Source organism: Odontesthes bonariensis, chromosome 4 (genome assembly GCF_027942865.1).
Source record: "Odontesthes bonariensis isolate fOdoBon6 chromosome 4, fOdoBon6.hap1, whole genome shotgun sequence".
Lineage (NCBI taxonomy): Eukaryota > Metazoa > Chordata > Actinopteri > Atheriniformes > Atherinopsidae > Odontesthes > Odontesthes bonariensis.
In genome coordinates, this window is record NC_134509.1 from 17013571 (window position 1) to 17156647 (window position 143077).

General features: G+C 40.9%; 9 protein-coding genes across 18 annotated transcripts; 4 read left to right on the top strand and 5 right to left on the bottom strand.

The window, feature by feature from the left end:
• Positions 1-14049: 14049 nt before the first annotated feature.
• cyp4v2a (cytochrome P450, family 4, subfamily V, member 2a) lies at positions 14050-19925 on the bottom strand. Its single transcript, XM_075462368.1, has 11 exons — positions 19733-19925; positions 19530-19642; positions 18840-18925; positions 18294-18484; positions 17116-17185; positions 16879-17005; positions 16614-16787; positions 16401-16503; positions 15650-15784; positions 14340-14519; positions 14050-14225 (listed from the first exon to the last, which is right to left on the bottom strand). The coding sequence occupies exons 1-11, from the start codon at positions 19923-19925 to the stop codon at positions 14050-14052; spliced, it is 1548 nt and encodes a 515-aa protein (XP_075318483.1).
• A 2106-nt stretch (positions 19926-22031) lies between these two features.
• On the bottom strand, positions 22032-29375 carry tlr3 (toll-like receptor 3). Its single transcript, XM_075463236.1, has 6 exons — positions 29288-29375; positions 28871-28988; positions 27636-28103; positions 26606-26800; positions 24598-26462; positions 22032-23070 (listed from the first exon to the last, which is right to left on the bottom strand). Exons 2-6 carry the CDS (start codon positions 28898-28900, stop codon positions 22839-22841), a joined length of 2790 nt encoding a protein of 929 aa, XP_075319351.1. The 5' UTR covers positions 28901-28988; positions 29288-29375; the 3' UTR covers positions 22032-22838.
• Positions 29376-33290: 3915 nt separating this feature from the next.
• Positions 33291-94028, top strand: sorbs2a (sorbin and SH3 domain containing 2a). 9 transcript variants are annotated; one of them, XM_075463239.1, is made up of 25 exons: positions 46032-46471; positions 51770-51943; positions 61938-61993; positions 65132-65158; positions 65287-65411; positions 65743-66396; positions 69196-69322; positions 69827-70002; positions 71580-71646; positions 72459-72509; positions 72649-72862; positions 73469-73583; positions 75586-75657; positions 77305-77361; positions 78091-78140; positions 79007-79182; positions 83245-83324; positions 83586-83683; positions 84076-84190; positions 84314-84442; positions 85495-85689; positions 85900-85990; positions 88974-89011; positions 89143-89249; positions 92286-94028. In XM_075463239.1, the coding sequence occupies exons 3-24, from the start codon at positions 61984-61986 to the stop codon at positions 89212-89214; spliced, it is 2739 nt and encodes a 912-aa protein (XP_075319354.1). In that variant the 5' UTR covers positions 46032-46471; positions 51770-51943; positions 61938-61983; the 3' UTR covers positions 89215-89249; positions 92286-94028. The 9 variants fall into 9 exon arrangements, with proteins under 9 accessions (XP_075319353.1, XP_075319354.1, XP_075319352.1 ...); XM_075463238.1 differs by lacking the exons at positions 46032-46471; positions 85900-85990 and adding an exon at positions 33291-33609; XM_075463237.1 differs by lacking the exon at positions 85900-85990 and having other exon boundaries at positions 46036-46471.
• LOC142378577 (sorbin and SH3 domain-containing protein 2-like) lies at positions 79229-83324 on the top strand. Its single transcript, XM_075463247.1, has one exon. The coding sequence runs from the start codon at positions 79555-79557 to the stop codon at positions 81457-81459; it is 1905 nt and encodes a 634-aa protein (XP_075319362.1). The 5' UTR covers positions 79229-79554; the 3' UTR covers positions 81460-83324.
• On the top strand, positions 86573-88966 carry LOC142378578 (uncharacterized). Of its 2 annotated transcripts, none has more exons than XM_075463248.1 (3): positions 86573-86889; positions 87587-88054; positions 88641-88966. In XM_075463248.1, the coding sequence occupies exons 1-3, from the start codon at positions 86704-86706 to the stop codon at positions 88764-88766; spliced, it is 780 nt and encodes a 259-aa protein (XP_075319363.1). In that variant the 5' UTR covers positions 86573-86703; the 3' UTR covers positions 88767-88966. The 2 variants fall into 2 exon arrangements, with proteins under 2 accessions (XP_075319363.1, XP_075319364.1); XM_075463249.1 differs by having other exon boundaries at positions 87587-88048.
• A 2866-nt stretch (positions 94029-96894) lies between the features above and the next one.
• LOC142378579 (PDZ and LIM domain protein 3-like) lies at positions 96895-111127 on the top strand. The gene is made up of 7 exons (XM_075463251.1): positions 96895-97074; positions 105808-105959; positions 106540-106624; positions 106720-106907; positions 108063-108190; positions 108848-108959; positions 110670-111127. Exons 1-7 carry the CDS (start codon positions 96982-96984, stop codon positions 110857-110859), a joined length of 948 nt encoding a protein of 315 aa, XP_075319366.1. The 5' UTR covers positions 96895-96981; the 3' UTR covers positions 110860-111127.
• Positions 111128-117796: 6669 nt separating this feature from the next.
• npy2r (neuropeptide Y receptor Y2) lies at positions 117797-120009 on the bottom strand. Its single transcript, XM_075464455.1, has 2 exons — positions 119863-120009; positions 117797-119243 (listed from the first exon to the last, which is right to left on the bottom strand). The coding sequence occupies exon 2, from the start codon at positions 119217-119219 to the stop codon at positions 118134-118136; it is 1086 nt and encodes a 361-aa protein (XP_075320570.1). The 5' UTR covers positions 119220-119243; positions 119863-120009; the 3' UTR covers positions 117797-118133.
• An 11948-nt stretch (positions 120010-131957) lies between these two features.
• On the bottom strand, positions 131958-133376 carry LOC142379315 (lecithin retinol acyltransferase). Its single transcript, XM_075464456.1, has 2 exons — positions 132891-133376; positions 131958-132113 (listed from the first exon to the last, which is right to left on the bottom strand). Exons 1-2 carry the CDS (start codon positions 133374-133376, stop codon positions 131958-131960), a joined length of 642 nt encoding a protein of 213 aa, XP_075320571.1.
• A 1484-nt stretch (positions 133377-134860) lies between these two features.
• On the bottom strand, positions 134861-137117 carry lrata (lecithin retinol acyltransferase a). Its single transcript, XM_075464457.1, has 2 exons — positions 136584-137117; positions 134861-135013 (listed from the first exon to the last, which is right to left on the bottom strand). The coding sequence occupies exons 1-2, from the start codon at positions 137115-137117 to the stop codon at positions 134861-134863; spliced, it is 687 nt and encodes a 228-aa protein (XP_075320572.1).
• Positions 137118-143077: the final 5960 nt, after the last annotated feature.

Consider the following 143077-nt stretch of genomic DNA (forward strand, 5'->3'; position numbering starts at 1 on the left):
AATGGTAATCACTCACTGCTCTCATTCGGGGCAATCTTTTCTGCATGCAGTTCATGTAATTTGTTCCCTCTTTCTTTGTGCCGAGAGGAAAACCCGAGGGGCTCATGGAGAAGTTAGTCATCCTCGTGGAGAAGCCAGATCCTGATAAGGGGAAGACTTTGAAAAGTGTATAAATCCCTTCTCTTTCACTGGTTGTATCTTGTTCACTTTTCCATAACAGCCCTGGGAAGTAGCTCAGAGGTCACAGTCTGTAATTGGCCTAGCTGGAGTTCAGCTCAAGCTGCACAGTTTGACTGACAGTTGCTCAGCTGAGGTTATGTTGCCATATATGCAATTTTTTTTACAAAAGAACTGATCACTTTTGGCTTGTCCACTAACAGCGGAACAGCTTTACATTGTGAAATGTGACTGACTGTAATGTTTCAACATCAGTGGTTTGCCGGTCAAGTGTTACAGTTTTGCCATTCACTGTTGGTATTTCAAAGTGTTTAACTCAGCCTTTCTCTCAGAGCCCAAATACAAGGTGAGAGGTGGTGCTGCTTTGGCAAAAAATTGCAAAAAAAGAAGCCCGATATACATTTTTCATTAAACTAAAAGGTCCATCAGTCAGCCATTCGTCTGTGTTTCTACCAGAGAAATGACCAAAGACCTGCCAAACTTCTTCATCAAAAGTCTTCTCGTGTGTGAAAGAGCAACGTCTCTCCTCTCTGCTCTTTGTGTCAAAGGTTTGTGTGGGAGAGCTACAACCCACCCACTGAGAGCAGTGGACCTTTGCAAAAAAAAAACCTATGTGGTTACCTACCATTTTGTTGTGCTAACGTGTTGATGTATATATTTGCGCTTTAGCGTGTAACTACTGTAAGAATCAAAGAATCTGTCATTTTTTTCATCACTTGCTTCGGTGCTGCAATCGCAAACTTGCTTTTCAATTACTCGTTGGCTCACTAGATTGCTATTATAGATAGAAATTACTGTATGAGAAGGTTCACTGCATTTCCAACTGAAGTAACCATATTTGAACAGTCATTCCTTTATTCAGTGTCAGAGCGCTCAGAGCAGTGAAGATTTATTGATTTGTGTGTTGTAAACAAACGTTTATTTTCAGCCTTTCTGGAGCTGAATATTTGCACTGGCAGAAGTATTCTTTCGTGCAGTAGAAATAGTAATTCAGTACAGTAAAAATGTCAGAGAAAAAGTCCTGCATTCAATTTTTTACCGAGTTGTAAGTGGGAGAGGTATATTGGTCACCATGGAGTTACATTTTCTTATTTTTCTGTTCAGTGTGGAACTTTCAACTTTCAAGCAATGTTATATGATTTAACTAATAATAACATACCACGTGCTATTTGTTTCGATCTCTAAGCAAAACTTGTAATGTTCTGAGCTGAAATGATCAGTTTTAATTTAACTAAGCCAATTTTTTTTCTGCTTCTTTGTTGCTATTCAAGTTAAATGTTCATTACAATACTGCACACATGAGAAAATAAAGCAATGTTAATTATGTGCTTCTATTTTTTTCTTTAATTGAAGAAATTGAAGAACTGATAAAGGAGCTGTATACTCTTGATGAAAAAACTCGTAAGAATATTAGTACTTTTCCGTCGGTAACACTGAAGCAAACAACGCTGATGCAACACATACAACCATCTGCAACAACATTAAAATCACTGACAGGTAAAGTCAGTAACGCTGCTCATCTTGTTACAACACAATGGGCCTCATGCAAGAACCGTTCGTACGCACAGATTTGTTCTTAAATCGTCCGTACGAGTGATTTAAGAGAATTTGCGCATTCACCAATCTTTTCGTTTTTACATTTTCTTTCAGGTACGAACAGAATTCATGAGTGATCCAGACCTGTCGTTAGCCTGGGAATTCCCATGCTGCTTTGCGCGCGATTTCATTCACACTGCAAAGGCAGCCTGGAAACCACCGCCCTTATTTTTGCCTGAGTTAGGGAACCAATCACACAACGGGGGGGGGGATAGCAAGACGATGACGACGTCTATGCGCGACACCGAAGCTTGTAGAGTATTAATCCAACATGGCAGCCGACACAACGTTGCCGTTCGATGCAGCCTTAGAAAGTGTTTTAAGTAGCTTAGAACGCAAGTTTACTTTTAAAAAAGAGCAACGTTTGGCGTTGAAAGATTTCATTGCCAAGAAGGATGTATTTCCTTGTCGAATTTCTGTCGCTCTACATACGTCATCTGGTATAAGTGATACAATTGGCTATGAATCGCACGCAAAGCAGCATGGGAAGAACCAGACACCATTTGATAGACATTCGTAGCGCCCAATAAACGGCTCTAGGCATTCGTAAACCACGCCTCAAATACGAGAAAATGCACACCTAGTTCCCAGACCACCATCTCATCGAGATGTGGACGCGTCAGCCAGGCTAACCTGTCGTAGGAGTTTCGTAAAATAGTCCGCTGTCATTCCAATCAAGTTTGCTTGACTAATGGATTGTATATTTAATTACTTTGAAGCAAACATAAATAAATATATACATTATACCCCATAATGATGCTGAAATTATTCTGTTTGACTTAAATTACGCACTAATTGAAGGTTAATTTGAGTCTGTATATAACAAGGTCAATGGGAAGTGTAACCAGCGGCTGATTTTCTACTTTTGGATGCCTTAGCGCGTGAGGCTCTTGGAAGAGACCGTGTGGAGACAGACAAATGGCTGACATCGCAATTAAGATTCCCAAGGACTGTGCTGCTGCAAATATGCAACTTGCTAGAGCCACGACTCCAGAGAGATCAAACCCAATTCCACCACACGTCCAGGTCCTCACCACCCTTGGATTTTTGGCCACTTGAACCTTTCAGAGCGAGATTGGAGACAGACCGGGGGTTTCCCAGTCCTCTGTGAGTCGTGCGCTCCCCTTGGTCATCAAAGCTCTCATCAGTTTATCACCCATGGTGCATCAAATTCCCATACACCGCTGTCCAACAAGTACAAATTAAGAGGGACTTTCATGCCGTGGCTGGACTGCCAATCATAATCGGAGCAATGCACACATATACGCATCAAAGCACCCGTGCCCCTGTCGTGGAGCGCACTGAGCTGAAGGCCAGGTGGGTGTGTCTCAATACAGCGGGGGGGGGGGGGGGGGGGGGGGGGGGCAAACTGCTCTATAACCCAGAGAAGGCATGCCAGATTTGCACAATATTGCCATGAACGAGGGTCTCCACCTGAACCAGCACAGGCAGACCAGAAGGTGTGGTGCCAGAAGACCCCCCTCATGGACCGCCCCATCAAAGAGCCATCATGATGAGGCAACAACTGATTGCACGGCTTTAGTTGCAGTCATCGAGCGCCTGGCCATGGCGAGATGTTTTTTTTTCTTTAAGCCATTTTCATATCAAACCATTTCTTTTTTATTTCGGTGACATTACGAACTACAGGTGACAATAAACAGCACTCGTGATTGCTTCCCATTTCTTCGCTTTAGCAGGTCCCGTAATTCCACTGCTGACATGCTAAAAATGACAGATTTTCCTTTTTGGATCTCTGAAAGCAGAACTTCAGTCCCAGAGCCCGTGAAGTTGTTATTTTTGCGCCTTGATGCCATTCTCATGACTCAACACTCAACACTTCCTGGCACAGGAGCGAGGAAGCACAGCTCCTAATATGGTATAATTTTGGGCGTGGAGTATGCAAATTTACTATCCTCGTGCACGTGCAATTATATACGCACAGGTGGGATTCATCATTTACGCAGGTCGTTTGCACACTTTTTCCGAAGTTAAGAGCGTTTGTTGAATCTGACGTAGCGTGTTCGTACGAGACCTTCGTACGAAAAAAGTAAGAGAAATTTAGAATAAAAATACGAAAATGTTCTTGCATGAGGCCCAATGTTCTGTAGATCTTTGCATACACATTGAAGCCACTTCGACACTTCCTAAACAATTTGATGCAATCTGTGGTAAGCAAGCTCAATTTCACAGACTCCAATTAGCTAAATAACTCATTTTGGATAACTAATTTTTATTTTTTTTTTAAAACAGAGTGGTATCGGTATCGGCCGATACTGCACAGCCAGGTATCGGTATCGGGGCCAAAAAATGGTATCGGTGCAACACTAGTTTTTAAACAACCCAAAGTGTTGCGCTGTCGAACGTACTTCGGTCAATTCTGGGACAAAGACGGTGGTTCAATTAAATGTCCAAATTGAGCAATAACCATAACTCGACTCAACTATGCATGAAACTTTGTCGAGTGTCTGTCGTCAAGACAGAAGGCCTACGCAACAATTTCTATCTCAGCATCAAAGGATGGTAAGACTAAACATCTACTGTGGTAGACGATCAATATGTCAAGCTTTGTTTGCTCCTGACCTCATCACAGATTCAGACTTTGCTTAATAAAATCAACAAAAATGCTATTAAAGGCAGGCTATGTCTCTGAAGATGAGTTACTCTCTGAACAATTTCTCAGGAGGCAAAGAAGTCCAAATACTTGATTTTGGCTAACACATACCAGTATTTCACAGAGGAAGATAAAAAAAAAATGTCATGTTTATGCTGATTAATCCCAGTTTGAGATTAGCGGCAGAATCAGAAAGGGAATACGTAAGGAGAAAAATAGGAGTGAGAATAATACCACAGTGTATCAAATCCACAGAGAAGCATAATGAAGGGAATGTAGTTTGGCTTCTCTAGAGTTGGAAACCCTAACAAAGCCGGAGTAACATCCCACTCTGCATCCTCTGGTTCACATCATTGTGGAATAGGATTCATGGGCAGCAGGACAACGAAACTGAACGCACCTTAAAAGAAGACTGCAGAGCTGATTGCCCTGGACTTTCGTTCTCAGTCGCATGACCTCAACCCCACTGAGTCCATTTTGGGGCACTTGCAGAGGCACACCTTGTCGACAGGCAAGGCAGGCAACTGCTTGGAGCCTCTAGCCACTAGGGGGCCCCCGAGAGCTGAGGTGCATTCAATCAAAGATTGTCTAGTTACTTTATAAACTGTCTCAAACAGTGGCAAACGTTCGTGGTGAACATGTTTTCTTTGAACGGTTCAATTTAAATGATTTAGTCAAAGATTGTCTAGTTAACATGCCATTCTATAATTCCATAATTGCATTGTTGACTTCGTCAAACTCACGTCAAGTTCCACTGTAGGCTATGTTCGCGGAGAACTAGCCCCTCAGAGTGTTTGCGATTGTTGGCAACGCTCGCCGAAAATTCAAGGCTAGTGGAAAATAAAAACCATACTTATACTTATTTTATTATTAGTCTTTTTTAGTTTATTTATATTTATTCTTTACATGTATATTTTAAAAATAACAATGTTTTTCACGTTTGGAACATGTTTGGAATAAAAAGAGGTTTTGTTTCATACATTTTTCGTTGGTGTCAGATGTTTTGGTGACGAACACTGGTCGGTAGGGCCCCCTAGGATTTTTTTGCTTGGGGCCCCCACAGACTCTAGAATCGCCACTGTTGGCAGAAGGGCAGACTTTATTACCTCCAAACAAAAATCACTCCCAGGGAGGCAACATAAAAGACTATGAAACTTACTCGAATAAGAGAACTATCTATGAAAATTACAAACCAAAAATCACTCGTAATGAGGCTATAGAACTGTGACTTGACAAAAGCGAAATATGCAGGATTAATATCAAGACTATGACTATGGTTGCAAAGATGACACACTGGCACAAGACAAAGGGAGACGCAGACTATATGAACACAGGGGGAAAGGGAACGGGTGGAAACAATTAGGAATCAGGGAGACAATCAGACCGGAGACACATGAGGAAGGGCATGTGACCTGAAACGAGAGGACAGTTACTTATCAAAATAAAACAGGAGATGACGAGACAAAAACACCAAAATACAACAAAACCTCACCACGGTGTGACAGAAGGATGGTCATGGGCAGAGTTGGGAGTAACGGCGTTTAAGTGTAACGGCGTTATTTTTCCAGTAACGGAGTAATCTAATTAATTACTTTTCCCATCGTTACAACGCCGTTATCGTTACTGAGAATATAAAGTGGCGCGTTACTACAATTTGGTTGTAGGCTTTCGGCTACACATCAGCTGCCTGCTGCCTGCTGCCTGGAGAGAGCAGGGGTGGGGATGATGACACCGTTGCAAATGCGATGATGATTGGCTGTGTGGGCGCACCCTGCTCACGCTGTCTCACTGCACGGGCTGATGACTAAACACACACAAGACAGCGACAATGGCGACGAGCCAGGGAAGGAAGCGTTCTCGTCACGCCCATGGACTCTTGTTTTTAGTTTCATGTTTTAGGTCACATTTTTGGTTCTTAGTCCATGTTTAGTTTTTAGTCTTGCCATGTTTTAGTTTCCCTTCACTTACCAGTTCATTAGTTTCACTCACTTCACCTGTGTTTTTTCCCTCAGCTGCACTCACTCTCCAATCGCTCTCACTCCCTATTTAGTTTCCAGTCTCCCTCTTTGCCTTTGTTTGCTTACCTTGCCTTCGTTTCGTGCCCTTCCTGGCTACTCACCCATGCTACCAATTTTTGTCCAAGATAAGTATTTATATATTATGCCATGCTAAGTGTTTTTGTTTGTTTTTTCCTCAATTACGTTTTTTGATTCCGGCTCAGCCGCGCTAACTGGCAGTACCGGCACTATTTCTCACTCGTGGAGATTAAAGGCAAGAATATGTATGTAACATGCACGCTATGCCCAGGGGAAAAAAAACTTTATCCACGTCTGCCTCAAGTAACTCAAATCTAATGAAGCACCTCACATCAACCCATGCGAATATGAAGCACTTGTTGCTTCTGCAGCTGCTAACCCAACCCCAGGCCCAAATGCAGCAAGCGTGAGCCCCAGCGAAGGAGACGGAGCCACTCGAAAACAAAACAACACTCGATTTTTCGGTTGAGAAACAGGTGACCACCATCACCATTTTATATTCAATATTTATGTTTTTATTTCTATGCATCATATGGCAGGCTGCAATCTATTGAGTTCAAATAAATACCGAATGTTCTAAATGACTGTATATAGTGTTTTTATTCTTCAATCAGTTAATATAAACATATTTGATGTTAAAGATGTTATAGAACATAAAAAATAACGCCACAGTTACTTTGCTGAGTAACTAATTACTTTTACAATGTGATAACTGAGTTACTAACTCAATAACTTTTTGGGAGCAGTAACTAGTAACTGTAACTAATTACTTTTTAAAAGGAACTTGACGAGGAACTGATATTATCAATGTTATAAGATAAGATAAAACTTTACTGATCCCATAGTGGGGAAAGTTCACCGTTACAGCAGCTCAAAAAGACAGGAGTACAAGGGCAGTTAAGATTTCAAATGAATTTTTACAATATAATTGTACAAAACAAAAGATGCAATACAAAAATGATGCAAAAGATGACATTTCACCATGAAATTTGAACAGATAATTGCATGTATGTATGGTTACAGTCCATCATTATACAGTCTGATTGACGATGGAATGAAGGACCTGCGGAAACGCTCCTTCTTACACTTGGGGTGTAACAGTCTGTTGCTGAGGGCACTGCTTAAGGCACTCACAGTCTGATGCAGAGGGTGGGAGGTGTTGTTCATGATGGCAGACAGTTTGGCCAGAGCCCTTCTCTCCCTCACCACCTCGATAGAGTCCATAACATGAAAAGTTTCTAGAAGACAGAGAATGCCAACACTGGGAATTATGTGCTTCTTCTTTTGGTTATACATCTCAGTGGCCATTGCCATCGTCAGGTAAGTAAAGAATTGTCCACCAGTTAAACTTAACACAAGTAAAAGCCTAGATTGCAGTTGCTAGAACATTCAGTTGGGCCTGTTCCCTCTTTGGATATCTCATGCATTTCACCAAATTGTTTTCACAACAATCCAACGCCTTTGTTTACCGGTGGCAGCGTGTAATTGGAATTGAATGCGATGCATGTCCAGAAACACTTTTGATTAATGAGAAATGACTATGAGGGATTTTTTTCTTTTTTTCTTTTGGAGTCAAAGTACAAACGGGGCCAACAACTGATATATTGAGCTGAGCTTCAGTTGGATTTTAAGTCTTACCTCACTCTAGTAAAATTGGAGCCATGGCCTACATTTCAAACAATTTAGCTGTGAGATTAAGTATTGGTGTACTTCAAAGGAAGTGAAGAATGCATGGCTGTGGTGCCTTAAGCAATGCGCACCAGTCCCCCTCAAAGTTGGTGGCTAACCACATGTTACTATGGGAACAGTAAGACAGCAGACACTGGGATTTATTTCAACTAGAGTGTGACAGTGATATCCCTCATTTCATAAGACCTCTGCTTTCACTGTCATTCACATCTCATTTGCTTTCCCTCCATCTTTCCCTGGTCACCTTCTGTTCACCTCTTCCTTTTTCTCGCTCCATTCCCATCTTCCAGCCTCCATCCCTCCGCGACACCACAGTTGGGATTTTGAGTTGGGTTGGTAATAGGGGCATTCATTCGATGTGAAAACAGACAGAAGGGAGGTTGATGGAGAGCAGAGAGGGCCTATAAATGAGTGGGTGGTTTAACTATGAGTGCTGCTGCAATGTTTGTGTGAGTTTGTGCATGCAAACATGTGTGGGAGAGTCACTAAAAGCAGCCAATAGAGATAGCAGCATGTCATGAAGCTCCAGCATGGTGCTCGGCCAGATCTAGGGCTACTGTCACATCCTATCCTCCTCAACATCGGTCTCTGTGCTCTGTTGGCCGGCGAGGTCTACAAGACATCACATAGATGTAGATATAAATACTACACCATCCTCACTACACCTTTCTCTTGCGCCCTGAAGCAACTGCAGCTTCAGTCCACGGTACTTTATTGATCTGAAAGGCTCATTAAGCAAGATTTACCTGTTGCTGTTAGAAAAATCAGCCACCTTTAGATTAAATCCATTGTCTGTAGCTCACGTGGATAGCTTGTTTGGACATATCAGTGCTTCGGTTGATTCGAATAACAGATTTATCCTGATTAAAATGTTTTTAGAAAATTCCGTTTTCAGGATATCAACTTCAATAAGGGTGTAAATGTGGTGTCAAATTAAAGAAATAAGTGCTGACTGCATATTTTATATCTTGTGTTAAAAACAGTGTGCACACTTTTGGCGACTTTTCCCATAAGTGGTTAAGTTGTCGCACCATTTTTGGACAGTTGTCTGATTTGATTGTCAACAAATACAAACAACTGCTCAATTTTAATACTATTTTAAACATACATCTATATCTACAGTGAGCACACATAAATGCTCTGCCAGAGCTGCATGGATCATGGGCCCATTTGTTAGATCATCGTGAGGCATATAGAAAAATGTGTAAACCCAAACCTAACTATGTATATTCATTCAAAGTGTAATCACGTGCTTTTAACAGGTGAGATGCCAGTAGGAAAGTAAGTGCACATAATTGGGAGTTGTTTGCATTTGCGGCTAAATAAGGACCTACCACAGGTAGAAAGTGGGCACCCTGATGTAGGAACACACATGAAGACAAATAAAACTGACTTGATGATAACTCTAAACCTAAACTGTCTCCATATATAGGGAATCAACATAGATTCACATTCTGTCATGAGATCCGATTGGCTCCACAGAGGCGAGACACAAACACACCTCTTACAGGGTGATGACAGATTGTTTTCTGTTTTTAGCCATGTTCTTTTTAGATTCAACTTTCAACTTCACCGACCGCTTCCTCTCTTTTTCAGTTTGTGTCGTGTTCTTCTCCAGTCTTAGAAATTGATCCGTGTGCCTATATATAGCTGCCACGTGTGACAACTTGCCCCGAACTGCCATGCATGCTAATTTTAGCGAAATCTTAATGTTAGGTCACCGGAGGACTGTGAACAGAGTTTAAAGAACAGAGTGATTAAAAAAAAAAAAAAGTTTGCACTGGGTACAGTACAGAATTATTCATTTGAAATATTCATACCTCATAAACATTCATTTTTATTTTTGAAGAAATGAAGTCAAATTTATGCTCATCTCTGAAAAACATTGGAACTTATCGCACAATTTGATTTTTGAGATGGTATCTCTCGTATTCTCCAATAAATTCCTTTTAAAAACTGGTCATTGTTGCGTGCTTTTGATGGGGTCTACTTTCAACAATATTTCATACATAGTTGCTGCCCTGTTCCTTTCATGGATACTTTTCTTTTCTTTTTCTTTTCTTCTTTTTCGGTTCTATTCAGTAGTTGTTGTTTTTTTTTTGTTTTTTTACAGTAAGTACAGAGTAAAAATTGCAAGCCCTGTCCTTCAATCTTCTTTTTTACAATTGAATTTGAATATTGGTTCTGGGTGAATTCATCACTCACAAAGAACACGCTGAATGAAAAAGGAGAGGCGTAATATAAATCCTGCAGTCCAGTTCAGGAGACACGTGTGACACGCATGTGATCGAAGCCTTCTACGGTGCCTGTTTGTCCACGTTATTGCTGTTGTTACTGACTGCATAGAAGGAGTCGTAGGTTGTTAAGAACGATAGTTTATTTGGAAATGAGGGGATTCTGCTTTGATTTATTCTTTCTGTGAGAACATTGGTTCAGATCTGCCACTCTGAAAGGATGTGAGATTGAAAATGCCCAACATACAAAGGACAGCTGCTTCAGCTTGTGTTTTGGTGTTTTTTCCCACGCTTTTGCATTTTTGTTTCACAGTTTGTCTCACAGATTACTCTTACTGTGGGATCAAATTTAAAGATTCTTCACTGACATGTCTGAGCTAGAAAGTTTGAACGACTGGACACTTGGTCATTTGCCCATGTTTGTGTGTCATTCAAGAGCTGACACATACAAAATGTGAAATTCAGCAGCACGCTGAGGATATCTATCACTCAACATCTACAGTGTATGACGCTTGTTGAGTAAACACCAGATACTTTCTGCAGTTTCTGTTGTTTCCTCCCGCTTCGCTGTCTTTGACTCATATACACACAAACAGCACAGCTTATCTTTGGTTTCCAGGTATTTTGAAAATAGCGCACTGCTGCCTCTCTCTGGACATCAGTCTGAACTGCAATACATTGTAACAAAAAAGATATTAGTGGTTGTCATTTTATAAACTGACCTCCCTTAACTCTTAAGTGTAAAGACCTTGCAATGTCCTTTAGCAGCAACATACATTCCGATGCCCCATAACACACTGGGCTAGATTTACATTTTCAAACAAAATGGGGAAATCAATCATCATGTTTCTCCCCAAAGTGTGATCACGCGGTCCTACAGGGCGGACGGGTGTCTTGCTTACATTGAACACTGACTCAAGCCTTCATGTTGCTTTTACTTATTGTTATTGCATCGTGTTTTGGATGTGTCTAGATTTTCAGTTACATATGGATACACTGTAGTGTCATATACTCATTTGAGTGTCAGTATTTTTGAGGTTTTTTTTTTCCCACGTTAAATTTAGTCACTTATCATGGTTTAAAATCTTCAGTTTCAGCGTCTTCACCACAAAGAGAAACTCCGGGCCCGTAAAATGGTTTTAGGGAGATGCAAAGAGAAACGTTGAACATTAAGTGTAAGTTCTCCTCAGTATCTTACAGAGCTACCCTCTGATCAGTTCCCTGTCCTTGTTGTGAATCTTGGTTTTGTTAGTTTCGCCTCCTGTTTTATTGAAAGTCTCCCACTCCCATCTGCCCGTGTGAGTGCCTGCTCAGCCCTGTTTGGTGTGTTATCCTGGTCTCTTCATGTGTGCATCTCATATTCTCATCTCCTGTCAGCTCGCCTGCGTTAGTTCTCATGCTTGTTGTGCCTGTATTCTTGCCAGTTTTTGTATCTTGTTTAGTTTATTTTTCAGCTTGCATGTGACATTAGTATTTTGAAAATCCTGGCAATGGGTCAGGGAATGATAAATGGAGTGTATTTTTTACACTCAGTCTTCTTGACCACTGAAAGCACTATAAAAGCCCCTTTCCTTCTATTCACACTGCACTTTCTAGTTTGTCCAGGTTTTTTCTTTTCAGCCTATGCAGTGCTTTGCCTTTTTCACACACACACACACACACACACACACACACACACACACACACTCGCCTACCAATGAAAGCACCAGCCAAAGACACTTTGACATGTGGGAGGTGAAGCATCGAACCACCAACCTCCTAAACCACAGCTGCAGGACTTTTAAGGAGTTTCAAGTGATCTTTCCTACTCAAACTTTTACATCCATGTAATGTTGAAGCATAGAGAAGTAAACACATATCCCAAAGTTTTGTGTTACTAATGTTGAGTAGCGGTAACATACTGTTTTTAAAGCAGAATCACAGACTTTAATCCATAGGTTTTATTTTTCTTTCGTCTTTACAGCCAATGCTTTGACATGCTGCTGTCTAACTTTTGGCAACTTGCCCAGGCTACCTGACTATCTCATTCAAATTGATGAATGATTGACGATGATTATGCAACTCCACTGCTAAAGTAAATCCAGTCAGATATGGGGGAGATAAGCGACCTTCGGCAGACTAATGGAGTGAATCATTTATACACCCAGCTAGTTTTATAAAGAAAACAAACTTCTTCGATTTTATCTATTCAATTATTTCTCTTTTTTTGCACAAATAAAATGAGAAGAAATTATCAGCAAAAGGGGGAAACAGATCTTGCAAACCTGCGTTGACTTTAAGTTAAAAAACATCAACCAATCTCCATTTGATTTTTTTATTATAGTATTTAAACACATTTAATTTATGGCTGAGTTTATTAAAGAACTATTGTCAGCACATAACAAAAAAAATGTCCCGGACGTCACGCATTAAAGCTAGGAGCCATTTGTTGTAGGTCCTTAGTTGAATGAACTCTTCTTGCTTCATCAGGCGCCTCAGTTCTTTCAAGTCATTGATTCGGTATGTGTTCAATAATTCAAATAATAGCATGGGAAAAATCATGCAGTTCACCATCATTCAAGTCATTTTGGTGTTAGGCAACGACCCTTGCAGGCACGGCATCTAAATCATTCCAAACATAATGAATGGGGTCATTTGTAAGTGTGTCATGCTATGATTACCATTTCCTCTTGGTGGATGCTTCTGACCTCCTTGTGATTGAGTAAGGAAAGAGTTTTTTTCTTGATAATCATAAATCTGAACGTACTCTCACTGATGATATGACTTAGGATTCATTGAAAGGTTTTTCACACCACCAAAGTAGTATTTAATAACTGGATATCAAACACGGACGATCCGAACAATTCAACAAGATTTCACATGAGTGTCAATGGACCACGCAAGCGTGTAGTCAAGTCTGAGTAAATAACCCCGGTGATGTAAACAAGAATATCTTTGCTTTGATCTGACCAAAGCCACATTGAGAGGCTTCTGTATTTTACATAAATAAACACAAAACAGTGTCTTTTATAACAGTGTCTTTTTCTGTTATTCATTTCATTAAATTAAACACAAAGTATCAATGCTTATTCAGTTGACTGAACAACATAACTATTGACAAGTGTTTGGTCTTGAATGAAAAGTATAACAGTAATTGCTTTATTAAGTTTACATGTTTTTTTTCCATGTGCGTTTAACTTTCCACTTCCGAATAGAGTGAGCTATTTAAATCCTCTGAAGGGATTGCAAGACAGGTGGAGGATTATGACTAGTAATGCAGAGCTTCACAAGATGAATACAGCATTATGGGATATCTTCACTTTACAGATCAACATATCTTAAACTACGCTGGTAGTTTCGCTAACATAGATCAACAAGGTTTAATGGATAGTAAGTCATGCCACATTATCCCTACTGTATGTAAGAATAATCCCTCGCCTGCGCTTTAAAGCTAATGCTTTAAAAAACATCATAAAACTGCTAGATTTCACACACAAATCTAGCAAGTTTAAAATGCAATGCGTGTGCAAAAACTTGTGCATAAACCTCAGCCCCGCTCACAGTGAAATGGGTACAGAAATGAATAGATAAAGGAGTATATTGAGCAGTAATAGTTTAGAATGACAAAACTCTTTGAAAGCATCCTGTTTTACATTTTTTGTTGGTAGGTAAGACTCGTACAGGAGGATCAATTGAAAGAAAAGCCCTCAGTACACTGGAGCAGGTTCTAGTTTGAAATCTGAGACGTCCTTTTTTCCAGTTTGATTTTAATGCCCTTCTCTGGCCGCAGGATAAGTTCTCCTACTGGACGAAGGTCCTCACGCTCCTGACAAGCTTCGACACTGAAGTTACGCAGAACGGACGCCAAAACCACCTTTTCCTCCATTAGAGCAAAACGCTGACCTGACCATTGGAATAAAAGAGAAACATGACAGCATACGGCAGGATACATCTTATTCAGCTTCAGAAGTGAAAGAATTCAATTTATGTTTGAAAGTAAAGCTTTCCTGTACGTACCTATACAGTTGCGGAGTCCGGCAGAGAAGGGCACGTACGCATATGGAGGCCTTCCAGCTGAATTCTCAGGCAGAAAACGTTCAGGCCTGAACGCCTCAGGCTCAGGGAAGTATCGTTCGTCACGATGAAGAGTGTAAGTGATAATCATCGCAGTTGCATCTTTGGGAACGTGGAAACCATCTACAAATAAGAATAAATATGAATATTTAAAGAATAATCTTTATGAAATTCAAACTATGAGACAAGACTGAACGGCCTTTATGATTATTGATGTCCTTTCATGCAGGTTAAAGATCTATAGTGCTTATCATCATGAATATCTTGCTTTATGAGCCCATATATGAAAAAGTACAAAGGGTGGAGGACTGGTGGACTGAAGGAGAGGTGGAACTTCCAACGTGGGAATGTTTGATTTTGTTTTACCTTATTGTTACATTTTTTATTTCATCAAGGTCTGGTTAAGTTTAGGCAACTAACTGATAAGAATGAGGAATTGCCAGGCTTTAGGAAAGTGATGTGGCCAGCAAAGAGGTCAGGCAGAGAACATTCGGCTCATATCATCTATTTCATTAGCAATGCATGTTGAAATTACACTAATGGAGTACACTGCATGTTAAAGCTTGATTGAGAGATGACAGAGCGAGTGGGTAGGCTGGTCACCAAACAGATGAATCGGACTGGCTGAAAGTGAAACATGACAACATTGATAGGATCCTTAAAAAAAAAAAGGGACTTAGGGACATAATTGCACATTGCGTTATTTTCCACTAACACTTTAAAAAGCGTCAAGATCAACTGCTCTTAATTCATTAGACTTACAGAGGCACGGATCCAACCAAGAACTCATTAATCAAACTAATGTTTCTTGCTAATTTTGGACTGAACTTTCCACCCGGTCTTATTCCCAGAGCATGATCTCTTTTATTTCTTTGTCAATTTCCTGACAGGCCAGATGTGGGTTATTGTCTTTGCATAATTTAGTTATTTTTCAGATGCTCTCATAGAGGCTTCGCTCATCCCGATACAAGCTCCGCTGAAAGCATCTTTTATAAATCTTTGCTCTCCGTGGCTGGTGGTGCACATCCCTGTTTTGTTATCCTTAGTACTTATATTTCTACTCAGTGCTTGATGTTGCGTGATGCTGTCGGAATGGGAAAAAAAAAAAAAAACAACTCTTGTTATCGATGTTATGTGGTTGGCCTCCCTTTCAATATCGTTAAAGAAATGCCCCCACTTGATTTGGTGGTAATGATTAGAAACAAATCGTTAGAAACGCCTAATTAAAGTGTCAAAACTCATCTGTGACTCACTGATATGGCAGTCGACACAGAGTCTTCGAGCAAAGAAAGGCACAGAGGGAAAGAGTCGCAGAGCCTCCTTGATTACACACTCCAGATATTTGAGCTTCTTCAGGTCCTCTGTGTTGATGGGTCGGTCAGATGTACCTTATCATATTAAACAAAGTGCAGTGTTAGACTCTTCTTTCAGCACAGATTACACATAAATGGGTGTAAAACTGCTCTTGGAGGCCAGAAAACAAAAGTTGTCTTTTATTTACTTCACATAATCTAATTGCTTTAGATTACTCAGTAGATACATATAGAGTATAAAAATAGTTCTCAATGTGTGTTTAACTATGCAAGTTGTTATATACATCGTGACTATAAAAAAAAAGAGATTGGTTATATAACTAGGTGTGATTAGGTCATGTCAATAAACGTAAACAGAAAATAGAACCTTTGAGGATATGACTGATTTTTTTCTGTGCTTTAGGGCAAATTTAGATCCTGTTCCTGATCCTGAGCCAGCGTTAAATCAACATTTGCTGTTGCTAAAAAGCCATCTAGTTTACATCATGGAAAAAAGCATGCAGGCCATGGTAAATTAATCCACAGCAGTGACAATGATTATTTTCTATGTGTTTTGGCAAGGATTTTCACAGCTATTATCCTTATATAGTAACAAATGGGCTTGAATAAAGGGGAGTTAAAAGCCTTCGGGAAGGAACACAAATAATGTCACTACAGTGAATGTAGAAAGGATGAGCTATATTAACGTTACCGAACACTTCCTGTAGCTCTTGATGAACTTTCCTCTGCACCTCAGGGTGGGAGCCCATCAGATGCAGGGCCCAGTTCATAGCGGCAGCTGTAGTATCATGACCCTGAAAAATACAGGAAAATGAATACAAAAACTTTTTTTTTTTAAATAACCCCTCAATAAGAGTAGATTTTTCCATCACAGAAAAATATAAAATAACTGAGTACTACCAACCTCAAACATGAAGGTGTCCACTTCCTCCTGAATATCCTCATGGGTCAAGTTATTGCCATCTTCATCTGTGGTTTTCAAAAGCATGTCCAGAAAGGCGTGTCGTTTTTTTACAATTTGGTCAGAGTCGCTTTCTGCTTCGATGTAGGACAGGTTCTCAGACCTTTCACGTATCACCTGAACATAGATATAAGGTGAGGGATGTTGACCATAGTTAATAAATGCATTGATGATCAATTATTTTGGAAGCACCGGCTCCATTACTCACTCTGTTTGTGAAGGAGTGGAGGATTTTGAGCGTCTTGTCATGCTCCTTGCCCTCACCAAAGTGGTAATACATAAAGTCCGGCCAAAACCAAGGTGTCCTCTGCCTACGGCTGACAATATCACTCATTCTGAAGAAGAGAAGAGAAAACAACGAATCTGGTCATTTTCCTTCATAATTGTAAGCATTTGTCTGATAGAAAAGAACATTAAAAAACAAAAAAAACAAAAAAAAACTGACCTGTACACGCTCTGAACGTACTCTGAGTCTGAATTACTCTGTGCGTAAATTTTCTTTCCCATCGCAGTTTCTGAAACGACAAGTGGGTTGATTATTCAGCCCTTCCCATAAAAGGGCTCTGGCCATAATGGTTACTGTGTATAACATTTCTCATCCTCAAAAATGAGGAGAAATGTTCATACATACAAGCATTTTGAAATACAATACTAATTCCAAAACAACTGGAACACTGTACAATGTGATGTAAATACGTAATGCAATGATTTTTCTAATCATTTAACAGAAAACAGAAGAAAGAGAAAATGTCACGAGTCGAAACTGACATCTTTTTTTAATTCATTTGCACACCTGTTTTGAGTTTGCTGCGCCACCTCTTCTCAACAGCATTGTGTAAGCGTTTGTAAACTGAGTAAACAGATCAATGGCTGTGGTTCAAAAAGTTTACTTGACATAATAAATCTCGTAGTTGAAAAGTTTAGGGCCTCATTTGTCAAAATTTGCATTTCATACTACACCACAGAGGAGGAAGGGTACTATGAGGTCATACGGACGCAGTACATGCAGAATGTGCTTTGGGATTGGCTTGCTGAAAATAGAAAGACCTTCACTGAAAAAGACCTTGTCTGGATGGCAGAAAAACATGTATATATTACTCAGCAATTATGTACAAGTTACAATTTCATGTGTATTTAATTTCCCCATACTGTCACAGACGTAGGCTTTTAAACTATGAGCAGGTGGAAGGTGTAGAAGTATTCCTGAGCAAATTAATTAATATTGAGGTTTCTGTGGATTTTTTGTCTTAGAGGAGTGAACCTGTACCAATATTTACCAATTAAAGTTTCTCTGTGAAGGATTTTTGTGGTTTTTTTTTTTTATCTTTTATGTTCACACTGCCAATTAACCTAATTAGCTGTGAGATGTTCTATCAAGTGCTTTTTTTAATCTTTTGTTGCCCCCTGTCCCAACATTTTTGATAAATGTTGTTGTTGTAATATACATTATACGCTTATATTTAAAACATTAGAAACATCGCAATTAATAATAAGACACTTTTGTAATAATCTAAGTAAAATATAGGATTTGAATGGTTTGCAAATCATAACACCAATTTCTATTTACATTCTATACAGAGTTAAAAAGCAAAAGAAAAAAACTTGTAGGCTACATCTGCTTACCGCAGATAATATCCAGTGCACAGAGGGTGACGTGAGTGAAGCAGTTGAATGAACCCTTCCCCGCGTGTTTCTCCAGGTTTTCCACCAGAATTTCTGCCTGCTCGTTCATCACTTCCAAGAAGTCCGCCAGGATGGAAAAGTGGAAGGTTGGCGTCAGTATTTTCCTCCGCTGGCGCCACTTTCGCCCAGTGCTAATCAAATAGTCGAAGACATGCAGGACACTTATTTTCATAATGTGAAAATGGGGTATGTGTATATTGGTGAAAATAATGGATTTCATAGCATTTTCGAGGATTCCCTAATCTTTCCTGTAGTTCCACTTTCAGAGCTGTACAGTATTTCCACTATAACAATAAACTAAATAGCAGGTTGCCATAGTGACTCTCGCTTTTTTTTAACAGCAATTTCTTTCTGGGCCACAATTCACTAAGTACACTGTACCTGAGCTTACATTCATGGACTACAATATCTTTTTCTGTCTCTTTATTAATTATAGACTCTAGATTCTAGACAGAATTTTTCTCCAGAGGAGAGCCGGATGTATACCTGGTGAGTAGGCCAGTTCCAAGCCAAGGATGAAGAAATTTGTATGCAAAAGCCTTCTCCAGGTGTATTGGGTTACTCAGAATTTTCTGCAAGAACCGTTTAAAAGAGAATAAGAGACCAAAACTCACAAAGTGATCAAAGACATTTATTTAGAATGCCTTAGTGAGCGTTAGAACTTGTCTCAACTGCATATTCAAAACACATCCTGCAAACACAGTTCAGGTGGGACTTACGCAGAAGCAATTTTATGATACGCTATACAGATAAAAATAAATCAACTTGACCTCAAATGCTGGAAGGTGAGCAATGGGAGCTATATTGCATTTTTAGGAGGAGCAGTCTGAGCAGTGAAGCAGAACTGAGTAAGAGCAAACTATCTGAAAGAGAAAATCTATATCCAGTTCAAATTGTCTGGCTGAATGTGACCTAAATGCCACAGCTTCAATTGCATTTAATGTATTACTTATTTACACTGAGTACTACATTGCATCTGGCTGTTATAGTTTTGTCTGTACTAACAGGTTTACTGTAGTTAGTTTTCACATCACTGAATAGGGAACAACAACTAAACTTCTCGCCACTCGACAACGTCGTGTTAAAGTTCAAGATGTGGCTTGTGCACAATCAAATGTTGCACCGACTTCTTATATTTTGTTGGTGTTATTAATGAAGAGCTGTCAGTCAACGTACCTCAACAGTTTCCGCATGATAAAGAATCACAAATGGAACTGGTCCAACCCAGAGTTTAAACAATGGTGCATCTTTGAACTCCACAGTAAAATCCATAATTTGACGAAAGAAATCTGAAACAAGGTGCAACAAAGTAAGGTTGCATTAAACAGGGAATTTATCAGCCTAGTCAGCCTCCTGTAGCTGGTTGAGAGTTTTCTTACCTCCTGCATTGGTTTTGAACATCAGTGCGTTCCCGATGAAGGGATATGTTCCCTTCAAGCCTGGAATAGGTTTCATCTGAAACCATGTTTGTAAGTAATTGTTGAGCAGCTTGTAGGTGATATAGGTTAAAGCAGCAATGAAGATGCTAACTCCAAGAACAGGAGCACTATAACTACCAAGTAAAACTGCCATCTTGTCTGTAATGTGTGTTTCCAGTTTGTGTGAGTGCTCAAATATCTGTACTACCCTGCCCTCATGGGTCCTGACTATATGTGCCACAATCACCGCTGCTACGGCTCCTCCCCTCTTATGTCAATCCTAACAATTTACGGGGTTAGGAATAACTTTGAATTATCTTTCTTTGGCATGACGTAGATTAGGAAACATTATGCTTCAGAAGGAAATAGGACACACAATACTTGAGACAGATGTGCATGAATACTAAAATTTGAAAAAAAAACATGTTGGCTGTAGTTGCACAAGTTATGTAATAAAGTTAATAATTCACCATTTGGCACTCTAGCTGTCTCCTTGTCATGAACTTTGCCTAACTCTGATCTCTTTGCATGCAAGCACGTTTTGTACCATGTCGAACCTAACATTGAACTTAAGACTTTTAGTGCCATGTCAATGACATATCATTTACAAAGAACTAGTATATTTACTTTAGCAATTAAACATATTAGGTCAATATGTCAACTATGTCCCCGCTTGGGGGAGTACACTTTTATCTTTCCTACCTGAGTAAACTTACGTCTCCCTCATGTTACAATCGCTGCCAGGCTGAAAACCCAAAACCCAAATGTAATCATGGCAACCGTGCCTCTCTCTTCTACACTCTAACTTTACATCTTAGTTCATTAACTTCTCCACCAAAAAATAAAGAAATGACTAAAGCATTGGATTTATTCTGTGCAAATGTTAGAGATACATACAGTTCCTCTCACATTCTTGATTTGGAAAAGCAGGCCATCATCTGCTGCTTTTTACCTCAACCTGAACACCAACTGATTAGCAATAACCTGTGACTGAAAGAACTGTGGGGAGGTGATCGCAAGAAAACTTAAGAAACTCTCCAGGGGTGCTTCGCAGCCACAGATTGGAGTGCACTTTGTGAGCCACATGGAGAAGACATCATCTGCCATGGCTGAGTTGTGTGGTGGAGTACAGAAATTTCTGTTTAGAGAACACCTTCGACTGAGTCAGGATAGTGCGGTGGAAGACATATTCTACTTTGTTCAGGTACCAGAAAAATTGCATCCATCTGTTTTCAATGTATGTCAGTTGGATACAATTCCACATAATGAAAACACAGGAAAGACAGTTATTGATCCACATAAATAAGAAAATAAGCAAGTTTCAGGACCCACATTTTGTTTATAATCCTGAAGTTAGGCTCATCAGGCTGGTGGTACCATCATCATGGGCTGAGAAAGTGGCCAACACCAGAGGGAACTGCACTCTCACCGTTTCTTTTCACCAGGACTCAGAGTCCTGTCATCTGCAGAAATACTCAGATTACTCTGCAGTTGTTGGTTGTATGAGTGATGGACAAGAGGCTGGGCCACTTTCTGGCATGATGTGGGAACAATTACCTCAACTTGAATGTAAACTTGAGAAAAAAGGTGGACTTTCGACATTTGCAGCAAGATTTTGCCGGTCATCTATTAGTCCGTTGCGTGCAATCTTTGCAGTTATCTATAGGGGCGGCGGAATCAGAGCCACTGACTCAAAGAACTGAAAAAAATGACAAAGAAAGCTGACTGTGCAGGGGACTGCTCAAAACCCCTGGAGCTGAGTGTGCAATAAAAAGGATGTTGCGCAAAAAAGTAATGGATAACGTGCAATCCTCTATTCATGGTCCAAAGGTCATACCCACCCAAAGTAATAACCATACACAATGAGTCATTATAATGACTATTTTAAATGAATTTTTATTCGTTTACTTCACCATTGATTATTATTATCAATCTCAGGGGACTGATAAAGGATTTATCTAATCTATTCTGAGAATAATCTTCTAAGCAGTTGGGCCTTCATGTTGGGAAATATGGGAACGGGAATCATTTTGCCCCCATTGAGGTTGGAAAATCTTAGAGGTGACTGTGTGCACGATACTTGCCTAAAATACAATTGAATAGTTTATCAAGATTGGCAGGGGAACGCTTATAGCCACACTCTACCTGAAATCTCTGTTGACACAGCTGTTGACTTTGATCTAGCTTACACCTTTCAGGCCGAGTTTGCATCAAGCCACAGAAAGCACATAAAGCTCAACCATCTGAAAGTCTGTGAAAACGTTTATTGATAAGACATGGGAACCAGTAAACAATATGTCCATCAGCTTACATTCCAAAGTGAATACTTTACTATATAAGAAAATTGTTGAATCAACAGTTTTAATACAGGAGCGTTCTTTTTAGCAACTGCTAATATGCATCAGCAACATGCTCATTCGTGATAGGAGTTACATCTCTACTGAATATGTTCCGTTTTACAAGAACAAAAGATCCTGTAATGTCTTGCTCTAACCACTAGATGTCAGAACAACAATATTTGTTGAGGATGTGCAGTTTGTTTTAGATTACAGGGTGAATATAGATTATTCCCTGAGACACCAGAATTAAAATGCTTGATGGACAACGCTGTGTCCCAGATTAACCTATTCAGCTAAATATCTCTAATATTACAACAATATCACAACAACTTGAAGTAATTCAGGGCCATATCAATTGTGCTTTGTATTCGGGTCAAATACTCTTTGGCAAACACATAACTTGGAACTGTGTTTACTATTGCTTTTATAGTTTTATACAAAATAAGCTAATTCTATACCTTAGATCTATTCCTATATCTAACAGACAAAAATATTCTGCACAGACACCCCTTTCATAATTTGTTTATTGCTGTGTGCACCCTCATCTCCATTCTGGTTAAAATACCCATGTCATCTTTATTAATATTCATATGTACAATGTCATTCTAATACAACATGATTCATACATTGTACAGCACATACAGAAGCAAAATATTTACGTAGAAGGCAAAAAGTGGCCAGACAGTAAGTAATCCTGGTCAGTGTTTTCACGATCAAGGAAAAGCAAGTCACTCCTGCAGTCGATTAGTCATGCTGAGCGCAATGAGGAGCTTCTGGTGAAAGGCTGAGACCCTCTCCTTTTGGACCGGCCAGTTCAAGACACAGCTTGGGCGCAACATGCCCCTGCGGAGGAATAGTGAGTGGGACAACTTGTAGTCGTGCACGTCTTGCAGGAAGACCAGAACAACTGAGTCTCTGCTGGCTTCGATAACCTGGTGAAGTGCGTGATGGACTTGAAATCTGGACAAGGACAAATAAGAGGTGAGAAAAGTAAGACTACATTGAAAATTCTCTACATCATGAGTAACACTAATAAGATGATCGTTATACAAGCCATAGGTTTTATGAAATTTGAAAATATGGTACCCTGCTCAAGTTCTAGGCTCACTTTGGAGGTTTGGATTTGAATGCATCACTTAAAGGTAGGGTAGGAGATCCTGGATTTTGAGTCCAGCGAAGCTGCATTTTGAAAATACACAGGTAAAAAGTCCCAACCCTTTTCTTCACTTTCCCCCTGAAGGCACGCCTCTAGAGTACATGAACGCGCACGAGCACGAAGGTGCACGAGCACTGTTCTGACAGCAAGCATCGATCGTTGCCGTATTTAGTATATGCTAACTATACGTTTAATAATGCTAGGTGCTAGCCAAGCTGGCTCTAGTTTAGCTTCCTGCCAAGCTTCTGGACGCGTAATTCGTTCACGGAGGAGGGTGCGCGCACAGGGGGGAGGAGGGGGAGGGAGGAGCAGATTGCAGTTTGATAGACGGCATCAGAATCCAATCATTGTGAACGGTCCGTTCAGTATGATTGGATACTGTTTTTCCTAGATTGTACGTTCTAGAGGCCACTAAAACTTTTCATATTTGTGTCAAAACTTTTAATTAATTGGTTGCAATGGGGGTTTGAAGAGTATTTCAAGCAATATGTAAAAAAAAGTTTCAGAAAAAGATCCCCTACTCCACCTTTAAAGTAATACTATGTAACATTTCTACCTTAAAATAACAGTTTGAAAAAAATTGTGCAGCTAGAATGAGTTTTAATATTATGATTGGCCTGTCTCCTATGCCCTTCGGGGGTCTGAGTTGGAAAAACTGCGCTATGTAACTTTGCTGGACCGGCCCGGGATCTGAGCGGAAGTACTTCGACTTGCTTTCTGGCACACCTACCGCAAAAACAAATAGACCCCTCTCACGCTCCCAGGTATATAAGGCTAAGCTAGCGCAACATTGTCAGTACGATCATCATGGCAGAGGCACCGAAGAAACAGAAGAAGACGTTGACTGATGAAGCAAGGAAGAGAAAGAAATTTACGACCGTACATTACCTCCAAGCCTGTAGGGGGAGCTCCATAATGGGCTTTTTGAGAAGTTATATTGTATTACTTCAAGTCAATCAGCGAGGTGTCTTTTCTGACTGGTCCCAAACTCATTCTGCAACTTAACACTGGACTCAAACATCTAGCTGGCAATAAAGAAGTATTTTCAGTGGCCATAAGCAAGAGGAGACCTGCAACAGATGGCAGGAATCGAACAGAGAGCTGATCTAAACTGGGAGTCATAAACATGGAGTCAGTTTACATGAAGATACTGAGACTGACTAAAGCCAAAGAAAACTGGCAAGTTCTCCAAGGTACTTGAAACAGCCTACATGCCAACTGCCTTGTGTGCAAGTCTACTATGTAACAAAATATATATAAGTATATTTTATTTTCATTTTTTAGATTTAACTGTGTGATCATGCAACTCAAGCAGTGTGTGTTTGATTCACCTTCTGCACCAGGGATCGTTGAGAAGACTTTCGGTCACAACAAACAAGATTTTTCTGGAGTTTCTCATATTATTTACAATGGATTCAAGCTGAGACATTCCAAGGATCGAATCTCGATCCTCCAGGCAAAACTGGCACTTCTCATTCTCTAAAGGGACCAGTCGTCTATTTACCCAGCTCGCATCTTCCTGTGCATGTATGACGTATGCATCATATTCAAAGTCTCTGCCCTCTTCAACTTTGGCGTCGCTAAATCCTAATGTGCGATTGATCACTATGTTCCAGTAAAACTGAATCCTCCAACCGTGGAACCGAACAAGAAGTGCGCTAAACATCAGCATTAGGACAGCTGTGCTGCTTAATATGTAAAGAGCTTGAAATGGGGTCATGTCTTTGCAGGAGAGGGAGTCAAAATCCAAGATGGGGCGATTGAAATAAGCTAGTGGAGTGTTGCACATATACTGGTTCCTGAGACCTGGAATATTAGTCATGTTTGTGTTATTCAGCCATGTCACAAACCACAGAATGCTCTCACAGGTGCAGTCAAATGGGTTTTTGGCCATGACAAGCACGCTGAGGTTGCTCGTGGGAGTTCTGAACACCTCGGGCCTCACCGATGTGATCAGGTTCTTCTCTAAACGTAAAACCCGAAGGGACTGCAGGTCATCAAAAACTGAGTACTTAAAAAAGTTTAAAAGGTTGTTACTAAGGCTGAGCTCCTTGAGGTTGCTCAAACCTCTAAGAGCATTCATTGGAATCTCATCCAGTCCATTATAATCCATCTCTAAGGTTATCAGCCTTTGCGCCTCCTTGAGAAACAACACGGGCCCACCGAGGTTCGCCATCTTCCACAAACGGGCTAAGTTGTTGTGTTGGAGTTTGAGCACCCTGAGGTTCACAAGCCCCTCCAGCATATTCTCTCTGATGTTAGCAATGTTGTTGTTGCTGAGATCCAAAACGGTGAGGTTGGCCAGTGGCCAGAATGGAGAGGGCTCCTGGTTCAAGGCTTCAGCTTTAAGACTTTTTCCCAGGGTCAGGACTCTGAGGTTGGGCACATTCACAAAGGAGCTGGAGGTCAGGTTGACTGACTGGAAGTTATTGGTCATGTGAAGCTCTTGTAGATAAGTTAAACCTTCCAATTCACTGCCGGTAAGAGTCTGCTTGATAAAGTTGTGATCTAGAAGGAGAATGGTGAGATTTCCCAAAGCAGAGAGGCTTCCAGGATTTATCTGGTTTAGACTATTTCCTGTCAGATTTAACTTTCTGAGTGGTGAATCAGCAAGCGAGCCAAAGGTTTTGTTGGTGATGCTCCTATCGGATGTGTGCATGTAGCTGCTCCAGCTCATATCAAGCTCTGTGAGACTTGTTAGGCCAGTAAAGGTGTGCTCTGTGATTTGATAAATTGCAGTTCCCTGTAATATCAAGCTCTCAAGCGTGCTTAACGGGTGGAAAGCAAAATCATCAATAACGGGGAGAGAGGATTTCTGACCTTTCACCAATGCCTTTGTTAGTTGTAGTTTTTTCAACATTTTAAGGCCCTGGAATGTTCCATTGGTCAGGTGCTTGATCTTGTTGTTTGACAAGATGAGAGACTCGAGTCTAGACAGCCACTGAAATGAGCCCTCTCCAATTTTTTCCATGGCATTACCAGACAGATCCAGTAAGGTTAGATTTGTCCTCTGCAGTCCTGTGAAGGTTGTGTTTGTGAGTGTGATCAGCCTCATCTTCTGAAGAGACAGGGCATCGATAGCTGTCCCTGAGAGTTCTGAGCAGAGTTTGGAAATGAGCGAACGAGAGCCCACAATGCTCCCGTCAAGGATTAATGTACGCAGGCCTGAAATGGGCTTAAAGCAACCAGACTCCAACTGCAACAAAACAATCACAAAAATATTGTAGTGAGATCGAAAGGGGAAACAAAACAGATAACTGAAAGCAAGATTCCACAGCAACTAATTGTTCCAGACCTGACAACACCCTTTCATTTCCCATTTCTAGGTAGGTAACTTACCATTTTTAGAGGAACAGATGACAGGTTGAGGACTTGTAGATAGTGTGAAAGTTTTAGAAAGGAAAAGTCCTCCCTTGCCAGGGTGGTGAAATCATTGTGTCCAAGACTGAGCTTCACCAAGCTGGGGAGTTGAGGTTGAGAGCCAAGCTTGGCTGACAGCAGTTTGTTCATCGAGACGTCAAGAAACTTGAGGTTCTGTAAACCAGGAAAGTGGAAACAAAAACCAAATTAGGTCATTTTAGGCATGAGAGGGTAAATGGAACATGAAACCAAAATCTTGTTAGAAAGGATATTTCACACTTGATCTTAATACAAAAAAAATATCCCTCTTTTTCTTATTTTCCTGCTTTCCGTTGTTTTTTTTGTTTTTTTTAGTTTATATTGTAAAGAATTGTAAAATAAGTTTTTAACCAGTGGAGGGCTGTAACTTAGCACTGTGCTTTTCATGAAAGAACATCTCAAGATTCCAGCTTCACAGATGTTTTGCTTTTACCTTTAACTATCTAACAGCTTCAAAGCAACTTTAACAGCTGCATGATTTAGACTGCTGCTTGGACAAAAAGAGCATTGTGAAGATGTCAGTTTGTATTCTGGATGACGGCATTTCTCACCACAAAGCAGTTCATCATTTAAACGAGAGCTAACTTGTATGTTACTATTAAGCTAAATCCACCTTTTTCTCAAGTTGAAATAATTAGCAGGTCTAATCGAGGAATACATTTTTTAATAGTGAATGACAAGAGGATGTACCTCAGTGGTTTCAATCAACTTCTGGCAAGAATAAGTAAGGTTAGTTTAGAAGTACACTTCATTTAGGATTATGGTGGAAAACAGGGAAAATGCCCACCAGTAATAACGTAGTAGAAAATGTAACTTACAAATTTATAACACAAAATGAGATGATAATACTTGAATATGGCACAAATCCTGCAAAACTTTAAAAAAAAAATCTCCAGATTTGATATCTCCAGAATCTAATTCACATTCATTTTCAATTGATGCAACACAACTCTATTATGGACACATGTACCTGTAGAACAGAGAAGGGTTCTCCTTGTAGCTTTAGCCTATTGCTACCCATATTCAACTGTATCAGACCGGTACAATGGCTCAGATCTTCGTCTTTCAGCAAATGCACTTCATTATGCTTCAGGTTCAGAGTCTGCAACAGAGGCAGGCTCTGGCACAAAGCCCCATCCAGCTTGGTGATGCTGTTGTAACTGATGTCGAGGTGAAGCAGGCCTGAGTATCGGTTTAGTGAATCAGGGGGAATCCGCGCCAATCTGTTGTGAGACATATCCAGGCTGGTGATGTTCGTGGGAAGATCTGGAGGGATTGCACTGAGGCTGAGATGACTGCAGTCAGCTCTGCCATCTTGCAGTTTGCAGGTGGCCTTCTTCTGGGAGGCCAGGCAACGGTACGGTCCCGAAATGAAGTTACATATGAGGAGGATCCGTAATAGGAGACAGGAGCGAGGGACACACATTGTTTCAAATACCTTACAAAAAAAAAAGAAAAAGAATAATATAAGCCTTAAACCTACGATGAGATCAGCAACAACAACACATACACAGTGTATCCGCACTGAGTATGAGGAGGCAGAGCAGTTCATCGGCTGTCAGACTGGCAGTAAGCACAATTTAGGCAAACATGTAGCGGCACTTTCAGCTGGTAAAATGAGACATTTGGTGCACACACATTTCATATCAATACATGACAAAGTCCGATGACGTACTGTAATATCTCACTACCTGTTTGTAAGATTAACAACTCAGTTTGAGAAGCCCTGAAATGGACAAAATTCAATCGTCCACGCAGCAAGTCTTGGTCTGAAAATAACCAGTGCCTTTTTTTTTTTTTCTTGGATTAATTAGAGCTCGATTGCAGTACAAATAACGGCTTGCAATCAGTGGAAAGAAGGCGATGGGAGGAGAGTGATTTGAAGCAGTAAAGATGCAACTTGTGAAACCAAAAAAGTGGGCTTGACACCCTTGTAAGTAGGAAAACTGAGCTGAGTCAGGGATAAACTTTCTGTGGGTTTCAAAAAAAGGGATATTTTGAATTTGAATGCCTTTATTGTCACAATACACAAGTACAATGACATTAAAAGCAACTCCTCATTCAGTGCAAACATGTAGACAAAAAATATATAACAACATATACAAGTAGTAGTCTTGTAGTAATGCCCACCTTTGCATTAATGTATTTTCAAAGAGGGCCATCTAAAGATTCCACACAATAATATATATCGACAGGTCGGCTTACCTGACTTTGACGGTGCACAAACTGTAACATCTAGACGCCAGACAGAAGATTTTCGCTTCCTCCACCACAGCTTCTTCGGCTTTTGCAGAAGAGAGTCACAATCGGCACCTCTGGCAGGCTATGTGGCAGCATTGCACGAAAATAAGGAAATGGGTTAACAGGCAAATCCGGTTTCACTTCTAAGTCTGCCCACCGCAATATTAACTATTTCATGCATGAAGATTCCTGCCATTAGCACTGGGATATAGAGTCTGTCATACAGACATTCAAATCAGACTGAAGCACTTAGAAATAGCAAATATTCTCTGATCACAGTCGACTTCGGTTCCTTGTGACGTTAACATTAGAGTTGCTAAATTCTGTTAGTCTTACACGTAAAAGCTCATTACTTGTGACTTTTTTTAAAAACTGCTTTACCTGGTTTCGCCTTTTTTCTGACCTGACGCGCACTCAGAACATCCCAAGAGAGTCTGGCTCTACAAGAGCAGAAACGAAACCTAAGAGAAAAAACATAAACACTGTTTTGGCTCTAAGAAATAACCACTAGAGTGCAGTAAAACATCGTTCATTTGCCGCTTAAAGCCACAGTATTGCAAGACCATAGTTGTTGTGTCCTGGAAGTTTGCCACAAAAAAAAAAAAAAAAAAAAACAAGAAAAAAGGTATGAAGCTGTAACCATTGTATATGACGAGCCACGCATGGGCGTCGCACCCGTGGGGGATGGGGGTGTTTCGACACCCCCACTTTTACAGCAAGATGATTTCACCTTTTTGAATTTTCAATAACCAAATAAAGTTTTAACAAATCATAAAATGTGTTTTAAAGTCTCTGTACCCTCTTTAGAATATTTCCATCCAGATTTGAGCAGTGTAACTATTGTAGTTTCCATACAGGACCTAGTTTAGGACGATCAAAATGCAAAAAATGCAGTGAAATGGCCCTGTTCTGCATTTTTACAAATCAGAGAAAGGTTTCACAAACCCCAAACGAGGTTTTAATGAATCTACAGCCTCTTTAGGATAATTCCATCCAGATTTGAGCGGTGTAACAATTGTAGTTTCCATACAGGACCTAGTTTAGGGCGATCAAAATGCAAAAAAAATGCAGTGAAATGGCCCTTCATGCCTATCCATTTAATTCGCAAATCGGATGCCAACTTCAGCGTCGTGTCTATGGGCTTAATGTGGCGCTTATGTGCCCCCCCTGTAACACCCCCACATTAAAAATCACTGCTCCACCCCTGGAGCCAGTACGCGTATGAAAAGCTAATAGTTTAGTCCACAATTTGGGAGTTTTATTGGCCTCGGATCCAGGTCATCTTGTAGGATTTAGCAGAAGGATGTTTAAACATGATGAGATGGCAATCTGTTTGTGTCTCCGATGATGGTGAGAGCGTGAAAGTAAACGGAGAGCAGTGGATTTATTCTCCTCCACATATTGGTCCCTGCTCACTCTCAGGTGGTACGTAAGTGCATTAGTGAAGCAGTTCAAATTCCAATAAATCTGAAGAGAGCCATAACTGCGAGTCCGTTTGGAAAGGTCAGCGCAAACGGAAAAGCAGAAATGATCTGCTGCTGGTGCTAAATGAATCAGAGTAAATTTGAACCACAGTAGATCAACTAGACTGCTTTGTCACGTTTTCATTACCATAACAAATCGTAAGGGATATTTTTTTTCCATCATTTGATTTGACTTCAAACTTCACATAATTTGTCTATGATTGCTTTAATGCCCTGTATTGACAGTTAACTTGCCAATCAAAACGTTATTATGCTGTAAATACTCCCCTATAGTTTTTTTGCCACATATTTAATATAGTTAGCAGCATCAAAAAATCACTTTGAATCCCAACAATAACTCCAACGTCAGCAGTCGTGCTGCAGGGCATTTATCTCATAATAAACAAGTATGCCATGAATCCAGACCAGCACAGGCACAGTTTGAATCTGCACGATATCAAAGTACACCTGAAACGAATAATTCTTTTCATAAAACTGAACATTAACTCATATTGTGCCTGTACTTTTTACCGTGTTTAAGCCCATTGTTCAAGCTGTATCTAATGTACAAAGCAGAATTATATCTTTACATGTGAAAATCCCTAAAAGTTTCCAACATGGGCATTCCAGTATGTAGCCACAGGATGAAACATCTTTCTTTGATTGTAATAGAATTGTATGTAGACATTCATGTTCTACAGACACATTCTACAGGTGAGATTTTTGTTGTTCAGACAGAAACAGTCACATATCTGTTTGAGGAATTAGTTTTGAATTTCCCTTCAGATGTTCAAAGTCCCGAGAGAATTCCAGTGACTGTGATGATCCAATGGCTTGGTAATATTGCTGAGGACATAGTTTAGACTTCTTCTGTGAGACTGATCAAGATCTACTGAAAGGATTTGTACAGAATTTTGTGCAGACCAGTGGTGTCAAAAGTACACACATTTGTTACTTAAGTAGAAGTATAGATACTGCAGTTTAAAAACACTCTGGTAAAAGTTGAAGTATCAACTTGACCTCTTTACTCAAGTAAAAGTGAAAAAGTATGTGCTCCAAAACCTACTTAAAGTATAAAAGTATAAAGTAACCTTTAAATAAAAAAAAAAAAAAAAAACTTTTTTTTTTTTAAAAACCCACACAAAAAGGTAGATGCCACTATATGAATTGCAAGCTTAATTGGAAAACTGATTAGTTCTACACGTGGGTCTTGGTTGTGCAGAGTTTGAGTCATTTTTGCACCCGACTATTTCGAAAAATTCTTTGAGATAGGGCCAAGGATGAGGAAGGTCTTGCTGGTCTCCGTCTCCATCTCCCGATACGCTGTGTCCTGTGTGTTCCTGTGTCCCACCTTTCAGACATTTCGCCATCTTTTTCTGAATCCCACATTGTGGCGTGGCGCGCAGCTTCGCGTTTGCAGTTTGTAGAACACCTGCTTGCTTCTGACGAATGACGATTTCCTTGTGTGTCAGCACAAATTTGACGAATAGCCTAACCGATGAGTGTTTGCCTTATATGATTCATCCAATTACACTCGTTCTCACTAGGTGTGGATGGCGCCACTGATCTGTATTGGATGGCAGACATGACGTGAAATACATAAACATTAAACTGAAGCCAAGAGTTAAAAAAAAAAAAAACTGAAGCCAAGAGTAACGAGGCTGTTTGTTTTGAAAATGTAAAGAATAGAAAGTACAGATACTTGTGTGAAAATGTAATGAGTAGAAGTCAGAAGTAGGCAGAAAAATAAGTAATGGAGTAAAGTACAGATACCTAAAAAGTGTACTTAAGTACAGTAACAAAGTATTTGTACTTCGTTACTTGACACCTCTGGTGCAGACATGAGATGGGTGAATCAATTGACGATCCTGAGACAATTTACCACCGCTCTGCTTCGACACTGATGTCTTTGAAATATTTCAACAACTATTGGATGGTTTGTTGGGAAATTCAGTCAACATCCTTTGGTCCTAGGATGAATTGTGTTTGCGTTTATTTGCTTGGCTTTTATTCATTCTATCTCAGATTTGACTACATTTTTCTATCTTTTTACTGTGAGCATGTTGAAAGCTCTTCTGTGCCTCAACATGATCCGACTGAGTTGTTTACATGTTTGCATGCATATTCTATCTGTAGATCAACACTCAGAAACGAGTCACATCACGAATATTTGTAATCGATGTCAGGATTTCAGTGTAAGCAGTATTGTTCATTTTCATACATCAGCAATATCCAACGTTTGCTAATTTGATTTCTAACCAAAAGAGGTGGGACTCTTTGCGTGTGTTAATATCTTAAATCCCCCTTTACCCCACTCTGCAACCTTCTGACACGGTCAGTTTTGTCTCTGTAGTAACTGGATTATTATCCACTTACTGTGGCTGATGAACATTTCTTTTTGCATTGTATCGTTGGTTTCAAATGTGCAAAAGAGTACACATTACTCACTCATAATTAAGATAAAACTATATACACTCCCATCTGCACACACTGTCATGCATAACATCTTTCCATCCCCTCTTGTCTTTCCCTTTAGCCTCCCTTCAGATTAATAGACCAGGTTCTTCTTGGGATAGACCTTAGGCCACCTGATTGGTTTACCCCACTGCTAAGCTGAGGCAGCTTACAGGGCTTTGTGCCAATGTGCTGGACCGTTGAAGACATGTTAAAAGTGGTGACAGCTTGTGCGGTCAGCATTGTGTCTGTGGTTAAGCTAATGATGTGAATAGAATAAAAGATCATATGCAGGTGGTTTCTGCCAGAATAAAGGCATTGAAATGAACTGAGATCAAAAAGCACATGGCGGAAATGATGCAGCAGGAGGTGGTTGTAACTCCCCTCTGCTATCACACCGGCTAAATCATGAGGTGCTCGGTCAAAAGCTCAGGAGGGGAAGGAGATAAACAGAAGCATGAGAGCTGACAGAAATCAAGTTGAGGTCAGATTCTCTCAAGAGGAGGAACTTTGCACTGGAATGGGGGAGGAAGAGTGAGGACAAACCAGCTGGACTGTGGACTGAAGAAGTGGCATTACTGTACATGTTTCACTTATCGTAGCTGGTGCATGTCAAGCGTGCGTGTGATTGAATGCACTCATGCAAAAGGGATAACTGGAAGGAGGCAGCTGCTCCATCAATGGGAGTGTGTGTGCTACATTCTTCATCTTACCGGCTTGAGTAAATCTCTTTTCCCTCATTTGCAGGCCGGATCTCTGGAGTGTTAGAATGCCTCGAAACAAAAGGTGAGTTTACCCTCTCGGCTATACATGGCTATATATAGTGGATGCTAACCTGTGTTATATAATCTTATGTATTACACACACAGAAACTTCATCATCGGTGTGTTCAATTCTTCACCGCATTCTAACAGGAAAATTGTGCACAGGTACACGGTGAAAATACTTCTATCGTGTGATTTCTACATTCATTTGTAATCTTTGCTCCAGAGACACATAAATGCAGTTAATGGTTGTGACCTGTAGACTTAAAGCGGTGCAGAATTTTACTCGGATGGGTTTACTGTATGCGAATGAAGCAAAAACTGCAGAACTGACTGAAAAAAGAGCAGTTACAGCTGAATCCTTAGCTTGACTTTTTTTGCCAGAGAGGGGGTAAAATCGTCTGGGAAATGAAGGGATTTTGGATGGAGAGATGTGGTAATAGAAAAATGGAACGCGTGCACACACACACACGGAAGGAGATGTAGGCAGTAGTAACAATGTAGCATGTTCTCTCTGTCCTCTGCAGAAAAAAAAGACACTGCAGTATATCTCCCCCTCCCCAGTTTGCTGACCAATGATGTTTGGAGGTCAGAATCCCAGCTCTGCTTCTGCTGTCAGCTACTGACTCACAGCCTGTCCAAGAACGCAGTGGTTATTACACCTCAGGAGAAGGGAGGGGCAAAAAATTAAAGGCAATGTATGTGCATTTTGATATCAGTCCCACGCTTGAAAGAGAATACAGAGCAAGGCAGCTTAGCACTCCCCGCCAGAGTATAATCCGCACGGTTGACTCCATATGATCTGTTACAGAGCACAGTATTTGCCATTGTCTTAGATGCAGGGGGATAAGCGGTCAGATTTAGCACCCCAGAGAGTTTAGCCGTCACAAAGAGGCCTCTCTCAGTAATTATTATCAGTTCACTGACACAATAGATATTTGTACTTTTTTCTTAAGTGTTAGGTAAGAACCTAACACTTGTAAAAACGAAGTAATCTTTAAAAAAAATCACTGCATCTTTTTTAATCAGACACGGTATGTGTTTTTTCCTCACTGACTGGGGCTCGCTAAGTGCTGACTCGGGTCTCTTCTCACTAGAAACGGCCCCTCGGGGTGACAGAACATCAATACTGGACCGGAATGAGCAACATGGATCTACTACTGTGCTGTTCACTCTCTGCAGTGGAGCTTAGTGTAGTGCAAGGGAGGGTGGAAATTTGGTGTGTGTAAGGGTTACAGCTCAAAAATGGGCCGGATACAATGTGGACCTTATTAGGGTTGCAATCTATTTGCCTTATGTAACTGAAGTTGTTTCAAATGAATCAACTCAACAGACCAGTGTGGCCAGAACCAGAAACCTTAATATTCACCTCTCAGTTTTAGCAATAGTCACATAAATAACACCTTGAAGATTTTAGAGTGATATGAATTGGAGAAGCAAGGAAATCTTTACAAAAAAGTTTTACAACTAAAATGGACATTGTAATTGTTTTATGATATTTTTTTCTAGGATGCATTATACACCATATCTTAATTAATAAGAGACTAAAGCCTGCATTCATTGATTCTTTGATTCTTTGGCCACTTGTGGGTGTAAATAGAGATGGATATCACAATTACTAATTTGCTCATTTAAATCATTTTGATTACTTAAGATTATAGTCCTTGTTTGACTTCCTAAGCTGCTGTAAGCGTTATTCATTCAAATCCTCTTCAATGAGTGTAACACTAGAAAGTATACTTCAGAACTTTGGTGTAAGCTTACAGGGGGCTTTGAACAGTATCACGTGGTATTATTGTCATACAGTTTCTCACTGTAAACAACTGGAGTGAACATCAGAAAAACAGATATCGAGTTTTGCAGTTTCCATTTTATGCTGACTTCGGGCAGCATGGTAGGGCTGTGTTTAGCTCCGTGGCCTCATGGTCCACCAACAAATCAAAGCCTGTTGGTGGAGTATGGCCTATCCGTGTGAGCATGCTTTATCACCTGTCTCTCTGCGATGGTCCTGTCATAAACCAGCAGCCTGTCCAGGGTGTACTCTGCCTCTCGACCGTTGTCAGCTGGGACAGCCCTCAGCTCCCACCAAAACCTTCTGCAAAGTAAAACTGGCGTAACTAATGGATTAGTTTACATTCTACATATCTAGTAAGTACGCAAAACTGTTGCCAGTATTGTGGTGTAAATGTACACAAATTTATAAATGAACAGCACAATTTACTTCTCGACATACACAGTAATTCTAAAAGACAGTTTAAAAAAAAATAATGCAATAAATAGAGTACTATGCTGGCAAAGCTGCTAGCTGTAAATTACAGCAATTTTACAGTGAAAGGCTTTATAGTGTCGGTAAATGTATGATGACACCGTGCTGTTTTCCATAGCACTTTATTTGCTCTATAAAAATGAATAGCAGAAATGATGAGTTATATATAGTATTTATTATGTCTTTTTCGCAATCTTACACCTAAAGTCCTGTTTCCACCAAAAGTACCAGGCACTTAAATCCCCAGGAACTAAAGGATTCATTCAAATTCAGGTTTTCTTCATTTTCATCTCGGTCTACGTTTAATTGAAGATTGAGCAAAGCCAACTGAAAGGAAAAAGAATCTTCTCTTTTCTCTGCTGGAGTGCTGAAGCTAGATTGCTTTAGCTTCATCAACTCAAAATCTGGCATTATTTCACCCTCATACAGTGCTATGCTAACACCTCATATTTCTCAGATGATCTCCTACTTATTCTTTCTCAAGCTCACTGAACTGCCTCAGCTATTGCCATGCCCCGTCTCTTCCCGGCTGATTGAATCAAGTATGTATGACCAAGTCTGAAGGATGGATTCAATTGGACAAACTAACTTGAAGAGATCTTATAGTGTAGATTAAACATGCAATGATTGAGACAGAAAATATAGAAATACTGTAAGGTACTCGGAGATCACATTCAGTGACGCAAACTCCACACCGACTGGACAGGTACTGTTAAAAGTTTTTTAAAAAAACTGCCTTCAGGCCAGGGTCACTTTGGGAAGTAAAATATTTTTGTAAGGAGGTACTTTGTTTAGCCACTGGCTTTGGCGAAGGTCCAAAAGGGAAAGGTTTCTGTTATTAAAACGCAGCCAAACTAAGCTGTCAACTGTTTGGAGTGATTTGTTTCAAGCACTGTGATAAGCATACACTGGAAAAAAAATCCATTGGCAGATTTTTTTTGCTTATTTCAAGCAAAAACGTCTCGTATTTGTTGGTTTTTTTTACTTATATTTGGAGGGGCATTTTTTCCAGTGTAGAATTACTCATTGTAGCAGCTTCGATAAGTTGTTCAAAAAGTAATCATGTAGATTAATTTTGCAAGTGAGTTTACCCATGTACATCTGAGTACTCTCATAATCAGACTGCAAACACTCACGATGATATCAACTAAATGCCTGTCTTGAGAGAGCTATAGTGAGTGAGTTGACAGTGTTGTAATATTTGCTTGTTGTACAGAAAGCAATGTGAAAGCTGAGGTGTTCTCCCAGAGTGAGATTACACATTACTTACAACAGCCTGAGTGCAAAGACAGCAGGTAGAGCTTTGCGCCAACGGGTTCATTTTTAGCTGCAACAATATGGCAGAACAAGCAACAGCCCAGTCTGTGAGTTGTGGTTAACAGATGGGACTGAATGCCTTCTTGTTTAAAAAAGAGAACCAAGGGAATAGAGTGAGTGATGAGCAGTGGTGGTTCTTTTTTACTTGCAAATAATGTAGTATAATTAATGAGTGTTTTCACCATTTTTTTAAATCATTTTTGAAGCATTTTTCTGTGGTTCACTCCCCTGTAATAAGTTCATCCCTCTTTAGCTAAATGTGCAAATATTTCTCGAGGTCATGTGGTTAAAACCGATTTAGTAGATTGGGTCTCTTGATGTCGCAGAGCAGAGCTGCTACCAAAAAAGGAATAGGAAATTCAGAGGTCACGTTCCTCATACAAAATACTTGGGACAGTGCCCTGCCCTTAAGGCAAGAGTGCAAGAACAGGCAGAGGACACCAAAACTTAAAATAAACTGTAAGTGTGATGAATGTGACCATTTCCGAGCTGTTTTCACTGTCAATCATCCGACATGTGTATATCCTGTTTTGACATGAACAACCTTTCCCTCCTGTCATTTCTTTTGCTAATTGAATCCCTCTATAGAGACTCAGAACATTTAGACGTGCGATGTCTTCATTTACATTTCCAAAGCCATAGAAACCTGTGCACAGCTGTGTATGCTTACTGTTGCGTGTTTGGTCTGTATTAATCTCCTCCAGTTGGCTCCTAATGAATGCCCCTGCTCTCCCCTCTGGAAATGCATGGATTAATTGAGCTATTACTTGATTAGAGGCCCATGAAGAAGCTGAGAATCTATAAAAAGGATTTACAGCTGATAAATCCCATAAATCAAGGATGGAATTCTGAAGTGCATTTCTTTTTCTGCCATATATAATTTCCACTTACAGAAGTATTAGTAGGTAGGTGAAGTAGAAAGCTAATGAGGCTGCTGACTGTGCCAACCCCACAGGGTTTTTACACTTTTGATATGGATTATTACAACCATTACTGTGCATTAATAGAAGAACAAAAGTGCAAGCAGAGATGAGCCAAATCAGAATTACAAAGATCAGCTTTTAAACTCCAGCCAATTAGGTTTAGACAGGAATTGTTGCTCAGAATTGCAAGAAAATGAATTAAAGTTGTTAGTTTCATCATAAGTAGGACTCTAAAAGCACACAACCTAAATGTAATTTAGTAAACATTGGAATAGACATTTTTAATGATGACATTTTGCTATATTTCTGAATTCCTCCTTTGGTTTTCCCATCCTGTATATTGCACATGCTGCTTCTCTTTTTACCTGCTCCAACAGCTGAGCAGAGCACAGCTATCATCCTATTAGCATTATGAATAGATATTTAACCTGACCGAGAAATAGCTACATTGGTCAAAAATGTTGCCTGCTTGTTGTTTCACTATAAAGCCTAAAAAATGCTACACTTGCTACACTCTTCTTACTTTGTTACCTACAGAGATGCACCTTACGTTTTTGATACAGCAGCTCGTTAAAGTTCAACATTCCAGTGCATTTGCTACATTAAGTGGTTGGCGTTAGGAGTTAAAAGCACATTGATGGGGTTAGAATTAAGGAATGCATAGTCATCTCACAATTTACAACCATGGACTGTGACATTACTACAGTACGCTTTAGACAAGTGGACAGACATACCTATTACACATCACCAACCCTCCAAACTCTTGACTCATACTCTAAACTATCATTATGTCAGGAGGAAGTTAAAGTATGTCAGAGTATCTCAAACCTACCATCTATTGCATATTATACAAATAGTTTTGATTTGGCTGTTGTTGTTTTCAAGTGGTAATATTTGCCAGGGTTGATGTCAAAGCCTTTTCTCAGCTCATTTCCCACCTAATTTAGGGAATAATTGGCCAAAAACCAAAAAATAATAATAATTTGAGAAAAACATAAAGGAAATTAAATAGTTGAATAGATTAATGGAAGAAATGGCCTAAACGATAGTTATCTATAAAAGGGCTGCAGGATACCACAGCATAAATGACCAATGACTGTTGATGGCCAGGAAATCTACAAATCATACTTCTGAAAATGAGAGAATTTTTATCACCATACTCTGTGTGATATCTATTCAACAGTATTCGACAAATCCTTCATGTAGATTTGAAAAAGAACATGATATAACACAGTAACCCTGCCCTTTTGAAAATGAGCAAATTATAAACTTATTCCCTTTTTTAATAACGTTGTCATGCCTTAGACTGGAGAAACCTTTATCTAATGTTTTTATGAGCTAATTATTCCCTCCACGCTCGATGACAGATACCTTTATTACAGTTATTTGAGTTCCATCAACCGTTATTTGGCTAATTCCTCACCAAACCGTGTTCTCAATGCTTTGATAAATCCAAGGTTATGTTAAACCAGCATTTGATCATTTCTTAAACAGTTTTTTGAAAAATGCCCGCCTCTAACATGCACATTTTCAGCTCCTGCTTTACGAGGGGCACACTGGCAGACACTGCATCAGCAAGCAACCATTAAACATTTCATCAGCCACAACACCCCTTATCAATCCACTCAGAACTCACGCAGGAGAGGGCTGGTGTAACCACAGTGAAGGGTACTGAGGAGAATGAAGAGCAGAGTAATATTAGAAACGTATTCCAGAGAGACTACTTGGAACACACATGTGGGAAACATGAAGAGGTAGCTAAATTGCATAAGGAGCACAATCTACTCTGCCTTCCTTTCATTACCTGATAAGGCGGAGAAACGTGGATGTGGATGTGAGGTCCAAGAGTCAGATTAGGTTGATCCAAAGTCAGAGCGGTGTAGCAACAGATTACATCGAATGGTCTGACAATGACCCCAGAAATGATAACCTTCTGGCACAGCATGTCCAGCATGTCCAGCCTGAGTCCCAGATTAATTGTAGCCATCAATCAAATCAATCACATATTTGAATCTCTCTGTATGGCACTTAGGTCATTGTTTGTTGTTTTCAGATGTACTCTGTTTGTTGCTGTGACAATGGTACTTTAAGTCTAATGTGTGATGTATCATGCAAAACATGCCCACAATGAAAAATGTGAACAATATTTCCATTTTCATCAGCAAGCTAACATTTGTTCATAAGCACTGAGTACAAAGTACAGCTAAGCCTGACGGACATTAGCTTCGGTGTTAAAGCTGCAGTCTGCAACTCTTTTTCAAGCATAATGCCTGGAACTGTCCGGGGATTCTGAAAGTAGTACGTTAAATACCCCAATACAAAAAAAAATGAGTTGTCTAGGTCCCCTATATGTCCCGCTAGGTCCCTCCAAAGCCAGCAGGTTTGTTTACAAAATTGCAGACCGGACCGGTAAGAGGTAACCAATCAGGTTACGAGCTGGGCTCTGCTGCCTGTCAATCACCGATTGTGCACGCGCGATACAAGGTAGGCTCGTCCCCACGCTTATTTATCTACACTATTGAACTTCATTACGGGCTAGTCTACTTACTGTGTCTTCCATGATCGCAAATGACAGGTGAGTTGATGAATGAGGAGTCGTGTACGCGCATCTGGCGTGCACGTAGACGTGCACGAGTTCTCATGTGTTTTGATGGGGCGGGACAGGAAGTTGAATAACTTTTTATTTTTCAGTTAAAAAATAAGCATTTCTTGCATTTTGCGACTACGGAGGTCACCGTTTTCAACTTCAAGCGTTCTGATAGATCATGTAAACTCTTAAAATGCCAAAAAGTAGGACTTTACGTATGACAACAACAAATCCTGCAGACTGCAGCTTTAAACAGGTCTTTTATTCATTTTTTCTTCTGAGATGCAAAATTTACAATCTAACAAGCGGCTGTTGGCCATTTAACTTTGACCTGAGATCACCCACATTGTTTCACCATGGATTCCTCTTCCAATTTTAAAAGCAATTGGTTCAATATTTGTTGAGATAAGTCCGGCACAAAGTGGGAACTATTGACAAACCATCAGACTGTCAGACCCACAGTGTTATCAACAGACCCGTGGCAAAGAGCCTGTTGACTCTTTTAGAAAAGCTAAATAAGGCTACAGAATATATGACACATTTAGGATTATCCCGATTTTTTTTTTTTTTTTTACTGTGGCTGTGAAGACGACATTTATGATGGTGTAACACGGTTAATTCAATACATCAGAAACTAATTTTGTTTTGTGAAATCCAAACCATACCGTATTTTAGTTAAGTCAAAGTTTAGTCGAAGCATAACACCAGGGAGGGGCAGTGTTGAGGAGGCAATTCTTATACCTCGAAGATATTCACAATAAAATGTTGGGTTACATCTTTTCATAAAGCTTACCATTTAGTTATTTAACAACTGCATGATCCCTTTCCATTAACAGCATTGAATGAATTTCACTGGTACGCAGAGCCATTGAGTCAAAATGTGTTCAAGTGAGTGTCATGCCCCTGTTTAGCTTCACACACAAAATTACAGGAGGGAAATATGTGGGCAGTAATCAGCACCATTGTGCCCTGCTGCTGCGACTGAAATGTTTGTTCATTATCAAACGACAGCTTCTGTTGGAGCGAGCAGACCACAGTACTCTTACAACAAACAGTAGAAAAAAAACCCTTTTTCCTTATTTTGTTTGTCTGCACCTGGACACATAACTTTACTCATTTATTGACGTAAAGTAGAGAATGATAACTTTAAAGAACAGTCAAAACAATATGTTAGAATAGCCTAGAAATATCTGTGGTGCTGCGGGTGATATTGATCTGTGGCTCTGTCACTGCCACAGTACACACAGTCATTGGATCGCTTGTTACTCTGGAAAATATTGATGAGTGAACTTTTAAAGTTTATGCAATCAGCTCAGTCAGACCAAAACAGAGCCTGTTGGTAACACCATCTCCATCTTTGTAGATAATTAAACCAGCGAGTCATACGATTAGGTTTTAACTTTCTGCTCCGAGTCTCAACCTACCAAACATTCTTAGCACAACTGGATCACTGGTAATTGCAATATGTTAAAAAAGAAGGTGTTCTAAATGTATGTTTCCTTATAACACAACACAGCTTTAACAACTATAACATGCATTGTCATGCAGTTGAGATTCTCAGGAGGTCATCCTTTTGACAAAGAGAGTAAATGACGATGTCATCGTGTCTACGTTAAAATTTTGCCTTTGACTTTTATTTCACTTCTCTGTTTGTCCACCTCACAGGGTCATCTGTTACTCTGTTATCCTTCAACGTCTTCCACCTGCCATTTTTCTCTTTTCTGTTTTGTCATCGTTTCCTCAACATCTGTCATAACAGTGCAGGACCAGCTCTTCATAAGCAGTTTTTTCATGGGTGACACTGGCGTCCTCACAGGACAACACTGACTTCTTTGATTGATGCAGTAGAGCAGCAGGTCCTAAGACATTGTTGTGGGAACCGAATGAGAGACGGCTGCTTGACAACATTGGTGTCCTCCTCTCTTTTTATCTGTATAAAGTGGAAATTGACTCCAGACAAAGTAAAAGAAATGTAAAGATTTCATTGGTCAAAAACAAATGGAAATCAAAACAGAAGAAAACAAAGCAACAATGACAGGAAACAGGAGATATAAAACTGAAATAATTGCTAAATGCTAAGCTGAGAGGTGCTGTCAGATCCAACATCAGCAGCCTCTCACAGATTTGCGTAGACATTTCACCTGGTAAGCTCTTAGACATCAAAGCATGTCTCGAATGGAAGTGGGAGTACCATGAAGTCATTGCCTGACAATGTCCTCCTGTACTCAAATGCCACCCACGCATTCAGCACCACTGTGCTACTTTAACATTGGCCAGATGAGTGGACCTCAGTATCAGCTGTTCCAAATGTGGATCTCTTTGGATAGCATCAGTGGAAAGATGTGACAGAGTGCTACTGCTAAGATAAAAGAGTTATTTTCTCACAAGATCCATGTGGCAGGCTCCTGTCCTTTATAGTGGGCTATTCTAGGAGTGTGCTTTGATAGGGCTTGGCCGTTAGATAATTGCAGGTATGAAGTGGATGCCACCCAGGGAAATATTGCTGCATTATTACACCTGGATTAAGGTTTAGAAACAGATGCTCCGTGTGAACTGTAATGTTGTCACGTTAGTACCAGGGTCAGATTCAGTATATATCTTGTATCCAAGGACGGCTTTCAGCTTGTCAACACTTGACTCCACTATATGAATGATGTACAATGGTGTACGCCTCTGCTATAAATGCTTCCAGCTCATTCTTGACTCTCAGAGGAGATTCCTGTGACTATACGTAGTTCCATCGTCCAGGAGGCCTGGTTATTTTCCCTGTAAAGTTCATACACGTGGTCCTGTGCTCTGCTCTCTGTATGTCTGCGCCGGTATTACCCATGGATCTCTGCATATCAGACACAACATAACATCATCATCTGCCCTGGCTCTCAAAATGCATGGCCGATAGTACGTCTGTAGATAACATGCCATCTATAAAAAGGCATACTCTTGACAACATTCAGTAAGGGCCGTGTATTCTGCCTCGTAAGAACTGGTGATAAAAAGACCATGCACATGCATGAATACGTGCACATCCACAAAAACATGTATGCACACGTACACGCTCATAGATGTGGTCTCGCTGACACCTCACAAAGGTCAACTATCAATAACGGTCTAAATTCGTACACCTCTAATGTTGACAGAGGAAAGGGCTCTGTGTGGCTACGCTATCAAGAATTTACCACTGTGGCTTTGAACACTGTCGAATGGACCTTTGTAGTTGATGTCATTGTTATGTATATGTAAAATGACACAATAATTAACCACAGCAAGAATTTTCAACAGCTTGCAGTATTAAACAGCAGTGCATGGCCATTAATTTACACTACACTAAGTCAACTGACTTTAAATTAATTGAATTAATTGATTAATTTGATGTAAGCCACATACTGCATATAAAAATATGGCCCATCCTTAAATACAGTTCATGATTTAAACATCATAAACCTTTAATCACCAGTCTGAAAGCGCTGCACTATTCCTTAGCGCATTCAATGTGACAGTAGATGATACACAGTTGTAGTAGAAATGGCTGTATTTGTTAGATATTTACAAAAGACAGCATGTGATGCTGACAGGCTGTTTTATCAGAGTATCGCAGTCAATATTTAGGCTATGTGTGTGATTTTGTATGAACTCACCAGACCATTTCAAACTGCCATTTCTTATTTATGAGAAACAGCCTGCTTGCTTGCACTTTCAAAATACATTACACTCACTCTAAGTCTGTATATTTATGTCTCTGATGTTGCACTGAGACTTTGCATCAGAAAAAAAGTAAATAGATGGCAGGCAAAGAGATGGTTAAACAAGGCATGTAATGGATCATAATAGATTTAATCTCATAAGAAATGAATGTGCTATATGTATAAAGATGATGTTTTCTGGGATCACTATTGAAAACCTCGCCTTGACTATAAGGCACTGGGTCCAGACTGTAAAAAGACTGTAAATAATTCAATATTTACAGTATACGCAGGAGGACAATTCCACAGTTCAACCATCAAAAATCAAGATAAGGGTAAGCTGGTTTGCTTAATGAAAACTAAATGAAATCAAATAGAGTTTTATTGTAGGGCAACACTCAAAGAGACTAACACTTCCTTCAGATTTGGCATTCACCCAGCGAGGGCCGCTGACCCAAAGCAAAAAAGTCAGATTCACTTGAAACAAAGTGTGGTAAACCAGCACCATATCAGTATTAATATGAATTCGTCACATTTGAAGACTTCCACATCATGAAAATTAGCACTCCTAGTGTTAACACTGCAACATTGCTCTGAAGATTCATCACAGGAATTGATACTTTCCAGAAACCCATCCACATATTTGAGTTGTTGGATACAGAACTTGACACCTTATTCTCCTACAAAGTCTACACTGCAGAATAGACTCATTCATTGATTCGCTACACCTGTTTTTATCCTGTTCAGGGTTGCATGGGGCTGGAGCCTATCCCAGGTGCTAAAGGGTGAGAGGCACGATAGAAGGCCAGTTTGGAATCGCCAGTTAACCTAACATCCACATCTATAAAATGAGGAAAGAAAGTGACTCACAGGCACAGTGACAGCACGCAAAATTCCACACAAACATACCCTAACTGGGGTTCAACCCAAGAACTGTGTGGGCGACAGTGCTGCTAACCCTTGCAACAAAAATAACTTTCAAGCATCACTGTTAACAAACAAAATATTTAGAGCATGTACTTGAAAATAATCATTGTTTCACCTAAATTCCAAACTGCCAAGTTGGCCCCTGTTCAGCTGTAGCTTACATTCTTCTTCACCTAACTGGGTAATGTGTAAAAAAAAACATGCTTTTGTACTTTTGCTCCTGGTAATGGTTTGTCCCAATTCTTACAAGGATTCTGCAAAACTTTCACCTATAAATTGGGGTTAAGGGGTTAACTTAGCTGTCATTGAACAATAGCTCAACACCTCTTTTGAAATATGACACTACATGATGTGCTGCCAGGGAATAACTCATAAAGGTGATGAGAGATACCTCTTGCCCAGCATGAGATATCTCTTGTTAGAATTTTTTGAGCCTGTTCAAAAAGGTAGACACAGTCTATAGCCTCCCAAAAACAATCAGCACTTCATATATGAGGTCAGCCCTTGTGTTTTCCTGCTGCAAACAGAAGACAAAGTGGCACTTTCCTGTTAGTGAGCTGTACACAGGCCCGTGGCCCTGCAAGCACTGATTGAACCGCGGCCGTTGCCATGGTGACACGGCGACCCAATGAGAAGCTCGCGGTCGTCGGTTGCTGAATGAAAATAACAGAGGCCATTTTGCGCACGAAGTCACGGCATCATTCACTAATAACAAAACGGAAACGGAAGATTCTGTCCATTTCTGGACTGACGCGACGGCTGTAGGCGCGACAGGGTCGGGACAGCGGTGCGACTGCCGCATGTAGTCAGGGAAGGCATGCGGTGTAATTGTGCCGCCGCGCCGTCTTCTGGTTGGAGGCTTGTCTCGTGAAAAAAAAAAAAAAAAAAAGCGCTTAGGACAGCTTCACCGCATTGCTATCCCAGGCCCAGTGACCCCTCCGGGAGAGGGAGCTACCTTTACTTAGCTCACCGACACCGGCGACATCCATGCGCGTGGAAAAAACAGGTGTACGGTTTCATCTCACGGACGCCCCAGTAGCTGCCCGAGCCGCTTTAGCTCGCTGGGTGTGTGTTACACCCTGCACAATTTGAAGTGAGAACTCCGGCCGTTTCACATGGAGGAGGCTGATATCTTCTGGCGATATCTTGCAGAATTTGTGGAGTGAGGCGACAGTCGTTTTAAGGTAAATACCAACAGAAACAGCAGTGTTGTTAACTCCCCCCCGCACCGCTCTTAGCAGCTGCAAGCGACCTGACCCGCGGCTGAATTTCATGGCATTTGAACAGTTAAATGGCCCTTTTTTAAGGTGCCTTTTAAAGTCATTTCAAGAAGCAGTTGTCCTATAGTTGTTGCCGGAGGGACACGGGCGATTGAATCAGCTCATTCGGGATGCTGTTTGCTCGCCTGTTTCCATAAATGTGCATTCCAGCGGACTGCTGTTCCCTGTGCATCAGGGGAAGATGCGGTCAGGACTCGGAAGATGGTAAATGCTGAAACTACAGGCTTTAAAGCTCGGTAAATGTAATTGCTGAGCGTTATCAGTAAAGAAACCCAGCCTGACTTCGAGACGCCAGATAATAGTAAAGATGAACATAAAGGTCCACGTTTAACCCACATCCCAAATGCAGGGGATAATCTCTATTGTTAGCATAGACCTGCACAGTGTTGCAGTTCAGCACTGTGCAGTTTTTCTATCTGTGAAAAATAAATCTATTGTATTTTCTTCTATCTTTTTTTTTGTATATATATATATATATATATATGACTATATAGAATAGGGATATAAAGTTTTATTTGGGGTTTTATTCCAGTTAAAGAAAAAAAGGAGTGTTCTGAGTCTTGTCCTGGGCAGTGAAGCTTGTTTTCACAACACTAACACCACTGATGCTCCTGATACCGCACAGGAGCAATGTAAAGTCATTATAGCTCTAAATCAGCTCATCTCTCCAAGGCTTTCAGCTTTGGCCATATTTTGATAGAACGTTTATCTGTTGCCTTTGCTTTTCTGAACTGTAGTTCCCTGCTCTGAGATAAAAACAAAAAACAAATTCTCTTTGTTTCTTTCTGTTAACTGATGTGAACGGATGATGTAATGAGGAAAAGATTTGAAGGCCATCAGCAACGGATGGTATCTGTAAGACCCATTTGAATGCCGGGGTTAACAGGGTGGGGGCTGGGAGGTGTCCAGGCGGCACAGTGTGTAACACTATCACTCCTGGAACCTCATACCACTCCCAGTGAGGCCTACCTGCCCTGTGAATGTGCCGCGTTTAGTGTGTATGCACTGTTTCAATGAAGTAGTTTATGAGTTTCGGTGGCTGCATACTTGTGTCTGGCAGAGAGGAAGCAACGCAGCGGGATGCAATGTCATGAGCAACAGTTGGCTGCTATCTGTCTCGCCGGGGGCTGCCGCACCAATAATCCTCTCATAAAGACTTAAATATACACACTTAATGAGCGATCACAGATTCTGACGTGATTGATGGTCAGTGCGCCATGAAGTATGTAAGTGTTAACACAGTTGAACCTGCCAGTTTAGAGCTACTGGGAGAGAGACAATGTTTTCTGCATGTAAGGTGGAGGGAGAAGGAGGAGGGGGGGCCAAGGCAGGCCATCAGGGTGAAAGTGATACATCTTCTCCTAAAAGTCCACAATGTTTCAGGATGCTACTCTCTTAGTGAATTGTTTTTTTTTCTCTCTTGTCTCTCAAACACATTCCTTTTGATTTTCCCCTTGTATGTCTTCCTTTGACACGGCACCTTCTCTTTTTTCATTGTCCCTCTGGCTGCTGTGTTTGCCCCATTTATCTCCCCCTTTTCTCTGCCCTTCATCAGGGGATGATGTCATGGCTCATGGGGGGCGTTGTAAAAAAAAAAAAATCTTGCCTAATTTTAAGTCTGACTAATAAAAGGCACTGCCTGCAGGACATGCTCGCTTTGACTTTTTTCAGTGACCTTTAGCCCTTACCATTCTTTGCGGTGAGGGTAACTTTTTAACTAAATCGCTGAGCCGTTTGTCATAAAACAAATGCATCGTAAACGAACAAAGGCTTAGCGAGGACAATTTCATTCTCAGTGTTTGAAGATGAACTCTTCGTCCAGTAATGTATTTCTTAGAATGGATGCACGTATGGAATGGTGTCTGATGAATATTTCATATGAGGTGTGGTTCTTTTGTGTGTTAATGCTGAAACAGTCCGGCAACACATGGCCTGTTGTCAGCTGACAGCTTCTGGAGGTCTATGGAAAAGGTTTGTGCCGTGAGGTGTCGCCAGCGGATAAGACTTAGTGTTTGCTCGTGTTTGTTCGAATAAAAAGCTCATGAAATTCTCAATCAACAGTCAATGGTTGCAAGAGTCTATTTTTGCTCCATGTAACACCTCGCTTCCTCTGCACCGTGGCTCCATACAAACATGCAGCCAAACTCTGTTGAAATGTGATTGGTCAAAACGGACTCCAAACAGAAAACTCTTGTGATATATGCAGATTTTTGTGTATGGATATTATTACAACAGTAATTAGCAGTCATCCCAAGAGGAAACACCCCTTATTCCAGTCGGTCTGCATTTACTTTTACTTCATTTATTCAGTAAAAAAAAAAAGTGTCCAACGCAAAGAGCTAAAAGACCAAAGTCAACGTTGGTCTGGCTTTACAAGCTGCTGGAGGGCAGGAAATTAGGTTTCGACTTTTTTTGTTTTGATTGGGCGAATGGTCCGAGATCCTGGTGCTCTGGTGAGGAGTTTATTTGATTTAATCCCTGTAAGGACAAAAACAAGTTACATCATTAGATTTTAAAAATAATTAGTTCATTCTTTAGGTTTGTTAGCCGCACCACACAGAAGAGAAAGTAACGGTCTGTCCTGATACGCAGGGGGAAATGTTGATCGCTCCGAGTGTGTGAGCGGTGATGTTGTGCGTTGCACTTTTGTTGATGATGTTCGTCAAGTTTTTGCTGAGAGGTGCTTGCAAATGATGACGACTGAAGAAACAACACACGCTCACCGTGATGGTTTTCATCGTTTCTTTTGAAATAGAAAACACACGCAGCATGACATTTTATTGCTGCTGTGGTAAATCTGCTCTGGGAAGAATATATTTCAAAGTTGTCAGCACATAACATGTTTATATTGCAATCTCATAATCCACTTGAAGGTGTGTACATCTAGAGCAAGAGAGTGCTGGCACCGTCTCTGTGGGTATAGTGTTCTTTTTTTTTTTTTGATCTTGTCCCAGGTTTAAGTATTTTTAAGTGTCGCCTACTCTATGCACAGCTCCTCTGCTTTATATATCCTGCCACTTACTTAACTGGGAATGGCGGGGCCAGGAGAAGCTGATAATGAATTAGGTGTTGAAACTGTACGGGTGAGACCATGTCGACGCGAATACTGTAGGCCGGAGTGGCTCATAGGTCAAAGTGACGGTGTGTTTGACTGTGAGTTTGTGTCAGTCGCTATAAAAATAGTTTGCTGTGGTGCTTTAATGAGATCATTCCTGAGCTCGTGTTGGGTTTTAATTGTTTTTTTTAGAGTAATTCCTGCCTATCCAAGTCAGAATGAAGTTTAAATGGATGGGATCCAAATAAAAAAAAAAAAAAGAAACCCATTCATCAAACATCAGAAACAGTTTCTTTCCTATCCTGATGTCGATCTGCGCTGGCTGTACCAAGTGTCATGTAGGTTACAGGATAAAGCCTCTGGTTGATAATGTCTGTAATGGGACTTAAGTCGAGTCTTCAGCACAGGACTTTATTGGTCCCCTGATACTGCCCTGATTTTGGCCCCAACGTTTCATCATTAGCACCTGTCAGTTGTCAGCTTTTCACCATACCTCACTGATCCTTGGCACGTGACCAGAGGTTTCTGGGGGCCAGCTGCTGTTTGGTCATAGCTGTTGACACACTGATCATTACAATGCTCTTTGGAGACCCCGAGCTCTGAGACTGAGGCGTTTGATGTTTATGGTTTCCAGAATGTTGCTCGATATTGGAGTAATTTGTACTCGTGTAACTGGGATTTTTACATCACCACTTCATTGCTGACCCGATGAAGGGTGATCCACGCAGTTTTGATACAGGACATTTAAGTTTGATTTCAAAGCTGTCGACCACTCACGACTTAGCTGCAGTTGTGAAGGAGTTTAGTGTTTTACCTGCATGATTATATGCCAGGTTACTTGTCTCTGACTTCACTGTTTTATAGACTTACAACAGAGGGCCTATAGACCAAACCACAAGCTAGTAGCTTTTGGTTTGTCAGTGAAGTTAGATGATGCGTGCTCTGTGAGTCATTGACGAAAGGTAAATCTAAACAAAGAGACGTTGGTAGTATTAAACATGCCAGTTGTTTTTGTTCTGAAAGTACCTCCCCACTCTGGATTAACGGAGCCTCGTTACCATAAATTAATACATTTCCTTTTGTTGTAACTGAAAGACTCTTCGTGCCCCCTACTGTGCAGCACTTTGTCAGTTACTGTTTTGTGTGGCTCTGTTGTTTATTGTTGAATGTGAGTTTAAGGGAGTAGATGGACGTTGTCCAAATAGCATATTGCACAGTAGCTGCCTGGCTGGTTTTAGGTAACCAGACTCTAAATATGAGAGGCTAATAGCAGTAGTTACATCATCATTCTGGGAATAGCAGGGAGTCTGGGGTCTAGAGGTGCTTCTGGCTGACCTCTCTCCTGTGTATATTCAGCCTGTGTGTGTGGTCATTGCCAAATATACATTCCCATATGGATTACACAGCAGGGTAATCTGCACTGACACAGGTGAGTTGACACATAATTTTTATTTGCATTTACAGCCTGATGCGACGCTGACAGTCCGTGTTTTATGATGGGGGTATGAAGAGAAAAAGTGTGTCTGTCATGTGTATGAGAGTTCATTTGCACATATCTGAGGGAGCCTTCTTGACTGGCAGTCAAACCGCCAGTAACAGAAAGTGAAAGAAAATCCCACGTGTGAACAGTTTGACATTCCTGTCAGGTTCCGTGTGGGAGAAGGCCACTTTACACCCGGCCGCTCTGTAACATTAAAACCCGGGAGGAGAGACGGGAGTGTGAAAGCTCTCCGACATGCATCCCAGGTCTCCTGCTTGTGCTGTCCTAAATTGTCAAAATTGTCCTTACCTGATTTAGATGTATGAAACAACTATATCTGTATGTGACATTGTTTGTCTATGTGCTGTTTGTGAACATGTGGTCCAACATAGTCTCTTAGGATGCATGTGTGCGCACATACGGTGCGGTATGCATGCACGCAAACATGTGTGCGTGTGGTAAAATAGAGATAGTCAGCCCTGTCACTTTGCCCCCACCCATCTACACTGGGGGATAACTTTCCAGTCTCATAGACGAGCATGCCTGAGTCTGAAAATAGCCGTATCTGATCACTGCTTCACCCAAACGGGGAACTCTCTTTCCCTGTCACTCCCTCTCTTTGGCTCTTTCTAACTTTCTCCCTGTCTGTTGTCTCTGTGCTTCCCAGTCATCAAACGGGGTGAGATCTGGGACTAAAGAGGGAGTCTGGAAGGGGACGCTTTTCCTGAGCAGAGGGAAGGAGAAGGAAAAACATCAGAAAAGAAGAAGTGAATGAGGACGGGAACTCGGACTCACAGCTCATCTTTATTTAGCAAGTCCCCAGTCTTTCGGTTTTATGACGGTAAGAGTTAAAAAAAATTATTTTCTTTTTTTTTTTTTTTTTTTTCTTTGCTCAATGGTTTGCACCTTTAGTACCTTTTGTTGTTTGAGAGGTTAAATACTGCAGTATATGCTCATACTGAACGACTGCATTTCCACGGTGCGTATGTTCATTTTCATGCCGAAACACTGTAGAAAATATATTTTATATTTATGAATTTACCCGTACACATTCGACTGACCCTCCTCATCCATACCAAAGTATTTTCATTAGAATCAGATATATTTAAAGTGTTGCTTTATTTGTCTCTCCTGAATACACGCAGATATTATAGTGCTCTCTACTCAGTTGTCATGTGTCTATATTTACTTGTTATGAACACGCGATGCTTGAACGAGAACGCAAATTAAGAGATCTGAATAGATTTTACAACCCGTGTACCAATAGAGAATTGTATTTATCTGTTGTGCCAGGCCACAATTACAGACCAAGAGTGGAATTTTTTGGTGTTTTTTTTGTGAAATTGGGCAAGGGAAATGGTGTCAAATAAAAACAGTGGTTCCTTCCGCGGTCACCTCAGAAACGGCATCGGGCAAATTGCTCGAATTACAATTTTTTGAAAGTTGAAACCATCTCTTTACACATTTCTGACATTTTAACATATAGAGAGGCCATCGAAATGAATGTCCACAAAATGCAAAATAAGATTTCTAACTAAAAATAGATCAAAAGAAGGAAGAAAAAAACAAAACAATCCCCGGTTGAACACCTTGTATTCTCTCCTTTGACCTCCTACCTGCCCATAATTATGCCCCAGAATCTCATTTTCCTCCTGTGTCGCTTTTACTTACTTCCGTCTCTTGTTACACCCCTTTTTCACGGTCTCTTATTTCCCATTCAACAAAAGCCTTGCACCAATCCCTCCATTAGGCCAGTCTCAGAGGTGTAGTGGAATGTCACCTTGACCCCTCGGGAACACAGTAAGGGTGTTTCTCAGACTCGGTCCGTAGCGCGGTCCTCGTGCTTTGCTTTCACCCTGGATTCAACATGCAGAGACACAACGGACGTGTCCTCCAAAGGTCACGGGTCATCCCAGTTTCTTCATGGTATTTTCATCATTTATCAAATGGTTCGATTAAATCCCACAAATGGCGTATTTGTTTGCAGAACTCGGCGTCGCTTTTTAAAACTGTTCGATAAAGTCGTGAGATTAAGATGTGCTGGCCAGTCAAAGGTGAGTTTGAGAGACTCTGAAATAGTCAGGCTTGGACAAATTCTATTCATTTATGCATAGCCTAAATATTGTAGACACTCTTGCCTATACCTCACTGATGCTGGCTATTGTTTAAAAGCTGATATGAAATATTTCAAACCCATTCATAAGATGCTTTAGCAGAAAAATAGGGTCCCATTTCAATAGAGCCAATAGTGACGGAGTAGGAGAGCTCTCCGAGTTTCATCAAAATAGACACGTACACACTGTCATATCTCTTTCTTTAACCCTGTGTCGAATTTTAAGATAAAGAAATTGTATAAATCAGGACATCTTTATGTGTGACGTAACCAAATTATATGAAGATTCTGCTGATGGATTTAGATAAAGTTGTTGAGCACCTGACTGGAGATGGGGTCTTGTCTAATGGCAGTAAACATAGCACCTCTCCTAATCAAGTTCTTCTTATCTTCATGCTTGGCACTTCACGCTGGTACCTGGGGAATCCAGACTATGTATGGAGAATGTAATCTTAGCTACCCCTGATAGCCAGTCTGCTTTAGTGCAGCCTTAAGCTCAGAAGGAAAACGGGTTTGAAATAAATATAAGTGACCAGTACGCTGCCTTTAATGAGCTCTTGAACAAAATACATTGGGATGGTAATTGTCTGTTTAGGGTATTTTCTTGTTTTTTTTAAGCTACCTGAGTGTTATTGATAGTAACTTCTGTTTAGAAGGAACTTAGTGTGAAAAGCAGTTTTAGGATGAATTTGTTTGGAACTGTTATCTTACCCCCCTTATCCTCCAGATAAGAGTGTTTACTTTCTAAATGTGTGAAAAAGCAAATTTAAGACAAACTTGCCACATATAGCTGCATTTCTAGATATCAAGGTCAAGATTAAATCCAGTCAGGGAAAGAAAACTGTGTGTAATGTCATGAATTCTTTATTTGAAGCATTGATTTTATTTCATTATTTACACTCACCGCTGCTCTTTATGAAAATGTGTCAACTATACCGCAATCTGAGATTCTTTCTAGTGTCTGCTTTAGGTGGTAGTTAGTACATGTACCTCCCATAAATTCCTGCTGGTCATGGGTGAAGTGCTCAGAAAAGCTCATTATCCCAGAAGCACTCTGAGGGCTTAATTTGTTGCTTTTATGGATTCAGAGCACACTTTTCTGTGAGCATAAAATGCGGCGGTAAGGTTTGTCCTCAGCCGACAGCATCACATCTTTAACAACATATTTTAAATTGAAAGTGTTTGAGATTCCTTGTTGACCAGCAGTTGTTTTCCCTTCACTCAACCATTTGAGCAAGCCGAAGCCAAAACCAGAGCACAGCAATAACACTCTGTCAAAATGCCAAGTCAGGAAAAGCTCACGCTTATTCTTTGAAATAGTTTTGACAGTCAGCTCTTGCATTGTCTATCCATTTGCTTGTCCTGTTACTTCCCTTGAACTGAGTTCATACTGGCTGGTTGTCATTTGTAATCGCTGGTCTTCATTACACGAAGGAGACATGAAACGTTGGCAGCTACAAGGATGTTTATTTGTTGTGTCGCATCCATTGCGACACCAGATTGCTTGCAGCAGACAGCTTATATAAGAGAATATGCCAATACCAGTTACACTATCTTCAATGAAATGCTATTAACGTTGCATTTGCCATTGTTTAATCTCTTCAGCGTGTATGTTTTTTTGTTGTTTTTTTACAATTTCAAATCTTGCTATTCCCCCTCCATGCACATCCAAACAGAATAGGCTGAATGCATCTTAAGTTCTACGTAACAGTGGTAAGATGACAAACCCACAAATTGTCACATCCTATTCATTTTTCCTCTCTCATAGCCCCGACTCACAGCACCAGGGCTTGTGTTACATAATTGCATTAGTGCTCTCAGGCCACTGGCTCTGCTCGTTAATGGGGTTGTGATGCAATCTGCAGAACACACGGCCCTCTGTTGTTTTCAGTATGGGCAATGAGTGGGCATGCGGGGTCAGCATGTTGACCTCCCCTATCCATTCATACAGCCAGAGGGGGGCCTGCTAATGAGTGGCAAGGTTGAACAAACAAGGCTGATAACAGAGACTTTGTTGGAAGAGGCTGTTGTTCAACTAGTGGTAATAATGTGCTGGTAGAACAGTTACATGGCACTGATAAAGCATTCCTTGTGAAATATCCTGCATCCACCAACAAATATCTTTGTACTTGTGTCAAAGAGAGGTTTTCAAACAATGTTTTGATTGATGGTTTTTGGTTCTGCAGGCCGACGGGTTATAAAACTACGACACCCTTGCAGTGTACTAAAACGATAGCGAATAAAGGATGTAAAAACTCCATTTTGCCTCAAAAGCTCAAACAATAACTAGAATTGTGTGAACGCTCTTATGTTACATTGTCGGGACGTAACAGCATATTAGCAGGAATCGTGCCTCTCTCCTACTGGTTTGGTCGAGATGCCAAGATTAAAACATAGGAAAAAAACAAACAGTTTACTCCATTTTCTTGATTACAGAAAGATTCTACAAAAACAAGTTCATTGTAGAAATATGTAATACCAAACCCGAGGTGAAGCAGTTATTGTTCTTCTCAGGATTATAGATGTTTGCTTGTTTAGCCGGTATAGACATAAATATGTCTGTCCTGTAAAATATAGCATCCATATAAAGCACAATGTGTTATTCCCTAATGCTAGACTCTTGATTCCCAAAGCGTTTGTTTTTTTTCCCCACCACAACCCAGCTCTCCCCACATTTTTACCACAAAAATGCATCACTAAAATAACTTGGATCCCATTCAGTGATTAAAGAATGAAGCACTTCTAAATTCTGCCTTTTTTGGACGCGTTGCTGTCTCCTGTCAATTTGGTTTCAGGCTCGACATGTTTTGACTTACATTTATGTTGCATCTCCAGGGACTTTTTTTTTTTTTTTCTCTCCTCGTTAGAAAATGCTTTGTTCTTACTGACCCCTTTAGTCAGAGTTTACAAATTGCTGGGATCATACAGCCAAGTCGTTGTTTTACATGATTTTCACAGTAGATAATGTGTAGCGTCTTTTGTACAGTTCACTCTGAACATGGCACAGAGTGTCCATTATTATTTCTGTAATTTTTGCAATGTTTTGAGTTTCTAAAAGCTTTTCTATGCTGAAATCCTGACAAAAACATGTCTGATGACTTCTAGGTCTTTAAAGACTTTAAACAGATTTGCTAATGAGCTTAATCTGTTGACATCTTGTGACTTTCTCTCAGTCTCACCTTTAAGGCCTTTATCACCAATGACTGATCACTGTCTACTACTCTCTTAATAGATTAAAAAAAAAAAAAAAAAAAGGATGTCACATTACGTTAGTCATATTTAAACACTGACCCTGAAACTTTTCATCATTAAAAGTTTCTCTGTTTTTCTGTATCAGTCAAATGCTTTCTGAGAATCTTTCGACCGCTCTGAGCCAAATTCCATCGTCCAAAATGGCATTCGACAGATGGATTCCAGGAAAAAAATGTGTGTTCTGTTTAGTGTTTTATTTTTTTGTCCAGCTTTGCCAATTGTGTCTGACATCCCGAGTGCACCTGGAAACATTAGGGATTATCCTGAAGCTGGTGGAATCTCTATGTGCTCCTAAACTCAGATCTGATGGAACCAGTATTTACTTTTTCCTTTTCTACTGTGAAAAACTACAAAAAAAAAAAAGGGGGGGGGGGGGGTATTGTCATTGCTTGACTCCATTTTGCCCTTAAAATCTACATTTATATATGTTTATAAATATATATTTCTTTTTTTTTTTTGGTAGACAAGATAAGACGTACCGGGGATGTTTGCAAGTGAAGAACGAATGCCTTCCTCACTTAGAATTAGGAATTTCCATGTTCACTCCTTCCCCAGTACGGTATTAGGAGTGAAACTTACTGTATGTACCGTCTTTGACAGTAAGACTAACCTCCCAACACAGACGGAGACAAAGTAAAAGATGCATAGTGATTTCAAGCATTTCCCGTACTTGTTGCCCTCCTGAGAAGCTGTTAGCATGGCAGGAGCCTCCACCAGTTGCTTTTTCCTGTCTCACAGAACAGGAAGTTAAGAAGTCGAAGTGCTCAGACTGGAGGTGCTATTTGTTTTCAGACACTTGTTTTGTCTATGCCAAAGCGGTCTGCAGTGACTAATGACATCCTGGCTAGCATTGTTTTAAGGGAATATTAGGTTTTGTTGCTGTTTGTGTTATTTTTCTTTTAGTTACTGCAGGCCAAGTGAGTGGCTTGTTCCCTTCTGAGATATGCTTTAACCTCTGTCTCTCGTGGTCTAGCTTTATATTTTAAACTGTTACATATTTCCCATAGAGGAATTTGCACCAACGAGAGATTCTTTCAAATCCACAAAAGAAATTATTTTCAAATGTTTTTCATTTTTTTAAAACTTTTTTATGGTTACCACGGTGACTGCAAGGTCTCATCTATTCAGTGATATAACCTTTTACTCCACTTATAAGTGGTTTCACAGGCTAATGAGACTTGATGGGCGTGATGTTGGACATCGCAGATTTCTTTGGCCTATACATCTGACTTGTGTATTTGCAGTCCCACAACTTTTACAGCCAGTAATTATATACACACTAGTCTCCAGAGTGGCCTTACCAATGCCTAGATTGCAGGCATTGGATAAACCACGACAGCATAAGAAAATAAAATGGCTTCACAGAAACCTGCTTTGACTTGCAAAATGAAGACCAGGATTGAAACAGCACATGGAGACTCGGGAATCTTTGTTTATTATCCAATTATTGGAATTGACACTTCACTTATTCAATTATTGGAAATGGCAGAATGGTAAGCATGAGCTCTCTCAACACTTATTCCCTCTACTTCCCCTATAAATAATACAGTAAGCATTTTGGAGAAGCATTCGCTGAATATTAATGAAAGCGGTTTTATCCCACGCCGTGATATGCATGTTAAATTGCTTGCACTGCAAACAATATACTACAGACTTCAGGGAGGGCTGCAAAATCTGTGTTTGAAGGGAGCTCTGTCTGGAGAGGTTGGTCAAAGCTAAAAAAGCCTAGAGCATTTTCTTCCAGTGTCATGCAATAACATTACACTATGGTCACAGCTGCTGTGTCGCCGCTGATCTGTCCCCAGGAAACATGATGCTGCTTATAATCTGACCATCATTTGAACGCAGACAGCCTGCGACGCCAGAGCCATGATTTACCCCCATGTGTGTGAGAGCCGGTGTGGATGAGTATGAGTGGGTATTGCTCGTGTTGTGGGGACCTAAATCTGTTTACAGAGTCTCATTAAAGGAACTCGTCTGTCGTATTGGGTCAGAAGCGAACCCTCAGATTGTAAATCCTAAAATTTTGAGTTGAAGATACGTGTGTAAGGCAGTGCATGTCACCTGAAGTCAGGCATACATAGCTGTGTGTGCGTGTGTGTGTTTGTGTGCAGTTTGTTTCGAAGGGACAGATTTATGAGAACCTACTGTAAGAGGGTCACGATTAGGTCTTGAGGGACAGAGGGTATCCCACGATGCCTGTCTTCATGCAGTCCTACAAGTAGTGCGATTCATTCCTCACCAGGCCATTGGCCACTATAAGATTCTGATGGTATAACCCTGAACAAAAATATCATGGTTTCACTGTATCATATTATTACCATGACGGGTCTAAAATATGTTATTTTGAAAGGTCTCAGTGAAGATTGTGTTTTCAGTTGAACACAATCTAATATATTTTTAAACTGCATAAAGAACATTTGGAACATTAGTAGCGTATGCTTGTATGTATAGTAATGGGTTACACACCAATTAAGAATGGTTATTACAAAAGTAATACATGTGTTTCTCGTGCCGCTGCTTTTCTAAAGCAGAGCCCTGCCATGTGACCCACTTCAAATCTACCTAAGCTGCATAAACGGGCAAAACGTTTTTATTGTATTTGTGATTAATCTGGTTGTGCACTATAAAATTCTCATAGGTTTTGCCATTCTCACCTGATGACACTGTGTACAGGAACAAACTAAACAGCAAGTGGCTGAAGGCATAGTATCGACTTGAAAACGCGGTCAAAAAGTAAAATGGGATAAAACACTTTATTATATTATAGCTGCTGTATTTTTCGCGAATGTAAATGTTTACGGAATTGATCAGTTTTTCAGCATTGCACTGCAGCGCACTGAGTATGGAGCTGATACGATTCACGCAAGTTGTCATTAGGGTCAAACACATGTTAACGTTATGCCATCCATTTATCCCACTCATCGCCAGAACCAAATAGGAAGACAGTCCACACGTTCATGCAAGAATGTGATTGCATAGCTTTTCCATAACAAGCACCAGTGATGGGTATCATCATCAGGTCTTGTCAATGTGAAATCAGTCCCAAAGCTGTTATGGTGTTGAAGCAAATGCCTGGAAATACATGCTTCTAGTGGGCTCAGGGTATTAACTGTTGTCATCGCGTAGCTTTTACTATAAGTCAATTGGAGAATGGAAAATACACACTAATGTGTAAACACAATGTGGGATTGCATGGACTTCAATTGGAGTGCAACATCAATGTTTAGATTAAAATAGCTGAATTGTGTGTTAATACATTTTTTTTTTTTTTTTCAAAAAGCTTAATATTTAAATATGCACAACTGGATATAGATGAATATTGAAACTGTTGTAAAATAATAAACATTAAGCCTTGTAATGTACAACCTAGACAATCCACCCACCCAGTCAAACAAAAATTTTCTGGTCAAGATTTTGATCATTTTAAATCATTCACATGCACTTGTTGTTACAGTCGCTGTACCTCACTTTTGGGGGAGGGGATTGTAATTGATCCCAGTGATAATGTGTAAGATTAGCTGACGGGTCGTTGTCCACAAACATTCAAACGTCTTCTGTGCAACCCATTCCAAAAACTTCTCAACAGTCAGCGTGTGAGTGAGTCAAAGTTGGCAATGCGTCATAGATTTTTACATACCAGACATGTATGATCCCTATGGCAGCCACTGTAGTTTATCACTTGTTGTATCTGTCATAAGCTTTAAGTCTCATGATGACACATAAGTACATGTACTCACCAGGCGATGCAGCAGTCTATACTTTGTCTTTTGATGTTTGCCCCATTCATATAAATCATGTCTCCTGTTGCACCAGTTCCAAGAAAAGGGCTCCATATAGGAGGAGACAGGCATCACACATGGGTGTAGTTAAATAAACATGGCTGTGTGTATAATTTATCAATGTCATTTAGATAATTTACGTGTCATTTGTGTGCTTTAGAGACCTTGCAGAGGTCTTTATTCTGTATCTCCCATTTAACTGACAGAAGTTATCTTACAATATTTGTATTTTGAGGCTTCAGGCTGTGGCATAAACACCTTTTCAACATGACTGACAAAATGTGTTGATTTTATTTTCAGCCTTTAGTTTCGTGTGAGCAGCTGTACTGACGCTGAACTGAAATAGAATGTAAAAAAATATATATCAATATTCAACGCAAAGAAGTTGAGCTAGTAGATCTGCTGCAGAGCACCTGCTGAGGCAAGCTATTTCTGCACCAAGTGGACAAGTGCCACAGCGTCCTTAGATCATTTGTCAGTATGCCACCGAAGGAGCCCGGTAATGGTTAATACGGTTCTTGTGTTGTTTCAGAATAGCGCTGCACCAGTAGCAGCCAGTTGCAGTAGCTCTGGTGAGGAAGTTAATACCATTTCTTGCCTCAATCATCATGGGAAATTTGAGATCACTGGCAAATATAATGGACATGCTTAGAGCACTAATGAGGTGAGGGAAGAAAAAACTGTGAATACAGTATGTTGTGTTTCACTGAGACATGGCTGCAAGAAAAGTGGTGAGATGGTTAACACCGTTGTCTCACAGCAGGAAGGTTCCCTGTTTGAATATCGGCTGGTTTCCTTTGTGTGGACTTCGCGTGCTCTCCCCATGCATGTGTGGGTAGTCTTGGGTATTCCTCCCACAGTCCAAAGCCATGCATGTTAAGTTAATTGATGATTCATGGTTATTTGTCTCTGTGTTGGCCCTGTGATGGAGTGGCAACCTGTCCGGGGTGTACCCTGCCTCTAACCTAATAGCTGCTGGGATAGACTGCAGCTCCCCCTGCAACCCTGAGTTGGATAAAGCGGGTATAGAAAATGGATGGATGGCTTCTGGACTCCAATGCTGTTTTATCTGGCTCTCAGACTCTACAGGGGCAGAGAGAAATGCAGAAAGAGCACAGTGAGAATAAAAGAGGACCGATTGCGTTGGCCACAGCCGGTGTAATCCTGGATATGTTACTCTGAAGGAGCAGATCAGAAATTTTACGTCCATGTTGCAAAGCATGCACCCTCTACCTTTTGTGGGACTTCTTCACTGGAGTGATGCGCATTCTGGACCAAGTAATGACTTTTTAAAACGTCCATGATTTTAGGAGCTGCGGCACCTCTTTTCTTTTCTACAGCCGTGGCCAAAGCAACTGAATGTCTGCACATTTGAGCAAAGTTGATCATTTGACTTTGAAGTCTACTTATTGTTGTGCCAGCCTCAAGAAGTTCACTTTCTAGTGTTTTACTGTGTATGCACACTAAAAGAACTGAAGAACTTTTTTTTGTTTGTTTTTCTGTGAAATTCATTTAGTTTTCTGGTTTGGTGTTTTTTTTTTTGGTGACTTAATTCATTTACATGTTACAAAGGGGATGATTTCATTTAAGCTGGCTTTTATTTCATGACAGGAAGACTGTAGTGTTTTAGTTTTGAAAGTAAATCGTGAGAGCCTGCCTCTGAAGGGCTTTTTTTTGTTGTTTTGCAGGAAAGTGTGTCCCCCTGCAGTAGATCAGTAAGAAGTGCTCTTCAATATGAATACAGGTATGGACACAACAAACACCGGAATGAGTTATTCTATCTTGTCCATCCACCCTCTTGACACACACTGTTTTTGTTTGTCAAAGAATGATAGCAACCATCTTTTAATTTTTGCTCCTAATCTTTGGTGATAACTGTTGTTTACCTGTGGTAATTAAAAAAAAAAATAAAAATCTCCACATTTTGGGTCACCCATGAATCAGCCTCTATGTGTGGTGCGTGTCCTCTGACAAAAGCATTAGTCTTTAAATATAATTCTGACCCGCCGTTATCACTTTGATCTTGGTCTATTTCGGACCGAGAATATTACGACTTAAAGCATCACGTACAGTAAGCCTGCTCCTTTAAACCAGTTCTGCATTTCCGTGTGAATATATTTCTAAAGTTGTTTCCCAAACTTGCCACACTGAGCAGTAGTGTGTATTTCAGCTAGAGAACCGATAATGAGTTCTCTGTTAATGAGTCTTTCCACACAACATGCAACACCATCTGTGTGAGCAGCTGTGGTGGCATGACTCATTCTGCTCACTTGCCTGTTTTTACAGTGTGAAAGACAAAATTAAAAATAGCTTTTTCTGTTTGTTGAAAGGCTGTCAGTAATACAACAAGAGCTTTTTTTTTATTATCATTAATGGAAACATGTCAGATTTACAGGTTTGAAACCGCCACCAATTTAATCCCCAGCTTCTTAAACTGGGAAGTACAGGCCTTAGATTTTGCTACAGGTCTCGACATTCCGGGTTTATTTACTAAAATTGTCCAGTTGAGAATGTATTAGCTGTACTGTTAATGGAGAGTTTCCAAAAGTGTGACAGCATGTCATTTAACAGGAATATTTGGCCATAATTTCCCAACTTTCCGAACTATTGACAATATTAACTTCAATTGTCACATTTGTCCTGCAACATCTGTTATAATGTGTTAATTAGTTTGATCTTCTAACCTAAATTGGTATGTGTAATCTGATAAAAATGCAACATATTAAAGGGATAGTTCACCTCTTTTGACATGAAGCTGTATGACATCCCATACTAGCAAAATTATTTGTGAACATTTTCTTACCCCCCGCTGCGCGCTGTAAGTCGAGTTCCGGCCTCGTTTTGGCGTTGATGAAGGTAGTCCGGCTAGTTGGCTGGGGCCACAAAATTAAAGCGTTTTGCTTCTCAAAACAATATGCGTTCAAAAGAGTAATACATTTGCAACACAAAATTGTTCATCCAGAAAAAGTCGGACCTCAGAATTGCTTGGCGCTATTTTCTCTCTACCTTCGTATCACTGCGTGCTGTGCAGACCGAGCAGTCCCCTGCTTCCGAGCAGTAAACACCGTAACAGGTGCGGCTGTCAGCAGGTGGCAATCACAGAGTGATACAAAGGGAGAGAAAATAGCGAACTATCCCTTTAAAACATCCTTTGATTTAAAAAAAAAAAAAAAAAAAAAAAAAAAAAAAAAAAAAGCAATTCCATAATTTAGATTTCTTTTTTTTTTTTTTTTTTTTTTTTTTAGACAAATCCGTCTGTCAGTTGTTGTGCTGCAGTAGATAACATGCACTCTGAACGCATGCGCTTTGCCTCTAACGTTTTTTGCCTTATTTCTATGGCTCGACGCATTTGTGTGTATGTGCGTGTTTGTGTCATGGTGCGCATGCATGTGCATGTGTGCTTCTGCTTCTGCCTCGATGATCACCCGCCTGGCCGTGATTTCTCAGATAGCGGAGGATGTGCTCGCAAAAGTGTGGCCTTGTCACTCATACTCTCTCCCATGAAGAGGGTCCAGAGCTCACCAAATCTAGCCACAGGTACTAACACTCACAAACATGCAAATTGATACACGTTGGAATAAGAATGCTTAATGGACTACCTAAAACATAGTCCAAGTATAGACCGGGATAAGCTCTGGGGGAGAGCACGAGGTAAGTCTTAATGAAAGTCCTGTTTGGGCTTCGTCATGAATGAACATTTGAAATACTTTTAAATAGGCTGTGGCTGCTTCAGTACGCTTAAGCAGTGTTTCCATTGCAGATGCTATTTGTTTTTTTTCCCCTCATAAATTCATTGTATATTTGTTCATATGTAATATTTTCTTTCTTGGCCCTGTTTTGCTCTGTAAATCAACCGTCAGTCATGCTTCACTTTCCTTTTGAGCTCAACTCCGCCTCCCCTTTCTCAAAGTGTTCGTGTAGTTTATTCCACCCTTCCGCTTCATCTGACTTTTACTGTCTATTTTCTTTTCTTTCTGTTGTGTGACCGGTAAAATGTTCCACAGCTCTCTTGCCAGCTGAAGAAATGAAATGAGGAGGTTCATTGAACTTTATGCAAGCAGAGTCACAGAATATGGGATATATACATTCTCTCTGAGGCGTTAAGTGTGCCGCACTTAGGTCAAGATTTTCATCATCAGGTCATTAATTCATAGAAATTGATAAACAACAAGCAGGATCTCTCTCCAGCTGTATGAAGGTAGACATTAAGCTGAGATACTTCTAGTATTATCGTAAGAATTAGATATACTTCAACTCCTCATTTTTTTAATTTGTATTCCATTTGTTTGAGAAAAAAGAAAAGAAAAGCTATATCCAGTAACCTTGATAAGCTACTTTCTGGAATTAAAGGTGATTGTGATGCGCTCTCTTTGAACCTCTCTTTAAACTTTTTTAAGGTTGAATTATGGGACTGTTTGGGCAATCGTTTAAGATTGTTCTTTCTTCAGTTATAGCGGTCTACGCAGGATCTCTCTCCTCTTTGAAGCCTGTGTTTGTACTGTTCCATGTTCGTTACCGCCTGCATGAAATTTGCATGAAATTCGATTTCATGTCCCCATCCTCAAAGACTGACTGGGAGGCTAAAATTTCAAATCAAATTATTAGATTTAGATTATTAGATCAAAATTAAGACGAAGATGCTCCCGCGAGCAACTGCCAGTTTAGGAATATCTACCTTACCGTTGAACTCATGAAGAATCATTTTTTTCTTTTTGCCATTTCCTTTATCTCTCTCTTCCTACCTTTGTGTCATCTTATTGTATCTTTCTCACTTAGATAACAGCTTATTATAATCTTTTAGTGTTTAGGGATGGGATATGGGATTAAATGAACAATACGTTAGGTAATTGCTGATGATCACTTTGTGATTTCTGTTCTCCAGGGAGTGATTCTCACTCGTCAGACTTGGGTAAGAGTCTTGTCTTTCTCGTGGAGAATCTTAGGAATATATACGTGAAAAAAGGAACATGAAACATATGATGGGAAATCACATAACACTGCTGAACATGACGGTAACGTCAGTGAATTATTTTCTAGATTCTTGGCGGTCACGGAGTGCAACTGACGGCCTTAAGAATGGAGATGCCAACAGCTCATCTCTCGCCGCCAAAGGCTTCCGAAGTGTCAGACCCAACCTGCAGGACAAAAAGTCACCCACACAGGTGAAATATACCGCACCTTAGAATGACAGATGCTGCCAGTTAGGATTTTTTTTGTGTGTGTTTCTAACCTTCCAGATTTTTATTGATCATGTCATTGTGTGCTTAAATATTATCTTTTTTTTTGTTTGTTTTGTAAAAGTCACTTGAGGGAAAAAGGTTATTGATGCATTTCTAACGACACCACAAACCATCATAACATGTTTTATTCTCAAGCACATTCTTGAAACGGTTTCATGATGTCAAGCTTTGCGCTGATGATTTCTTTCTTGCTTTTTTTTTGTTGTTGTTGTTGTCGTTGTTTGAACTTACATTGGCTGCTGCTTCTAAAAAGGATATCAGTCCTGTACCGCTGCCACCCCCCAGGAGAGAAAGTTTTCACTTCTCGCCAACTGGCACTAATCCATTAGACTACGACTCCATCATTGCTCTGGCTAATGATCCAAGTGCAGGAATACTAACATTCACTAAGAATGACAAAGCAGTTTTAAAAGAGTCTTTCACTTTAAGCAGCACGTCCTCTTACTCGTACTCAGAGAGCAATGCAAACACGGTCCAACAGGTTAATCAGTCCACTGCCTCGAATGATATCAGCAAGTTGAATGCACTTACCTCTGCTAATGCACAGGCACGTAAGGTTTCATCCCTTAAACTAACCCCTGTCACCATCCCTGACCCTCCTGCTCATCTGAGTTCTCATGCTGATGGCCATTCTAAGACCCAGACCCCAGGCTCCCCTCCACCTACTTCCCCACCTCCACAAATGGGTCCCATCCCCTCTCAACCCCCATCACAGACAGCTTCACTTTCGGTCCACGTGGGCGCAGAGGATGTGAAAAATCGAGCGTTTCTGACTTCAAAACCCAGGGTGGAAAAGAGGGCCTCTGAACAAGCCCGGAATCAAACCCAAATTCCAGCTCCATCCGAGGCGGAGATGACAAAGCCTCCTCCGGCAATTCCACCAAGACCTTCACCTGCAGAACTGTTGGTACATAACTGACTACATATTGTAACAGCAGAGCAAAAATGCAGCTATGATTGTGCATAGGTCACTGCAAGACAACATCTGTGTTTATGTCTCGCTTACATCAAGAACGACTAAAGGGTAACAAACATCATCTGGCAAAGAAGATGTAATAAAGGTCCCACTAACAGAATGGGCCAGACTGAGAGCAAAAGTGAAATTAAGTCTGACGTCCAAAACTGCCATTCTTTGAAAATAGGTTAAGGTGCTTTCATGCATGTCATATGCTTCTTGTGTTTGTTAACCTTGATACTCCATCCAACCAACAAAACTGTTTGTGCGAATGTGTACTGTAGCGTTGTGATAACCAAATGTTTATCTTACTGTATGTCACAGTCAGAATGCCAGAAGGATTTGCTGAGTCGCTCTGAGTTTGAACTAACGGACCCTCTTCAGTTCACAGCATTACTTATATTTCAGAAGATGAAGCAGCAGCCTCATGTCACAGTGTGAATTTACAGCTTTTCAACGTCACTCAGGCTTACGTGTTACTTCCACATCCTTTTGACAATGTGGCTAATAAGTGATATAACTCAGCACTGGCCTCCTTCCCTCCTTCTCCTATCAATTCCTTCTTACTCCCACACCAGGGGCCTGGTTCCCCTGATCCCACGGCACGGCACTCTCCCTATCGCTGCCAGAGCGCTGAATCACTCGACTACCCATCAAGCCTAATGCCCAAGATGCTATCGCCCACCCCATATGTTCCCTTCGGAGCTGGTATCAAAGCTGGTGCGATCAGCGGGCCGAGCCTTGCGGCAGCCAGCAGTGTGAGCATCGGTAGCTTTGGGTCACCCTCGGCTTCCCCTGTGACAGTGTCAGCTCTCAGCCACTACTCGTCATCCACGGCGGGTCTGCTGGATGAGCTGCAAATCTGTAGCCTGGACTCACCCGGCGCCTCACTCACGCCATCGCCCACGCTCAGCCACGTCTCCACCTACACAACCACTGCTGGCCCTGATGATGCGCTAACAACCTCTGTGGGCTCCACTGCTGCAGCAGCCACTGTCACTAATGTAATTATCCAAACAAGCCACCTCTGTAACACACATCACTACATACTGTAAAACAAATGGTTTCCACCCTGCCTCTGCTCCTTTTTAACGGCAAAAACTAAACCTCTACCAAGTGTGTGATTACTACCAATCTTTAACTTTCACTAACCGTCAGCTGCCCCCTACCTGCCAGAAGCCCTCATTCAGTCCAGCACACTTTGTTCCTTATTGTTAACGTGTGCGTACTGATTGCAGCTCTAAGTCCGTGTCAACCTGTCCATGTGTCTCTTTGCTTTTCCTTTTCCTGAAATCATTAGTCTCTAATTAGTCTCTTAAGGAACAATAAACTTGCATATTTTACAATATTTCTGGACTAAATTCTTAATGGGGACTAAATATTATACCTGACTAATATGGGGTAATTATCCACGTCAAACTGATAGACTCTGAATTTTTACATAACACAACCAATTTGCCTGTGTGTTTGCAGGCTGACCGAATCACTGACATGATTTCTTTACATGTGTGATTTTATTCTATATATGGTTTGTGTCTGCTACTTTCCTGATAGCAGAAGCACGGTGAGAAGTTTGCCAAAAACAGAAATGCACGTGACTGTCATTTTTCCAAAGTACCATATTGTAAGCAGGCAGCTACAGTTTTTTTTTTTTTTCCCCCCCTCAAATCCACCATTTCAACACACGTCAGTGCAATAAGTTACGTGCCCACTCCAGCCCATTTTCTCATTTGAATTGGAGTGCATTACTGGCATGGCATTTGTCAAGTGATTAGGTTTGCGTCTGTTGTGCTGGGTCATACTTGCGTTGTGTCTTCACAGCTTGCTCAAAGCCTTCTCACTTACAGCCTCCATCAGTAGAATAAGGTGAGAAATACCCTGAGTGCATGGAGTGTGTTCCACACACAGATGCCATTCAAATAGGCTGCTGCTCTAATCAAGAAACGATTCCCTTCCCAAAAGAAACATCAAACTGTTCGAACTCTTCTCAGAGATGTATGATGCAGTGACTAATTTCAAGCCTTGGTTTAGATTAGTCAGCTATAGCTTTATCTTTACAGTCACTCGCTGTTATTCCGACGATTCTGGCATAAAATGTTGTCATGTTGACAATAAACATGCAGTCGAACCCTTTGTTGCATTTTGAAGTAATTCATTTAAATGTTTGCTCTTGCATTTTTTTTCAAGGTAGTCGGCACTCGTAGCGTGTTTCAACAGGAGTCTTCAGAGGCTTCGCTGTACATTTTTACTCGTCCTCAGATTAAATGATTTCTTCTAGTGTCATATTGAATGGGAGAGCATGTTTTACATGTGCCTCCCATTCTAAATATATCTCGTCTGTTGTCTTTTTTTATGGGAACTAACTAATAATGAGGTTGAATGTGAACAAGTTATGTATGTTTACTGTTAGTGTTTTCAGCTTTTCTGTCTGTTATGAAGTAAAATATTAAGTTCAGAGCTTCTTTCCCGCACTAACCATTTGTTCACTGTTCAGTCACTTCTGAATTAGCTCTCCTTACATTTACACGTCGGACCATTCCTATGTCAGATGTGGTTTTTCTAGCACTATGAATGCATCTTGCAAAAATGATGGCTAAGCATTCTGCTGCTGCCAGTTTGTATTTTATTACATTCACACTCTTGATCTGCCGTTTTAGATCTGCAACATTTGTTTACTGTTGTGCATTTTGCCAACATTTGTAATTGATAGTGTCTTAATGCCCCCATTTCTGGCATGTCGATCACTCCCAGGGCCAGGTCCTCTCTCACGCTATGAATGGAAGTACCAGCCACCCACAAAGACCCATGTCTCCCCCGTCATATCCTCCACCCCCCGCCTCCCTGCACACCGGGCTTCAGAGACAGAGTAGGAGTTCAGGTGAGTCACTTCTCTTTTGTTGCTTTGTTGGATGTGAGGATGCCTGGACTTTTTCCGGCTGTTCTTTGATGTTGGAGGAAGTCCTTGCCCTTTATTGTAAATAAATGTACTTAACAATCCTGAGTTTAACCCAGAATTCAGGACTGATCCTGACCACAACTGCAGGTACAGTTGCAGCGGGTCTTGATCCATGACTCACTGCGAAAATGACAAATAAACATCAGTTTTGGTGTCTTTCTTATCAACTTCCCCAACTCTGAATTTGAAAGTGCTGGAAATGTTTAAACTGTTCTGTTTTATGAAGCGACACTCGAGATCTTTCATAGCATTTGATTATATATTTGACGAGTTTAAAGGATGTTAATCAACAATCAACTTGCTCTGTAATTTTTGTAACGTTTGAATATATTCAGTCACACAAGTTAGGAACCCCTAAATTCGGAGGACACATTTATGACCAAAGAAAAACTAGCCTGTGTCTCCTTTTCCTTTTTCTCTTACCAGAGGGCAGTGAGTCAGTCACCAGAGAGTCTGTGGTTTCAGGCCACACAAGCGTCAGCACCACTGTGCCCATTGCTCGCTTCTCAGAGGAAGAGAAGAAGGTGTCTCTCATTAAAGCCCCACATTATGAAGGTATCGGCCCGGTGGATGAGTCCGGCATCCCTATTGCCATTCGCACGGTGAGATCATGCGTACAGGGAGCAAAGCCTGTGTCTTCTTTTTACAGACTGTTTCAGTTCGGTACTTTGGTGGGACTCGCTGGGAGTGACTTTTGACCGATTTCTGCTGTCTTGATTTGTGATCAGGTTCACAAGAGAGGGATTATTTTCAGCTGTCAGCAGCTTTTGACCCCTTATTAAGAGCCCTTTCTTACCCACTCTCACTATCTCAGTATCTCTTTTACTCTTCCTCTGTGTGCTAGTTATAAAGATTAGCTTCAGTGCTGCGAGGTCCTCGCTCCCTACTCGTCAAAGGGTGTGCGCCTCTGTGCTATCTCCGCTCAGGCTCCCTATGCATTCACACTTCACTCAGTTGTCCGCTCCTTGAGGAGAAGCATTTAAAGGCAGATGCACTGAAGTACAGAAAGGAATGACAAGGAGAAACCGGAAGAGAGGGAGACAAAAAAACATATACGAGGGAAAATGTTGAGGAGAAAAAGAACGAAGCAAATGCTCCCTGTTGTGAGCAGACAAGCATTTTTGCGGCCACTCTGTTTGGTAACCGTGGAGAGTGAAGTGGTAATTGGCCTGTCCATTGTCTGTGCCAGTGATACATGCACAGTCACACACTGCCTCCTCCCCGAACAGAATCCAGGCACAGTGTTCAGTGTTACTGAATAAAGAAAGGATTAAGGGTCTGCCATTTGTGAGCTCCTCTTTGAAGTGGCTTTTAGATCTATACTGTTTACACAAAGACGCACATTTCTCCTGGAGTTACCAGGCCCAGTAATAACTTTGGTTTTGTAGCAACATGGCTTCTGTGGTGCTAAACCCAACCTGCTGCCACGGTTTGCTGAGAGCATCCCCTTAACATGGACAGACACTCATGACTAAAACCCAAAACTAATAGCCATGGCCGATCATGAAGCAGCTGGTGCCGTTTATTTTTTATGGTTATATACTCTGTATGTTTGGATCAGTCATATACTATCATTTGATTCTTGACTTTTTGCTCTTCTTTTTGTTAATAACTGGTCAAATTTGATAGACTGACAAATTAACTCAAAAATGTACTACTACACAAAAAAAGTTATTATTCTATCTGAGAGTAAATTGCATTCACCAATATTGGCTTTATGTCTTTATCTCATAAAAGGAGATAACATTTCCATTTGTGTCGCTCTCTTTTAGCCCATGATTATGAAAAACATGGGCTGTGTTTCAGGAAGAGGACCTTTCGTTATAGAGTTGGGGGATAAGGGGGAATTGTTTGTTTATGGTTCCGCTGTTAAGTAATCTGTACATTTTTTATCGGATTTTTGTCTGACTTTGTTTGACCACTGCAGCTGTACTTTTGGTGTCAAATGAATTCATGTCTAAGGCACGAGGGGGAGGTTTTATCTTTGGCTTATCAGCTTATTCAAGTCTCATATGGTTGAATTTTCTGTGTGTGAAATATGAATCCCTACAGAGGGATGTGTTTTCTTGGCTAACTCTTTGTGAAAGTGTGGGAAATGTGATCATTTCTAACTTAAGCCACGCGGTTTCTTTAGCATCTCGCAGCACAATAATCCTCATGTTTATTTCTCTTCCTGCAGACGGTGGACAGGCCCAAGGATTGGTACAAAACTATGTTCAAACAGATTCACAAAGTTCACAAAGCAGGTAAGGCCACACTGAAGCTCCCTGTACGACTGAAAGGCCTCATTATGTGCCGTTTGTTGATAATGATGTCGAGGAGGTCTTGTGTGGAATTTGTCGTGTATGCATACAGATTGTACGCGTGTACGTGTCTGTACATGCCAACTCTTGTTAAACCAATAGACCCAAAACAAGCTCAGAGCCACAACTCATTAGTTGTGAACGACAGAATCTAGAGCAGAGGATGAACGGAGCGAAACCTCTAACGGACACACGGAGCTGCCCTGGGAAATCTGCTCTGATTTTGTGGGCATGAGAGAATCGTACAATCAGCACAAGGCCTGATTGTTTTGAACTGCGCAGCCCTTTTTTTATGACAGCCCAAACAGAAACACACATGGACTGTTTTATGGTGGCGGAATATCATTTGAAGGCTTGCGGTGGTTTTGATGCATTGCGTAGAGTTACTACTTCAGACAGTCCAGCAGATTTATGAAGCAGTTCTCCAGAGATACCACAGTCTAACTGTGGCTAACTTATACTGTAAAGTTTGTGTATTTTCTTCTTGAGCTTCTTCAGTTCAGCAAGATGCTATCATTAAATGTCAAAAATTGACCCACCGGAAAAACAAATATCTGCATATGGTAAGAGGTGGAGTAGACCTTGTTGCTTTGGTAGTTATCAGTCCTCCACTGTGAGTAATAGTTTCTTTTGGAAACTACTTTGTAATTGTGTTTTTTCCAACTGAGTAGCCGTCCTGACAGTTTGTACCCCTGTGTGATATAAAGGATGTTTGCGCTTGCATCCCACTTAGTCTCTGCTCCCCTCCTCTACAGATGATGACTATTCTGATACATACAATGCAACATACGCTTTCATAAACAGTGGTAAGACTTTCTTTTGATGTCACAGAAGTTGTGTTTCAAACAATAAGTCATTTCTTCCCAATCTATATGTCTCCTCCTTTCTGGCTTACTGGCTTCATTACTTCTCCCTCCTTTGTCTCCTCCGTCCTGTCTTTAACAGATGACCACAGCTTGCCCTCCGGTGCCACCATGGCTCACCCACCTCCTCGAACCCATACATACAGGCCTCTCTCCAAGAGCCCCTCGGACAATGGAGGGCAGCTGGGGCCTCGGGCGCCTTCGCCCTCCCCTGTGCCCCCACCCCCTCCGCCCATGCCATCCCTCCTCCAGCTTAGGGCCAGAGACAGCGACCGTGATAAAGATTCACCAGACATGTAAGAGAAAATTCCTCCTACTTAACAGCTAAGTGTTATTGAGGTACGGACTGCAGCTGTACCAAATACAATGACTCACCACAGCAGATGTTGACCACTGGGATAAGTCTGCTTTTTATCCACTTATTTTGAGCAGCATTCTCTGCCTGTGTTTAGATTTTGGCATGAACTAAAGTGATGGCCATTTCCCATATCATAGTTAAAAATGAGAGTGTATTAATTGAAATCCTTTTTCATGCAGCCTTTTCCAAAGTGGGACAGCTGACCTCGCTACATTTTGCCAAACAGAACCATAGAATGGGGGATCAGAGTTTATGGGACTCAGAGCCGTATGCAGGAAGAGTCACAAAGCCAGTTTAATGTGTGTTTGTGTATGTGTGGGTGTAGTTATGGGTGTGGGTATATGTGACACTACTACCACTGCTGCTCTGATACCATAAGGCCAGCGAGCCATTTAAACGCACAGACAGCCTCTAAGTGTGATGTAAACCAGTAAAGCAAACAAAAATGGAACATTGAAGGTCTTGTCTTTGCACCATTACAGTGCTTTTACCATTCTGAGAAAAGGCTTAAATGTCAGGATGTTTTCTGTTTTCCCTGCACCAGGAACGAATGGGGTCCTCCTGACAGGAAAGTGGACACACGAAAATACCGCGCTGAGCCCAAGAGTATTTTTGAGTACGAGCCCGGGAAGTCTTCTATTTTGGAGCATGAAAGACCAGTGAGTATTTTTTTTTTTGTTAATTACTCTGACCTTTTCATTGACGAAATTTGTTAAAAGAGCTTCTTTTGCTGGCTTCAAACACAGCCATCTCGTAGGTTTGTTTTATGGAGGTTTCTGAGCTGAGCAGAATGTTCAGAGAAAATATGTTCAGAGCAAAACACTGTAAAAATGATGCTACATACAAGATGGATAAAGCAAGAAAGTGGTCACAGCTTATGTAACTCTTACTCACCTGTCTATAAGACAGATTGTGTTACATGTCATATTTTACAATATAGCCTTTCCTGTATTCGAGACAGCGTGGGCGTTAAAAGCGAATGTTCCCGGTGCCGTATCCCATAGTGACGGTAAAAGCTGTGAACTCTTGTGTGGGGTGAATGATAATGCAGACGGCAGAGAAAATAATTTTTTTTACAGGGGGCGCAGCAACAATAATGGGTGGTATCTAAGATGAGGACATGATAATGAGGAATGTGTTACCGACGAGGACCCTGTTCAAATAAGTGTGAAGGGAAGCTTTTTGTAGAGGTTTGACATTTAATGTGATGTGTGCAGAAAGCGCTCTCAGGGCAGTAATGCATGAGTCAGTTCCTGATCAAGGCAATAAAAGGAGAAAAAGCTGAAGACAGTACCCACGCTGGCTCATCTGCACCCTGCTCAGTGTCTCTTTCCTCCATTATGCAACGACAAAAGTGCCACCAAAAAACATTATTTTCTGCAGTGAAGCATCTTTTGAGCAATGATCAGATCTGTGAAACGACAATTATCTATTTTTTTAGGATTTTTTTCTTACCTTCCATGTATTGTAGTTGGTCGTGTGCGTTGTATTTGTGTGAATGGCAGTCTCTGCTCAAGGCGGATAACACTCCCAGCAGTGTTTCATTTGGCATTTTCATGTGCAAATAAGGTTAGAAAGAGCTGTGGTGCAGCCGTTTTTGTTTTTTTGTTTTTTTTTCAGCCAACAATATGTAGAATTGAATATGCAGTAGTCCTTCAACTCATAGGTTAAATACAGGTGAAAGAAGAAGGAAGGAACAGAAAATAAGTGTCGGAATCAAATGAAGCAAATGAGACACACACACACACATATATATATATATATATAGTTAATTTTGTCTATACTTTTACAAAAATACATAATTGTATATAAAAGATATAAAAATAAGAAGGAACATATACATAAGATACAAAAGTATACAAATAAAGAAAGAAAGAAGTATGAAAAAATAAGCGTACAAAATATACAAAATAAGTATAAATATACAAAAACATGTTTTTTTTCTGTTTAAAAGCTTACAAAAAATGCATTTGCATTTAAAAACAAGAAGTAGAGTACAAATTAAACAAATAAGGGAGACGAGATAAACTGAGTTATTGAACATTAAATGAGAAAATGAGATGAGGTGTTGTTTTTTATATATATTTTCAGCACCCTGTAAAAGATACACCTAAGCCCGGAACTCTGAATATTTTGCATTGTGAGATTTGACAAAGTAAAGGTTGGATGATAAGAGGGGGAGAATGTTTGTGCCATGGCCAGGTAAGACAAATTAATTGCTTTATCACCTACAAAGACGAGGCCATTGATAGAAATTTGTAATGAAACGCAGCAAAAAGGTTTTGAAATGTAAAAACAAAAAAGGCAAAGTTAAAAGCCATGAACAGTGTTTCGTCGACTGCTCTGCTGGTTAATTGGCTAATGGTGCTCTTTTTCTAACGACTGACACTCAGCCTGAGCACCATATGGAGGACGGCGCTTGTCTGGCTGACTGTGATATCCCATTGGTCACTCGTGAAATGTAGAAGTGAAACTTGAGAATGGGGTTATCAACACATTTGTTCCCATGAGCCAGTCTAAATCTTCATCCTGGTTCATCCCGTGCCCATCTTGCCCATTCCTAACCATGAGGTCCATGTCTCTCTCTGTGTGTGTGACTCCCCTCCACATCTCCTTTCTTCTGTCTTTCCTCTGCTTCTTCTCTCTGTCATACTTTCCCAGACCTATGATGACATAGATTTAGAGAACGAGCCTTGGTATAAGTTCTTTTCCGAGCTGGAGTTTGGGCGGCCGGTAAGTCAGGGCTTAGCTACTCCCTCAACCACAATTCTGCCATAGACATACACCAACTGTCTACACCCACACCCGTGACTTTTTTTAAATGTCTCCCCCATTAGGGTGGGGCTAGTTGTTTGGGCATGTGGTACGTGTTTGGTGCAGTGATTCCCTCCCACACACACCCTTGTGACAGGCTGTGATATGTCTCCGTGTTGCTATTTTTTGTTTGTTGGACTTTGTCTGGTTACTAGCAGGCACTAAAATGTGAACACAAAAAGCTGGACAGTTTACATACAGTTGGTTCTGCATCTTTTCCAACAGAAAGCTAGAAAAGCGGCTAAATGGCAGCATGTCCAGATGTTTTAGATGACAGACACATCCATGGTGTCAAAACTACAAAGCACAATAATCAATATGAAGCAGATCCATTTCCTATTGATGCAAATTAACATTAAGCTTTATGAAACAGACTATCAAAGTCAAAATCGTCTGTACAGTTGATTAATCATCTTTTGTACATGCTAACATGCATCATTATCCTACCTTTTATTTAGCCCGTTTATTCCTTCAATCATTTATTCATGCCTGCTAGTAGTTTGTTCCTTCTTTTTACTTTGGTAGTATTCAAAAATGACATGCGTGTCTATGAGCTAATCTCTTTAGCCCCCTCTGCTGGAAATAGTGGTGATAATGTGCTAGTGGCTTGGGGCAGGGGTTGTCTGTAGCCACATACGAGGAATCAAATCACACTGAACTTTCTGATTCATGGAGTTTGACCGGGACGTGCCTCTGTCTCTCACATGCCTCTAGCACATGACATCAGGTGATGACTTGCTGGGCTTATTTGAAATGTTCAGGGGAAATCCCCCCCCCCCCCAAAAAAAAAGCTGACGTGACATTTTATGTTCACAAAAGCCATGTTCAGCTGTGTATTGAGATTTCCACCTGCAATATTTTCAATGTTACCCATCACTCAATAAGCCCACAGTTTTGATGGTTTTCCTACATGCACTGAGTGGTTCTGCCGGCACAGAATCTCGCAGTGTGTTCATAGTTTGAGTGTTTATTGAGATGATGAGTAACGGTATGTTTTGATCGACTGAACACTTGCTTATGTGCACTAGTAAAGCAGCACTAACACATTTGAATTTGCAGGTTATTGCACTCTGCATATAAAGTGCACATAAACTCTGCAGCTTGTGCTTCACTTTGCTTTCTGCTCACAGCTTCTTCTCACACTCTGCATGTGTGTGCCACACGGGTATATTTGCGTGTGTGTGTGTGTGCGGTATAGAGGCTGATATAGTTGGCAACTTGCACAGAATAAAGCATCAATAGGGGACATTAGAACTTGCATATGAAGGAATGTTATTTTGTGTGGGGGGATGTTAATGTTTGGTTGTCTGTAAATGTGTGGAGGTGTGTATAGAAAGAGTGTGTGTTTATTGTGTAAGAAAAGCTCATTTCCAGTCTTTTTGAATGAGTCCATCTGTGGTTACGCAGATTCTCTTAACAGGTGTCACTCTCTCCACATGTTTCTTATGTTTTGGTTTCTCCCCATGATGTCACCACTGCTTCTCCTCCTTCACCTCATCTTCACCTTCCTCCTATTCCTCCTCCTCTCCTCCCCTTCCTGCTCACTGCTGCTGCTTGGGGCTGAAGCCTCCTAAAAAACGGCTGGATTATAATCCAGACATCTCCGCTCGCCAGCGCATCGAGGTAATCTCACATTCATGATCAGTCCAGAAGTGTTGTTAATTACACAGTTTCTAACCTGTCCCTTGAATTGACTCCTTAAAATGTTTAGAAAGTTAGAATTGATTGAAATGAGTGTAAATGTGTGTACCACCAGTGTAGCAGTTCCATGCTGTAACAACACGATTGCCATTTCCTGAAAGATGAGAATGAAAGGCTGTTGACAGTGTGAATTTTAATCGCTGTTTGTTTGCTTTGGAACATGTGCTGGTGCTCTTTTCTTTTCTTTTCTTTTTTTATCTCACAATTGAATTCAGTGCAGATCTTTGGACGTTTGCTACTTTATTGTGTGACTGTAGTGGGTGGTTATAAGTTCCTCACTTTTGCCATTAGAGAGTTTTGCACATTCTTTACAACAAAGACCCATTCCAGTCGATCCATGCCAGATTTTGCAATTCAACATTTACCCCCCTGAGCTGAGCTCATAGCATCCTTTGCTGTATCACCTTTGCCATCATCCTTCAGAGCAGCCCAAGAAAGACCGGACATTTCTTTTCGGTGTGTGCATCAGCAAGCCTCGTCTTGGTCAGGTGTGCCATGTGGAACCGGCATCTGTCGCACCTTTCGCTGGGGGAGTGTTTTGAGTGTGGCACAGCAACAATCGCATGCAGGCTGTGCATTGTAAGCTGCTCTGCCTTAAGTCTTTGTTCGTGCCGACCTCACGTTTCTCTTTTGTTGTCTTCCCTATTTCAGACATCCCTCCATATTGCTCCTGCTGACAAGGCTTCGGAGAGACCTTCAAGGTAACTGCTGTTTTCCTTTATTTTCCTCTGCATCACCCCCATCCCCCTCCCCCATCCTCTCAACAGCAATCCTCCTTGTTGTGATTCAGCACAGTGTCAAAACTCAGCTCTCGCTTCCCTTGTAATTGGTGCAAATATCCAGCATCTGCTATTAATGATGATTTGCAAGGATCAGTGTTTCTCTTGCTTTTTGTCAGTGATATAAGGAAGCTTTTCTCCCCAAGTTAGCCAGAATAAATTAACCCAGAAAACCTATTGATTCTGCCATTCACCTCCTGTCCCTCCCTCAACCCCCTCTTCCTCCTGTGGTCTCTCTCCCTTTCACCAGTGCCCTGCTTATTCAGTCTCATTTTCCTCAGTGAACAGAATGGGGCGACTGGGGATGTGATGAATAGGCCCTGTAATTCATGTCAGTGACATTAAGCGTGTTTGATCTGAATAGAAAACCTCTTGTGTTTCTTTTAAAAGAGTGTTTGAATTGAAATGTAACTCTTAATTCTTGACAAATGTTATTGGGATGATCTTGGATACACTTTGAATATATTCAAGTTTTGCAGTCGGTCCATAAGCAGCAAGTAAATGTTAACCTTTAATGGTAGTTTAGAATGAATAAAACCAACAAAACAACAGCAAAAAGCTTTTTTGCTAAATGTATGTTTTTCCTGTATCCCTGTTAAATGTAGTTAAGGAAAGAGTTTTGTTTTTTTCTATTTTTCTATATCTTTGTCTATTGTGGGTTTGTAAGTTCAATGAATAAAAATAGCAACCTGATGACATTTATGGTACCTGATTCGTTTAACGTCATAGACTGCATTCAATGATGTGATGTCTTCTGAAAGCAGCTGTCGTTGATGTTATTCTTGTAGTGCTGCCAGTGACTACAGGAAGAGAAGGAAGTCTGAGCCATCGAGTTCCCAAGCAAACGCTCAGTCTCAGAGCAGAGCTGCAACTTCCCCTAAACCAGTGGATGCCTACAGGCCCAGCAGCAGCCTAAAAAAGCCCGTCATTCGTTCCTCACCATCCTCACCCTCCCGAGCCAAAGGTACTCCCCCCCCCCCCCCCCGCAGAAGCGTCTCCTTTTTTCTTGAATTTATGTTTCTCCGTGTCTCTTTGTCTTTTCCCCAGACATACATGTGTACTGTTCTTATCACCAGAAAATGAAAGAAGATTTTGTTGTTTTCACAATGTGATGTCTTGTCTGATATGATCGTAAGTTCATTGTTTGCTGGAAATCTGAACAGAAGAAACATCAAGTCATCCTATTTTTCCCGCACTTTTTTTCTTCCCATTTATTCTCCCCCTCCCAGTTCGTCGACCCCCGTTGCTGGGTATTATTGCTTAACCTGCTTTCCTCCTTCTTCTCTCTTACCACGCTGCTCTTATTGGACAACTTGAAGGTGGGGACGCATGCAACATGTATTCAAACAATCTGACCTCCCCAGGTCGTCATGAGAGCTCCTCTCTTCCCCCTGTCCCTTCTGACTCTGATCGTTGCCATGACGATGCCAGCCAGGAAGGCAGCTCCTCCTCTAAGCAGTCTGTCTGTTGTACAACCAGTTGGCAGAGCAAATGCCAGGATGCGGAGACGTGGAGCAGTGCAGAGGAGGTGCCACCCTCCTCTGGCAAGCTCAAGTCACGCAGCTGTGATGACTTACTTAATGATGGGCATTCTGGCTCAGCTGGGCGCAATGCCATGCGCTCCGAAAGTGCTGGGTCACTGGTGTGTGACATGAATCAACCGACAGTATCGGCCTCGGTGCCAGCCTCGACTCATTCGCTTCCCCGTCTCCACCGGCGACGCGCGCACGATTCACCAGGCTTCCTCCAGCTCTATCGGAAAATGCACCAGATTGACCGAGCTCACCTCATCCCGTCTGAAGTCATCCGCTCGGTCCGGGCTCGTATCCTGGAACTAGAGCGCCAACCTCATCTACATCGGCATCGTCTTTCTCCTTGGACGCCCTCGTGGGGTGTGGAAGTGCCACGTGATATGGTGCCAAATCGTATTTCCGAATATGAGAGTCTTATTCAGAAGTCCAAATCCATGCCTAACTTGGGTGATGGTGAGATGCCTTCAGGCACCACCACACCAGGGGGCTCTTCATCTCGTGCTAGCAGCGGGGGTGGCGGAACACCCATTTTTCCAAAACGCCGTTTTTCTATAGAATCGTTACTAGAGGAGGACAATAATGGCAACAGTGGACCCGTACCTGGCAGCATTGATCACTTGCATCGACCTCGTAGTCCACCCGAAGGCCAGCCCCGCGTCGGGCCAGAACCCGGCCGTGGCCAGTCATTTCCCGCTCCTCCTGTTCCCCAAAGCCCACAAGTCAATCCAGACTATTCGGACAGTGAACAAGATGCTGTCGCATCTGACCTCAGCGATTTCATTCAGGTGGAGGGTTCCTCATTTTGCAGTGAGAGTGACTTTGACCATTGCTCGCTAACATCCTCCGAGAGCCTGTACGGCTCCTCCACCCTCCACCATCACCACCTCCGTCACCACCACCACCACCATCACCACCATCATCCTGCTCACCAAAGTCTCGGCCAGAGCCAGGGCTACCAACACCGCCACCTCATCAGCACCTGCAAAGGCCGCTGCCCGGCCTCATACACCCGTTTCACCACCATGCTGCGCCATGAGAGGGAACGAGCACGACAGGAGCACCAGAGACCCTTGCAGCAGAGCCGCAACAGCCATTCCCAAATCCAGGGCTCCCAGTCCCAGCAAGCAATGTCCAAGCTGGCCTTCTTGGTCAGCCCAGTGCCTTTCCGCAGGAAAAAGGGCTCACCACCTACCTCTAGAAGAAGCTGTGGTGGCGGAGGTCGAGGTAGCAGACCCAAGTCTAAGCAGGCCATTTATGAAGCACTAGATGCAGCCTTGAGAGACATTTACGAGCACATTCAAGCGGAGAGAGGCCACAGAAGCTCGAGGCCACCCGATGATAGCATCTTGAGGAGAATCCTGGCTGAGCTGCTGCCAAATGTGCCTGAAAGAAGCTCCTCGTTACGAGGGAGGAGGGGATGTTGGCACGGGGGTCACTCCCCTGCATCTTTGTGCCCAGATGGAAGCCCCACTGGTTATGCTTCATATAGAGGAGAACCCTCCACACCAAGGTTACAGTCACCACAGCTACAGTCACCAATCAGTGCCTGTTATGGACGACCCTTGGAGGCCTCAAACAATAATGAGTATGGAGAGGAGCAGGGCAATGGTCTCTCTTATTCAGGTGGAGATACTATACATATCTCTTTTACAGTATGCACAAGCAGCACTTCATACTGTAGTCATTTTCCTTTCTTTTTAGAGATATGACACACACATGCATGAATACAAAATGACATGAATACAGATTAGAGCCCGACTGACGATGGATATATACACAGTGTATATATTTCTTGTCAAGGTCATTAGAAAAATGATGCGGCCATTGTTTGTCAACTGTCAATCAATATAATGACTTAAACTGCTGGGTAAGTTACCATGGGGACAGCTGTAAACTGCACCACTGTCTGCCCCACTAAAATTTCTACTCATACATCTCTTCTGGATGATGTAATTTACCCGTAAATTACCCCATGCATGCTTTTTCTGCATTCTGCTCGATGGGGGGGAAAAAAGTCTACATAGAGCAGCTAATATTCAGATAATATTTTCACACTTTGTTACCTTAAATCTCCGATAGACTGGTCGATAATATCAGTTGGGCTCTAATACTAAAATGCATCTACGTACTGTATATTCATTTTATTGTCTCTTATTATATTGCCTGCACTTGTTGACCTAAGTCATCTCATTTGTCTGCACACACATCCATCCTTTTCTGTTTATTTCTATGACAACCATTAGAGCTTATTTACTGTAAATTCTCAAAATCTGGCCCTTCATTTAGTAAAAGATAAACCTTTGTCACTTAAATTGAGATCTCTCTGCAGACGATGTTTCGCATTAGAATCATTCTCGTGTAATGGGAGGATTACGTCCTCCAGTGGAAGCCTTTTAGTTTGAGACGCAGGAGAAAATGCCGAGTATGATTGACAGACACACGATGCGTAGCAAATCTGTGCCAAACCTTAGCTAAGGAGAACAATATACCAGTTAGGAGAACGAAAGCAAAATAATGGTTCAAAAACTAAGACAAAACTTTGTTGTCGGAGTGGTGGAAAGGCGTAACGCATCAGTAGCAACTCAGAGAACACACAGTGTGTTATGGATAAAAGAGGAAACAGGATACGTAGCTGAATGGAGGCCTGCTTTTTTCTTCTAATCTAGGAAAGTGAATATTTGAGAATTCACAGTAAATGACTCGGCTTGCAACTCTGTCTCCTTAAAATTAAGTTTCTCTACAACAAAGTTGTTTTCTTATTTACTTTAAGAGGAGGCAGAACTTCTGGTTAGTTGATTTATTTATTGGTTTGTTTATATGTTAACTGCATTGGCATTCGGGCATACGAAGGGCTCGACTCCCGGACTGGCAGCCGTGGATAGGGTTTTTATGAGATGGTGGTTTTGATACTACAAATAAATGATAAGTAAATGTTAATAGGATGGGTTTTTTTCTGGAAAATACCCGGCCAGCGAACATCCTGCTGATATGTTCATCTAAATAAATGTGTTTGCTTTATTCATTTGATTTTAGAGGAGAGTAATTATTTGGAGACTGGGTTGCTGGTTGAAGTAAATTCATCTTAATCATCCTTTTTTTTTTTCTTTTGCATCATTTGGCTGTTTTAAAGACTCATTTATCGAGTCATACATTATGTCAAGATCTTTTTCTTTCTCTAAGTTACCTCCTTGTTTGTTAGCATTTATACAATCTTTTTGGCCTGTACCCCCCTCGTTTCATTTTGAGTTTTTGTGAATTTGTAGCATTGCATGTGTCTATCTGTTCTATGTTGCGTGAAACGTCCAGTCAGTTTCTTTTTTCCTATGAAATGGAAATAAAACTCACCTACTGACCCGAGCTGTCATCCCCTCATTTACCCTTTGGAATGACATCACCACTGTATCATTCAGTATTTTCCCATATCCCATTTTTTGCATCGTAGCTGGTCTGATGGTTGTTACTTCGGTAACTCTTGTTAACTTTTTTTGTCACAGACCAGGATGTTTCCAGGAGTTACTCCACCATGGATGGACGCCACACACCCCAGAGCAGAAGACCCACTCCTGACAGAGAGGTACTACATAAAACACTGCACTGGTGTAGCAACGACAGGCAAACCTTTTCTTTGACTAAACAAAGAGATAATACAGTGCTACTCTTAAAAAAGAAAACATAGTATGAATGGGACATTGGGTCGGAACCAAAAAAAAGGAATTTCTCCCAATAGCGTCGCACAATGAAATGTATAAAAATTCCAAATGAACATGTACATAGTCTTTAGAGTATATGAAGTTAAAGCGGGTGATGCCTGTTGGCTTTCTTTGTCTCGCTCTAGGTCTCCCATAAGCAGATGACACAACTTATTCTGTTCTCTCTCCTTCATCAGAAACAGCCTGCAAGAGCCATTTATGATTTTAAGGCACAAACAGCTAAGTAAGTACCGCAAGTATAACCGTGCACGCACAGGGAAGCCGAGCTTTAAAGCATCGTTGTTCTATCTACGGCTCATTAACACGTCAACAGTTTGCTGCATTAAATGTTATCATTTCAGATTGTTTTTGTTAAGCTCTTTTTTTTCCATTGTTTACTAAGAAAGCGCTCCTATCACAACTCCCCACCACGTGCGGATGGCTTTGACACGTTTCTTTTTCTCAGTCTTTTAATGTTTGCATGAACAAATGCTCACTTTTACCCTATTGTGCTTCCATAACACCTATGAACAAGAAATGCCGCACATGTGATGGTGTTATTTATTGTTTCCTGTTGTCTTAATGCTTGATCAAATATGCATGCAAAGACATTTCACCTACTGGCCTTTGTTTCAGGGAGTTGACATTTAAAAAGGGGGACGCGGTGAACATCATCAGGCAAATAGATAACAACTGGTATGAAGGGGAGCACCGAGGACGAGTGGGAATATTCCCAATAGCATATGTAGAAGTAGGTGTGCTACTGTCATGGGACTCTATGTGAATACTGCAACTTCTTCCTGTTGTATTCAAAGGTGCAGTTCCTGCACCACCACGCAAACTCTTGTTTACACTCATTTTCACACATACGCAGAAGATGCCGTCCTCAGAAAAGCAGCAGCCAATCCGTCCCCCTCCTCCAGCACATGTCCGAGAGATCGGAGAGGCGGTGGCACGATACAACTTCAATGCCGACACAAACGTGGAGCTTTCACTGAGAAAGGTAGCTATTCTCGATTTATTTTATTTTATATGCTTGTGATCCTCCACTTCATTAGTATGAGACAAAAACCGTGTTCTTTGGGAGCCAAACTTCTGCAGATCTTCTCAGTCTTTGACTAATTTGAGTCTCAAATTCAGCATCCACTTATAACATGAGGTGATTATTTTCAAGCGGACTACTAGATATCGATTATATTTATGATGCAACTAAAGATTTTATTCCTAAATCTTAGCTACTTAGCTACCATAGCTACTTTTGCTTGGACAATATATTGCAAAAAGAAACCACTTGACCAAAACAATAGATAGATATTGAGACATCTAAACGGGTGTACACAGACTTTAATTCCTTTATGAGACAGCATTGTTTCAGTCCAGTTTGTCTACGGGTAGACCCTTTTGTTAATTGCAGCTTTTAAGATTAGATCCGTTGCTACTTTTCCTTTCGACTGATTGTAAGCAAAGTTCACATCCCATCTTGTTCACATTAATGGGTGCTCTTATGGGGCAGTGAAATGAGGCATTGAAAGCAAAATCAATCACCATATCTTCACCTCGGCTGGTTCACTGTGGCTTAATGTCTGTGTGGAGGAGAGGAGCTGCCCGAGCCCTGTCCCCGGTGAAAATCTGACAGAAAGAGCAGACGAAAGAAGGGAAGCGGCTCAACCAGAGAAGACAGCAAAAATGTCTCAGCCTTTTTAGCGTGTCGTGTTTTGTTTTCATTTTCCTGAGATGCTTCATATAGTCTTATGGCGGTACCCTTCTGGGTTTATAATGTCTTAAATGCAGGTGACACTCTTGTGTTAACAAGTATACTTGTAAACATAACGTGCAGTGTCGGGATAACATGATTACAGTTTGATTATCATACTTCAATTCAGTGCCATTACTGTGACGGGCCTAATTAGTGTAGTGGTAGAGTAGTAGTTTAGTAGAGCTTTATTTGCTACAACAACACTGAGGTGTAACTGTGAACTCTGTGTGTGTGCGTGTGTGTGCGTGTGTGTGTGTGTGTGTGTGTGTGTGTGTGTGTGTGTGTGTGTGTGTGTGTAGGGTGAGAGAGTGATTGTGATGAGGCAGGTGGATCAGAACTGGTACGAGGGGAAGATCCCAGACACAACCAAACAGGGAATCTTTCCCGTGTCCTACGTTGACATTGTCAAGCGCTCTCCGTCCAAGAGCTCCACCCACCACGTGGATCCACACGGTTACCATGGCAACAGGACACCTAGCTCCACACCCGTCAAGGTAAGACAGTGAAGGACTCGTGCTCTTTTCGGACTATAATAGATGAACAAGCTATAGAAAGGAGCTACAACACTTAAGCAATAGTGCACTTTGAGCTGGTTTAGATCCTCCCTGACCATTTAAAACGCACTCAAAGCACACAAGGTACTTCTCTGTTCTAGTTTTATTCATCACCCTCTGTTCCCTCTTTCTCACTTTACTTCCATGGAGCTCTTCTATCACCTACCTCCATCTTCCATCATATGTGACCTCCCTTCCCCTCAACCCCCTTTGAGAAGGCCTGACCTGCAAGCTGTCACCAGTGAGTGGCTGTGCCTCACAATGGAACCATCACCATCCACCCCAGCCCAGTCCCTCACGACCACCCCCGTGCCACCCACACCACCCCCTCTCCCCACTGACCTTGGCTCTTTTCTCATGGCGCAAGAGCCACGGGCGATCTCACCGGTTCAGTCACAAAAAACGTTCACCCTTTCACGTCCGTCACTTCTCACAGAGAGTGACCCCACAGATGTCCTGCCTTTCTCTCAGCCTTCTCCTCCACCTCCTCCTCCTCTTCCTCCAGCCGCCACTCATTCCTCATTCACCTCTTCACTTCCTGACTCTTCACTTCGACATAACAGTGGGAGAGGGTTACTTATCTCAGAAGGAGCCCAGCCGGTGTGCAGTAGTAAGCCAGAGATTCCCACACAACTGCCAGAGCAGCACAAGTCCAGTGCTCATGTAAGCCAAAGCAGCAGAACCCCTGCCATTGAGTTGCATGTCAAAGACCCCTATGACGAGCTGTTGTCTATGATTCTGGATGGTTCCAGCAGCACAGATGATGGTGACGTTTTAAGAGGACCTTCAGTAGATTCTCCTACCGCCAAGCTGATCAGTGAGTATCAGAGCGGTCTGTTCCAGAAAAAAGATGAACAATCCCATCAGGCAGTAGCGAAGCCGCCTGCGGTCGCAGCAGCAGGCGACTCACCAGGCAGCAGTTGGTTAGAGGTGCAGTTCCACAAGCCTGTAACAATGAAGCCCCTGCCCATTTTGTGGGAAGAGCAGTCGATATCTCTGAGTGAGCAACCGGTTGATGCTCAGAAGCCACTGTCAGTGGAAGGAAAGGGATACACTGAGTTATTCATAGAGGAAGAAGATGAAGCTGTGATGGACAAAGAGGAAGACGTTAGAGTCTTAAATGAGAGGCTCAGTCCACAGGTAGAGCATGGTGTGAGCTGCGTCTGTTGAGTTTGAAATTGATTGTAAGGGACAAGGATGAGAAAATAGATGTATTCTTTTGCCCTCTCACAGCTGGGTCACTGCATTTAAGTTAGTGATTTACCAGTGAATAATGCACAAATTAACTACACAATTGATCAAGGCATCTATTGATATCGTTAATGTTGGGAGAAATGCAGTTGAAATACAAGTTGAGCCTTTTTTTGTTACTCCACAACAGACGTTAATTTAGCGAAGAGTAAAAACCATTGGTGTTCTGTTGGGGAGGTGTTGGTCCATAACAGGAAGTTTAACATTGTTTCACTTTTTTTCAGCCGATTCAAACCGATTTCAAATGGGAATCCAGAAATTAGTAATAATATTCAGAGTTCTAGTGTTGCATGAGATCACACTGTCCAGATAAAGTGCAGTAATCACACAGCTGATGCTGAAGTCTTAAATAAACTGAACTAATAGTTTAACAGCAGGAGAAGATGAAATTGTAGAAGAGAGATGAACTGTTTTGCAGAAGTCTTTTAATGTCAGTTACTGTTTTTTACTGTTTTTCCATCTTATTTCCCCTCCATGTCCCTTCTGAGGTTTATTAATGTACCAACACAACAGCATTAAAGAAAGCCTGATGTTGTCATCTTGTGACTCCGCTTCGGCGTCCCTGTGTATGTCTTCACCTCCGTAGGCTGAAGTCTCTCCTTCCGCTATGAGAGAGTTTCCTGACTCCAGTCTCGTCTCACCCTCCACATCACCACCGCAAACCGTCACATTTCCTCCGCCTTCTCCGCCTTCTCCGTCCTCTTTGTCCCGGTCACGGCATCCCGACCACAGCATCCTCCCTCCCTCTTCCCCTGCCTCCCCGCGGCCCCCGTCCCTTCCTCAGCTCACGACGTCTCCACTTCCCCCAGTCTCTTGCCCTCCCCTGCACATCTCTCACTCCTCCTCAGATGGTCCCTCGCAGCACTCCGCCTCTCACCCCTCAAGCGCTCCCTGTCTTTCTCATGCAGTCACACCCTGCCCTGTCTCAAAGTCCGTTTCACCCCCTCCTACCTCGTCTCCCTCTAAAACTGCCTCACCCCCCCTCTCCACTCCACGCTCTCCCCCCGCCGCTCCCACTGTGCCACACCCTGGTCGTAGGTCTCCCAAGGTGAAGGTAAAGCCGGAATGTGGGGGTGAAAACTATGTTAGGAACTCATCTAACAATGTTTCCCTAACTATTATGCTGTTGATAGTAGTGGAGCTGAGAGTGAGACTATAGTTTATTGGTGTGATGAAATAACATTTCTTCTCTAATTAGTCGTTTACTGATCTGGGGAGAAAAATGTCTGGACTTGTTTTCTGCTTTTGTATGTTTGATATGATTTTAAACTGGGTGTCTTTAGATTTTGGCCTGTTTTGCAAGGACTATAAGAAAAGTCTGGATTTTGGGGGAACTGAATGATTAATCGCAGTATGCACACTAACTTGCATCGTACAGTAATTTAGCATAAAAGCACCAACATGGTGTCGTGTGGACGGCAGAAAACGTGCTTAAATAAGCCAGTGTGAGACGCTTTTTGTGGTTGCTCTGCGGTGCTATTAGGAGGATTTTCTCTGGCATCAGCATGTTGATTGATGATGTTTACAGCATGTCATTAGATTTTTCTGCTTACAAGTTCAGCTCATTGTCAAGGTTGCTGACTTGGTTACTGTTGAAGATTATTGGTGTGTGGTCTCTGGTCTTTCTGCCTGTTAAGCAGGATCCAGTTGTTGGTGGTAAACCTCCTCGTAGCCCCATCTTGTCCCGGAGGTCCTATCTGTCACCCGTTAGAGGTCGAAGGGTAGGGGACTGCACTCATGCCTCTGTGCAGGAGGGAAGACTTTAGAAATCACCTTGTCTTTCATGATTGATCACCACACACTTTGTCATATGTATACTGTTTCTCTTCATATGGTGTAATTTTCCAGATTGAAATGGGAAATTTTCATGAATAATGAGTGGAGAAACAAAAAGTCTTTTCCCCTTAATGGAGCCCCCACAAATGGCACATTGTGATTTATGTTCTGTTTCTCTCTTTCTCTCCTTACCTCAGCGGTTAGTCCAGGATGCGCTTCACGGTGGAGGAGACCCGTAAGTGATAGTTGTTAGAATTTGCATTATGATTAAGGATAGGATGAAGCCGTGTGCATTCTTTGAGCAGTAACGGTGATTAAAGCAGCAACACCCATACAGTTGAGTTGTCCTGAATGTTCCCAACGCAGGTACCAGGCTCTGTACAACTACATACCTCGCAACGAGGACGAGCTGGAGCTGAAGGAGGGAGACGTTGTTGATGTGATGGAGAAGTGCGATGATGGCTGGTTTGTTGGTAAGGTTACAAAATATGTCAACCACCAAAAGCATGCCGATTGTTGCCATTTGTCAGGAAAACCTAAAACATGGTCAGCCATTGACTTCATAAATATGTCTCATACATATGGTCATACATTGTCGTGCCTCCGAGCAGCCGCAAAGTGGCAGACAGCACGAGCCCTACATGAATTACTTCGATTACTTAGACCTTTAGTGAAATACATCGAAGACACGAATCTGATCGTAAATGCAAACTAGAAATGCTGGGCATCAAAAACTGTGGTAACTGTGGTATTAGGAATGGAAGAACAGTGAAGTGAGAGGGCAAAGGAGAAATTATTTTCCCAAGACCGACAGAAACACAAAGATTTGTGTGTGCAGTACTGTGCAAAAGTCTTCCGGCAGCCCTCATATCTCACCTTTCTTACCTTCTTTTCCTCTTACCTTAAAAAAACGAGTAATCGATGCGATAACTTGTCCATTTTATCTTTTCACCTTACTCTCACTGCGCCTCCAAGATGTCTTCTCTTCAGTTCATCTTGATTTTGGGATGTTATTCCAGGCATTTATTGGACTTCGGAAAGCTCAGTTAGCTGCTCCAACAGGTTAACAACTTCTGTTGCCATGGTGATGCATCATAACTGATGTAAAAAATTGCCAGTTACCAGCAGAAGCCATTACAGCATTACAGCATCAAAACCAACACCGAAAAATGCTCCAAATTTTATTTTATTTTTTTCTTCAACAGAATAATAGCTCAGTAGAAAGACACAGTATGTCCAGATAATAATAATGTTGAGGTCCGGGCTCTAGGAAGGATTCATCTCTCCATCAGGCCTGTTGCCACTGACTCTCAGTCCTGTTCTTGTGTCATTTGGCATAGCTCAGCCTTTTCGCCCCATTTCCCTTCCTTAACCCATTTAGACCTGGAAAGCATTGCCGCATTTCTACCTTTAAAGCCGGGGGCGCTGTTGCGTTATTCTACCATTAAGGCCGGGAAAGCGTACACGTCTTTTTCAGACGGTAGCGATTGTGAGGAGTTTCTTGGCTTTGATGCTGATGATGAACGTGATGACCCAATTGATCGAGATTTATGGCTAGCACATATGTTTGAAGATGACGATAATGGCGAGGATGATTTTAAAGGGTTTGAATGTGAGTGGAAGACTGACAATTGCCACCGTAATCGACGGAGAGATTTCAACCGCACACCAGGGGTGAAAGTGGATTTACCTGCAGATGCCACACCGTTGCAGGCATTTAATCATATTTTTACTGAGGAGCTTTGGGCGCATCTCGTTTTCGAGACGAATAGATACAGTGAGCAGGTACTTCAGACTCCAGCTCGAGCAAAGATGGCAAGGTGGTCACACGTAACTGTGCCGGAGATGAAAACGTTTATTGGAATGTGTATGGGCATGGGACTCCTTGTGCTGCCAGTACGAAGAGATTACTGGCAATAAAATAAATAGATAAATAAATAATTTAAATATAAAATTAAATTTTATTTTATTTTAATTACTGTTTTCTAATTGAAAATAGTGCTGTTCCTGCACTTTACTTTTTCCATTTTCTATTTTCGTGAAGGTGTATGTAAATAAACTCAATTTCCAAAGAAAGCCACAGGTGTAAGCTCTCAAATACTTTTTGAATTTTGTTTCTATCTGCTACAGAGGCTGAGAAATCAATCATTTAGTAGGCGTTGACACTCCAGAAAAACTTCAGGTTATTAGGGGGTCTTTCTGAAATCGCCCATAGGTTTTACAGGCATTCTTTTCCAGGCGTTTTAGGCCTAAATGGGCTAAGACTAGCTTCTTCACAGCCAGCCTTCCATGTCGAACACTTCTGATGAGGCCTCAGTCAGCAGCAGGTGGGATAGGATCAGCTGCAGGACTGCGTGTGTTTCCCTGGTCTTCACTAGCCTGGCTGACGCGTCCACATCTCGATGAGATGGTGGTCTGGGAACTAGGTGTGCATTTTCTCGTATTTGAGGCGTGGTTTACGAATGCCTAGAGCCGTTTATTGGGCGCTACGAATGTCTATCAAATGGCGTCTGGTTCTTCCCATGCTGCTTTGCGCGCGATTCATAGCCAATTGTATCACTTATACCAGATGACGTATGTAGAGCGACAGAAATTCGACAAGGAAATACATCCTTCTTGGCAATGAAATCTTTCAACGCCAAACGTTGCTCTTTTTTAAAAGTAAACTTGCGTTCTAAGCTACTTAAAATACTTTCTAAGGCTGCATCGAACGGTAACGTTGTGTCCGCTGCCATGTTGGATTAACACTCTACAAGCTTCGGTGTCGCGCATAGACGTCGTCATCGTCTTGCTATCTTTCCCCCCCCCCCCCCCCCCCCCGTTCTGTGATTGGTTCCCTAACTCAGGCAAAAATAAGGGCGGTGGTTTCCAGGCTGGACACATGGATTAACAAACAAAGACACTCGGGTACAAGAACAGGACTGAAAATTGAAGAAAAATCAGCCAAAGTCTAAAAACTCCAAAGACGAACTATAAAAGACCTTCAGAAAGCCTGAAGAACTAATGCTAAAGACCATTTTGCACTTTACTTTACACATCAAATGCACATGTTATACGTCAGACAGTAGAAAAGAAAACCTTCTGTGTTGTATTTAGATAAATGTCAAGCTAAATTACACCACTAGATGTCAGTGTTGTTCCGTTAGACATTTATGAGCAGACATCATGCCATGCAGTTCACAGTTAAACCACAGTTTGACCTTTGACTAACACAGAGGATCTGTTTTTGTATAAATCTCGATGAACAGGCAAAGTTTGTATTCCACTGTGAGTGGTGGATATTTCCCCCCACATTTTTACTGTCTCTTCTGAGGCTGAGTAAAGAAAGTCTTCGTGAACTGTAACAATTCTTTCAGGTTTTTCAGCAAAGCCACCCTGAAGGGTCTGAATGGCTTGATTTTCACGTCCTCGTTAATAAAAAGTGAAACATTTAAGAACGTCGTCTGATCTGAACGCACGCCACGACCTCAGCTCTGACCTTCCTCTTGTATTGCTCTTTGTTTGTAAAGGGACCTCTCGAAGGAGCAAGTTGTTTGGAACCTTCCCAGGAAACTACGTGAAGCAGCTATAATGATGATTCCAGACTCTCCGCGGCCCCCCGTCCCCTTTCAGTGACACGTTCCTCGCCGTCAGCACAGCACCCGCAGGACGTCGGCCCAGACCTGCTGCACACTTATGTGTTTGCGTAGATGTGTGGCATGTCAGCTTCACACAGACAGAATCCTTAGCTCTAACTAGCCATCTTTAATGGAAGACTTCTATAAGATGATACTGTTTTTTTAATCTTATCTTTTTACCTTTATTTTTCTATCATGGAAAACCCTAAATTTGTGCTCCCGTCAGTGACCTTTTGACCTGACTTTTGACGATGGTGGAAGAATAGCGAAGGACCGCAGTGATGCTCCCCTTTCTGTTTCATCTGTTTAAGGGCAGTGAGATCACCCAGATCGCCTCCTTTATTTTTTTTTTAGTTTTCTGCAGTAACTCCAATTTAAAAACGTAATTACATTGACCTGCTGTTAATTCCAGTGTTCGGTCACAGCTGTCCCCACAGACTGCCGAGTGTATTTTAAACAGTATTGTGTCGGTTTTTCCGAGCCGTGTTTGGGGGATTTCAGCTAACAAGTTGCATCATCCTGCCGCTTCACAGCGTTACATGTGAAAAAGACTGTGCATGTATCAATGTTATGTGTTACCCAGGGTTTCCATCTATCAGTTACTTCAGATACACGCACCCGAGTTCATGGAGAAATGCTTGACTTGCTGTCTAACCCAAGAGTCCCAGTATAATAGAAAAAACACAAAGATGTTGTTGGTTTTGTTGTTTGCTAATTTTTCACGTTAGGATTGATGCACTTTAACAAAACCTGGACACAAGCTCGTGTTTGTTTTTAAGTCAAACTGCACCTCAGATTTGAGACACTAGAGATTTCTCTGACTGCGGGTCCTCAGGGGACAGAGTCATGCGTGGAACGTGTATGCAGACAGTTTGCTGACATTTTATAGGTATTTTTATTTATTAGAGGATGACTTGTCGATCAGACTGTGTTACATTATGATTTTAAGAAGGATGAACACCACGTTGCTTTTTCTAAATGTATGTTTTCAGCACCTAATTTACATTTGAAGGATTGTTCCTTTTTTTTTCTTTTTTTGTCCAGTTGGGTTCTGATAGAGATAAATAACCTGATGGCTGATGGGGAAATAATGAATTGCCAGGTTTCATGTTTAATGTTAAATTTATTTAAATAAGATACAGAATGAGATAGAAAATGATGAAGACTGCAGTTGAGTTGTTGCAGCTTCTCTGATGGAGTCTTTTATCCCTGCTGTCAGAGTCAGTGGGTAGTGGATCACTGTTCACATGTGTGTATTATTTCAGATAATCGGCTATTTCCTTCTTCGCTTGTCATGCAAAGTAAACACAATCTTTGTTTTGTTTTTTTTTTGCTGTTTTCTCATTTTATGTTTCACAATGGATGTATACTGTCTACAAAGCTATTGTTAAAGCACCTTAAGATATGTTATCATTCATTGTCCCTCACGTCACTCCCTGTCATTCACTATGTCAGCTAGTGTAAGAACACGTGTGTGTGTCTCTGTGTGTGTGTGTGTGTGTGTGTGTGTGTGTGTCTGTGTGTGTGTGTGTGTGCGTGCGTCTGTGCTGTGTTTTGTAAGCCTTTTGTATGAGAGCTGTAAAATGGCCAACATCCACTTGCTTTATAAACTCAGCTTTTTCTCACCCACCATTACATTTGGTTTTCTCTTTCTTTACGTTTCTCTTCATCGGGGGTGCCAAGTTTCACCTCTTTGAAAGCTGTTATTGTTTTAAGAGTCGATGAGGCCAGTTCAACTGGAGTCACTGTTGGTAGACTGAGCTGCGGCGGTGACTGCTGCCTTACATCTGACTCTGATTTAACAGCCATGTATATGTAAACCTCATCTGTGATGCAAAAAAGAAAAAGTCAAATTTATGCATTTGTAGTCTAGAAAACAACATGAAAATGTAAGATAGTGGCCAGAGAGCATAAAGTCGGCAGTGTTTAAGCATACAGTAGGCTTATTGTCTGCCTTTGATATGCGCATAAGCGCAGATTTGGACTTGGGACGTGAATTCGACTCCTGGTATGTTTCTACGTGTAATTAAACATGTAATTCTAATGTTATTCCTGGTAAAAATCAAACTCAGCATACATTCTTGGACCTTAAGTATTTCTACGATATCGTAGCACATGTTTGATGATTTAATGGGGCTGTATTGCTAATAAAATCCAGCTGGTAGATGATATATTTCCTTTTTTATTTTTCAGCTTTTACGGATCAATAATATTGTTAATGACTAAAAAAAAAAGACACCTCATTTAAGAAGTTTAAAGGTAGTCTGTGGAGGTCTGACCATTACTCCGAGCACACAGGTGATCTGATTCATTACAATAGAACTCCACAGTATAAAATGGATCAAATGAGGCAGTTACTGTATCTGCATTAAAAGGATGTGTTGTGACAACATCAGAAGATTAATGGTTTGATCCCCAAATGCCCCAGTTTACATGCCAGAGTATCTCTGGGGAAGATGCTGAACCGCCAGTGTGTTCCTCCCTTTGGAGTCGCTTTGGATGAAAGCATCTGGAAAATAAATGAAATGAATGAATGATCCTGTTCAGTCATGGACAAATTCAAATTGCACTAAGTAGAGTGAAATGCTTTTGTTTTCACGTCTCTCGCTGAGGAAGCTGGAGTCTGCGCGCAGAGCCCAGTCATGACACGGCGGCCCTGGAGCACAGAGGGTTAAGGCTGTGCAAAATGGCTCCACAACGGCAACTTGTTGTTGCTGTACTTTGAACCAAATGTTTATGTGTATATAAGAGGTGTACATGGCCAGTGTGGGGGGGGGGGTTTGTGTTGAATCCATGTTGCAACGTTGTACAGTTTAGAAATGCGAGTGATCGTGGAAAAACACGTCGGATGCAGAAGGGTTGTGGCGTAAAAATTCCCATTATAACATTTTGTCCCAAAAAAATTAAACATTTCAGGTTTGAGTTGTTTATAGATGGAAAAAAAAGAATCCTCTGTTGACTCCAAGTGAGTAGCTCTTAGTTTTGCTCTCGCTGATTCCTCAAACAGACGGCTCTGACAACCATTCAGGTTCTGAACTTCACCTAACCCATTTCCTAAAAAAAAGATAAATACATAAAAAGGTGCCTTACAAAACTTAAAATTTATTTCACATCTCAGATTCAGTTGCCATGTCCATTCTTTATATAAAATCTATAAAAACAGTGAATGTGTGACTTTTTTATGAATAATCCTCAGCTGTTTATCTACCACAAGCTAATTGCAGTGCTCTGGGGCATCCATACTCTTTTCCTCTTCATACTGCTGACACCCATAGTCTCAGCTCACCGCTGTGTTGTTTCTGTTAGATGAAGTTACACGTGTAGCACCCTTTCAAACAATCCACCAGCGAAGCTTGTGAAACCCTGTAACCTTGCTATGAATCAAGTTTTGTAAAGTTTTTCATCATACCACTGCAATAAGAACATTCTGGACCTGCTCTACCCTGTGTTATACTAAGATATACAGCAGCTATAAACGGTGCAATCTTAAAAGACATTCACTAAATGTGTGTAGGAGATGTAGAACGACGAGTGCTTCTTGTCTATGTCAGTAAATTGTGTTGTCTTGGTAACCGCTAAAGCAAACGATTAACTCGATCCACACCGAAATACTTCACTTGAAAAGGATTTTTCGAGGCTATGTGCAGTCAATGATGTGACTAATGGGATTTTCCTCACTTTACACAATGACAACATCGCCTGCTCAGAGTGAAAGCCTGCAGTCCTGACTTAGATTAAAATGTCTTGCAAAGCCCATTTGTTTGCAAGCTTTAATACTATTAAGGTATAAAATGCACGTCGTAAAATGAGAAAAATATATCTGGAGATGGCTGGGGCAAGGGGATTAAGATTCTTGTAAGCTAGAGTAAATCCTTTGACAACAGAAAGATGTCTCAAGCAAAGGAACAGAGATAAATGTCTGGTGCAAACAGGAAAAAGACTAAATAATTGGTTGTTAAATGCCCTTCTCGGAAGGAAACTGGACTGTTATCAAGCCCAGGAGAGAGAAGCCTGGGTCCCATCCAGATCAATAGTGGCTGGAATGTGCCTGCAAAACCTCCAGAGCCTCACAGAGGAGCTTTGCCTCCAGACCAAATAAGGACAGGAGCAGCATGACCCGTCGAGCGGAGCGAGAGGAGGCCAGCCAGACCCTTAGCTGTCCGCGGATGAGAAGCGTTAACTTCTGAAAGAGGCTGGTTTACATCCGAGCTCTGTGTCCATGTAGGTAAGCAGAGTCTGAGAGCCCAAAACAGGTGGAGAATAACACGAGTGATAAGCTGGGCCTTATTTAAGAGGCTGTCTGAAGGTAAGAAGAAGGCAAAGTAAAAAAAAAAAAAAAAGAAAAAGCAACAGAAGAAGGAAGGTGAGCCAAAGCTGCTGGTGGTGATAAAGACCGAGAGTCTGTTCCCAAAATCTGACCAATTACCTCACTCCTTGGGTGGGGTCTGTTCATTCCCCTCCCTCTGCCCCCCCCTGCATGGTTCAAAACCTCCATCCCTTTGATATTGCTCTGCTCTTTAACTGTGATCCCAACAGTGTGCAGTTTACTGCCTGCTGCTGTGCTAACAGCTGGGGATATTAAAGGGTCATGCCACTCAATGTGGTGTTGGATGGGCCGGCCCCCTGGGGTTTCCGCCTGACGGGAGGAAAGGACTTCAACCAGCCCCTGACCATCTCCAGGGTGAGTGATGTCACTGTTATAAGCACTCCACTATACAATTCATTTTATTTTTAACAGCATGAGTACAACAAAAGTTCCTACTTGTTTTTTTTTTCGTGGCTCTGTTTTTTAGATTGATCCCATTTTCTGCTGCAAAGTGATTTTTATTTTACCATCAGAGACTTGGAAATAATTTCACCGTTGTACCATGAATGTGTGTTTCCCCTCCGGGGGTCCATTCCTGAAGGATTACGGTTTGCTTTACTGTCAACATTGTCCTTCCAGGAGGGTTCGTTCTAGAAAACATTCTGGTGGGGTATGGAGCTTGCACCTGTGCCACAGTAAAAGCAAGAGGCTTAGATACAAATAGCGGCTTACATTGTGACCTGACATGTGTGCACGCACACGCACACACACCAGCGTACCTCACAGAGTGGAGATCAGACAGAAGAATTTAGGAGCATGGAAAATATTCCCCCAAAAAATAATCCTGAAGCGTGTGCGGATGATTTCCAGCAAAAAAAAACTGATGAAAAACAGGAAACCTGCCCAAATAGAAGGGGGAGCATTCGTCGAGGATGTTCATGCTGGCAGCTGATTCAACACACAGAAGAATAGATTTGTAATTAACCGGAATGATGAGACAGTGTTGTGATATGTCAGTAAACGGGGGAAGTCAACTGTAGCTCCTCTTCTTAATCAGACAGAGCTGGAAGAATAGAATTCATGTGTGACAGGAATCAGATTATTTCACTAAACAAACAAATGATTTCCATCAATTTAAACTGTAGTTTGAAAGTTAACCCTTTCTACATCTTTTCCCGAAAATGACAATTTCCTGGAACAAATACGATGTTTCCTGTTGACACAATGTACTGCCAAGCAACTGAATCACCAAGGATACTGATAAAAATAAATAGATAAACCTGTGAAATTAAGGCAGCAGTCCACATTTTGAGAGAAAGGCTTATCAAACCTTTTCTTGGTGAGAATGAGACGATGAATCTGTAGCTGATCTAACTGATCCGTACCCCTCTCTAAAACACCAAATTGTGCTTTTGTTTTTTTGGGTCGATCAAAGACACGACAAATGATGAGATAATTCGCTGGGTGAGACTCAGGAATACAAATCAATAAAGATTGGATTTTTCTGAGGATGTCAAACATAGTCGCAGAGCAAATTTCCCCAAAAGCACCAGGTATGAATGTATCCAGGAAACAGAGGAGAAGAGTGCATAAACAGAAAAAGAAAAAGAAGCCCCTCACATTCAGAAACACCACAAGAATACGGAACTGAGTGAAGATAACTTTCAGTCACTCTTCATTGTGACATGTTTATTTACATTTCGCTTCTGCAGCTTTGCTGGAAAAGGTTTTTCCACCACTACAGAACCAAAAAGTAAACCGTCTGAATACAAACTGCGGCGTCTCCATCCATGTTTGGATTAATCTGTGGGCTGAGTCACAAAGCTCAGATGAGAAGAGTTCAGTAATCCGGCTGTGTCGGGGTTGGGGTTCGTCTATATTTAGGGAAAGACCTCAGGAACTATATAAGAGGCAAACCACCGGCTCTATCCAGCGACCTCACACCTGTTGTGTTGGTGGAGGCTCGGAGGGTCTATAAGTGAGCAGTGATGAGAGGGAGATGAGAGAGGGATGGGCGAGAAATGGAAGAGGAGAAAAAGGAAGTGGTTAAAGTCTATGTGGGCAATGATACAAGAGGCAATGTCTTTAAATGTTTTTGTAAAAAGAAAAAAAAAAAAAAATATATATATATATATATATATATATTTTTTTTTTTAAACCAATTATAAAACATGCTTGGCTATGAAATGTGTGTGTGACGAATGAAAAGCTTCATGAAGCTTTATTCCTGCAGTAAGCTCTCCAGCTCTATTCAAGCACACGTGAATCCACTGTGTCTCCACTCACTGCCATTTTTGGTTTGGAACATCCTCTTCTTTATGACTCACCGGTGTTCCCAGCTGGTCCGGGAGAGTAAACACAAGTTAAAATTGTCTTCAGCAGACGGCAGCCTTGAAGGGGAGCTCTGTACAAATGTACACATCAGCATCAGTGTTCTCTGCATCACGTGCACCCTGCATATAAACAATGGACCCATTTCACTTTTCTGCATGCAGCAGCTCCCATCATGTGCTCTATGATATCTTAACCCTAACCCTATGAGACAGTTTAAATCGAGTAAAGGTGCTCACTGGGTGGTTTTCCGGCATCAGTCTTGCAATAATTGATCCTTGGCCACTTTGAGGCAGCACAAAAAGAGATTTTACTTTACTTTACTTTACTTCATGCACGCCGATTTAAATATATTAGTAAAATATGCTTTAGATGAAAGTTTGGACAACAGAAGAATTCCTTCCAGATCCCATACTGCCTTCATTTCATCGTTTCATGATGAGGTCCTTATACAGAACGTCGCTGCAGCACTTCATGTCACCGTCTGTCTGTCACGCTTCGTTTTAGCTACTGTCACTTTAAAGCCGCCCTCCCAAAACAAAGCCTATTCTGCTCTGATTGGTCAAAAAGCCACTAAATTGGCACAATGCGGCAAAAGTTAGTCTGACTGAAACTATAGGAAACTTTTCAAAACTGGACTAACCCTCCCAGATAATATGGGTGAGGATGGAATCAGTCCTGCAGTAAATGTCTGGATTATATAAACATGTTTCATTGGTTTTCTTTTGGAAATCAACCAAAGCTTAAATCCTCTCTGGGTCACACGTCCAAAGAGCAGAGAGAAATGATCATGACTGTCTTCTTTTTTCTTTTTTTTATATGAAGTTTAATCCTACGCGTTGGCATCTGACCGAGACGAGCAAATCAAAGGTGACAGAACAAAGGAGCTAATAAGTTATTACCTACTGATATCAACAGTGAAGCTAGCGCCGCACCAATCTGTCATCCTGTTTTTGTCTGCGCTCTCTCCATCGGTAAAATCCAGTCTTGTGTGTATTCTTGTCTTGTGTCTTGCTTTTACACTTTATTTCTTCTTCCTCAGTTGTTCTTGGGTCTTTTCACTGTCTGCAACAGCGTCTTTTTTTCTTTTTTTTTTAAAATTATGGCAAAAGTGTGTTTTTGATTCAGCTGCTGGTTCGTTACATCTTACCAAAACGTCTCATTTGGAGCTGAAAGCCAAAGTTGTGAACTGCGGTTTGTTGGCCCCCTGCCAGCTCAGGGGAGTTTCCGGCCCTGGAGTGTGTGTATTAAAGGTCAGGGTGCTTGAAAAAGAATTAGAAGCGCATAGTTTTAAGGTTCTTAAACTTGTTGCTTCAAGGTAAAAAGGAAGAGAGGGGAGACTTAGGCGATAAGGCAGAAGCGAGCCGAGAAGGAACCAGGCAGAGAGGAACAAGAAAAAGATGTAAAAATAGTTCCATTTTAAACAAAGACGTGTGTTTGATGTGACAGCTGAGCTGCGTGGAAACTAAAGAATATCTGTGCTCAGATTTGGTTCACAGACATCAAGCAGTAAAACACAGTCTGACAGCAGCTCTGCAACAAATGCTCCGCTGTAAAATTACTGCTCCCTCTTTGGCAGCATGATACATCCCCTCAGCACTTTCATCCACAGTTATTTATAGGCAGATGACCTAATCTAGTCTCAGTGTAACATCTCTGTGCTGTTTAGTTTGCTATGTCCAGTAATGCAATATGACTGAGCATAGGTCATGCCCCGTGTATTATAGGTGGGAATGTTCGGTTCGGTTTGAAGCTGCCTTCTGAGATGTCCTCCCTGACCCCCAAGACTCTCCGGAGGTTCCCATTCATCTTTATCGCTTTCTGTCCAGCAGAATATATATTCCATCTGCATGTTGTCACTGCACATGTTTACTCTATCGCTGTGAAAAGAGACGGGCAGTTTACGCACATGCATACCAGCCCGGGGGGAAGATGTTTTAATCCGTTACAGGGCTCGTGCTGCTGTATCTCAGCGAGCCGCCACTGTTTTATTGAAGAACTGGGTCATTTATGATTCGTCCCTGCTGTGCGATTGAATGAATAGCTGGACTCCTCAGTGGAGTCTGGGTTTTGTATTTTGCAGACACATTTGGTCCAGGTGAGACTTGGGGGGGGGAAACTGCATTAAGATCTGATCCCAGCAAGATAAAGGAACACGGGGCCCAGGCCACTGGGTACTGTATTAGGAGATGAAGTGCCGGTGACGGAGACCAGACCAAGATGTTTGAAAAGCTCTACACCATCCGAATGGAATTTATAGAGGAAGAAAGTTTTTTTTTGTTTTTCTTCCTGCGCCCTCGTATTAATTGTTACAGTCCGAATTACAAATAATTATGTGTTAGCAAAGTACCCAGGCTACAAAATCTGCGAGATGTACATAAAAGTACATAAAAATGTACTTTAATGATAATGATGAACCATTGTCTAAATGTCTCTGTTATTAATCTAAATAAAGATTATTGTAAGCAAACGAAAGCTATTCCTTCACATGCAGTAAGCTCCTGCTTAGTTTAAAATCAACCTAGTAAGTACTGGGATACTTTCTAACTTCCAACCAACAAAAACATTCTTAATTTGAGTCAGTAACAGTTCAAAAACTGTTAAAAAAAAAAAAAAAAAAAAGAATTGGTTTGGTCTTTGTTTCTCTGGATAAGAGAGACTTTTTAGTAGAATACTCTGACACACTAGATTATTATCACTCACCTTTAGTGATATTTGAAAACGTATAGCGCAAATGTCCATGTCTACTTTCCCCTCACCAACCTGTGAATTAGACAGGAAATACATTTTTTTTTATGAAAATGGGTCAGTGACCATGTGTTAGTAACATTGGTCCAAACTGCACGTAAACAAGTTTCACAAAAAAAGGCTCCAAAACAATCCCATGACGATGTTTTTCTCTGTTTGGAGACCCTGGGGATGTGGTAAAGTATAACCTTGGTGTCCCCTTACTTTTTCCCGATGTGATGACATGTAATTGCCACATGGTGCTGCATTATGGTGTGCTCATATACAACAACTAATAAGATGACAACTTACATACTTTCCATACGCATTTTTTTTCCCCCATTTCTGTGCTCGTCCTGCATAATCATAATAATAATAATCATAATAATAATAATAATAATAATAATAATAATAATAATAATAATATGTTGCAAATACACGGGTAGGGTAAGAAGAGTACTCGTTGCCCATCTCATTTCCCATTTTGAGAACATTCAGTTCTTCCTCTGTCCTCCTCCTCACCTTTAGCTCCTCTCACCTCACCTCCTCTATCCTCTATCCTCCGGGCACATTTTAGAAATCGAGACATCCTTCCAAAAAATGAGCCTGTGAATGATTTCCAGATCACAGACTGGAGGACGGAGGAGAGAGGAGAGAGGAGACTGGCCTGCAGTGGAGGAAGTACTCAGATTGTTTAGATCAGTAAAAGAAAGAGTACAGCAAGGTAGACGTTACATGTAAAAGTCTTGAATGAAAAATCCTACTTTAAGTAAAAGTAGATAAGAGTCAACAGCAAATGGAATTAAAGTAAAGACTTTAAGGCCCTGGTTTAGTCTGTTTTACTGATGAATTATTGTTTATGCAATCAATAGATTATGGATCAGTGTGTAAGCAGCATGTTATTTAGCTGCTGCAGGTGGAGCCGGTTTGAATCCCTTCACATATTGTTATATTTACTGGGACAGCAGATTAATCTGGGTGGATGATTTATTGGGGAGAAACCAAAGTTCCTCTGCATGGGTCTGTTTTTGATTTTTTATTTTTTTTGGCGCTGTCTCGTTTCATGGATTTTTGTTGATGTATCAGATCATGTGAACATTTATTGAAATGAAACCATGTGGGATGTTTTGAAGGGAAAAATCACCATGTAATGAAGTTGTTGACAGCTTGTGGACATTTGAAATATGAGCCCAACTACACTGCTTCCTGTAAGATGCCAGAAACCCCCCATGAGCTGTCACCTTACCGTGGTGGGGGGGTTTGCGTGCCCCAATGAGTCTGGGAGCTATGTTGCCCGGGGCTTTAAGCCCCTGGTAGGGTCACCCTAGGCAAACAGATCCTAGATGAGGGACCAGACAAAGAACAGCTCATAAAACCCCCTATGATGAATAAAATGATTGGAAAACACATTCCTTTGCCCAGACGCGGGTCACCGGGGCCTCCCCCTGGAGCCAGGCTCAGGGGTGGGGCCCGGCAGTGAGTGCCTGGTGGCCGGGTCTGTGCCCGTGGGGCTCGGTCGGGCACAGCCCGAAGAAACGACACGGGTCCCCCTTCCGACAGGCTCACCACCCGCGGGAGGGGCCAAGGGGGTCGGGTGCATTGTGAGCTGGGTGGCAGCCGAAGGCGGAGACCTTGGCGGTCTGATCCTCGGCTACTGAAGCTGGCTCTTGGGACGTGGAACGTCGCCGCTCTGTTGGGAAAGGAGCCTGAGCTGGTGCGTGAGGCTGAGCGGTTCCAGCTAGATATAGTCGGACTAACCTCGATGCATGGCTTGGGCTCCGGAACCAACCAGCCTCCTCGAGAAACCAAAAATGTGTTGTTTTTTTCTTGTTTTAATATCTATTCTATGACATCTTAATCTTAAAAGTAAGTAGTATCTACGCTTTCAAATTAGAGGATATTCATATGTAGGGCTGGGCGAGTTAACTCCGCGTTAACTTGTTAATTATTTAACGCAATAAATATTTTATCGCGCATTAACGCAGGTTTTTATTTATTTATTTTTTTGATTACATTTTTTTTTTATTAATTTTAAAAATTTAAAACATTTTTTTTTTAAACATTTTAGCAGAGAGAGGGGGAACGACACGCAGCACAGGGCTGTCCGATGCGAAACTCGAACCGGGGCCAGCTGCAGCGAGGACTATAGCCTCTTGTACATGGGGCGTCTGCACAACCCACTACGCCACAGACCATATTATTTATTTTATTTTGTAAAAGTCTGTTGCTGTCTGCTGCGTAACCTGAAAAGAAAGTAATTGGCAAATCCACCAAACATGGAGAAGGGTACGGAAAGTTGAATTGTCTTCTCAGCGTAGTAGTTCCAGTCTAAAATATCACTTAATGGCAAAACACACAACTGATAGCAGCAAGTCATTCAAGGAAACAGACAGTGGAGCGAGGCTTCTATATAAAAACTACATAAAGATGCTGATGTTAAAAGTGTGTTTGCACAACAAATGTTATGGCACTTTCATTCATATGGCAGCACATTTAAAATAAAACTAAATGCTAAAAGCTATACACCACTTTTGAATTCATTTTTGGATTTTGCATACAAATGCGATTAATCGTGATTAATCAGGGAAATCATGTGATTAATTAGATTAAAAGTTTTAATCGTTGCCCAGCCCTATTCATAAGACATCTGATGCTGTAGAAGTATGTGGAAAGAGTCAAATGATTTAAAAACACATATCAAGCCTGTGATAAGCGCAGTACATGTGTGAGTTGCTTAGTTACTGGTCAATGACACTGACACTACTGCAATGGTACGGCCACTTCCCTGAAATTAGCAGCTTTAGAAAAAATGGTGTCTCTTGTGCTTTAAAAACCAATTTGTTTCCAGGTCAAAGAACTCCAGGGTGAATGGGATTAACAATATTATGGCAACTAAAGTCAAAGTTTTATCCAGAGGATCTGGTACAGATTGAAAACTGAAAAACAAACTGCATTTTCACTGATCCTGCAAACTATTTGATTCATTCAGATTTTTCATAAATACATATATCATCATTACCGTTGTTTCATTTTTGACTGTAGGATGTTGCTTAATTTGTAATGCAAAAAAAGAAGAAAGAATCGTCTTTCTTCGTCTGGGTTTCTCTGCTCAAGCTGCTGCCCCTGCGACCCGATCCCCGGACAAGCGGAAGATGATGGATGGATGGAGAATCGTCTTTATTTCCAAACACTTTTGATTTTCCATTTTGGAGTATTTCAGCCTTCCCAGGCTGCATGAAAACTTTGTCTGAGAAAGCTTCGGGTCACAAACTTCTCATGACTCCCAGCTCATGAACGTCATCGCTTCCTGAATTTGAGGATGACGTGTCTGTTTGTGACAGATACAACGGACGGATAAACCAGACGGAAACAACCTCTCAGGACGCACTGAAACCCTCCACAACCGCGCGCGTGTTGCGTGGTGTCAAATCTCCAAATCCTTCAAACTTTACTCAGCAAAGAATTCCTGTAAATTCACTTTGGATTTACAATGTGTGTCTCACTTTTCTTTATCATAACTGGAAATATGTACCAAATTACATGTGAATTCAGTTAACCAATAAGCTCTTGTCAGCATGAGTGCAAAGAGTTGCTGGATTGATGACCACCTCATGTTAACACAGATGGGTAAATATAAAGGGATGTATTACTGCTGGTGAAATGATGCCAGGAAAAGCAGCAGATGACCTGGAGAACAAGCCTGTGCTGACGGGGAATATGGAGGCTTTGGAAATTTGAAAATGTGCCAGATTAGATTTAGATTGTCTGGCTTGTTTGATAGGTTGCTATACAAATTTGAATTAAAGTGAAATTACACGAAACTTACAGTTACTCTACTGCCGTGTGCTGTAATCAAATATGGAGTAATGTTGTTTTAAAATAGATCCAACAAAAAACCATTTGATATTTAATCATGGTGGCTGTAATCAAACAAGCAGTCTGTGACCCTCCGCGTCGACATTAATGCGCGACTTGTTTCTGTCTTCACATGTGACACAATTGCTCTTTTTTTTAGTTGACTTGTTTATCCTGTCATGTGTTCCCATCCAGATCACACCTGGCAGTAAGGCATCCAATGCCAATTTGTGCGCCGGTGACATCATCCTGACCATCGAGGGAGTCCCGGCTGCAGACATGCTGCACTGTGAGGCCCAGAGCAAGATAAAGGAATCCACCAATCAGCTCTGTCTCACTGTTGAAAGGTTATAAAAACTCATTTTGCCTAAGCATGCACACAAACAGGCGTTTCATAGACTGAAAGGAACGCCTGTGCGTCGCAAAGAAGTTAAACGCATGGGTCCGTTTGTGAGACACATTCTTCCATTTTTGTGTCAGAAATCTGCAGATTCTTTTGTCGAGTTGGTTTGTTACAAGTTTAACAAGTTGTGTATTTAGTGTGTCCATCATGAATGCTACAGAAGATCCATTTTAAAGAGTTTATGACTGTTTTAACAAAATTCCTATACACCATACTAACATGGGAGCCGTTGCCCAACCCTTTTGTCTTGTGATCCGTTAAAAGATATAGATAAAAGCTCCTAAAATCTGCCCAATTTTAAAGGTCTGAATTGAAATCTTGATGCAGAAAACCATGAGAAAATGACCAAACAGTGGACAGAACTGGAATGAAAATGCCTGTAATATGACACTCCAGAAAGGAAAGGACAACACAGATAATTTTTTTACATGTTTTAGGATTATAGACTCACATACTCTCACAGGCCTAAATTATCAAGTCACGTTGAGCTGACTCTCCAACCAGAATGTGTCCTTAATTCCCAGGAATGAACCCAGACTGTGGTCCCCGCGTGTTACGGAGGACGGCAGAGCTCACCCATTTAAAATAAACCTGCAAGCAGAACAGCAGGTTTGTAAGACTGTGAGAAAATCATTCATGTTTACCGAGTAATTTGATGTCATCGTAGTCACAACAGTGTCCTTACTCCCTTCTTCTCTGTACAGGAATATAAACCAATTGGCACTGGTCACAACCGAAGAGCTCAGCCATTTGTTGCAGCAGCAAACATTGATGACAAGCGGCAGGTGGTCAGCACGTCCTACAACACTCCTATTGGCCTCTACTCCTCAGGCAATATCCAGGATGCCATGGAGGGCCAAATCCGAGGCTTTGTTCAACACAAGTCTGAGAGGTGGGCGCTCTCACAGCTAATCATAGTCATTTTACAGAAGAGCTTTTACATGCATATACTATAGACTGTATATATGTCATATAATTTATGTTTATTTATGAAATTATCAAAGTTTCAAATAATGAGTTAAATGTTTGTAAAAGTAGTCCCGACCAGTCAAATAATCAGGCTTCAGTCTGCTTCCAACACTCGGTTTTCAACATTTTTTTTTTCTTCATGGGACATTAGCTTTGTACATCTAAAAGCTCTCCAAAAAGATGAGCTGAGTTTGGAATATTTAATCACAGAGTTGATTTCTATTTTAAACTGCCAACATGTGGCGCCACCTTGAGGCCCAACCATATGTTTTCCAATCCATGGATCCATGAAATTTAAACAATATGAAAATGTCCACTTGTCATTTATGTTATGTTACCTGGTTTGTAACATCTAACCCTCATATGGAGATCAATGTAACAAAGATTTTTTCTTTTTCTTCTTCTCCTTGTTTAACTTTACTGTTGCTGAGTTAAATGTAGTCCACCTGCTCTTTGCATGACTGACCTCCTGAATCACTCTGCCATTCTGACACTCTGATTCACTGGAAAATAATTGCCTCCAGCTTTCCCAGACAGCCATATGGATTTCATTAGTTCATGTGATATATAGTGTGTAACTCTGAGAAAATATGACACCAGCAGACAGGAAGGAATCTCTATGGTTCGACCACAACTTCTGAACGAGAAGTATTACATCAAAGCAAAGGCATGTCTCACTCATGTGTTACTGACTTACACCATCTCAGCAGACATTATGAATTACAAATTAATCAAAATTTAAAACAATAATAACTTCAAAAGGCTGTTGTTAGCTTACACTGAACCTCAGCTAAAATGAATCTTTCATTTACATCTTTATCTTTTCCTCCATGTTATCTAGTCTATGATTGTTTGGAATACTTTTTCTCGTATCGAGGCTGTCAGCCTGCTGTATGCTCCTCCGGCTGGTCGCTCCCACCTGAGCCGCTGCCATCACTGAGCAGCAACTTCAGAGCAAAGCAGTTAAGATTACAGTGCGTAATGTCTGCTTCCGGGTGATAAGAAGACATGTGGGAAGTGTGTGCACTTTTCTTTCAACCTGCGTGTCTCTGAATCTTTGTGTGAACGCACTGCTCAGTCCCAGGGCTTTGGCCAGCATCGAGGACTCTGACGTGTACCGGATGTTACAGAAGGACCAGGAGGAGCCCCAAGAGCCCCGGCAGTCTGGCTCCTTTAAAGCCCTCCAGGACTTTATTGACAGTGATGGTAAGTTCCTCCTTCTCAGATGACCCGTTGACTCCAAAACAACCAAAGCATTTCACTGATTTCACTCATTAATGAGCTTTTGGGGATGCCTTGATCTGCTCAGCCTTCAGACACATGCTCGGTTGAGTTAGTTTGCTGAACCAGGGACTGAACCATCAACCTTATAACTGCTGAATATACATTTTTCTCTTTTGATGACTTTACTGTGACTTTATAATAATTCTAAGAAAATCATATTTTATATTCTTCAGGAGAGAAACTAATCTAAGTACCATTAGATTACTAGTATCTCCATTGTTGAAGCCACACATTGTGTCATACACTAATTACTGAGACAGACTCATGTGTTGCCCTTGTTATTCAAGTGCAGTGCCATTAAAGTTGCACAATACGTCAATACAAAAGCAATTTTCCATGTGTTTCCTTGACTGACTAGAAAAATATGTCACGGTAGAGTTTAAGTACGATTGCTCAGAGCCATAAAGGAAGCACTAACATTTGACTGGCTATTGTAGCTTATGTCCCATGTCTTCCTGAAGTGTTCCTGGTTCGAATGTTCAAGTCTGTTGTTTCAGTGTATGTGCTACAATCAAATAAGGTTGTTTTGACAAGTGTTTTTTTAATTTTTTTTTTCCCCCGGGTGGCGGGGGGGGGCAGGCACTCGCCCCATTGTGACTCGGACAGTAAAAGCCCCCACAACCAAACCGGCTCCACCTACAGGAAACCTGCAGAAACTGCCTGTCTGCGACAAGTGTGGGAATGGGATTGTGTGAGTAAAAATAGAACAAATCGTCTGCAATTCGCATTAAAACCCTTCATGCATCAACACAGGCAAAAGGAACAGATAAACACTTTGAAAACATACCATGAACCTACATAATATGACCATGACAAGACAGTGGAAGCTTCATAAAGCAGAGCTTTTGTTGGGGAATTTTTTTATTCAGAAAAGGATCATGGTAATCAGTGAAAGACAGACATCTTCTATGATCGTTTAGATTAGAAAACTTTTTGCTGCTTGTTTGATATTTATTCAAGATTTAAAAAAGCAAAGACATTGTCTTATGTACCAGCTATGAAGCAAATAACCTCTTCATGTAACTAATAAAAATGCATTAAAATGAATCTGATTATTGATCCCATAAACCTAAAATAGATTGGAAGAGTGATCATAAAACTAGAGATTCTAACCTTTATGCACATATCTGCAAATCTGCTCTGATGCACATGACTGCACATAAAGAACTGCTTTTCAGCCTCTTTTATTTTATTATTCTCTTTGTTCATTTAAGAAAAATTCAGCTGTTTCAAAGCAAATTACAAGCTCCACAATTTTTGTTGACACTGCCGACCAAAGTATGGACAAACACAGATGGTGAAAATGGACAATAAATAGCTGAATAAATACATACATAAATCAAATGTATGTAGCAGGGAAGTAAAGGGAGGGTCATGATAAAACCAGTGCTCGTTCACATTGAAGTCTGTATGGTTTAATCAACTGAATTCTTCATTCAAACACCTGTTCAAATGTGAGGACACTATGAATGTCAGTAGCCCAAGTGAATTTAAAGACTACATCTGTAAGCGCTTCAGACCAAAGACTGTATAGAAGTAGTGTGCCTTATGATCCAGCAGGGGGCGGTCTAGTATCAGCTTGACCGAACGCAGGCGCTGGTAACCTCCTCCTAAAATAATATATTATATTTGTTAAGTTGCTAAAAAATGGAAGAAACAAGCGAGCAAATTTGTCCTAAGAGGTGTTTGGAAGTATTTTGGATTTTACATCTAATTTCTGTTCACACACTGTAAAAAAGAAAAGGTCATTTGTTGAATTTGCAGCTGTATTTCTCTGCTACAACAAATCTGTGTGCTTACCTGCTACCTTACCACTGAAATGTGTCAGCAAAGGCACCACCCACAGTAAAAGTGAGTCAGTATTCAGTGTTCAACGTCCTCTCACAGTTTGTTGTTCGCCACATCAGCTACAGCAAGGCCCTTGCCAGAAGCTCATAAATATGCAAATGACAGCCCGAAGGCTGACTTGTCCCACTAAAGTCTTAAAGCAAATGTCCTTTTTACAACCCAGAGATGATGTGTATCACATCAATCCAGTGTGCCAACCAATTGATGCTTTTCCAGTGGCCACCTTTAAAGATCTAAATATATAATTTAAGTTCATCTTACAGAAAACCATAGTGGTGGCATGTGCATTGGCACAACAAAAAGTCAGCCTCAAAGTACTTGGAAATGGTTGGCATGTGCCATCCCAAAGCCTCTCAAACACGCTGCATGTTACGCTGCTGATAAAAATGCACGAGTGCGCTTGTTTTTTTTGTCCTCTCAGCATTTCAGTTTGCCCATTCAGAACACTTTAACCACGTAGACTAGAGTTTTAAAGAGTTTTAAGAATTAAGAAGAAAAAGTCAATACATTTGCTGTATAATTATATCGGCACTCTTTGTTTTTGATTCCACAGTGGGACAGTGGTGAAAGCTCGGGACAAATATCATCACCCTGGTTGCTTTGTGTGCTCTGACTGTGACGCCAACCTGAAACAGATGGGCTATTTCTTTGTGGAGGGGCAGCTGTACTGTGAGACTCACGCCCGTGCCAGAATGAGACCACCGGAAGGACACGACCTCATCACGTCATTTCCCTCTTCCTAGATTCCCACTGAGATGAATGCTTTGGCAAACCCCCCCAAAGTCCTACATCTGTGTTTAATGTATTTATGTGCTCTGTGATACTGTTTGTGCACAATAATCTGATCAGTATGATACATGCCCAGATGATGTTTGGACTTGTAAATCACGTTTCGTAGCTGAGAGTTCAACAGTCTGCTTGATTAGTTCAGAGGTAGTTACAACATAACACCCTGAGAAAGGCCGCAAGTGTATGTCTGCCCAATAAACATCCCTATTCACACTGCAAGAAGCATTTGTATGGAGATTGTTACGTAATACAGTAACCATATTCCAAACACCGAGGAACAGTTCTATGAAGGATTACTTCGTTTATAGTACAACCACACAAATAGTTACTATGAAATTAAATGGGTAAGGCGCTTCTTATTCAACAAATTGAGTGAATATGTGCTACTTTTGTATTCATGTTAAAGGTCTGCACAGTTATAAATCTTAAGGTCCAAGTCACCTCGCGTCTCTCCCACAAAGGATACTCCTCCAGAAAGGATTGACTGAAATTGCTTCTTCGGAGTCCACAGCAAGTCTCAGATGTTAGCAAAGGGTCTGCAGACAAAGTAGGAGTTGGAGGAATAGCAGCAATAACCATTTGCATTGTTCTACTTTTTTTTCTTTTTATTGCAAATTGCATTAGTCCATTAGTCCAAATTTGCTTGCGTAGTTGATCCCTGCGCACCATAATGGACCCACACAAGTGTTTTCCCTTATTATGGGTGATTAGGATTACTCCTCTTTTTGAGGTGGTCTTAGTGTCTATGGACTATTGGATTGATTCCTCTTGATTACCCTCTGCTGCACATGCTGGACTCAGTAATATTCTTCTCAGCGGTCGAACTCCAAACTGAACCCAGGTTTAATCAGCGGCCCCAGTGAGTGAGCAGGGCCCTAAATGTTTCAACCGTGATTTAGCGTGGTGATACTGAGAGGAAGACACGTGCCACTGGCACAGAGTGACCTGAATTAGCAAAGCCAATTGAAAAGCTAGTGTGTATTTGTGTAAGAAGGAATCCATTATGTGTAAGGATAAATGCATCATCACTGGCAGCAGTCACCCTGTAAGACCGCCCACAGTTTTATATTTAGCTGCCACGGTTTAATAGAGTGGTAGATACACCTCATGCCCTTTCTAAAGCAATGAATGGCGTAACCTCTTTTGAAAATTTTATTTGAATGGGCAGTTGGCCTTGGTGTCTACAATAAAAGGACTTTTAAAACAAAAAAAGAACAAGAGAAGATCAGTGAGGGTAAAACTGCTTTTCAATAAATTCTGTTCCTTGGTAAGACCAAACCATCCTCATCCTCAAAAATGACGTAGATTCTCAGGGTGATTTAGTCTCCTGTGCAAATAATTGACATAGTAGTGACTCCTGTTGCAAAGCTATGAGTCTGGGGAGACGGCGGGGGAGCTACACAATAACAAACACACTGTATCTTTAGATCTTTGGTCAAATCCTGTCTTGTGTGTTTGGAAGTTAAGAATTGCAGTCAGGTGTGTGTGTCAGGAGCACTTTGCATACATATGCATGGTGCTGGACTCATTATTTAGTTTTGATTGTACTGGATGTTGGAAAACAAGATTCAATGATGGGAACAAAATATTTTGGGCACCAAAAGTATAACCCAGGATAACCCAGGAGATCTCATTATTACCTATATTATTTATTATCATCTTCATAAATCTTAGTAGAATTAAACCCAAACATAATGAAATTGTGTCAAAAATGTATCCTCTTTGAAATCACATGCTTTGTTTTAAGCCAGAGTCCAATAAATCCCCCCCCCCCCAAAGTGATATAAACAAGTTTTTTTTTTCCCCTCCCGATTTCATATGATAACATGGGCAATTTTTGGGCTTATTAAGTCATTTATCACATTAATACCCCCTTTTAAATGTAGCATACCAAGAGATTCCCACTTAAATACACACATAAAACTAAAGAAAGCTGAATTTTAACAACAATGTGGTTTTGACGTAAACCATCTGATTGATATGCTGTCAGTCTGTGCTTTGCTACAGACTCCACTCGATTATGACCCAATATGATATATTTAGTCCAGACAAAATCGATACTTTTCTGACAAAATGCTGAAGAATTAATACATATGGATAGAAAGTCAATAGATAGATTTGGGGAAGGACTTAAGTGCTTTTCCTTATGAAAGCACAGAGACAAGATCCATTAGCAAAGAATGGCTAATTTAATTTGTTTCAGAGCTTTTGTTCATTCTTCTTGATCAGTAAGCAGAGTATCCTCATCCTGAGGGGAAACTTTGTGACAAGAACAGATGCTCAATAATGTCAGACAGCTAAAGAAACAATTATTGACTTAATGCTGAATACACCATCAATAGCTTACTAAAAATGGAGAGCCAGAACTAATGTCCCAGTCCCTTGGCTCCTCACGTACACGCAAAGTAAATCAGTGAGGACATGGTCAACAGGAAGAGCTGCGCAAAACCTGAACACCGGTGTAATCACTGTAAAAGAAAAGAGTGGTAATCACAACGTGAAAACAAAGACGAGTCAGGGAGGGGAAGAATTCCTTTTCTTACCTCTAATAAGAACCCTGTTTCATCTTCCTGCAAGATCCAAATTGCAAACATCCGCTGCAACTGCAGCCCTGGTCCCATAGCGGACAGCAATGAATTTTAAACAAAATTCGATTTACACTTGCACATCTCTTTCCATTTTAATTTCAATGATTCGCATACGACTGATCCTCATCTATTTGCATATTTCACCTTGCAGAAAAAAGGTAGTCACACCTAGCTTAAAAGTAAGACATCACTTAATGTCCACTTCATGTAAAAAAAACAAAAAAACACTGAATCAAATGATTAGATTAAAAAATTGAAGAAAAATGCAACTCTTTGATGTCCATGTATGTATGACACTTCAGTGACTTCTGGCCCCTTGTTAGAAATGAGTACCTGTTAAAAGAGGTTTGTAAGGACAACTTAATTTAGCAACTCATGTCAAAGAGAGCTTATATGTGTTTATTTTTGTCACTCGGGTGCCTCTTACCAGTTGGGTTCTCTAGTATGGACTCTGTCCTAAACATGATTGGAGCATTGGGCAGTTTTCTTCACCAGTGAACAGAAGGACTTGTTTTTGTGCACACAATAACTAACAAGAAAAGATAAATATTTCAGTGACAACAACTTCCAGGCATTTTCTTCTATTTGGCTGGCTTGTCTGGCAGGTCACCAGGTACCCAGCACTCTATTGCATAGATGGAGAGGCTGATTTGCCCACCTCTCTGCTTCAGCTGAGCACAACCGCACCCTGACACTTGATCATTCTCACAGTGCCTTCGTACTCCTGTTTGACTTCCTCAAACTAACGGGTGCTGAGCTGTAACTTCACAACATTCTGAGATCAAGTGTGATCTATTGTGTTCCGCCACAAAACGACATAATTTCCCCACCTTAAATATCTGTTCAGACTGTGGAACTTTTCTCTGGTGTATTTTGAATTGCTGCAAAAGACCACAGTGCAGGTAAGCAGTTTATCATTTCCATAGATGGCAATATTTTTCTCATTTTCCCTGCAACTTTATGGTCTTAATGATGCCAGCCTTAATCTTTCAATGTGTCTGTGTGTGCACACTTTTCACTTTTTGATACCAAGCAGCATTTATAAATGCCAGAAAAAGAGTTTACAAGAGTGATTTGAGCGAGTTTGTTAATAGCAGCCATCTGACATAACAACATCAGATGGTATTGATAAATGCAAATGTAAACTCTGTTTATTAACACCAACAGGAACTGCACACATAGCATATCAGGGCAGTGTACAATAAAGCTGCCTAGTTGCATGAAAGAGAAAAAGAAATGTAATTTTGATTAGTTTTAGACATAAGTCAATGCGTGAAAGAGATTTTTTTTAAAGTGAACTCAGATGTGTTTTCGCTTTGGCTTGCTGTAGCATCACTGACTACATAGCGTGTTTCTTTTTTTGTTGTTGTTGTTCGTAAGTGAGCCTATGGGAGACTGTATTTTGCTGTGTGTTACTTTGGACAAAATCATGGCAGAACAGTTGAAGGCGGCGACCCTTGCCCTTTTCTGCTATGACGGCACATCCGAGTTCTTATCTGGAATAGATAGACGAGACTCTACACTGGTTCTGTTTTTTAAAGACAGGTCACACATAGAGTTTTAGATGGGGCAGTTACTCGTTATGGATACGGAACGGAAACCTGATGCTGATGCTGATGCAGCGAAAAAGCAACTCCAAGGGCTCTTGACCAAGCGTCAATATGTTGTTATGTTACGACAAAGTTATGACAAAGAAAGTAGTGTTTGGTAGACTACTTAATATGCCTCATAAGGTCATTAGTAATTGATTTGTTTCTGGTGTCAGAAAAAAAAGCAAAATAAAATATGATGAGAATTGCTTGAATATCTTTTTCTCTCTAACCAACTTTCAAAATTCTTGAGGCAATTTTAGCACCTCAGAGAAGGTGAAATCAATCATCCCTTCGGCAGTTCTGTCCAGCAAATGATAAAGCTGAGGACTTTTAGCTTGTTGTAGGACACCTTCATCCATTTGTTTGGCTTTAACATTTCTTGAAGCTCTGCAACTTGTTCTTTGGATGCTCACTTGTCAGAAATCCCTTAGGGCAGCTAAATTCTGCAAAATCCAATTGTTTTGGAACATATACAACTGCTTGTTTACAGGTCGGTTATTTTACATGGAAAGCATCAAACAATTCAAAGCGTTACGTGGAAGCAGTAATAACATCATTAACATAACCTGTTACTTTAAAGTGTCACGAATAGACAATACACATGCAAAAATACACATATGAATTCTTCAAGCTAATGCATTGAGACATAAACACATTTAGACTTTTTATTTATTTTCTTCATTTGCTCATACATTTTGAGGACCCTGATGCACCTTGGTTTGTTCATCCAAATGAGGCCCTTGGATCCTTTGATTCAAGGTAAACACAAAAAACGTGTGCTAAAGGGAAAAAAAAAAATGGACCAGACTCAGTGAATAATTCCCTATACTCCCTATAATATAGACCAGTGAGCAGTGCTGACCAACATATCATTGGGGTCATCAGGTGGGGACCTCCTTTCATCAGTGTTTCGTCTAGTTGGGCCCACGACACCTCCAGGAGGCTAGACAATGACCACTAGCGTCCCAGAGTCACCCCCCTAATGCCAGCCATCACTGCTCCTCACACCACAACAACCATCTTTTTTTTTTTTCTTTTACAGCCACAAGCTACCTCAGCCTCTCACCAACTGCACACCAGTCACAGCGGGGTGGGGTTGCAAACCCTGGTTCGGGTAGGGGGAGAAATAAAAGAGGTAGGATAAGCAGGAATGGGATTCAAACCCTGGTTCGGGTAGGGGGTAATGAAAATATAGAGGGTGCCAGAGGTGGAGGCAGGACAAGACACACTAGCAGATTCACCCTCCACTTAAATATCCTGAACTTCTTCTTTGCTTTTTCCAAAAAATGTTTACAGGTCGGTTATTTTACATGGAAAGCATCAAACAATTCAAAGCGTTACGTGGAAGCATCAATAACATCATTAACATAACCTGTTACTTTAAAGTGTCACGAATAGACAATACACATGCAAAAATACACATATGAATTCTTCAAGCTAATGCATTGAGACATAAACACATTTAGACTTTTTATTTATTTTCTTCATTTGCTCATACATTTTGAGGACCCTGATGCACCTTGGTTTGTTCATCCAAATGAGGCCCTTGGATCCTTTGATAAATACAGTCATTTCCTGTTTGTTAATAGCAGCCTAAGTTGACACTGACATTTCTTTAGGCAGCAAAATCATTTCATCAGCACATTCATTAATGCGTGAATTATGTCATCATCGCGTAATCATATAATCATAATCACCAGACGGGATTGCTCCTAAAACCAACAGCTACAGTAAGAATGAAAAACACATAGTTGACTTGTCATGGTTGTACATTCATCAAGAAAATACATTCAACATGCATATATCTAATTCAATAAAAGTTATACTGCTAGTTGTTCTAACTGCATGAAGTAAAGAATGCCAATTCAGCTGAGTTACCCTTCAGCCATTTGAAATAGCCTTGAGATGATTGAGATGAGATTCACACATCAAACATACTACTGTATCTACACTGTAAAAATTGCATCCTTCCCTTATGACCACAGCAATATGATATGAACAGGTAATATAATTTTGCAATCAGTTTTTAAACAAGATTATTTTTATCTATTTTCTCACTGCGGTGCAGACCTTTGGCAGGTGGTGCGTGATCCCAAGACGTGCCTTTGACATCAGACCTAATGCCAAAAAGAGCGGAACAATCCTTAGAGGCAACAGCAACTCCGCCAAATTAATGACCTGTGACGACTGTATGAATTCACAGGACTCTAGATCAGGAGGTGGGGACACCTACAGAGATCATAATTCTATGCTAAATCGATACGGGTGCTCCAGTTTTAAAGGGGAGAACGCATTTTTTTTCAAAGTTGATTTGTGTAAGGTATTTATGTATCAGCAACAGATTGTAGTCGGCACACAATCGTTACACCATCACATTCTGACGATATTATTATCATACTTAAATATATCTAGTGAAAACAATCCTCCACAGGTAGCGTACGGTCACACATTTAGATACCTTTGGGCCAAAAAATGTAAACTTATTTCTTTAGTTTGTCTGTATAAACTAACTCACCTGTGGTACCATTATGGAAAAATCTTTTAAAACAAATTCAGCAGGTACTTAATAAAAACATTTGGAGTAGCTGAAAATCCTAATGTGGTGAAAAAAATGTGGTGTCATGGTGTCTGAAAGCCTGTTACAACTGCTTGAGAGGTTTTATGGGTCTACTTCAGTGGCTTTGTTGTTGCAGCTCATTAGTTTGGATCCCAATTAAACTGTTTAAGTATTCAAACTAAGGCAGCGAACCAAAATGAAAGGCAAAATCGCAGCATATCTTCATAATACCCTCTATTATTCACAAGCTAAAACAGCACCTCTGATATTATAATTTGCACCACTAACATAATGGCATTATGTTGATGATAATACTGGTGATTTAATCATTTTAAAGTTGAAGCCCTTTTTTAAATGCTAAGGAAATTTTAATGATCAACATCGTCCCTCATTTTGGAAAGTCTGAATGCCAACAAATACAAAAGAAAAGAAGCGCATTGTGCACAAGTGTCAACGCGTGATCATAAAGGAGCCATCTTAGATCATTTATCTTAGACATTTGTTGATTTAAAGTCGGAACAAACCCTGTCTTCATATTCTTGTGTCTGTCTGCCCTTGCAGCATCTTGAGCCTAAGGGCCCATGGCACTTGCAGACAGACAAAAAGGCCATCCTGTAGTTGTTGTTCATCCACCCGTACAGGATGGGATTGACACAAGTCGAGCACATCGCCATGATATGGAACACAGTGAAAAGCAGCCTGAAGTCCTTCATATGCAGCACACTGCTGTCGATGTCAATCGCCAACTGAAATGCATGGAAAGGCAACCAGCTGATTGCAAAGAAAACCACCATGGTCAGCATCATCTTGGTGGTCTTCTTCCTGCGATGATGGTCGTTTCGGCTGATGGTCATATGATTCTTCAGTTTGTTCCAGATGCGTATGTAAGCAACAGAATTGATAGCTAAAGGTAAACCAACTTGAACCAGAAGCATTAACCAACTGTAGATCCTTCCGTTCATGCTGCTTCCTGGCCACGCCTCTGTACACACCTGAATGGACTCAGCCGGTGAAAGATCGAACGACCCATACTCCCTGAAAATGGCAAGTGGACTAGCCAGCAAGGCGCTGAGGGCCCACGAGATTACAATGACCACAGCACACATGTCTTTGGACATCTTGGTCTCCATGTGGTGGACAATGCTCCTATGCCGGTCCAGAGCGATGATATTCAAGGTGATGGTGGAGACGTGCACTGTCATGCCCTGAGCAAAGGGCAGCATAAAGCATAAAATCTGACCAAATATCCACTCGTTATAGAGTGTGTAGACAAGGGTGAAGGGCATACACAGTGTGTTAACAAGCAAGTCAGCTACAGCTAAGTTTACAATAAAGAAGTTGGTCACAGTTCGTAGATTTTTAAACTTATAGACAACGTATATCACCAAAGAGTTTCCAGTAACTCCAAATAAAATAATTGTGCTGTAAGCCAGGATGAGAATAATCTGAACTCCGACTAGCTTTGTGCTGTCATCCAGCTTCAAAATGTTCTCATCATCTATTGAGGTGAGAGTTGGGCAGCAGTTGAAATATTTCAATTCAACCTGAGTCAAGTTTAGTTGATCTGTTGTATCCATGGCTAACAGACCCCATCAGTCAATCTGTGGAAAGAATGTGATCATTAGTTGAACAGTGGGTGCACTGCAGTCGGGCATAAGGAAGGAAATTTAGTAATTTTTCAGTTATAATTACAATGGTGCCAAAAACATAACATATAAATATTTTTTTCTTCTTTTCGACTTTGAAAATTCCAACACAAAGACCAAATAACATGTGCAACATTTCGAACGGCGCAAATTATATTTCCATACAGTCAGCCACTCCAAACTAATGTTTCCAGAAGCGTTTGTCCATTCAAGTCTTGAAGTAACTCCCGTGTGTCTTTCTAATCAGTGACTTAATATCAGAAAGCAGAGACGCTTTTTTTCAGGTGGATTTCCTTTCAAAATGTCTTGGAACAACACACTTTCACACGTTATAATGGTGTGTCAAACCTGAATCTGTAACTATGGAATCAAGACGACTGTTTCCCAGAACAGCTGATGGACCTGTTGTTCATTTCGCCTTTAAATAATCAATGATAGCTGACTATCACAGCGCCGATTTTCCATTGCGAGCCCAGTAACTAAAATGCTTTTAAAAGTTCAAATGCAACACTTACTCAGTCCTAAGACAAATTATGATCACTATTTATCAAGAAAAATACTCAAAATCACTCACCTCAGATTGCAGACTGAGATGTTTAGGTACCCCCTTGTTGTTTGCGACTGTGTTAAAATTTCGGCGTGCTTCCCGTCATATTCAGATAGACGAAACAATATAAACCAATTGAACACCAACCAAGCGTCCTCAATCCTCCAAGGAGGATCATTGTGCGCGCAGCAGCGAAGCGCACAACCTTTGGCTCTGCGCACTGCGGTCCGTTTGGCATTGAGGGTGCCGTGGAACTGGGAGAGAAAGATGAGGCGGGCTCAGCAACACGGAGGAAACGTGTCTTCCACTGACGACAATGTCAAATCGAGAACTGAATGCATTTGCATCACAATGGCTATTGGGGTCGAGTTTGGAGCGAGTTCGGAATGTCCACGCTGTGCCAGTGACAGGAAAAGCTGCCGGAAATCTCGGTAAACAATGTAAATATTTAAAAGTCATCATACGAGCTGTTTAAATCACAAATAACACAAATGCAGTGCATCACTATCAGTTTATCAGCCTGTTGTCTCTGTAGTTCAAGCCCACTGTAGATGTGCCACTACCGATCAATACATCAGCAAATGACACACAATAAGTCTGAGCTTATGGAAAATATTTTGTTAAAGATTTTAGGAATATTTCATGTCCGGCCCTAACATTACAACAAGAGTGAAGCGCACGTATTTAGCATGAGTTTGTCAGTTAAAATGACAACCCACTCATCTTAACTATCATGTTTTTTTCGGATCATGTTCCAGAAGCCAATTAAAATGTGTCCTTCCTCATAAGAAGCACTGTCCCAACTGTAATTATTTGCAGCCCTTCCTTCACAGAAGACAGAAATATAATCTTTGCCCATTTAGATATGACAGAGACGACTGGAACTTTACCCCAAAACACAATTTGATTGTCTTTTCTTTCAATTTTGTACTTAATAGGTGAATCTCAAACTTGGACATCTGAAATCCACATCAAATGAAGTTGCTGTGTTACAGAGAGTGTTTCTTAAACTGTTTTAGTTGGAAAAAAATATCAAAACTGCCCATTACAGTGACACACAGACATTTAATTTACCTTCAATTAACCAAGAAATAAAAACTCTTGAAATGGCCAAGACAGATGGAAGCTCATGTGAGCAGGAATAACAAAACGAAAACACATCATTTTCAATTTAATTGCCTATATTCATGTAGATTACATATAGCTAAATTATAAAACATCATAGAAACTATAAACCTCAGAGTACAGCATCACCACAGTAAGTGCAGTCCAAACAGATGCAGAATGTTCAATCATAACATTTACCATCAGACATGTTAACTTCTAGTATGTTTCCAATTCATAAGATATATGAATAAAGTAGCCAACGTTAGAATTGACCTTGCTGAACAACATCAGAGAGGTGAGTCTAATGATCACAGTTTACAGAAATTACATGATCAATTGAGATGGTGATGTTGGGTCAACATATTTATTCACAAATCAGTAACTAATAAACAGATATCAGCAGTATCAATTCACCACATTTCTTCTAACCTGTATGCCAGCACAGTTATTACATTCCTTTTCAAAGGGCAATTTCACTGTCATGATTGGACCTTATAAGGAAGCAGTATGTTTGGTTAGCTAGCTTTTCAGCATCAATTCTGCTGCCATGGCAAGATGAAGCACTATAAATATTTCTACAAGTCTGAAATAGGAGCTGTCTACTCTGAGTTGTGTATCATGTGCCTGTTACAGATGATGATCATTTTACTGTGACGGCACGTTGTACAACATTAAAATGGCTAATAGTATGGCTCATGGTTGTAACAAATGATATGACTCCCTCTTACAAGATCTTGAACATATCCAGGAAAGCCATCCAAAAAGGGCAGCTGTGCTTCAGGTGTTGGAGAGGGTTGTTCACTGCTCAGTTCCTGATCCTTCCAAATGTCAAAGTGTCTCTTGTTAGCTCCATGTGAATGAGAAACATGAAGCACTCAGTAGAACTAAGATGGTTAAAAGGTGCAATATAAGTGCAGATGATCCAAGAGAATTCCTATTGTTTAGTAGCGGAGTGAAGGAAGGAGTAGCAGGGGTAATGCCTACGTTTTTCTTATTTAAAATAATATTAGCAGGTACTCTGTAACTATCTTTTTGCAGTGGCAGGTTTTACTTGTCCCTAGTCTGTATGGTCTCAAGTGAAGTATTTCATTCTTACACATTATGTAAAGAGACAGTTACCGTGGGTAGTCTGTTTTGCTTAGTGACAATGAGAAATTGCAGCTTGATGTGCACTGTTTGTCATCCATTTCATACTGTTTTGCCCCTGGTTAGTACCAGAAGTAATAACTTGATTACCACTATCATAAAGCAAGATAACCCATGGCCATTAGATAATGAGCTGCTGTCGAGCAGCCTTCTTGGCAAACACCCACGCATCACCCACAGATGGTGAAGTAATGAGAAGAACCAGGAAACCCAGAGCAAATTGACAAATTGTTGACATGTCAACAGTGTCCACAGGATCAGGAGGTGGAGCTGAGCATAAATGATGTCCTGATTAGAATATTTCTGCAAAAACAGTTTGCCACCAATGACATACTTCCATTCTCAAAAGAACTTCTGCTCGGCTGCACAACTTATTTCAATGCCATGAAATTACACTTAACCGCTCTTTTTGTTGTTCAAAAGCATCTAGGGGACATAACAAATTACAGAAGAAAGTGCAAGCAGTTTTATTAGAAACTGAATTATTCAGATATATATAACAAAGAAAAAGCTGTGAATCTTTTGAGCTGCCTCATGTTTCACTGTGCCTATCGGCTGGATGTTAACTCTGTTGAGTGTTGTTGGACAGATTTAGCGTACATTGTTGGGAATCAACCAGAATTCATTTCCTCGTTTTGCACTTAATCGACCCTACAGAGAGTAATAACATCAACACTGATGCAACAACACAAAACAATCTAAATTCAGATCTCTTTGGGACAATCTGAAGTAAGTGGGACGTGTCTAATGTCGGATCCAAACATCAGCACTATGCCTGCTTTGTCTCACCAGTCATTCACGGTCAAATCGTTGTGCTTCTCACTGTGGTATTGACTAGGGCTGGGCGATATATCGATATTTAAGATATAATCGATAGATTTTTAAATAAGATATGGAATTAGACCATATCGCATATATCGATATTGTTCATATTTGCGCTGTAATACTTGCTTCAGGCAAGCCGTTGATCAGAGCTCTCTGCACTGCTTCCCTCGCTCCGGCTCCGCCCCTCCTCTCTCATGCACAGAGGGGGGAGGGGGGAGGGGGAGGAACACTCCGGCACTCTTAAACAAACATGGAGAAGGCAACAACACCTGCGGAGCATACGGAGGAGAGCCCCTTGGTTGGTAAAAGAAAAAGCAGTGGCTCAGTCATTTGGAGATGGTTCGGATGCAAATTGTCAGACGAGCAACAAAACCAAGCTATATGTAGAGAGTGCCATAAGCACATTGCAGCCAGTGGTGGAAGCACTACGAATCTTTTTTATCACTTAAAAACGTGGCACAAAGTGCAATATGAAGAGTGTGTGAAACTGCGCGCTGCAGCAGCCACAGGCACAAGCCGTCCCCAACCTGACAAAGCTCACTGCAAGCTTCATTTTCCCGCTGTGTGCCGTATGAGAAGAAAAGCGACAAGTGTCCTTTCACATTGCCAAAGACATGGTCCCTGTTGCAACAGTGGAACCAGTGGCGTAACTCCCATTAGGCAAACCTAGGCATTTGCCTAGGGCCCCAACCAAATCTGTCTTTCATAGGGGCCCCCAAATCTGACCGTCCCAGCCAAAGTAAATACACAAAAAAACTAATGTTAATTTGTTACTTATGTAAAGTAAAAAAACATATTTCTATGAAAAAAAAAACAGACATATCAGCATAACACCGAACTAATGCCTAAATAATAATTGTCCAAGCACACATGCCCCCATCCATTGTGCATTGGACTAGTCCAGAATATGATGACGTAGCAATGTGCGACATAACGTGATTTCAAATCAAAGCGAGGGAACTGTATGCGACTCGGTGAAAAATGAAGCGGAGTTATGATAGTGGTAATGCTAAAAGAAAGAAACGGACAGAGAACAAAAGAATTGCAGATGCACTGCTGAAAAAATGAGAGAATGAGACCTGATAAAGGGCAGGAAAAGCACATGAAGAAGAGATGAGTGAGACAGGTGTGAAGCAGAGGAGCTTGAAGGCAAACCAGGGACACAGATGAAGAGGAACAGGGATACAGACAGAGAAAAAGAAGATAGGGAGAAAGAGAGAAGGTAATCATTCAAAAAACATTGATACTTGACTTGGATATTTATTTATAATGCTATATTTATTTATAATGCTCCATGATTGACCAGAGGTCCGTTTCAGGAAGCAGGTTTAGTGAAAACTCTGAGTTGGTTAACCCTGAAATGAGGGAAACCCTGAGTTTTCCGTTTCACAAAGGGAGGTAACTCAACCCCGAGAAAGAGGGCTAACTCTAGCCTGTTTCACAAAGAGAGGTAACTTAACCTCTCGGCCAGTTACCGTAGTAACAGACTCTGAGAGACTCTCAGACGCGCGAAACTGCCATCCCAGTGCGAGGGAGTGTTTTTTTTTTTTTTTTTTCAATGCGAGTGAGAGCGTGCAGGCAATACAATAACTATAATAATAACTCGTGCACCATGCGCGTTTCGACTGCGCCGGCACGAGAGAGAGAGAGAGAGAGGGGTGTGGGGAGAGGTGTGAAACCTGTGCGTATGTGTCCAAAGCGATGCTCTGTTCAACCAGCGCTCAGGGCGACTGCTGGTCAGAGGGCGCGCTGATTGGTTTAGTCAGCAAAATAAGCCAATAACCTTCGGTGTGGGAGGGCTTCGATTTACACTCTGACAGTCACCTAAGTTACCACTCAAAACTGTGCATCCTGCCAAATGGCAGAGGGTGAATCCCCGAGTAAAAAACGAAAATATAAGACTCATTTTACAGCAGAATATACTAAAGTATACCCATGTCTAGTGAAGGTTAGGAATGATGACACCGTGCGAGGTGCACTGTATGCAATAGTGACTTCAGTATTGCCCACAGCGGACTTAATGACTGTAAAACATGTGGAGGTAGGCTGAACGCGCCATCATCTGCATTTTATTTCTGTTGGTTAAATGCTGTTATAAAATAAAGCAAAACGTATCAAAGACTTATTTAAAGCATCAAACACATTTAGTTACTAAATTGTGTAGGCCTGTATCTAACTAGCCAGCTACAGTATCTAACTATCTATATCCAGCCTGTCTAAGCCTTTTAAAAAATCCCCAATTTACTATGTTGATATATTGTTGTTATTCTGTACACATACACTCACAAAATACTTTGGCAGGCTGGCCTTTGAGGGAGGGCTTTACTTCTGGGATAATGCTGGAATTTTGTAAAGTGCTGGGAAGTCCTCAAATTTCTAAATCATTCCTATGGCTTGATTTTGCTTTCAAAGCAAACACTGAACCACTGTTATTCCTGTCCACACACAAAATCTTTTCGTTGGTCCTTTCATTGGTAAATGTAAATGGTGGTTTTACTCATGTCCATTTTGTATTTTAGTTCTGTTAAGCATAAGATCATTTAGTATCTCTGGCAGTGAAAACATTATTTGATTTTCACATGTAACTTACTTGTGTCATGGAAATTCTAATCTCTCTCTCTCTCTCTCTCGTTTGATCTGAATAATAAACATATAATTTTGGCAAATGCTGGAGAAATCTGAAACTGATTTTACTGTGGAGAGTTGATACCATTGTTAGTGGCTGTGCAGTATTGGTTTATTGCGATTCTTTAATCTCAATTTAAAGTAAGGGTATTGGGATGGTAATTTGTTTTATGTGTGTATTTAAAAAATGAGGGCCCCATGTCTATATTTTGCCTAGGGCCCCAAAATGGCTAGATACGCCCCTGAGTGGAACAGGTCGGGTTCAAAGAGCTAATTAAAAAGCTGGACCCGAGATACGAGCTTCCCAGTCGGAACTATTTTGCACGAGAAGCACTGCCGCAAATGTATAGTGAAGTCAGACAGAACGTTGCGGACCGGCTCGCTAACGTCACCCATTTTGCGTTGACCAGCGATATGTGGTCAAGCAGAACCTGTGCGAACCTTGTATGAGCGTGACAGTTCACTTCATGCAAGACTGGGAGATGAAAACAGCTTGGCAACTGGTTGAGACTGTTCAGAGAAGCTATTAAGTTAACAAAAATAAACAGGTAATCTCAAGCTGATGTTTAAAAACGTTTTTCTTAAACTGAACACTTTATTTTGTTATCTCTTTATATATAAATGCTGCCCTCAGAAAAAGATTTACCTATTTTATTTTATAGGCTAATTTTATTTAAGATATTTTTTTTATTTAAATGTGCACCTTACGGAGCTTTGTTATACAGTGTTTACAATTTATAGTGAGTTTTCAATAAAACTACTCGTATTTGGCTTTGACTTTGACTGAGCATTTCATTTCACAGCTCTCACTTTGCGGAAAAAAATATCGGGATATATATCGTATATCGATATTCAACCTAAATATATCGAGATATGACCTTTGGTCCATATCGCCCAGCCCTAGTATTGACATTATAGTACGTATTCTAATAAATAGTGCAGCTTACTCTTTGTCTGTGTTTAGTATCTTTTATTCCCTGTCACTTGTCAACCTTTTAAAGCATTTAAAGCATTAGCTAATATATTCTCAGTGGAATAAAATTATTTCATGAGTGGAATGTTTGGGCTGCAGTTTCAACAATGAAATTATTTTAGAAAAAAAAAACATCTATTAAGAAATATCCAAAATATGCACTTTACCAAGAATTCAGCAACCTCTCTTGCAATGAATAGTGGACATTGTACGCATGTTCGTATGCTGAGCGAGTCCCACTTTATCCGAGAAACACACAATTTGTTCTCTTAGTGTAGATTCATTTTGTTCCCTCTTACAGAAACAGAAAACTTGATTTTAAAAGCAGACAAATCAGATTTCCCTCAGTGAACCCAGACTAAACCTGGATGTCAATTTTACAGTCAAAGAAATCCAGTTACTTTCCAATCTCGGCAGGGACTGTGCACCTGCACTCCACTGAACAGAACTTGTGATGTTCAGCCCATTACATCAGCTCTTTTAAATCAATACGTAACGGTTCATTATAATGGCAGTTTATTTATCCTTTATTAAGTAAGGTGTGTTTAATTGCAACTCAGTGTTTGATCGACACAACATCACAAGATTAATAGAATTTCGGCGAGTTTCTGTGCTCAAGAATCCCCAGTTGAGACTTTTGCACTTGGTAATCATCGTAGTCTACCATTAGGTTGTCATGGAGATGGTTCAGTTAAAGTGTGGAGCCCTGGCCACATGAGAACAGGTGTTAACTCTTTCAATGTGATCTTTGTCATGAAATGTAATTGGCCTCCCTAATTTCTCTCCAGATATCCGCTGACTCATCGCTCACTTTGCGTTATAAAAGTCAACAGGAAGTTTTTCTAAAAGTGACCGGTTTGATTATGAATTTTTAAAACTGTAGCATGGGGACGTGTTTCCCTTGTCATCTTAAAATGATGTACACTCCCATGGAAACATTATTTCAAACTCTGATGTGCCTTCCAATTCCTTTTCCTGGATCTTTTTCTTGTAATTGGCTGCTTCTTTGCATGAATGCTTGATTCTTGAGTCATGGTCATGGTCAAGGTCAACTCACTTTCTGTATTATTTTGTTATATTTCACTCTTTGTTCAGTTTTCTTCCAGTTTTCCACTGCAGCTGTGTTGAAATCTGTTTATGATCCCAGAATATTCATTCACCAAGTCAGAAAAAGTTAGGACAGTATGGAAAATACAATACAATTTTGTTTTAAAAAGTCATTTTATTTCTTTGGTGTGCAATGATAGGGAGATCATTACCACAAATGTGTGAGAGAAAAATCATTAAACCTTTAAGTGTTCTTCAAAGAAATATTGGAAGGGACTGGCATAGTCCCCACCCTGCAGTGCATAATATCATGAAACTATTGAATTATTCAGTGAATCTGGAAGACTTTTAGTGTGTAAGAGAAAAGAGGGCAAGCCTCAGCTGGACACCCGTGGTCTCCAGCGTTGCATCAAGAACTGACATTCATTCAATAGCTGACATAATCAGATGGACAAATGATTAGAGTCAGAAACCTTTATCAAGCACTATAATAAAAAAGCAGCCTAAAACTTTATGGTACAACAAAGAATCCCTATCTTAGCCTTTTCCAGAGGCGGGGGAGACTTCCCTGGGCTCTGGGAGCATCCGGGATTTATCATCAGATGAATCTGCAGATATTCATTTGCCAGTGTTTCAGCTGTCCTGAGTTGCTGGATAGCGCACTGCTGGCCATTACTTTTGAAAAGATTGAAAAGATGGTACTTTTTTTGTGCTTTTTCAGGCTTTTTTCTCATTTGTACTCTCTCGTCGTTTGGAGAGTAGACCAGCAGAATTGTCCGTCACAGGGTACACTGAGCAGCCACCGTGCATGCAGCGATGTGTAACAGTACAGATGTTGTGTGATTGAGGAAATTGGGATAAATGAAATAGCTGTCTGATGCAAAAATGACATGATGTAAAAATCCACAATATAGTGTTCTCTCAAACTGCCATGAAATCTCTTTTGGTCTGAGTTGTTTCAGATGATGTTAAGGAGCTCTTCTGTGCCCTTAGCTTAGCTCTACCATCAGAGTTAGTTCTGACTGATGTCTATTTCAGGTAAGACGCTGACGACAGATAATTGATATATGCCAATCTACTTAAAAAGAAACAAAGGAGAACTAACAAGGAATGACAGCGTGTGGCTAGCTTTACTTTCCATTTTTAAAGGGGTGGAAATGGATGTATATGAACAAGAAAAATGAAACTAATGAGAAGTAAATTAGATATCTCAGGTTCACTCTGAGGACTGCACGATGGTGTTGTGGTCAGCACGGTCACCTTGTAGCAACAGGTTTCTGGTTGAAATTCCAGCTAGGGCCTTTCTTTATGGAGTTTGCATGTTTTCCCTGTGTGAGCGTCCATGGTGGTTTGTCTCTGTCCAGGGTGTACTCCACCTCTTACCCAATGGCAGCTCATCTGACCCTGAATTGGATTAAGCGGGTATAGTAAATGGTTGGATGGATGGGTTCATCCTGTCTACAACAGATTAAGTCAGAGTAAATAATAAAATAAAATAAATTTTTTGCTTTTGCTTGTTCCTTATGGTCTCAACCTTTTCTGATTTTCTGATTTACATGCACAAGTTCCATGCTTATGTTTGCTTTTCTTTGTGAATTTAGTTATATTCTTAATTTACAATATTTTTTTTGCCTGTTTCTTGAATTTTTACTTGGGTCTGTTCCCTAATCAAATAAGAAACAATTGCTCCTTTTTGTTGCTTTTGGACTCCTCTGTCTTCTGAACTTGTATTTCTCTCTCTACCACCAAGAGTTGTGAATTTTAGACTTTCATCAGTCTCTAGCATCTTGCATTTGAGTCGTCCTCGCTTTGGTTCATCGCAGCTAAACGTGTTCTGTTGTGAGACGGGAGCCAAAAGTTTGCTTTCATGTTATGCTGTCTCTGCATCCTGGAAGCATCCGATTTTCTCTTCTTTTTTTTTTAAGAGGCTGTTTCATCAGGTCATAAAAATGTTTTTGAGCATTTCGTCACAGTATTTGTTTGCAGAACTGCTTGTATATTAGAAAATCCAGGCATCTCACAGGTGAGTTCAGTTCATTATGGTTGTTGGAGCTATTTATTCCTTATCTTCATTACTTTGAATTTTGTTCAAATTCATTCTTGGGTTACTTTATATTTTAGGGGGTTATTTACAGAGTTTACTTGTGGGTTAATAATTGTTTGCTCTTTGTTTCTTTGTTTAAAGTTGGAAGAACTGTGGGTCCATTCCCTATAAATATAGGGACTGGTATAGGACCAGGATGGATTGGGGTGGGGCCTATGTTTTTTTTTTTACCAGAGCAGGAGAAGCAGCAGAGGACAAAGAAAAGTTGTATCAGTATTATTTGCTTGCCAGCTGGAAAAATAAACCGTCAAAACATAATCTTCAGGTATTGGACATTGGACTTCTTTTTTGCCTGCGTACGAAACCCAACCCCAGTTCAGTAGTTGCTTGTTTCAACTAATAGGATGTTTGGTTTGACAAACAATCGCCACTACAATGGTCTTTTAAATGGTTTGCTTCCATTTAAAAGTTTTGTTGACAACAACACATCAACCAAAACAAACTATGACGAGGGTTGATTTATCTAATTGTAACATTCCTTTCTCGTCATGAGTCTTTCTTGCATGATCAGATGCTTTTTAATGTTTCTTCTTTTAAGATTAATCTTTTACAACTCACATTCTTGAGTGAAACGCTTTTGTTGGTTGTTTTCACAAAATTGTGTGCAAACGCATCCAAGCAAAGGAAAGAACAGAGCATTGATCTTGGTACCACAGCGTCGGAATGTCATATTCCCTGCAGTAATGATCAAAACATTTATCTCTAACTGAGAGTGCTTGTATAGTTTTTCATGTCTTGCTTTTATCTGGCAAAGCCCAGCACTTTTCGAAAATACAGCAGTGCTGACAATATAAAAGTATCTGTTGCACTTTTCAAAGAACACACCAGGAAGCAGGTAGAAATACATGTTTAATGTAAAGTCAAAAGCAAGCGAGCACGATCAGTACAATTTGCAATTATTATACTACAGAAAAAGAAACCTATTGCACCAACATTGAAGCCACAGCATGATGTGAGTGTGGCATTAAACTCATTAACTTTGTCAGTGATACTATGCGACATAAAAGTACCATTGGGACACTCCTAAGAGTTTTGGCCATTCACAATACACAATACAAACCTGCAGTTTGCTTATCGCCATGGAGTTGGAGTTGAAGACGCTATCATACACCTGCTTCAACAAACCCACTGTCATCTGGACAAAGCAGGCAGCACTGTGAGGATCATGTTCTTTGATTTCTCCAGTGCATTTAACACAATCCAGCCTGATCTGCTTCGTCTGAAACTCCAGAAGACTCAGGTGGAGGCCTCAACAATCACCTGGATTAATGACTACCTGACAAACAGACCACAGTTTGTCAGACTAAAGAATTGTGTGTCTAACCAGGTGATCAGCAGCACAGGAGCACCACAGGGGACTGTACTCTCACCATTCCTTTTCACTCTGTACACTTCAGACTTCCAGTACAAGTCAGACTCCTGTCATCTACAGAAATATTCAGATGACTCTGCAGTTGTCGGGTGTATCAGAGATGGACAAGAAGCTGAGTAGAGAGAGCTGGTGGACCGCTTTGTGGCATGGTGTGGGAACAATCATCTCATCTTGAATGTTAACAAAACAAAGGAGATGATTGTAGATTTCAGGAGAAACAGGGTCAGATCAAACCCTGTTTCCATCATGGGAGAAGAAGTGGAGGTGGTTGAGGAATATAAATACCTTGGTGTTCATCTGGACAACAGACTGGACTGGAGACACAACAGTGAAGTCATCTACAAGAAAGGACAGAGCAGACTGTACTTCTTGAGGAAGCTAAGGTCCTTCAAGGTTTGCAGCAAGATGTAGCAGATCTTCTACAAGTCTGTTGTTGAGAGCGTCATTTCCTCTTGCGTCATCTGTTGGGGCAGCAGCATCAGAACCAGGGACCTAAAAAGACTCAACAACCTGATAAGGAAGGCTGGCTCATATAGATCCTGTTGTAGTTTTCTTTTTGATATCTTTATTAGGCTTTATCCCAGTCTTCGTGCTCATAATCTGTATTTGACCTGCGACTGATAAAATGGATCAGTTCTAAAGAACAGAGCACTGAAATGCATTAATGATGGATGACAGATTAAATTAGAAATGTATCTCAGAATTGATGTATGGCAGCACCACTTTTAGCAACAGATTAATATCCTGTCATGACAATTAAAAACAAAACAAGTGTAGTCAAAACATATATACAAATCACACATCTAAACAACAAAAAAAAGTCAAACATTGCATTTCTATAAGAGTCTGTGTCCATACATTTGTCTCCCATTGCCTTTATTCAAAGACCAGTATTTTCTCCTGAGCTGCCTCACCCAGCCGGGTTAGGATGCCATCCAGATGGTGAAGGAGATGAGCAGGGTGAGTATAACTGTCAGCGGCGTCACGCAGCTCAGATGCAACATGATGCACACTCCACACAGTGCGGTCAAGTAGGCGCTCAGTCGGCTGAACACAATCTTCCGTACAGTTGTGCAGAACTGCAATAAAAGAGAGTGAGACCCAGAGAATGATGTGGGTGTAAAGTAACACTAGATGGAGCCGCACGCCTCCTGAATGAGTGAGCCTTGTTTCCCTGTGACAGAAGCAGACACATCAGCGGGTCTGAATCAGAGCATTAATCTATTGGTTTTTTGCTCACACACCTTCATAAGGACATTTGGCTTAACACTGATTTACTCTGAGGGTTGCGACTTTGCACGTAACCCATGTGCAATTAGACTTTGGCCTTTTGTCACATGCACAATGTAACCTTTCTGACACCTTTTAATACAAAGCTTGCGAAGAATTTAAGTTTGTTGTAAAAGAAAAATAAATAAAGGCCACCTTTCAATAGAAAGCCAAAAATCATTGTTTAAATGCTAATCATGGAAAGATGATACAACTTTTTTGCTTGTTCTGAATGTAAAACACACCTCTTTGTAGATGGAGGCAAGTTTTAAAGGGTAATTTCATGTGTAATTTCATTAAGAAAACATTCAAAAGGCTGTTCTAACTGAGTCTTCTGTTCACACTGGGGACAAGAGTTTCCTCTCAAGAGATGTTAATATACTGAGTGATGAGGGACAAAACCTACAATCTAATCTGAGCCTCGAACAGTTTGACTTAGGGAAGTTAATTGTCTTGACTCTTGACGGTTGCAGTTTTGTCTTTGTTGCACAAGGCCTCATTAGCCAGTGAGGACCAAAAACTATTTCTTGTCGACATATTGTCATGTTAGTACAATTTAAAGACAGACAGTAGTCTAGTCACTCTACCTGGTATGTCTGATAGCTTATGGCCATCCCATATCTGCAGTACATGACGTAGTGTTCACAGTTGTACCACAGTAAGCTGTAGGTAACTGATCCCAGGAGTTTCTCAGCCCTCCGTGCCACCTCGTCCTGATCCAAGGGAGGCTGGTTGCACACTTTATCCATGTGATTGATCAGAATTTCTGATCCGTAGGCAAAATCTGCCACTGAGTCCACTCTCACACTGGCCATCTTGGTGATGACCCCCAGCAGTAAGCGGTTGTTTGTTACCATCTTGGCAATGGTAGATTTATCCTGGGTGACTGCAGGCAGGATGTCAGGTATGAGATGAGCCACCCGATTGTTGCCCAAGTAAATACCAAAATGGGTGAATAAAGTCCTGGGCACCTCTAACAAGTCCCCGCGTTTATATAGGGACAGGTCATATTTGGAGTCCTCTTCCTCTTTGGAGGCTGCAAAGAAAAAGTTGAGGAGCTGGTAGAGAAACATGGTGGCGGTATGAAGCAAAGAGCCTGACACCTGGGCATTTTATTCATGCTGGAAATGGGAGGGGTAGAGGTATTTAGCAGGATTAAATACTGGTCAATGTTCAGTTTGTTTTTGGGAGAAAGAAAGGAGCTTTCTTTAACCACTTTGCCGTGTGGCTTTATTTTGAAACTCAGGCTTTGTTTGCGGTGTATTAAGGTCAAGGATCCTCATTAAAAGAGCTGACTTGGCAACAATTTCAATCCTAATTTAAAAGGTCAGACATTGAGCCATCATGCCCAAATAACCAGCCTTTGTTCAGCATAGAACGGCCCACAACTGTTTCGATTTACCTCAGCATTATTCAGCACTTTCTAGAATATTAACAGAAATGTGTACATATCTGAAAGTGCTTTAAATGTAAGTGCATGCATGCTATAAGATGTACGTTCAGTGTAACTATACAAAACGTCCACATGTTTACTGTATCAGCAATTAAGGAGCTTTTATACTGCCAACCCTAAAACTAAACATTCTTCAAACATTATTAAGGGTAATTCAGGGTTCTCGTTCCCCTGATATGTGAATACATGGAGATGTATGAGGAATCAGAATCACACAAGGCTCAAGTAAAAATAAGCTTTTTATTATACAATTGACATATTTACAGCTTTAAATCTAGCAAAGACTGCTACTATATATTAATACATATGAATACAGTATATACATCAACATAGTGATTTAGTCCCCTGTTTACCCACTTTTGTGTTAACTCAGAAGTTAGCAATAAGAAATCATTGTTTTCCTATATCAAAGATTTCACGTGTTTTTACTCCCACCCTGACGGGAAGAAAGGATCAAATTACACAACAGTAGAAATGCAAATAACACAAAACATTCAACATTGTCTGCTAGGGGTGGGACGATATGCTTTGGTCACGATTCGATTTGTATCACGATTCTTGATAATTGCGATTCTACAAGTATTGCGATTCGATATAATCAGTAATTGCAATTTTCTTCCTCTTTAAAAAAGTTGAATCATACACTTCAAGAATGAATGTCATTCCCATAAACAATGCACATCAGTCTGTGTCAGTCAGTCCAGCAGCTGACATTTATTTCAACTGAGACAAAAAGAGGCATTTTTTAAAGTTTACAGTTACTAAATGAATTGAAATGTCCACACAGCACAAATGTGGGCTAGTTTTAACATAGCTTAATGTAATGAATTGATGAAGTTTTTCTGGACACGGATATGAAGTAATATAATCGATTCAGGGGAGAAAAATCGATTTTTAAAATCATCCCATAAAAAAATCCTGATATGTACATGAATCGATTTTTTTCGCCCACCCCTATCGTCTGCACAATAAGACTAAAGTGTGGTTGCAAACCACAAGGCACCACATGACAACAGTGCACCATTTGGAGCATATTAGTCTGTCTTCTTTGTTGAATTAATGTTCGACTCAGTTTCTACACCCGGTTCGTTGTGCTGAGCTCCTTTAACCAGCCATCCACAGAGTGAAGGGTATCAAAACTGTGGGTAACGTAGTTGCCGGGGCCATACCAAAACAGACCATCGAGATAATTCCAAGAAGCCCGGAGATTATGACGCTGCGCTGGTCTCTGATGATTGATTTCAAGCACTCACAGAACTACAAAGGGAGAAAAAATGAGAACCTATGGTTTATCAAGATTTTCCACATTATAGAAATATTCAATATGAGTAATAATAATAGATCACTGTCAATTCTGATGGACAGAAAATGCTTGTTGGAACCATTTCAGGACACTTGGAATATGTGGTTAAGTCAATAATGATGCTGTGAATCAGAAGTGATGGCAGCAATATGTTTCACCACTTCACTGTCATGGTGAAATAGCTTTAAGACCGTGTTAGATTTAGATAAGGTGGGACAATAAAAAGGACGGCTAAAGAAAACACGGCTGATCAGATTTTCAGTCCAACATAATCAAATGTATGTTTGTCCACATGTCAAAAATGTGGAAGTGTCAAAATTAAAGCCTGGAAATTGTGAGGTGATAAAGTTTTTCATTACCTGTTGTTGGAGGTGTTTTAATATGTACCCTAACTATGTGGTTTTATCTCTAACCCCAACCATGTATCTATATTCTCTAAACCAGCCCTAACCAACTGTTAGGGACAGAAAAGTTCTTGTTAAATAATGGGTAAGAATGAACTCAAACTTGATTCCCTTGTGTTACAATCCCAACTGCTCACCCCTACCTGTGAATTGATGTGTTTTGGAACATCTAATAGCTGTGGAATAGCACATTTGTGATAGTTTCATTTCTTCAAAAAGGTACGCATAGTCCTTAAAACATAGGCATGCAAGATTTTTGGAATCTGGGAAAGAGGGTAACTTTACCAATTCTGAGAATGTGCGACAGTTTGACATAATTCAAAAAATGGGGATTAAAGGATGTTGTACTACAGTGATTTTACAGTTTCCAGGGATTCATCTTAAGGCTGTTATGTTGTGAGATGTGGAACAAGATTCTGCTGTGAGACCGGATTTGAAGAAAGGACACCTTTTTATCAATAATGTCTCCAAAAGTATTTTGTTTTTCAACTTTTATTGATTGGATAGAAAGGCTCTGCTATTATCAGAAAAAAATTGCACGTTTCGGTGTAACACAAAACAGACGAGGGTGCGCATTCTTAAGGCCATCAACAAATTATATTAACCTAAACTGAGATGTGTCAGAATCTGTGTGGCAGCATCTTGGCTTCATTTATAGGTGGAATCCTGATAATCGTATAAACCTGTGGGTCTTGTTGATCTGCCCAATATGGAAGGATGTCAAAAGTGTAAAACCTGTGCGTTGTTTTTACATGATCTATTTTCTCAGATAATGTTTTTTTTTGTTTGTTTTTCTTCACATTTTTAAAATGACTAAATTGTAACTGTGAAACAGAAAAGCTGGATGTAGATATTATCACTGGGTTTCAACAGATGTTAATCCCCTAAAACAGCCCGGTGATTTTTAAAGAACTACAGAAAAACTTCCAATATTAAATGTGGAACTAAACATTTAACCCCCCCCCCCATCCATAAGTAGTCTAATAGCTACTGATGCGTCTTCCTTAAAGGGAAGCATCCTAAAACTGCCAATTATCAAATGATAAGACCTGCAATGGAAGTAGGTTAATGCAATTCATGGCAATTCTGCACTACTTCAAAAGAAATGTTGGCACCGTACCTTCTCTGTTTGCTGACTTGTTGCAGATCCGTATCTGCAGTATGTTACAAAGTGCTCACAGTTATTCCACAGCAGACTGTATGGGAAGGGTCCGGTTAGTTTCTCTGCTCTCTGGGCGACACAGTCGCTGGGAAACGGCTGCATCTTCATCATCTTATCCATGCGGTTAGCAAGGATGCTGGAGCCATAAGCAAAGTCCTCCAGTGTGTCTACTCGCACCGTGGCGCATTTGTAGATGCAGCCGAGGATGAGTCTGTTATTTGTGATGACAGAGCTGATGAGCTTGTGGTTGTTTGTAAGCACGGGTAGGATGTCAGGGATCAGGTGTGCTACTTTATTGTCACCTAAATAGATGCCGTAGTGGGTAAAGAGGCTTCTGGGGACCTCCAGCAGGTCTCCCCTCCGGAGAGGCGGATGTGGACCGCGCTGCACGGGACGCTCACGGTCCTCACGCTCCAAACAGCTGGACTCAAAGATCTTGAGCTGAAAAATTAGGGAGAACTTCTCCACCAGGAATGTCAACAGCTGCAGCATCGTGACGGTTTTAACTGGAAATTTCCGAACGTGCCTCAACTTAACAAGCCTTATATCCTCACTGGCACGAGGAGGAGAATAAGGTCCGATAAAAAAAAACAAGAACGTGATTGGCCGCTGATTGGCCTGAGCAAACGTGCAGCCTCTTTCCTTGATGCGTTTGTTTCCAGCTGCGTGTTTTCTGTGGGGCACAGATAAATCTTTTGTTTTTCTACTTTGAATTAGGTGCCATAAATGAAAAATAACAGGAGAACCATTTAAGAAGTTTTAATTGATATAATCTAAATAACCGAGACCATGTAAACGTGTTGTGTTTGTGAAATGAAACTGCTTTGGGCTACATGTGAACATGGAGATTTAAAGAAAGTATGCTGAGTGGCTAGTTGTTAAGCTGCAGCTTTGGGATCACCAATTATAAAGGCTTTACAAGCTTTCACTAAAACTAAATTCCTAAAGTCATTTAGAAGATTTTTTGTTGTTGTTCGACATATGAACCCTATATTAAAGTCGATATTGGTATTATGTTCATTTAAAGTGAAATACATGTGAAGTTAGAGTCTGTGGTCAGCACCTTACACAAATCTCCAAGAGAGTTTATCTTAAATATGAGAAAAGAAAAAAGAATCACACAAAGGTATAACGCAGAGTAGCCAAAATGTTTTACATTTGGTTAAAGAGACGGTCGTTAAATATATTAGTTGTGAAGGAATTTTATGGAAAGAGCCAGAAAACAACCAAGAAATGCAAAGTGACAATAAAGACACGGAAAGCTTAAACAAAGACACAGAAATAAGTAGAGTCAAAGAAAAAGAGCGACAAAATAATCACCAAGAGACTTCAGGGCTACAGAGTTATGCAAAATGACAGTGGTTAAAACACAAAATGACAACGTAGTCACTCAGAGACCACAAAGACCATTATAAAGACATAAAACAACCAAAAGGAGAAATAAACTATTAAAAAGAATTGCAAAACAAAAATCAAAAAGCTCAAAACTACCCCATGGACAGACAAAATAGCTCACAATGAGACAAAAAAGATCAAAATGAACACAAAGACAAAAACCCACTTAGACTAAGTCCCACTTAGTTTCTAACGCTTGTCGTGCTTTAGACACTAATAATTACCTTTGGACATACCCACTTTTTAAAGTATCTAGTGTATTCTGAACTGAGGTAAATTATACTCTGGTATATTTGGTGAGTGTATGAGAATAAATTAAATAATCATTAGCATCCCATAAGCATTGAGGGATTGGCCTAGACATAAGGGTGACATCTTATTTCTAGCTTTATCTGAGGTGAAGTCCACACTTCCTGACTTTAAAAGCTCCTGCATTAAGGATATATATTACTGTTGTTGAGGAAAATCATAAATAACTGTTTGTGCCAGCTGTTCATGACATTCCCAGTGTGTCTACTTCTGAATGACACCACCTGTTACTGTCTTGGCTTTTGGGTTGTTTCTTTTGTCTTTCTGGACTTTGTTTTGGGTTTGTGGATTTGCTCAATCTTAGTCAGCTTTACTTTCTTCATCATTTTCAAAGTAGTTTTCCTTGTGAACTTCAGTTGTGCTTCCAGTACTTGTCTCATACCAGGTCACTATCTACTGATTGCAACACCCTTTCTCATGTTAGTCAATACTCTACTTAGCACGTGCTTGTATACTATGTGGCTTTATTTCCCCCCAGCTACATCCTGGTATCACAGTCACATCACTATCCCTGCCTTGATTTGTATTTTGTTTGTTTTTACTTTTATCTTCCAATGTTCTATTGGTTTTACTTACATTATTGCAGCCCTCAAAACTATGCAATATAATGTCAAACCCCTCTGTACCCCCACTGGTAGTGGTGCATCGTCTTACTTTTCATGCGTCATGCCTGGGAGGCTTCCATGTGGTCACAGCTCTCGTGCTCATGGTTGCTTATTCTTTTGCACTTTATCCTCTAAAGATTGAGTTAAGACTCTTATTAATTAAATAAAGCTCTTAGCTGTGTAAACTCTCGTGTCGTCCACCACTTCATGTCAAGGCCCACAGTCTGGATCATAAAAGAAATCAGTTCTCATCCAGTTTTCTGGACTCCATCTCTGGTCTGCCACCTGCTCCCAAGTTTGTTGTTTTAAAGCTGCCTCGAGTCTGATCCAATAGGTCTCTGAGCTGTAGGTCTTTTGTCAAGATTGGAAATTAAAGGAGGAGAGTTTCACAATAAAATTAGTTAGTAACAGTGGTTTTATAGTTTATGGGGAAAGCTAAGTTTGTTTCAAAAGCTTACAAAAAGCAGAAAGTACCAATTTTCTGTACTTTCTGCGTTTTGTATGCCATTGCTTTGTAGAACTAAACCACTTGGAGACCATTTGTTACTGGTGGTTTTACATTAATTTCAGGTAGGTTGTCAACTCTAGGTGAGCTAGAATGTTGAGTTTTAGGCAAGGCAATTTCATTTGTAGAGCACAATTCGTACACAAGGCAATTCAAAGTGCTTTACAGCTACATAAAATCACAAGAGGGCAAATAAAATAAAATAAAAACTTTAAAAATAATCATTAATTAATTAAATTAAAAGCGAAGAGGGCAGGTAATTGCAGGTAAAATACTTTCAGGTGTCATATGCACAGCTAAATAGAACTGTTTTCAGCCTGGATTTAAACATTGTCAGAGTTGAGGCCTGTCTCACATCTTCTGGAAGACTGTTCCAGATTTTAGGAGCATAAAACTGAAACGCAGCCTGACCTTGTTTAAGAGCAGAGCTGTTTTAAAGTCTATTCTCTGAGCGACAGGAAGCCAGTGCAGAGACCTGAGCACTGGACTAATATGGTCGTATTTCCTGGTTCTAGTCAGGACTTGAGCAGCAGCGTTCTGGATATACTGCAGCTGTCTTACAGCCCGTTTAGAGAGCCCAGTGAGCAGGCCGTTACAATAGTCTAACCTGCTGGAGACAAACGCATGGATCAGTCTCTCTAAGTCTGGTTTAGACACTATTCCATGTTATTTAGATGGTAAAAAGCTGCTGATGCTATTGATTTAATGTGTCCAATATTACCCCTAGATTTCTAACTTGATTATTAGGTTTTAGAGAGAGGGTCTCAAGGTGACTGATGACACTTTCTCTTTGTTTCTGTGGGCCACAGACAATGATTTCAGTTTTGACTGAGTTCAGCTGGAGAAAATTGTTTTGCATCCACACACTGATCTGTTCGATGCAGTGACAATGTATCTACAGGCCCGTGTTCTCCTGCCGTCAGTGACACGTAGATCTGAGTGTCATCTGCGTAGTTGTGGTAGGACACATTATAGCTGCGTATTAGCTGGCCTAATGGAAGCATGTACAGATTGAACAGTACGGGTCCCAGGATTGACCCCTGGGGAACCCCACAGGTCATAGCCATTTGGTCTGAGACACAGTTACCAATTTCAACAAAATATTTCCTGTCCTCCAGATAGGACTTGAACCAGTTTAAAGCACGACCAGAGATTCCCACCCAGTCTTCTAACCTCTGTAATAAGATCACATGGTCAACTGTGTCAAAGGCAGCACTCAGGTCCAGCAGAACTAAGACTGTGACTTTACTTGCATCTGTGTTCAGGCGGATGTCGTTTGTCACCTTGATCAGAGCTGTCTCAGTGCTGTGGTGGGGCCTAAAGCCTGATTGGAAAGTATCAAAAGCATTGTTAGACAGGAGAAAGTCACTAAGCTGCTGGTATACAACTTTTTCTAGGACTTTGCCTAAGAATGGCAGGTTTGATATGGGCCGGTAGTTGTTCAGTAATGTGGCATCAAGATTGCTCTTCTTTAGAAGAGGCTTAATGACAGCGGTTTTTAAGGCCTTTGGAAATGTTCCAGTCTGCAGTGAGATGTTGACTAGATGAGTGAGTTGTAGTAACAAACTGCTCAGCACAGACTTTAGGAATCTAGTGGGCAACTCATCAAGGCAGCACGTTGATGAACTCAGACTGCAGATGATCTCTTCGACTGTTTTGTCAGTAACAGGTGTGAAATGTGTCAGCTCTAGGTGTGTAGCTGTCTGCAGAGTAGTTATTTGTGTTGTGGAAATTATTGCATTTTTAATGCCTTGAACTTTGTCATTAAAGAATATTGCAAACTCATTACACTTAGATGTAGAAATTAGTTCTAAAGGCAGTGAAACTGGTGAGTTTGTTAATCTGTTTACTGTAGCAAACAGGACACGAGAGTTGTTACTGCAGTTTTTGATGATTTAAGAAAAATAACTCTCCCTTGTTCTATGCAAAGTCTGGTTGAACACACATAGCTTTTCTTTGTAAGTCTCATAATGAACCTGGAGCTTTGACTTGCGCCATTTCTGTTCGGCTCTCCGGCACTCCCTTTTCTGTGCCCTGACCGACTCTTCTTTCCTCCATGGCGCCCTTTGTCTACTTTTAACCATCCTAACCTTGACAGGAGCAATGGTATCCAAAACATTTAAGAGACTTGATGTGTAAGAGTGCAACAGATCATCAACATCAGAACACAGGGTGTTCTCAAACCTAATCATTTCCATAAACTGTGTCCCTGTTCTGTCATTTATGAGTCTTCCCCGAACAACTGCAGACCCAGCTGCTGGTTTGGGTGTAACAGACAGGTCGAAGAAAACACAGAAATGATCAGATAAAGCAACATCGACGACATCCACGTTTGAGATAACAACACCCTTTGACATTAGCACATCTAGAGTGTGCCCTCTGTTGTGGGTGGGCTCAGTCACATGCTGAGTTAGACCAAACATTTCAAGGACAGCAGGGAGCTCTTTAGCTTGCTTGTTATGGGCCACATCCACATGCACATTCAAGTCCCCTGTTATGACTAAACAGTCAAAAGCAGTGCACACAATTGAAAGTAGTTCAGTAAAATCATCAATAAAACAATTCTGTGGTGGTTTATAAATGGTGAAATAAAGTATGGAAGATTGTTTTATCTCCATTTTGAATGACACATACTCAAATGATGAAAAAAACCCAAATGACAACTTGTGGGTGGGTATATTGTCCCTGAACATGGCACAAACACCCCCACCCCTCTGGTTTTCTTGTGTTTCAGACACAAAATTGAAGTGCGGTGGACTAGACTCAATCAGGACTGCATTTGCTGTGTTTTTGTCGAGCCATGTCTCAGTTAAAAATATAAAATCAAGATAGGGAGAGGAAATAAAACTATTTATCAGGAATAATTTGGTACTTAAAGATCTGATATAGAGTACTGCGTGTTTGAGATTAGCTAGAGTTGAACTGGACGCTGTGTTCTTGCAAGGGATATGGATAAGATTTCTCTGATTGAACAGTCTGATTGTCCCTCTCTTCACTCCATCCTTGGACCTCTGGCTGAGATGGTGTTTACCAACACAGAGGCCCTTAGCATCCTAGACAACAGCATTGACGCTGTTGGAAATAACAGCTGTGGGCACCGGTGGTGGGGGCCAAGCTGGGGGGGCTTTGGTCGGTGGAGTAGGCTGAGGAGGGAGTGGGGCTCGATGATTCTTTGAGGATAGAATTCTTGATCTTGCCATGTTTAGTATTAATCCTGTGGATACACACCCATTAATTGTGTGTACACCCAACAAGTCCTTAATTTATATAGATTTTATGTGCATATGTTTTATTATGACCCATAACAGATTTCTGTAAATCATCATTCCTGTTTTTAACCAGATGTTCATCAGTGTTTTCACTTGTATCAACTCATCTTGGTTGAAACTTCAGCTGGGATAGCCCTAAAGAGCAACAGGTATTATGCACTACTCGCAACAGAAAACCCAATATAGCATCAAGTTCAGCCATGCCACGCCATGTGATGGAAAGGGTCCACTTAACTGTCTCATGTTATTTTTCTGTAGGCTCAGGGTAACCGCCGTATGTGATTCTTATGTACAGGGGCTTCCGTGAATGTTTGGCCAAGCCCTCCAACTATTTGATAGGAGCATTTAAATCCTTTGCATACATGGCAT

Excerpts from the sequence above, each read along its gene's own strand:
- cyp4v2a (XM_075462368.1), bottom strand. The coding sequence starts at position 19,925 with ATGGCAGTTTTACTTGGTAGTTATAGTGCTCCTGTTCTTGGAGTTAGC. Across the intron at positions 16,788-16,878 it reads TCCACTCCTTCACAAACAGA|GTGATACGTGAAAGGTCTGA; the intron begins GTGAGTAATGGA and ends ATCTATGTTCAG. Across the intron at positions 16,504-16,613 it reads TGGACACCTTCATGTTTGAG|GGTCATGATACTACAGCTGC; the intron begins GTTGGTAGTACT and ends TGTATTTTTCAG.
- tlr3 (XM_075463236.1), bottom strand. The coding sequence starts at position 28,900 with ATGTTACAGTTTGTGCACCGTCAAAGTCAG. Across the intron at positions 26,801-27,635 it reads AACCCTTCTCTGTTCTACAG|AACCTCAAGTTTCTTGACGT; the intron begins GTACATGTGTCC and ends CCTGGTTTACAG. Across the intron at positions 23,071-24,597 it reads AACGATCCCTGGTGCAGAAG|ATTTCAAGTCCATCACGCAC; the intron begins GTGAATCAAACA and ends GTCCTTGTCCAG.
- sorbs2a (XM_075463238.1), top strand. Across the intron at positions 73,584-75,585 it reads TTTTGGAGCATGAAAGACCA|ACCTATGATGACATAGATTT; the intron begins GTGAGTATTTTT and ends ATACTTTCCCAG. Across the intron at positions 78,141-79,006 it reads GCTTCGGAGAGACCTTCAAG|TGCTGCCAGTGACTACAGGA; the intron begins GTAACTGCTGTT and ends TTATTCTTGTAG.
- LOC142378577 (XM_075463247.1), top strand. The coding sequence starts at position 79,555 with ATGTATTCAAACAATCTGACCTCCCCAGGTCGTCATGAGAGCTCCTCT.
- LOC142378578 (XM_075463248.1), top strand. The coding sequence starts at position 86,704 with ATGAAGCCCCTGCCCATTTTGTGGGAAGAGCAGTCGATATCTCTGAGT. Across the intron at positions 86,890-87,586 it reads ATGAGAGGCTCAGTCCACAG|GCTGAAGTCTCTCCTTCCGC; the intron begins GTAGAGCATGGT and ends TCACCTCCGTAG. Across the intron at positions 88,055-88,640 it reads GTAGGTCTCCCAAGGTGAAG|GATCCAGTTGTTGGTGGTAA; the intron begins GTAAAGCCGGAA and ends CCTGTTAAGCAG.
- LOC142378579 (XM_075463251.1), top strand. The coding sequence starts at position 96,982 with ATGCCACTCAATGTGGTGTTGGATGGGCCGGCCCCCTGGGGTTTCCGC. Across the intron at positions 97,075-105,807 it reads AGCCCCTGACCATCTCCAGG|ATCACACCTGGCAGTAAGGC; the intron begins GTGAGTGATGTC and ends GTTCCCATCCAG. Across the intron at positions 108,191-108,847 it reads GGACTTTATTGACAGTGATG|GCACTCGCCCCATTGTGACT; the intron begins GTAAGTTCCTCC and ends GGGGGGGGGCAG.
- npy2r (XM_075464455.1), bottom strand. The coding sequence starts at position 119,219 with ATGGATACAACAGATCAACTAAACTTGACTCAGGTTGAATTGAAATAT.
- LOC142379315 (XM_075464456.1), bottom strand. The coding sequence starts at position 133,376 with ATGTTTCTCTACCAGCTCCTCAACTTTTTCTTTGCAGCCTCCAAAGAG. Across the intron at positions 132,114-132,890 it reads TAAGCTATCAGACATACCAG|TTCTGCACAACTGTACGGAA; the intron begins GTAGAGTGACTA and ends CTTTTATTGCAG.
- lrata (XM_075464457.1), bottom strand. The coding sequence starts at position 137,117 with ATGCTGCAGCTGTTGACATTCCTGGTGGAGAAGTTCTCCCTAATTTTT. Across the intron at positions 135,014-136,583 it reads CAAGTCAGCAAACAGAGAAG|TTCTGTGAGTGCTTGAAATC; the intron begins GTACGGTGCCAA and ends CTCCCTTTGTAG.